Source organism: Cynocephalus volans, chromosome 16 (genome assembly GCF_027409185.1).
Source record: "Cynocephalus volans isolate mCynVol1 chromosome 16, mCynVol1.pri, whole genome shotgun sequence".
Lineage (NCBI taxonomy): Eukaryota > Metazoa > Chordata > Mammalia > Dermoptera > Cynocephalidae > Cynocephalus > Cynocephalus volans.
The window spans coordinates 47132962-47277140 of record NC_084475.1 but is presented as its reverse complement, the minus strand read 5'-3'; the positions used below and the strand labels follow the sequence as shown (position 1 = coordinate 47277140).

General features: G+C 38.7%; 5 protein-coding genes and 1 pseudogene across 9 annotated transcripts; 3 read left to right on the top strand and 3 right to left on the bottom strand.

Annotated features, from left to right (window-relative positions):
- Nucleotides 1-21884: 21884 nt before the first annotated feature.
- Nucleotides 21885-22553, bottom strand: LOC134364520 (uncharacterized). Its single transcript, XM_063080413.1, has one exon. The coding sequence runs from the start codon at nucleotides 22551-22553 to the stop codon at nucleotides 21885-21887; it is 669 nt and encodes a 222-aa protein (XP_062936483.1).
- A 116-nt stretch (nucleotides 22554-22669) lies between these two features.
- On the top strand, nucleotides 22670-40435 carry AK3 (adenylate kinase 3). 2 transcript variants are annotated; one of them, XM_063081445.1, is made up of 6 exons: nucleotides 22671-22988; nucleotides 30074-30193; nucleotides 34298-34470; nucleotides 35247-35365; nucleotides 38044-38172; nucleotides 40000-40435. In XM_063081445.1, exons 1-5 carry the CDS (start codon nucleotides 22838-22840, stop codon nucleotides 38162-38164), a joined length of 684 nt encoding a protein of 227 aa, XP_062937515.1. In that variant the 5' UTR covers nucleotides 22671-22837; the 3' UTR covers nucleotides 38165-38172; nucleotides 40000-40435. The 2 variants fall into 2 exon arrangements, with proteins under 2 accessions (XP_062937516.1, XP_062937515.1); XM_063081446.1 differs by lacking the exon at nucleotides 38044-38172 and having other exon boundaries at nucleotides 22670-22988.
- A 1887-nt stretch (nucleotides 40436-42322) lies between these two features.
- Nucleotides 42323-68029, bottom strand: CDC37L1 (cell division cycle 37 like 1, HSP90 cochaperone). Its single transcript, XM_063081444.1, has 7 exons — nucleotides 67741-68029; nucleotides 63655-63936; nucleotides 59268-59358; nucleotides 51809-51924; nucleotides 50723-50845; nucleotides 46988-47152; nucleotides 42323-43963 (listed from the first exon to the last, which is right to left on the bottom strand). Exons 1-7 carry the CDS (start codon nucleotides 67870-67872, stop codon nucleotides 43862-43864), a joined length of 1011 nt encoding a protein of 336 aa, XP_062937514.1. The 5' UTR covers nucleotides 67873-68029; the 3' UTR covers nucleotides 42323-43861.
- Nucleotides 54174-54368, top strand: LOC134365281 (small nucleolar RNA U3; annotated as a pseudogene).
- Nucleotides 68030-78999: 10970 nt separating the features above from the next.
- Nucleotides 79000-136012, top strand: SPATA6L (spermatogenesis associated 6 like). Of its 4 annotated transcripts, none has more exons than XM_063081150.1 (13): nucleotides 79000-79038; nucleotides 83232-83369; nucleotides 92883-92931; nucleotides 98460-98501; nucleotides 109284-109408; nucleotides 115096-115173; nucleotides 117915-118154; nucleotides 120705-120807; nucleotides 123499-123533; nucleotides 124305-124492; nucleotides 130949-131042; nucleotides 132221-132323; nucleotides 135868-136012. In XM_063081150.1, the coding sequence occupies exons 1-12, from the start codon at nucleotides 79000-79002 to the stop codon at nucleotides 132308-132310; spliced, it is 1221 nt and encodes a 406-aa protein (XP_062937220.1). In that variant the 3' UTR covers nucleotides 132311-132323; nucleotides 135868-136012. The 4 variants fall into 4 exon arrangements, with proteins under 4 accessions (XP_062937220.1, XP_062937222.1, XP_062937219.1 ...); XM_063081149.1 differs by lacking the exon at nucleotides 79000-79038 and adding an exon at nucleotides 83038-83103; XM_063081152.1 differs by lacking the exon at nucleotides 98460-98501.
- On the bottom strand, nucleotides 82017-82892 carry PLPP6 (phospholipid phosphatase 6). Its single transcript, XM_063081459.1, has one exon. The coding sequence runs from the start codon at nucleotides 82890-82892 to the stop codon at nucleotides 82017-82019; it is 876 nt and encodes a 291-aa protein (XP_062937529.1).
- Nucleotides 136013-144179: the final 8167 nt, after the last annotated feature.

Genomic DNA, 144179 nt, shown 5'->3' with positions numbered 1-144179 from the left:
CCAACACAAAATTAGTAGAAAGAGAGAAATAACAAAGATCGGAGCAGAAATAAATGAATTGGAGATTTAAAAAACAATACAAAAGATCGATGAAACAAAGAGTTGGTTTTTCAAAAAGATAAACAAAATTGATAAACCTTTAGCTAGACTAATGAAGAAAAAAGAAAGAACCAAATAAATAAAATCAGAAATGAAAAAGGAGACATTGAAACTGTTACCACAGTATAAAGGATCATAAGAGACTACAACAAACAACTATATGCAAAACTATATGGAAAATCTAGAAGAAATGGATAAATTCCTGGACACAAACAACTTATGATGGTTGAATCATAAGAGCTAGAAAACCTAAACAGACCAATAACAAGTAATGAGACTGAAGTAGTAATAAAAAGCTTGTCAACAAAGAAAACCCAGGACCAGATGGCTTTACTGCTGAATTCTTTCAAACCTTTAAAGAAGAATACCAGTTCATTTCAACCTGTTTCAATAAATTGAAGAGAAGGGAATACTTCCAAACTCATTCTATAAGTCCAACATTAACTTTATACCAAAACCAGAAAAAGATACAACAAAAAAGAAAACTATAGACTACTATCCCTAATGAACACAGATGTGAAGATCCTCAGCAAAATACCAGCAAGCAGAATCCAACAACAAATTAAAAAGATCATTCACCGTGATCAAATGGGATTTATCCCATGAATGCAAGGATGATTTAACATACACAAATCAATAAATGTGATACATTACATCAACAGAATGAAGGGGAAAAAAAAAAACATGATTGGTTCAATAGATGCAGAAAAGCATTTGATAAAATCCAACACCCCTTCATGATAAAAACACTCAACAAACTAGGTGTAGAAGGAATGTACTTCAACACTATAAAGTCCACATACAACAAACCCACAGCTAATATCATACTGAATAGACAGAAATTGGAGGCTTTTTTGATCTGGGACAAGACAAGGATGCCCACTTTCCCTGCTCTTATTCAACTTAGTACTGGAAGTTCTAGACAGTGCAATAAGGCAAGAGAAAGCAATAAAGGAATCAGAAAGAAGGAAGTCAAACAATTCCTATGTGCAGAAAGATGATCATATCCATAGAAAACCTTAAATGTTCCACTAAAAAATTACTAGAAGTAATAGTAATGAATGTTTTCAGTATAGTGGCAGGATACAAAATCAACACACAAAAATCAATAGCTGTCCTGTACATCGATAACAAAATAGCTGAAGAAAAAAATCAAGACAGTAATCCCATTCACAAAAGCTACCAAGAAAATGAAATACCTAGGAGTAAATTTAGCCAAGGAGGTGAAAGACCTCTACAACGAAAACTATAAAACTTTGGTGAAAAAATTGAAGAGGACATAAATAAATGGAAAGATATCCCATGTTCACATATTGGGAGAATTAACATCATCAAAATGTCCATATTACCCAAAGCAATCTACACATTCAATAGAATCCCTATCAAAATACCAGTGACATTCTTCACAGAAATAGAAAAAATGATGTTAAAATTTGTATGGAATCTCAGACCCCATATAGCTAAAGCATTATTGAATAAAAAGAACAAAGTTGGAGGCATCACATTTCTGACTTGAAAATACATTATAAAGCTATAGTAAGTAAAACAGCCTGATACTGGCAAAAAAATAGACAAATTGGCTAATGGGACAGAATAGAGAGCCCAGAAACAAACCCATGTATGTACAGCCAACTGATTTTCAACAAAGGTGGCAAGAATATACAGTGTGGAAAGGACAGCCTCTTCAATAAACTGTGCTGGGAAAACTGGATATCCACATGCAGAGGATTGAAACTAGACTTCTATCTCATCATATACAAAAACCAACTCAAAATGGATTAAAGACCTAAATTGAAGACTCCAAATGATGAAACTACTAGAAGAAAAAGGTAAAATGCTACACAAAATGGGAGTAGGCAGCACTTTTTTGAATGAGACCACAAAGGCACAGGCAACTGAAGCAAAAATCCACAAATGGGACTACATCAAACTAGAAAACTTTGCACAGCAAGGGACGGTATCGGCAAAGTGAAGAGACAACCTACAGAATGGGAGAAAGTATCTGAAAATTACACATCAAATAAGGGGCTAATATCTAGAACTCAAACAACTCAACAGCAAAAAAAAAATCCCATTAGAAAATGGGCAAAGGACCTGAACAGACATTTCTCAAAAGAAGACATATAAATGGCCAACAAGCACATGAAAAAATGCTCAAAATCATTAATCATCAGAGAAATGCAAATTAAAACCACAGTGAGATATCATCTCACCCCGGTTAGAATAGTTATTATAAACAAGACAGCAAATAACAAATGCTGGCAAGGATGTAGAGAAAAGATCCACATTGCTGGTGGAATGTAAGTTGGTACAGCTATCATGGGAAACAGTCTGGAGATTCCTCAGAGAACTAAAAATAGATCTACTTTAAAACTCAGCTATCCCACTACTGGGTATATACCCAAAGGAAATGAAATCAATACTTCCAAAGACACCTGTACTCCCATGTTTATCACAATGCTATTCATAATAGCCAAAGAGGGAATCAACCTAAATGCCCATCAACAGACGAATGGATAAAAAAAACTGTGGTATATATACACAACGGAACGCTACTCAGCTATGAAAAGAAATGATGTCCTATCATTTGCAGCAACATGGATGGAACTGGGAGCCATCATGTTAAGTGAAATATGTCAGGCACAGAAGACAATACTCATGGTCTCACTCACTCATATGTGGAATCTTAAAAAAAAAAAGTGGTTTGAATAAACTATACTCAGGAATCACGGGGACAGGCTACTCTGGCTTCTGTGTGAGGTGCAGATTGGAGGGGGCTGGAGGAGGATGTGGGGACAACAATAAGCAGGCGTCTGCCATTGTGTGAGTGGCAGATGACCATGGCTTGGGTTATTGTGATGGCAGTGCAAAGGAAGGGAAGTGGTTATGTTAGAGGCATAGTTAAGAAATAGAAATGCTAAGACTGGCTAATGGATTTGATATGAGTGGGGGTGGTAAGGGAAAGGGCTGAATCAAAGATCATGTCCAGCTTTCTGTTTAAACAATTGGGTAGATGGTGGCGCCAGTTACTGAGATGGGGAAGGAATCTAAGAGAAGAGTGGATTTGGGGATGGAAAGCAACAGCTCCAACCATCTAAAGAGAGGAGCCACCCCTGACGTCACCATGACAGTAATGCCCTACTAGGAAGCAGGCCCCATGCAGTCCCTCCCCTTAAACTCAGCTCTCCCAGAGAGAACCCGACACCTTGAGCAATCAGTGACAGACCTTCATTGCATATGGAGACCCCATCCAGAGTAGCTGCAATCTTGTTCTGCTGAGTTTATTTTCTGCAGCCTTACAGGAGGCCCCAAACCTCCGGAGCAAAAACTGTGAACAAAGCACTTTCCCAGCAGCTTGAGAGAAGAGGATTTCTCCTGAAGACTCTTCCATCTAACAGGGCCACCCTCTCTAGAGACTGCCTATGCAATAGAAAGAAGGGAGCCCCCTCTCTCCCATTGTTCCAAGGGTGGGATCCCTTCTAAGGGGACCCTTGGAAGCAACAACATCCTAAAGGAAGACTTGCCCCCCACAATTCCCTATCAAACAGGAAGAAGTAGGTCTGCCTCTCTCAGATATGAAGGATGTGCTTTCCTTGCCAGGAGCAGAGAAAGGCAAAAGTCCCTCCCTGGCACACAGCTATCTGAGGCTGAGTCCTGGCATCCTATCTGATCTAGCATTGTTGGCCAGGACCTGCCCATGGGAATAGGGCCTCTGGCTGAACAGCTTCCTTCCCGCCCCCTGGCGGCTCTCCCTGAATAAGCCGAACCCGATCTGCCTCGCTGACCATAATATGTGTTGTGTGCCACCTAGAACCTGCCCCAGACTGACTACTCACACCTCAGCCACCAGGATGAGGCCCTCAACTTCCTGGAGAGAGATTACTGCCTGTGCTGCTGCCACTGTCACTCCGGTGGCCCAGGTTGTGTAAAATGCCTTCTGTGAGGCCAGGTGCTCAGTCCAGCCAGAGGCCATTGGTGGTGCCTGCAACTGGGGGAGACAGCTCCCTGGGGCCCTGAACTGCCCTTCTTCCTGGGTTGGGGCAGGGGACATTGAACAAAGACAAGAACATCTGCCACCTGAGACACTCCTACTTTGTGCTTTCCAATCTCCTGACCACTGACAGCACCCAGAGGAAACGCAGTTTTCCTCTCTCTGTATTTGTTAACTCTCCTCTCTAATACTGAGAAACTTTGCACCCATTATCCTTAACACATTTAATACGTGCCCTTGGAGATACTCTTCTCTCCCATGTGGACTCCAACGCCCCATGTCAGACTGCCTCTCTGGCGCAGGCACCCCGTCACCCCTCTTGGGCGCTGACACCCTGTACCAGACTCCCCCCCCATGTATGCCTTCTATCCTGGCCAGGCTCGGGACCACCACAGCTCGTCCCCACCCCGCTCACAGCTACCCACTTTGCTTGGCCTCCCACCTGATGACTTCAGCATTTGATTATGCAAGGAAGGAAAAGGAAGGGAAAGGAGGACTATCTCCTCTCATTACTTTTAAGCCCTTTCATTTCATTTCTACTTGGTCATTTAGAACTTGATAAGCATTTCTTTCTTAAATTGTGTGATGTCTTTCACTTGTGTTTCTCTCAGGAGATTGGGTCTATGCTGAGAGGCTCCCTCCTTCAGTGCCTCTGGATGAAAGCTCAGTTTGGGGAGGAAAACAGCTCAGCCTTCAGCTCTGGCCTTTCCTGATAGTCTGCGGGGTGCCCGGGGCCTGCCTATCAGTTATTTGCACAAGGACGCCCCTGGGGGGAGGGGTGGGGGAGGGGCGGGGAGGGGGGACTTGTCCACCGCCTGGGCCTTTAGCTGCTCTGCTCGCTTGCAGCCCCTCGGAGAATAAAGTACTCAGCCCAGGAGAAAGACTCAGGCGTTCACACTGGTGTGTGAGGGAAATGAGTTTACAAGGTTATCCACGCAAGCATTTGACAGCCCGTAAAGGAAACGGGGGATGACTAACAGAAATTACAGGATGGCTCCACCCTCTCGCTGAAATGACATACCCATTTGAATGCTTTTGGTAATTTCCCAAGGCGCGGTACTCGCTGGGAACAGCTTTCCATCCCCGAAGATGGAAATAATGCGTGACAATTGTGATATCCCTCGCGTCTCCCTCCCTAGCCGCCCAGCTCTCCTCTGTGACCATCCTCCTTTCACTGGCTTTTCTGGTCTGCGGCTTCATGCCTTAAGAAATCAATTGATTTATGCAAGTGGGACAATTGTAGACAAACCGAGTAGGAAAAAATAAATTCCTTTATGGAGCATTGGAGGCTTGAATTCCAGTAAAACAAAAACGTCCTGTCCTCTTCCTCCCGCTCGCCTAAAAGCATTTACGTTGACCCGGCGCCATCTGCTGGCAGCTGGAATCGCAGCAGCCGAATATTCGCCGTGTGTTTCAATGCTGTGCGGAACTGCGGCGGCTCCTTTCACTCATTCGTTCAGAGCACGTTCACTGTGTGCTTACTACGTGCCGGGCATTATGCTAGGTTCTAGAGGTCCAAGAATACGTGACCGCCTTATCTAGTGTGGTGGTTCTTAAACTTGCACAAGTCAGAATGACCTTGGGAAATTTTCAAAACGCAAACCGCTAGGCTCTGCCCTGCAAAGATTTCGAGTTGGTGGATCTGGGGTAGGTCCTAGGAGTGTGTATTTTAAACAGACTCCCCAGGTGATTCTGAAACAAGGAATCTATGAACTACATTTTGAGAAAAACTAAAGATGGAGAAGAAGACAGTGGAATTCATTATTACAATGCAGTCTGGTAAATGCCACAAAGTATAAACAGGGTCTGCAGGGAATACAGAGAAGGGACAATCAGAAGGAAGAGAATGGAGAAAGCTTCTCAGATAGTAAGACTAGACAAATAAGAGTTGGCAAGATGAAGAAGGGGAACAGGTGAACCAGACAGAGGTTGTAGGATATGCAAAGACAAAAAGTCATGAAATCCCAGGGGAACTGCAAGTAGTATGGGAAGCTAGAAAAAGGAGAATTTCAGAAAATGAAGGACCTAGAACACCAAGCTAACTTTATCCTTAAAGTTCCAGGGAATGCAGAAACTTTTTAAGTGGGAGAATGACTTGACCAGATCTGCATTTTAGGAAGATCCCCCTGGCAGCAATGCTGAGGGTGCAGGACTAAAGACTCTGAGTGGAGGCAAGGACAGAGAATAAAGAGGAGGGGGGCATAAAGAGCAGTTAAGGAGGTACAGACAGCAGAACCTAATGACCAATACATGGGGCAGGGGACAGGCGAGAGGGCCCCACAGATGGCTCTACGGGTTCTGGCTTGGGTGATCAGATGCCATTTTCTAAGACAGGGCACACAGGGTGAGAGACAGGGTTGGACGAGGGGGTCGGGGAAAAGTAGAAGACACACAAAAGGGAAAGAGAAAACGGACAGTGTTTCTTTAAAATATGATTGTCACTGCCCCCCTCTGTCATTTACTGTGTGATCTTTTTTTTTTTTCTTTTTCCAAGGGTCCTCCACAGAAATATTGTGCCATCTTAATTCTTCCTTAACTCTGCTGTGCCTTGGTTGTCTCATCTGTAAAGTATGGATCATAATAGTATCTGCCTCACAGGCAATACTCACAGGCAATTGGGAGGATTAAATGAGTTAATTCATGCAAGGTATTTTCTTAAAAGTGCCTAGCACATAACACGACTCAATACATGCTAGCTATCATTTTATTATTTTTATATATTGTAGTAATGTTTATTGCCATATGCCTAGCTGCTTGTGGTACATTGGACTATTGCTCCCAGTGCTTCACTCACTTCATATTTTAGAATGCTCCCTCCATGTCCTTTGCCAAGTGACTTTGGAGTACCTTCCACTGGTACAGACAGAGTACACTTCCCTGGTAGGCATCCATGACTGGCTTTGGCAAATGTAGTGTTAGTGAATGTAACACAAGATGAGGCTTTAAATATACTTGTGAGGTTTGACTTACTCTCCTGAGCCTATGCCATTCACTAACTATGCCCTTATCAGCCCCTGAGCCTGGAATGATAAAGACCGTGGAGCAGACCTAGGCTGGATTTGCAATCTCAATCCAGAAGGGGCCCAGCCAACCCACAGACTTGTGAGCAAGCAAATAAATGTTTTTTGTTGAGTGTCACTGAAATATGTGTTGTTGTCGTTGTTATAGAACATTAGTGCAAAAGTTGCTAATAATACACTGATTTGGGAAAAAATTCTCTGGCCAGATTTTTACACTGATTCAAAGACTCTTATGTCTCTCCATTAGGTTCTTTGCAAGGAGGGGCTACCTAGGTGTTCTAGATCTCTGAGAACACACTAGGTCTTCTCAGCCTTTGTTAAGAGCAATCATTTTATGCAGCATTATTCACAATAGCCAGGATATGTAATCAGCCAGAGTCCATCAATGGATGAATGGATAAAGAAAATGTGGTATATTTACACAGCAGAATACTATTCAGCCTTTAAAAATAAGGAAATCCTGTCATTCGTGACAACATGGATGAACCTGGAGGACATTATGCTAAGTGAAATAAGCCAAGCACAGAAAGACAAATACTGCATGATCTCACTTATATGTGGAATCTAAAAAAGACTTATTCACAGAAGCAGATTGTAGAATGCTGGTTACGAGGGTCTGGGAGGTAAAGAGGGGATTGGGGAGATGTTAGTAAAAGGACACAAAATTTTAATTCAACAGGAGGAATAAGTTCAAGAGATGCATTGTACAACATGGTGACTATAGTTAATAACAATATAATATATAGTTATATATGATATATATTTAATAACTCAAAAATTGCTAAGATTAGGTTTTATGTTCTCACCACAAAAAAAGTATGTGATGTAATGCAAATATTAATTAGCTTGATTTAACTATTCCACAATGTATACATATATAAAAACATCATGTTGTATGCTGTAAATATATATGATTTGCATTTGCCCATTTTTAAAAATAGCAATCATTTTAGAGTTTTCTCAACTTGTGGCCACTGAGGGATTACTTTGGTGTCTTGATGTCTGAGAGAGAAGAGAAAAGCTGAGCAGGAAAAGTGGCAGGTGCCCAACCCGCATCTTCTGCTATGCCCTTCCTTCCCCTTGACCAAGCTCAACTCATGGCCCTGACCACAGAATGACCTAACAAAGCTAAATTTAATTATGTGTTTGAGACTACGAGCAGGCTCACCTTGACCTCCAAACCTACTAAGAGCAGCAGCATTCCCGAGCCACTTGCTGAGTGTAATAGGCACAGGAGTGTGTTGTCTTCCCGCTTTCAGGGAGCTTTTGGTCTTTGTTCATTTCTCAGTTGTACTGGACAACCCTGTTTTATCTGGGACAGCAGACTGGAAAGAGCATTGTTTCGGGAGCCAAAAGACTAGCTCTGCTACTGACTAGTTGTCTGCCTCTCAGTTTTCTATCTGTAAAATGAAGACAATAGGACCTCTACCTAATCATTATTTGGTTGTTGGAAGGATCAAATGAGAAAGCACTCTCAAAACTGTAGAATGAAATATAAGTGATAGGTCCTGTAACTAGGAGCTTCATTACTGGGGGGTTGGAGCAGGAGAAATAATACAGGGATGTCCCCTCCCGCGTGGCTCAGGAACGGCAGCACACTGCTGAGGGCTGCCTTTATTCAGGGTAGAGAGTCGGAGTCTTAGGCGTCATCAGGTGTAAGTCCCATTTCAGGTCCCCTTCCTAACAGTTGTTTTATGACTTTTCTTCTGGTTTTATTTGGGCCACTCTCCCTTCCCTCAATTTGATCTCAGCCTGGGTGTGGGATCTTCAGAGCAGCTTAGAATTTTCCACCCATGACCTGCAATTTCTCCTTACCTTACTTCAGGGCTCCGTTAATCACTGTGACTGTTTCCTGCAGGAAACCCCAGATATAGGACGGATTAGATCCTAGCAGAGTTCTTTTTTTTTTTTTTCTTTTTGCTCACCAATTAGTGCTTGCTAAGAACAATTTTTTACCTGTTTATCCACAAATTTGGTGTCATTCTCAGAACAAATGAATTACAAGTCCAAGGCAAAACCACAAAGAGGGCAGGGTTTGTCTGGAATATCCATCCACCCCGGATACATCTGTACAGGGGTTTTCTTTAAGAGCATCGAGAGCCAGGAACCAGATTATTCTGGATGCCCTTTCCATCCCATTCATATCCCAACCTCTCTGCACCCTGAGACTTCAGGGTTCTGCTCTCTGCTAAGACTAATTTGATTAAGTTTTTAAAGTTATCACTAGGTGATAATATCTTAATGTGCTAACATATTTGTCTTTTAACAGCAATCTCTAAGACCTTGAGCCAAAAGTGGGGTGGGGGATGGAATAAGGAGAAGGAGAGTTTTGATGTCAAATTACACAGTTTGCCTAGAGACATTATTTGTAGACAGGGCCTCACATTTACATAATGGTAAAATAATATCATTCTGTAATGCCCATAATGCCTACATGAAGGGCCTAAGTGTGCCCTCCGAGGCAGACGTGATCCTCGTTTACTGTTGACACAAGAGGATCAGAAAGGTCAAGTGCTTGCCCAGGTCTGTACAGCTAATTAGTGATTGAACCAGGACTGGGATTTAGCTCTTCTAACCTGCACCTCATTTCTTTGTCACCCCATCCTGCTGCAAAGGGGTGTTTGATGAGGTGGAGGTTGCAAGCATTGACTGAAAAGAGATATTTTAAAAATTATCTGCGGATTGTTTTTCTTTTCTTTTCCTTTATTCTTTCATAGCACTTATTACTTCTTTGAATGAAAAGAAGGTGGGTGGAAAGAAGAGAAAAGAAGGAAAGCAGAGCCAATGGAAGAGATGGGGCACCAGTATGTGTCTGGCATTTTACATACGTAATCTTATTTTCATCTCACAACAACCCAAAAGGCAGATATTACCCTATCCGTCTCATAAATGCTGCAAATGAAGCTAAGAGAGGTTAATTATTTTGCTCAGTCAAACTTAGCTGTGAAAAACTGCAAACCCTGTGATTCAGGAAACCCCTGAATTTCAAGGTGGAGGATTGTCTTCCTGGGAGCAAGCCTTCCCTCCGCGGGGGATTGGGTCCAGGACCCCCGCAGATCCCCAAATCCACTCATGCTCAAGTTCCTGATATAAATGGTGTAGTATTTGCATATAGCCTACACACATCCTTCCATATACTTAAAATCATCTTTAGATTAATTATAATACCTAATACAGTGCCTAAACATTAGTTCATTCACATGGATTCAATGCAGTACGTGGCGTGCAGAAAATTCAAATTTTCCTTTTTGGAACTTTGTGGAATTTGGGGGGGAATATTTTCGATCTCTGTTGGTGGAATCCATGGATGCAGAACCCACAGAGACCGTGGGTCCACCGTATGTGATGACTTACACCTGGGTCCTGAGACAGAAATGCCCCCGATGGACCACAGCTTCAGAATCGAAGGGGTGTTACTAACACGGTGTGTCCTTTCTGGAGGGGAGTCAGTGGTGGGAGAAGATTTGCCTCAAAGGATGAGCAATGCCTCAGGCTAGGAGAAAAAACAAGGAAGCATGTTCCATGGCCAAGGTTATGGTATTTGCTTCCTGTCGGGTATGCCAAAGACAGATGTGTGAGATGGTATGGATTATCCTGAGAGAAAACTTCAGAACACCGGTTACCACAGTTCCAGAGGAAACCACTACTCAGATTTCTGCAAGCTAACCAAAGAGCAGTGGCAATTTATAAAAATAAACAGAACCAGGTCATTACACAACCAGGTTCATTTATTTCATTTTGCCTTCCACTTTTAGGGGTTGCTTTTAAAACATTTTAAAACAATGAAATCATGTTGCATAATTAACAAAGTCAAATCTGAAAACCAAAGTCTAATCAGTCCGGACTCCATCCCTGCCTCAGCCCCGTTGCCTCCTCCCCCAGAGGTAATCAGGTTTTTTAAAATGGGCTTGTTTTCATTTTATCCTTCTGTTTTACAAAGTATAAATATAAAGATATGTTCACATCTTCCTCCCCCTTTAGTTAAATGGTAGTGTGTTACCTTTGGTGTTTGCTATCTCACTTTTCTCACTGGAGATCATTCCATAGCAATACATAGAAATATTTCTCATTGGTTTTTACAAGTGCATAATATCCCAGCATGTGAATGGATCTTAGTTTATTCAGCCACTCTGTGTTGGATGAACTTTGCAGTTGTTTCCAGTCCCTTGCTATTAAAAGTAGTTCTCACTGAATAACCTCACATATATGTATTTTTGTACTTTTGCCAGAGTACTTTGAGGTAGATTCCTAGGAGTGGTGTGTCTGGATTCATGGACAAATGTATATGACATTTTGCTAAATGTTGCCAAATTTTCCTCCCCATGGATTGTACCATTTTTGCATTCCCACCAGCAAAATGAGTGCCTGTTTTTTCACTGCATTGTGAATGTATAATGTTGTCAAAGTTTTAGATTTTTGTCAATCTAATAGTTGAGATATAGAATCTCACTGTAGTTTTAATTCGCATTTATTTTATTATAAATATCACTGAATATCTTTTCATACATTTAAGGGCTCTTTTTTTTTTTTTTTTTTTTTTTGTGACCGGCACTCAGCCAGTGAGTGCACCGGCCATTCCTATATAGGATCCGAACCCGCGGCCGCTGGGAGCGTCGCTGCGCTCCCAGCGCCGCACCCTCCCGAGTGCGCCACAGGCTCGGCCCAAGGGCTCTTTATTTTCATTTCTTTTTTTGTGAACTGTGAACTGTCTGTTTGTATCTCTTGTCTATTTTCCACGGGTGGTTTTCCCCTTCATGTTTAGAAGTCCTTCGTATATTAGGGATATTTGAGCAGTGTGCTGCAGCTGGCTAGTGCCAGCTTACAAGTGCTGATAGTTAAATTTTCAGGAATTTTGCAATCCAGTTTATGTAACAATACAGTTGATGTCACCTTGGCAAGTTAAAATTGGATATGGTAGGAGTATTTACACTATGGAAATTGGCAAATGCTATAAACCCCTCCCTCCTCAAGAACACACCACTGGACATTAACACTTTGTCTATAACATGAATTGGAAATATTTATCAGTGTTCATCATTTGTCTTTTTATTTTGCTTATGATGTGTTTTGCTATGCAAAAATTTTGTTATTGTTTTGTATATTCCAAATTTTGATCTTTTATTGCTTCTGGATTTTGAGTTAAACTTAGAAAAGATTTCCCAATTTCCTCATTATAGAAGAATTTCATCATACTTTCTTCTAGTATATATATATAGTTTTATTTCATTAAAAAAAAATTTAGATCTTTGATCCATTGGAGTTCATCTCAGAGTGAAGAAACAAATATAATTGTATCTTCCTCCACTGGCTACCATTTACCCCAAGATTATTTATTTAAAAAGTCCTTTTTTCTCCTTTGATTTGAGATGCCATCTTTATCACTTATTAAATTTCCAGATGCAAGTGAATTTATTCTTAGATTTTTATTCTGTTTTATTTATGTGCTGCTATGGTTTGAATGCTTGTCCCTCCAAAACGCATGTTAAAATTTAATTTGACATTGTCTTGGGAGGTGTGACCTTTGGGAAGTTGTTGAGCCGTGGGGGTCCCACCTTCATGCATGGATTTAGTGCCTTAACAGAGAAGCTTATGGGCATGGGCTCTCTCTCTCTTGGCCCTTCCCCTCCTACTGTGTGATGATGCAGCAAGAAGGCCCTCATCAGATGCCAGCACCTTGATCTTAGACTTCAATCCCCAGAACGGTGAGCTAGTAAGTTAATTTTTATTATAAATTACCCAGTCTCAGGTATTCTGTTATAGCAACATAAAATGGACTAAGACAGAAATTGGTACCAGAGACATGGGGTGTTACTATAATAAATACTAAAAATATGGAAGCATCTTTGGAATTGGATAATGGGTAGAGGCTAGAACAATTTTAAAGTGAATGCTAGAAAAAGCTGATATTGCCATGAATGACTTATTAAGGGCAATTCTGGTGAGGGCTCAGAAAAAAAGATCAGTAGGAAAAGTCTCATTCTTCTTAGAGATTACTTACATGGTTTTGACAAGAATGTTGGTAGAAATATGGAGAGTAAAGACTATTCTGATGAGGTCTCAAACAGAAGTGAGGAACATGGTATCGGAAATTGGAGGAAGGGCCATACTTGCTATAAAGTGACAAAGAACTTGGCTGAATCGTGTCTGTGTCATAGGACTTTTTGGAAAGCAGAACTTAAGACTGATAAACTAGGATAGCTGGTGGAAGAAATATCTAAGCAAAGCATTCAGGGTCCTGCGTGGCTTCTTCTAACTGCATAAAATAAAATATGAGAAGGGAGAAATGATTTAAAGATGGAATTTATAATTAAAAGGAAAGCAGACAGTAAAGATATGGAAAATATCCAGCCTGGCCATGTAAAGAATGAAAAAGCATGTTTAGGAGAGAAGACCAAGACACCATTTGCTCAAGAGATTAGTATGGATAGAAAGAGGCCAGATGTTATTCATCAGGACAATGGGAGGATGACCCATTTCTGAAAGCCATTTCAGAGATTACATGTGCCACCCCTCCCATCAAAGGCTCAGAGTGCTAGGGCCTCGAGGCCAGAATGGTTTCCCCAGACGGACCTGGAACGCCCTCCACAGGCTTGCTGACCAGGGCTGCCTTAGGACTCTGCTCCCCACATTCCAGCCCAGTGCTCCTCAGATACTCCAGCCGTGGCTCAAGTGGCCCCAGGTGCTACCCAGGCTGCTGCTTCAGAGGGAGCAAGTGGTAAACCTTGGTGGTGTCCACATGGTGCTAATTCTGCAGGCTTGCAGAATGCAAGAGTTGTGAAGGCATATCTTCCTTCGCCTAGACTTCAAGGGATGTCATGAACAGCCTTGGGTTTCAGACAGAGACTTGTCAGAGGGACAGAGCCACTACAGAGAATCCCTGCAAGAGCAATGCCTAGTCGAGTGGTGGGAACAGGGCCACCCCCAAGATCTCTGTAGAGACATTGGCATGTAACGCCAGCCTGGGAGAGCTGCAGGCACTTGACTCCAATCTGTGAGAATGGTGTGGCCTGCATCCAGCAAAGCCATGGAGGTGGGAAGCCAGAAGCCTTGAGGGTCTAACCCCAGCCCCATTGTGTTTGGAAAATGGGATGTGGAGCCAAAAAAGATTATTCTCAACCTTTAAGATCTAAGGTTGTTTGCCGTGTTGGGTTTTGAACTTACTTGGGACCTGTTATCCCTTTATTCTTTCCCGTTTTTCCCTTTTGGAATGGGAATGTCCATCCTATTCCTGTTCCATCACTGTATTTTAGAAGCATGTAACTTGTTTAATTTCATAGGCTCACAGTTATAGGGATAGTTGGTGCTGAAATGAATTAAGACTCTTGGGACTTTCAGATGGAACGAATGTATTTTAATGTGAGCAGGACATGAGTTTTGGGGGGCCAGAGCCAGAATGCTATAGTTTGAATGTTTGTCCTGTCCAAAACTCATGCTGACATTTAATTGCCATTGTGGCAGTTTGGGGAGGTGGGACATTTGGGAAGTGGTTGGGCCATGGAGGCTCCACTTTCCTGGGTAGGTTTAGTGTCTTAATAAAGGGACTTTAGGGTGTGGGTTCTCTCTCTTTGCCCTTCCACATTCAGCCATGTGGTAATTCAGCAAGAAGGCCCTCACCAGATGCTGGTGCCTTAATCTTGGACTTCCCAGCCTCCAGAACTGTGAGCCAACCTTTTTATCCAGTCTCAGGTAGTCTGTGATAGCAGTGCAAAATGGATCAAGACACATGCCAAATTACTATCTGCTTATTATACAAGCTTTCTAATGTTTTAAAAACTGGTCAGGTTAGACCTTCCTCAATGTCCTTCTTTTTTAGGGTTTCCCAAATATTCTTGCTTATTTATCCTTCCAAATGAATGTTGTAATAAGATTGTCTTAGCTCTAAGGCTCCCTCTCCTGTTGCTTTTGCAAAATGTTAAAAAAAACACATGACCTTGTAGTTTCTGAGTTCTGCCTCCTCTGTTCTGTTCCTCCACTTTTGTTTAGACCTTCTCTTTCCTTTTCCTCTAATATCCTTCTTCTGAATAATTTGAATTGTACTCCCAAAGGGTGCTCCTCAGAGAAAGCATTTTCTGTATTTCATCCAGCATTTTAAAAAAATTTAAAAATCACTAATCCAGTTGCTGAATAACTATGGAATTTGGGGCAAAACTATCCTCATATTTTTATCTATAAATTAGAAATGAAAAATAATCTATTTCATATAGGGTTTTTCCCTTACAACTAGAAATAATTTTCAGTCAGTTCTCAGTCCTACCTATCAGCACAATTTGACTGACTTAATCACTCCCTTCTTGAAACAAATTCTTCAGTCAATTTCTATGATGATACATTAACCCAATTTTTTTCCTAACTAACTGGTCTCTCTCTCAGCTCCTCCGATGCTTCTTCCTCATCTCCCAATCTCTAAAAGTTGGAGAACCATAGAACTCATGTTTCAGACCTCTTCTCTCCATTTAAACTCATTCCTTCAGTGAGTTTATACTGTCTGATGAATTTTAATATACTGAAAACCCCCCAATTTATATTTCCAGCCAGGACCTCTACCATGTGCTCAAAATTTGCACATCTACCTGCTTCTTTATCACCTCCACCTAGACGTACCACAGGCATCTCAAACTTGACTTACCCAAAACAACTGTAATATTCTCCCCCAGACCTGTTTCTCTTATAGTTTTCCCAGTCTCAGTTAATGACAATTCTATTCATCCAATAGCTCAGGAAAAAGCTCTTTTTCCACTGTAATTCATCTAATCCATCAGGGACTCGTGTTGGGTCTATATTCAAACCACATTCAAGAAGAGGGCATCTGCATAGGAGAGCAGCCCAGCACCAGTGCCAGAGTTTGAGTGGGATGAGGAAGACTTTCGCATGTGGAGGGCAGTGCAGCACGGCACAGAGTTTTGGAGCCTGAGCAGAGTGACTAGGGTGTTCTTGTGGGTAAGCAGCCTGGCATGTGATGTCAGAGCTGGGGAGCAGTGAGAAGGATGTCTGCAGGGGCTGTTCAAGCATAGAGTATCAGAGCCCCAGCAAGGTGAGAAGGGTGTCCACATGTTGGGGGGTGGTGAATGGTCCAGCATGGAGTTTTGAAACTCAAGTGGGTTGACATCTGCATGGAGAAGGGGTAGGCAGCGGTGATGGAAGATTGATTATACACAGTGTGATTGATCATGTAAAAGAATACATAAAGGACAGGAGAGTCAATGTCTCTCTGTCAGAGACACTAACTCAAAATCCAGAAGCAATGTATCATCATGGGCTACGTAGGTGAGATTAAAAGAATAGATGGATTCAGTGTATGAGGAGAAGCCATGATTAGGATTGTAGTGGGTTAAGAGACCAGAAAAGAAGCCTGGAAGGGAGAAAAAGGAAATAAATCCTGGATTGTTCGATCGGAATTGAAGATACCAGTGTGAACTCATGGTTCTCAATAATATGTAGACAGACACATAAATAAAAATAGACATAAACGTGTGTAAATGAATATGTATAAATATATTTACATATTTCTTATGTCTGTCTTCTAATAGTGCCTTATAGCAATGACACGTTAATAGTAATAAACACACTTAGTGCACAGACCTGGGTTTCTAAATCCCATTTTCCACTAAAGGGAAGCAGAGATCCTTGGCAAAATGGCTGATCTGAGCTATTTCAATGTGCTTCTGGGCCTAGGAAGTATAAGACAAGCCTGGACCTTCTTTTTATGCCAGAAAGTGAATCAGTGCACAAAGAATACTGGGAACATGTCAAAAAGGCACAGATGCTAGCTTGAAGGAAATTCCATTGACCAAATCTGAAATGATTTGAGCATCAAAATAAGTAATGATGATAATAGATTATAACTCATTTAATAAAACAAGAAACCCTGTAAATAAATATAAGTTAATATATTAAAAGTTTGATGGGGGATGAGGTATTTACAAAGTCTCAAATTACCTTGTACAGAATACCTATTAATTACAAATGGAAAAAGAGTAAATTTATAGTGGAGAAACCTGGCAAATACCTCTTAACCAGATTATCAAAGTTAACATCATCAATAATACAACACATTGAAATCATATGCTACCTGATAGAACACAGCACCATGTCTGTGATTTTCCTACCAAAGATGCATAAACTGAATATAATTATGAAGAAACATCAGATAAACTCAAATGGAGGGTTTTCTGCAAAATAACTTTCCTGTGATCTTTAAGAGTGTCAAGGTCATGAAAGTCAAGAGAGACTAAGGAACTGTTCCAGACTGAAAGAGAGTAAAGACATGACAACTAAATGTGGTATGTGATCTTATAACTTTTGTTATAAAGGACATTAATGGTTCATTTGGGGAAAATTGAATGGTGTCTGAGATTGGATGGTTGTAGTTATTTTTCTGATTTCAAAAGTTTTATTGTGATTATACAAAAATGCCATTGCTTGTAGGAAATATACTTAAGGTATTCAGGAATGATGAAACATCTCAAACGGTTCAGGTGAAAAGACTCTTTGTATTGCACTTGCAACTTTTCCGTGAGTTTGAGATTATTCCTAAAAAATGAATACATGAATTCAGAATCCAACTGCTCTATCACCTGTATCCCTTTTACAAAAACCCAAGCCATCTCTTGTTTGCATTATTGCTTAATTATTTAATTACCACAATTATTTTATTTTCTCTCACCGCTTCTGTAGGTCAGTAATTTGTGGAGGGCTCAGCTGGATGGTTTTTGGCTTGAGGTGTCTCAGGCAGGTGAAGTCAGATGGCTGGAGATGGAGCACCAAGGGGATGAAGCACTACTCTCTCCATATAGTCTCAGGGCCTCCCTAGGTGGCTTTTCCATGTGAGCTAATTTAGGCTTCCTTACAGCATGGTGGCTTCAGAGTAGTCAGACTCTGTGTGTGGGAGCTTTGGGCTTCCAGAATGAGTGTTGCAGTGAACAAATCAGAAGCTGCATTGTCTCCCATGACCTAGCCTTGCAAGTCACACAGCACCACTTCCACCATACTCCATTGGTCAAAAGAGTCACACAAGCACACCCAGTTTAAAGATGGAGGAGTTACGGACCCTATCTCTTAACTGAAGAACTGTCAAGTCATATGTAAGAAGAGCATGTGGACTGGGAGGTGGTGGCATGGCCATCTTTGGATGATACCATTTGCCACAGTGGTTTATGAGATGACAGCAACCCTATGAGATCTGGACCTACCTTCTTGAGCTTTCCTATCTTTCTCCTTCTTGCTGTCTTTGCTCCAGGCACAGGGGTTCTTTACTGTTGTTTGAAAACTCAAGCACATTCCTCCCTCAGGGCCTTTGCACTTGCTCTTCTCTCTCTAGAACATTCTTCCCCCAGATATCTAAATGGTTTGCTCTAAAATTTCTTTTAGATTTTGAATGGTCAGCCTTTCTAACAACCCTTTCTTTACCTATATAAAATAGCAACAGCCCTACCATCACCCTGCTCTCCCTTTTCCCTGCTATATTCTTCTCCATGGCACCTATAAACACCTGCCATTCTATATATTTACTTATGTGTTTGCCTCTTTTCTCTCTCCCCACTGGAATGTAAGCTCCTTGAGAACAGGACTTTACCTGTTTTGTTCAGTATTAGAACTGCCGTCTTCAGCCAACAGCTGCAGAGGAACTGAGACCTGCCAACAGCTGCAAAAGTGAGCTTGGAAGTAGATCTTCCCCAAGGCGTGACTTGAGATGACTGTCATCCCAGCCAATACCTTAATTGCAGCATTGAGTCAGAAGCACCTAGCTAAGCTGTGTCAAGATTCCTGACCTGTGGAAAACGTGATAAGTATTGTTGTCTTAAGCTGCTAAATTTGGGTAAGTTTGCTACACAGCAACAAGTAACTAATACAGAGTCCTTCTGTGGTAGATTGTTACAATAATGGTTCCCAATAAATCGTACTTCTCAGAATCCAGGCCCTTGTATAGTCCCCTCACACACTGACTCTGGGTTTGGCCATGTGACTTGCTTTGGACAATGGAACATCACAAAGTGTTGAGGCAAGAACATGTTTTTTTGTTTGTTTGTTTGTTTGTTTTTAAGATGACCGGTAAGGGGATCTTAACCCTTGACTTGGTGTTGTCAGCACCATGCTCTCCCAAGTGAGCTAACTGGCCAGTCCAAGAACAGGTTTGAGAAGTACTTGCACATTGACACTTGTCCTCTAAGAATCCTGAGACCACCAAGATCTGAAGAAGCCTGAGACAAAAGACCATGTGGAAAGAGGCTCAGCTGTCCACATTGTTCCAACCATCCCAGCTGAGCTGCCAGTTGTAGGCACATGAATGAGCCCAAGGGAGATGAGCAATAAAACCTACACAATTGTGATAAATAAGAAATCATGTTGTATTAAGCACTAATGGCTTCTTCATTGGTGGGTAACTAATGCACCTCCCTTCTCTTTGTAATCTCACCCTTCCAGGCTTCTTTTCTGATCTCTTTACTCTACTACAATCCCAGTTATGGCTTCTCGGACACTAAACCCTTCTATTCTTTTATTCTCATTTACCTAACTCATGTGTGAACCAACATATATGCATGTGTACACATTTCCTGGAAACACGGTGTATTCATTTCCTAGGGCTGCTGTAACAAAGTACCAAAAACTGGGGGGCTTAAAAGAATAGAAAGTTATTCTCTAGTAGTTCTAGAGGTCACAAGTCCAAAATCAAGGTGTCATCAGGGTTATGCTCTCTCAAGGTCTCCAGGGAAGAATTAGTTTCATGCCTTTTTCTTGGCTTCTGGTGTTGCAGCAATCTTTGGTGTTCCTTCTCTGCCTCCATCACAGCACGGCGTTCTCCGCCCCCCCCACACACCTGCCCCCCATGTCTTCACAACATATTGGATTAAGGGCTGACCATACTCCAGAATGACCTCATCTAAACTAATTGTGTCTGCAATGACTCTATTTTTAAATAATGTCATGTTCTGAGGTACTGGGGATTAGGACCTCAACATATCTTTTCTGGGGATATGATTCAACCCATAACACATGCCTATAATCTCGCCCCCCCCTGCCACTGTACACTCTAGAACTCTTAAATACCAGTCTTCAATATTGCAAAATATTAATTCTTAGTATTTAATCAATTAAGGTTTGTTGAATGCCTACTATGTACAAAGAACTCATTTGGCTCAAATTAATCTGTACAAAACACTTGGATATATATAGTTTGAACACTCCTTGTGAAATAAAAATTAAATTAAATCTGTATTAATTAGAACTCAGTGTCTTTACCATAGCAGCCAGTTAAGCAGTGAACAGACCCATACAAATTCCTGCGTATGGCGAAATGACTACGCTAGGCACAGTTGCCAGGAGATTTCTCAGTTTGGCAGTTACTTACTCATTTGTAATCAACAACCCTTAGCAAAGCCAAAGTTAGTTGGCATTTTGTGGGCCTGTTAATGTGACCAGAACGCTCAGCTTCCCTCCCCTCGCCCCCACCCCCCATGACAGGATGATTTCTTGGCCATTTTTGTTTGTTTGAACAGTTTTTCTTCTTAGCCAAATTTCCCCAAGATTTTCTTTCAGATCTCTTTTGGGGCTGAAACTTCAAATGCTCCAGGCTTTGGAGATTAGAAGTACTTAATCTACACCTTCAGGTTTTCCAGTATTGCCTAACTTGAACTTGTCCAGACTTTTTAATTCTTTTGTCAGTTTTGTTTTTCTCATCCTTTCAGCTTTGTTGCTTACTTAATCCCTTTCCTTTCTTTCCTTGGGTTATTTTGATATCCTTTTTCTAACTACATGAACTGAATGTTTAATTCATTCATTTTCATTCTTGCCTGCTTAGTAATGAATATGTATGAGCTATTAATTTTCTTTCTAAGTCCAGAGAGCTGCCTATCTATTGAAATTCATTACCCACTCACCCAGCTCAGATTTGCTCCCAGAGCAAGGCTTCGCAAACCATCCCTCTCTGAAATAATTTCCATCTCCTTTGAAATTGAAAGCAGTTTGACCTACTCATTTATTAGCCTCCCAGGAGGAGGGCACTGTGTTTATTTTCATAGAGGCTTCTTTCTGATGATAAAAGCACAAAGAAATGATGATAAATGGACAACCTTTATTGAATACTCACCCTTTAGCTGGCATTGTACTAAGTACTTGACAAACATTTTATTTTAACCACTCCATATTAATCTTCCATGTCCATTTTACAGATAAAGTGGTACTGAAATGTTTGTCTTGTGTCTCCATTCTTGGAACATGCCAAGCATTCAGTTTTAGGGCCTGGCCCCTTGTCTGTGTCACTCTCCCCCTGTATTCTAATTCAGTAGTCGGAGCAAATGCCACTTCTTCAAAGCTTTACTGACCACCAGATCTAAAACCCTCCACCCGTTCACAGTTCTGTTTTATTCATAGACGATCTCAGATTACGTTGCTCTTTTATTTGCTTCCGCGTTAGGATCTGCCTCCCCCACAAGACTTTAAACTCCAAGGAGCAGAAACTTTGTCTTGTTTACCACAGAGTTCTCAGAGCCCCCTAAGAACAGAATCTGACAAACAGTAGGCACTGAACGAATATTCACAGAGTGAATGCATTTCTGAAGGCAAACAAAGGAGTCTGAGAAGCCAGTACTTTGGGGCTCTGCAGAGTAAAAGTAACAGCTGCTTCTGAGCCTGAGTGTGATCCGGGGAAGTAAGAGACACCTCTCTCTAGATGTGTGACTTAAAGCACCTCACTCAATGAAAACTGGGTTTATTCTGGGTTTCTTCTCATGCGTCATGAGAAGAGAGCTCCTGTAGGCTCGTTGTCACCCCCTGTGAGGCTACAAAGAGCAAGGGAGGAGAGGTCGCTCTGCAGCAGAGTAGGAGTTAAGAGGGAGGGGAGCGGAGAACGTGGAGCGGCGGCAGACCGGGGTCGTCTGTTGATCCAGGGGAGCAGAGGGGGAGGGGCGCGCACGGGGGCACCAGGTAGCGGTGGGCAGGGGGTGCCAAGGGGCACGGAGCAGGGCTCGGTGTACCCTGCTGGCACTGGGCAGGACAAGGCCTGGCACGGTCCAGGCGCAAGGGGTGGAAAAAGGATGTTGGGGAGGGGGGATGAAGTCCAGCAACCAAGTGGCGCCCAGGGGCGCACAGGGGCTGCCAAGGGTGCACAGAGGGGAGCGTGGACTATCGTCTGGGACTGGTGAGGACGGGGAGCCGGGTCGGGGGGAGGTGAAAGCAGGTGAATCTGAGGGGAGTGGGGGACGTGCAGGGGTTGCCGAGGAGGCCTCGGGGAGCCCCAGCAGGGAAGGGGAGCAAAGGGGATGCGGAGGGGCAACTAGCGTTGTAAGACTAGGAAGGGGGCGCGCCGGAGTTGTCAAGGGCGCACCGAGGGGACGCGGTCTATCCAGTTGGGACTCGGCGGGACAGGGCGCGGAGTTGGATCTCAGAGGAGTGAAGGGCTTGCGGCCGTCTCCGAGGAGACGTGGGGAAGCGCCCCGCAGCGGAGGCATGCGGAGGGGGTCGCCGAGGGGCGTGGCCTGAGCGGGTTGGGCTGGGCCGGACGCCGGGGAGGGGGCGCGCCGGGGTCGCCGAGGGGCGGGCGCAGCCGCCGCCTGGGCGCGGTTGGGGCGGGCCCGGTGGCCGTCGCCTCACTTCCGGGAGCGCCGGAGCGCCGCGGCAGCCGCCTGCTCACGAGGCCGACAGCCGGCCAGCGCCGGGGTGCGGAGCGGGCGAGCGCGCAGACCAGGCCGAGGAGGCCCCGCGGTGTACGCGGCCCGGGCCTCTGTCCGCAGCCATGGGGGCGTCCACGCGGCTGCTGCGCGCGGTGATCATGGGGGCCCCGGGCTCCGGCAAGGGCACCGTGTCGTCGCGCATCACCAAGCACTTTGAGCTGAAGCACCTCTCCAGCGGGGACCTGCTCCGAAACAACATGCTGCGGGGCACAGGTGGGAGCCCGGGGTGGAGGGCTGGCCGGGCGCGGTCGCACGGGTCGGGCTTTGCGGGAGGACGAACCGAGGCGGGGGGTGCGGGTCCCGGGGACACGGGCTCAGCATTTCCCTCCCGCCGCCGCCGTCAGAGACCTCGGGCTGCTGCGTGACTGCGCCCCGAAACCTCCGGCCTCCGTGGGCAGCTTCGGGCGGGTTGTGGGGAGAAGGGACGAGGACGTTAGGACACGCTCGAGGTTCAGAGGCGAAAGGAAAGCACTGGGCTCTGAGAGGCTCTTCCTGCCCCGATCGCTGGGCTGGGGCTTCTCCACGTGCCCGTGCGCGTGGAAAACTGGGGTTAATCCTGCTAGGCTTTGCTTTCTCTTCTCTGACTTTTTCTTTTTGGTTAAACTCTATGGGATCTTGTAGTTCTGACCTTTCCTCCATGATCTGAAGGTCGAGTATTATTTACCCTTGTTGCAGTCACAAAACTGGCTTAGATGTTGATGTACCCAGAGATTTCTTAGACACGAAAGTTATTCTTGTGCGTGGTTACATAAAAGATTGTTTTGTTTCCCGTGCCCGATAAATTCTTATAACTCAGCACAAAATTCAGTTAACAAGCTGTACGCTTTGCAACGGGTGAATTTGTGGTATGTAAATTCTATTTTTAGAAGGCTCTTTTTAAAGTCAACAGCACTGAGTTTTTATCTCAAAAGTATTGAACTTTACTTTCCAGAACAGAACCCATTTTGAAACTCATTTTGAAGCCATTTACATAGAAATAATGCCTGCATGAGGTTAAAAATAATAATAATAATTAGAAACAGGATAGACGTTCATAAAATAAAAGTAAAGCCCTCTCCTCATTCCCTGCCTCAGTCCCGTTCTTCACAGAGGAACAGTGTGTTTCCTTCTAGAAATGTGTATGTAGAAGCACATATATGTATGTCCTTTATTTTATGTAATGTAAAATCATACTATACATGTTCTCTGCAGCAGTATGTTTTCACTGTATATCTGGGATATCTTTCCACATGAAAACGTAGAAATCCATTTCATTCTGTTTGTATAGAGATCTGTTTGCTGACTGTACTCTTATTTAACCAGTCCCCTCTTGATGGGCATTTAGCTTATTTCCGGGTGGGGTTTTTTGTTTTTTGTTTGTTTGTTTGTTTTTAAATTTTATTTTGTCGATATACGTTGTGGTTGATTATTGTTGCCCCTTACCAAAACCTCCCTCCCTCCTCCCTCTCCTCCCTCCGCCCCAACAATGTCCTTACTGTTTGCTTGTCCTATCAACTTCAAGTAATTGTGGTTGTTATATCTTCTCCCCCCCCCCCCGGTTTTTGTGTGTGTGTGTGTGTGTGTATGTGTGTGTGTGAATTTATATATTAATTTTTAGCTCCCGGGTGGGGTTTTTTGTTTGTTTGCTTGTTTCAAAAATACTGACATTTAAATGAGAGGAAGAAAAAAAAAAAAAGAATCAGCCCAATGTCTCTTGAAGTTCTTTTAATTCAGTACTTAGCATCTCTGGCTGGTGTATTACTACTTTTATTTCTTTCTCTGGTAACATTGATCTTAAAAATAATAGTCTTGTAATTAATTAAACTTCTGCAAAAAGTTAAGTTTTTTGACTCTTGCTAAGTGCTCTGGATGCACCGTATGGAAGTTGTTAGGTAACTAAACAGTCGTGAGTACTGCCACTGATTGGAGTAAAGTTATCCAAACAAAGTGCAAGGGAGTAAAGAATCCTTAAGGGATTCTCTGAAAACTTACCGAGCAGTGAGGCACAATTGTGTGGCGAGGAACACCTTCAGCAAAGAGTCAAGGGTACATTAATTTATGAAAACATAAAACATTTTTTAAAAATTAACTTAAAAGACAAATAAACTTTTTAAAAATTAAGAAACAGTGCTCTTTGTTTATCTTTAACACTCCCTGACATTCTTGCTGACCTCTTCCCCAGCTCCACAACATGAAAGGAGAGGCTAGAGGGGGGAAGGAGGGAAAAGATGTTCAGCTGCTTTGGGCGCCTGCCCATTCTGGAGTCTTTATGGGGAATTCTTTAAGAAGGAAAACAGAAAAAGGCGCTTGGGGAGGTACCATGAGGTTGTTATTACAGATGTTCTGTATCTCAGTACTAAGAATATGTTCTCAATAAATATTTGTCAATGGATTGGGTATTTCCCACAGGATCACAGCCAAAAGAGAGGTGTAATCTTAAAAAAAAAAAAAATACTGCCTAATATTTTCTGATACTAAAAGTAAAGTATAAAGGAAGAAAAATATGTCATGAGAATATAAAAAAAGGAAAATTAAGTCCTCCATAATTCTTCCTTGCCACAGAGACAATTATAATGAACACTTTGGTGCTATTTCTTTTTTCTTTCTCTTTTTTCTCTATTGCATTTGTATGTTTTTGCAAAATCGTTACCTAGATACCTAAATGGTTACCTAGATACTTTTTAATTCTCATTTATTGTGAGCATTTCACACATCATTAAGCAGTCTAAAAATGATAATTTCATCAAGGTTGCATAATTATTAAACATTTTCCTATTACTGGACATTTATGTTGTTAACAATTCTTTGCTATAATAAATACTGCTGTGACCATCTTTGTAAATGAATGGTTGACAACATCTTTGCTTGTTTCCTTCAAATAAATTCCTAGTACAGAATTTCTACAAATATGGTACCATCAAATAATGCTACAGAAGGATTTTGCCAATTTACTCTCCAACCACCATTTCATGAGAGACTGTATTTTATAATCCATGGCTGTATCTCATAGCTAAAGTTTAAAATCATCCCAGGATATGTGATATGGACACTGGAAACACTAGGCAACTCACTGATAGTAGCAAACCTGGAATAACCAGAGGCTACCACTGGATGCTGGAGTCAGGAGACTTGAGTCTGACACTTAGACCTTTAGTAAATCTTTTCATTTAAAGAGGAGGAAACTAAGTTCAGGAGAGATTAAAGAACTTGTTCAGTAATAAACAGCATTTACTGGAGGACTACGGTGAAAACCCAGGTTTCCTTGTGTGCCAGTTAAATACTCTCTACTATTTCCCAAATTGAGGTTCATGAGATAATTTTAGGTAAACAAAAATTTATTTCAAAGTGCATTTGAAAAAACTAACTAGCACACCAAATCTGTATTTCATGACCGCTGTAGCTTATTGATTTAAAAAGCTGAGTCATTTTAAAGAAAACTGTATAATAAATAATAGTTCACCTGTGGTAGAAATTGTAGGGTTGACATGTGATTGCTCAAAGTTTGAGAATCTCATGTATTCTCATCTTTACGTTGGGGGGAGTTAAATTCAGTAGATTGACAAGACCTCTGTCACCTCCCACGTTCTTTATATCTAATAAAACATTATTATGTACACACATGGAGCATAGGTATGCATAATTAGGATGATATTAATGGTAGAGAAAATTATTTTTGTAATGGTAGAAAATTTAAGTTGGTTTGGAATTCCAAAAAATATAAAAGGATATTTAGTGAAAAAAGTCCTTTCAACATATTTCATGCACATATAACTAAATGTCTACCTGTTCTTCCCCGTTTGTGTGTTTTACACAAACGATAGCACACTGTACATCCTATACATACCTTTAACAATACTGCTTTCCATGATGAGTGCCCCATTTCCTTTTTTTCCCTAACAGCTTTATTGAGATATGACTCACATACCATATAATTTGTACATTTAAAGTGTAATTCAATGGACTTTAATGTATTCAGAGTTGTGTAGTCATCACCACAATAATTTTAGAACCTTTTCATCATCCACAAAAGAAACCTCATTTAGCGATCACTCCTATTCCCACCCCACCCCACCCCACCTGAGCCTCTACTCACTAATCCACCGTCTGTCTCTCTTGATTTGCCTGTTCTGGACATTCTTAAAATATGTGGTCTTTTCTGTCTGGCTTTTTTTTCGCTTAGCATAGTATTTTCAAGGTTCACCCATGTTATAATATGTATCAGTACTTCATTTCTTTTTATTGCTGAGTAATATTTCATTATGTGGATATACCACACTTTATTTATCCATTCATCAGTTGATGGACACTTGGGTTGTTCCCACTTCTTGGCTATTTTGAATAATGCTGGTATGAGCATTCATGTACAAGTTTTTGTGTGGACACGTTTTTATTTCTCTTGGGTGCATACCCAGGAGTGGAACTGGTAGGTCATGTGGTAACTTGGTTTAACTTTTTGAAAAATTGCCACCCTGTTTTTCAAATTGGCTACACCATTTTATAATCCTAGCAGCAATGTATGAGCTTTACCGTTTCTCCACATTCTTGCCAATACTTGTTATTATCTGTCTTTTTGAGTATAGCCATTTTAGTGAGTGTGAAGTGGTCTCATTGTGGTTTTCATTTGCATTTCCCTAATGACTAATGATGTTGAGCATCTTTTCTTGTGTTTATTGGCCATTTATATATCTTCTTTGGAGAAATAGGTATTCTGACCCTGTGCCCATTTTTAAATGTATTATTATTATCGAGTTGTAAGAGTTCTTTAGTTATTCTAGACACAAGTTCCCTATCAGATTATGATTTGCAAAAATTTTCTCCCACCCTATGAATTGTCTTTTCACATTCTTGATGGTGTTTTTCAAAGCATAAAGGTTTTTAATTTTAATGAAGTTTGGTTCATCTGTTTTTACCTTTGTTGGTTGTGCTTTTCGTTTCGTATTTAAGAAACCATTGCCTAATGCAAAGTCATGAAGATTTACACCTATGTTTTCTTTTAAGAGTTTTATAGTTTTAGCTCTTATATAAGTCTATGATCCATACTGAGTTAATTTTTATAGATGGTGTGGAGTAGAGGTCCAACTTTATTCTCTTGTTTCAGGGTATTCAGTTGTCCCAGCAGCATTGTTGAAAGGACTATTTCCCCTTATTGAATTGTCTTGGCATCCGTATTGAAAATCAATTGACCTTAAATTCGAGGAGTTATTTCTGGACTCTTAATTCTGTCCCATTAATCTATATGTGTTTTTATGCAAGTACCACACAGTCTTGATTGCTATTTTGAAGTTGGAAGTGTGTGTTCTCCAACTTTGTTCTTTTTCAAGATTGTTTGGACTATTCTGGGCCCCTTGCCTTTTCATGTGAATTTTAGGATCAGCTTGTCAATTTGTGTAGATTATTTTCTGGTAGATTGCCATGTTAAGAATATTAAATCATATAATCCACGAATATAATCCATTCAGTTAGGTCTTCTTTAATTTCCTTCAACAATATTGTAGTTTTCAGATTGCAAGTTTTGCACTTTTTAAAAATGTATTGCTAATTTTCTTATTCTTTTTATGCAATTATAAATTGAATTTTTTTAGTTACATTTTCAGATTTTTCATTGCTAGATTTTGTATATTGATCTTATACCCTGCAGCTTTGCTGGAATCATTTATTAGTTCTAATAGTTTTTTTTTTTTTAGTGGATTCCTTAGGATTTTCTGTGTACTGGATCATGTCATTTGCAATAGAGATAGTTTCACGTCTTCTTTTCTGGATTCTTTATTTCTTTTTCTGGACTAATTGCCCTGGCTAGAATCTCCAGTACAATGTTGAATAGAAGTGACAAGAGCAGATCATCTTTTCTTAAGGCTGTTCTTATACTGATGAAATTAAGTACTTTATTAACTAATCCCATCAGCTAAATCCATTTGTTGCCATTGGTTGGGGGTTTAGAAGAGGGCTTGGCCTGAAGAGAGAGAGGTGAGGGGAGGGACCAATACTAGTTTTTTCAGAACTCAGCCCAGGAGAATTGCAAGTTTTTATTTTTCCCCCCAACACTGTTGATGAGGCTGGAGCTCTACCTCCCCAAGGCAGTGGTCTAAAGCCTGGAGACAGAGAGGTCCACACGTATTAAGTATATGAACCTTTCCAACAGGCTATTTTAGTGATTCCTGAGAACTCTTTCTCAGAACCCAGGCCCTCTTCCAAATGCAGTTTATAAACCCGGCAATACACCTGTCAAATGGCAGCCAGTTTTCATGCAGTTAATGTTCTTAATTAAAGTCTAAAGTCTCATTAATATGACAATTTAGAATCTGTTTTGAGGTCAGTTTGACAATTGAAAGTGGTTATGTATATCATAACCCTTTAATCTGACTGCTGGGAATTTAGCCATCCAAAATAATTCAGAAGACAAAAAAAAAGGAAGAAGAAAAGAAGAAAGGGTGTTAAGATCTTTAAAAGCAGAAGTGATGAGGAAAAACCAAGACTAATTTACATAATTTAAATGTCCAACAGCACTGCCATAATAAATTATATTTTTATATATCAAACATGGATATATGTTGATGGAGTGTAATCTAGTTACTAGAAATGACTATATAATGTCACTGAAAAGTACTTACAAAATAATGCTAAAGGAAAACAGAACACAAAACTGTATACACACCGATTATGATGGTATTACAATTCTGAATGCATATAAATAGTTGATAAAGGAACGTAAGAAAATTAAAATGCTGTTGCATAAGAATGACATATAGTTGTGGATAATATTTTAAAATTGTTTATAAATCCTTTTCCAGAGTGTTTTATTGTTAGAAATGTAATATAATCACAGTGCTAATCTGGTCAAAAATTGAGGTGTATTACGAGAAGCAGCACCTGTTCTCATGATTAAAAATATCAGTATAGTAACATATGATAGCAGGCACTTAAACTGAGACTCTTCAACATAATGACTATTTCAAATTCTTATTTTAAAAGATAATTTCAGTTTTTCCAAATTTTTTTCTGATAGAAATGTTCGAAAATACAGAAAAGTGTAAATATGTAAAAAAAAAAATCACTCATAATTCTCAGACAACTACTGTTAACATATTGGTATATGCTTTGTATTATTTTCTCTGTCTATACATTTGCATTTATATATTTTTACATAAGGGAGGATTTGAAATAGGCTTAGATTATTTTGTAACCACTGTTTTTATCAGAAAAGTTGATACACGTTCTCATATGAGTGTGCCATCCAGAGGTCCCCTTTAGGCAACCAATTCCTAGGGGCCTGGAATGGGATGAAACAATGCACTCACTGCTTTCTCCCCGCTCTGCTGTAGAAATTGGTGTGTTAGCCAAGACTTTCATTGACCAAGGGAAGCTCATCCCAGATGATGTCATGACTCGGCTGGCCCTTCATGAGCTGAAAACTCTTACCCAATATAGCTGGCTGCTGGATGGTAAGTGGAGTGTTGTGAGCATTTTGTCTGCCCAGAACTCAGGAAAAGGAGCATTTCCTGGGCTATGAACAGACGTCAAGGATGGTGGTCAGGGGCCTAACTTCTGTCACTAATTACCCTGAGGCCGAGGGCCAGTCACCTTCTCTGGGTCTGGTTCTTTATCCAAATGGAAAGGGGAAGTGGATTGCATGATTTCTAAGCTCCCTTCAGATGTAACTTTAGTTCCTTTTCCTCTCCTTTGAGAATATTTTATGATGAGGGAGGATCACCACAAAAGAAGGAAAGTCCAAGAGTAACTTAACAATAAGCTATAAACTTTCCCCAGCCAGAGGTGTGGTAAGATTTTTGAGGATAGGTTGATTATTAGTTTCTAATTGTTGCTTTGCTGATATAGAGAGGACACAGATAAGATTTGGTTTTTTAAAATTTTTTGGGATTAGTCTTTCCTTCAAGAGCAGAGTCATAATACCCTTTTTTGGAAGAGAGTATGCTAATCTAGTCTTGCTATTTATACATTCTTTTCTCCAACTCATCCCCATTCCCACCTTCACGAGTGCCTGCCCTTGCCAAGCCCCACAGCCCTGTTGCTTACTTTATCCAACAAGAAGGTACACTATTTTCTAATTTGCACAAAGGTCCCAAATGAACTAGACTTGAATCAAGCAGGTAAAGGAAAGGACAAATGAAGGGTGAGGCTGGCACAGCACTTACTCTGGGTTATTTGTTGGAGCTAGTGTCAGGAAGAAAAAAAATCAGATTTGTTTACACGTCCCTTGACCTTGCCTGCTGTCAATATTTGCACAGAATCTTGAGGACTCAGAAATTCTTGAAACGTTTATTGAGGGTCTTTGGTGCATAGAGACTATGCTAGACACTAGGTACCATGCGTACCAGGCTTCGTGTATTCATTCATTACACAGATATTGATTGAGTGCTGTCTATGTGCCAAAAACTGTTTTAGGCCCCGAACCTAAATGCAAACAAAATCCTTGCCCTCGTGGAATGTACTTGTAGCAGTAGACAAGTAGTAAACAAGTAAACAAAAATTTGGATAAGTACAGATACCAATAAGTACTTTGAGGTAAATTAAAAGTTGATGTGAATAGAAAGTAATGTGGTGGGGAGGTAGCTATGTACTTTTTTTTTAATAGAAAATATAGATACATGGTTCAAAGTTCAAAATTTTATTTTAAAAAGTTTAATGAAAAGTCTTGCTTCTATGGGAGATGGTAGGGGTTTGGAAGCATTCCTATGTGTGGGTGGCCTTGTGTGGGTGGAGAAACAGGTAATTTTAGGCTGCAGGAACAGGGTAGACACAAGTGGAGTAGAGATGCTGCCCAGCACAGGAAAGTGGAAAGTCATCCATGAGACCAGCCCACAGTCATCAGTGGGGGACTCAGAGGGCATGGGCCAAAGAAGGGGCTGCATAGGAAAGGCCTGGAATGTTGGAGCATTTGTTGGTTTTGTTTTTTTTGTTATTGTTTTATTGCAAAAATACCTTTTCCTTTTAAAGATGTATGAGAGAGACTCAAAGTCCTCAATGATCACATCCCTCATGAATGACTACTTTTATTGCTTGGTATGTAATTCAAACAGGCTTTTTTCTATAGTTAGTGATTAGAAAGAATGTACCCTCATATACACACACATCCATATATGTAGTAATACGTTGCTTAACAATGGGAATATGTTCTGAGAAATGCATCTTTAGGTGACTTCGTCCTCGTGTGAACATCATAGAGTGCACTTACACAGACCTAGGTGGTACAGACTACCACGCACTTAGGCTAGCTGGTGTAGCCTGTTGCTCCTAGGCTGTACCACCACCGTACATGCAGTCCATTGTTGACTGAAATGTCGTTATTCAGCACTTGACTGTATTTGGTATAAAATGTGAGATAAGTTTCCAGCCCCCACCCCTGCCAAGTAATATCTGGTATTATATTATTTTTTCTTTATGTAATACATACACACACACACACATATCACTTTTTGCATTTTGCTTTTTCCCTGAATTAATCTATATTTAACAGATAGATTTGCCTTATTAAAATAAAAGATGCATAAGCTTGCATTTTGTGTATGTATCATACTTTAATTAATCCCCTACTGAGGAACATTTGGGTTGCCTCTACTTTTTCTCTGTTCTGAATGATACTGTGAAGAATATCCTTATGCTTTTGCTTCTCCTAGTTGAGGGTATTTTGATTCAGCTCTTTTGTTCCAGTGGCTGTTTGGCTCCAGGTTTATGATTGTAAACATTCTAATCTGAATTATACCAGTAGAGAGTATTTTTATTGAGAATTTTTTTTCAGCACAAACCCCATGGTTATGAGCCTAGGTACTGGGTTAGATGGCTTATATTCACATTCAAATTCCACTACTTAATAACTTTGTGAGCTAAAGCAAGTTACTTCTTTTTTTGGAGCACTGGCAGGTAAGGGGATCCAAACCCTTGACTTTAGTGTTAACAACACTGTGCTCTGACCAACTGAGCTAATCAGCCAGCCCTAGAGCTAGTTACTTAACCTTGCTGCACCTCAGTTTCCTCATTTGTAAAATGGGAATAATAGCAGTACCTGTCTTACAGTTCTTATGACAGTTAACAGAAGTGATCCTTATAGAACATTAGGCATACAATGCTTTAAAGCACTCACTAGATTTAGCTATTATATTCCACTTGTTCTCATTGAATATGGTAAAATTGTTTTCATCAGGATCCCTTACTTTGGTGTAAATTTTATAATAAATACTGATTTGTTATCCAATTTGGAGTCTATAAAAATATTATAGATTGAGTTTTTGCATTACAAGCTTTCTTTAGGAGTTATTTTCCCCAAATTCAGGCTTCCTGGGTATAGTTTTAGCTATTATCATTGTTATTTTAGCATATTATAAGGTCTAGGTCACTGGTACATTTTTCTATGTTTTAATATTAACAAGAAATGTAATTTTTCAGTATTTTTAGCTCTAACAAATCATAGCATTCAGTTTTAACCTTTGTCACCTTTTTTTTTCCCCCAAAAGTATGGAAACTCTTTATTTATTCATTGTTTTGGGGTTTGGGGGGGGTAACTCTTCAAATACTCTTTAAATGAGTGAACATTAAAGCAAAATTAAAGACTAGGAAGGCTAATAAAACTGTACTTTCCATTTGAGTGTAATCTGATAAAAATCTGGAAAGCATTTGGAATCAAGTTTTTATCCTCTACCCTAGGATGTTAAACTCCCTTAAAACGATGTAAACAAGAAGACATTCCTTGCAATATTTTTTATAATAGTGAACATTTCAAACTAACTGCCTAACGATTAGGATATGGTTAAATAAATCAGCTCACTTGTCCCTCAGTCTTCCCCTTGTCACTTTTGAAAATGTATTATTTCTACCAATTAAAATTTTTCCTGGTATTCTGGAAAAAATGTCCTTAGTAACAACATTGCAAAGTTAAAAATTTGGGATCAAAATATTATCATTTTAAAATCCCTAAAATATTTGGGCCTATTTCTGGATTCAGTAATCAGTTACATTTGCCTGTCTCGGAATCTTTGAACGACATTGTTTAAACTACTTTAGCTATCTAACAAAATTGTTTATCTGTTAGAGCTTGTTACTCTGCACTATTATTTTTCTTTTAACTGAACTTTAATATCATTTTGTCCTATCCCAGAAATAGCCTTCTGAGGTTCAGAGTGAAGTAGATGAGATCAGTGTGAGTCCAAAGGCAGGAAAAAGTGGGAGTCCCAGTGAGGCAGGAGAACTCTCCCTTATTCAGAGGGTCAGTCTTTTGTTCTATTCAGTCCTTCAACTGTTTGGACGAGACCCACCCACATTAGGGAGGGCAATCTCCTTTACTCAGTCAACCATCTAAATGTTAATCTCATACAGAAACACCCAGAATGAAAAATATCTGGGCACCCCACAGCCCAGTCGACACAAAATATTAACCATCACAGTTGCAGTACAGCTGTGATCCACCTGCCTGGCATTATTCCTCTTGCTCACATTGCCCAACATTAATTCTTTTTCTTTCCCTTTTGTCCTTCCTCCCCTTCCCTCCCTGCCCTCCTTTTTCTTTTCTTTTCTTTACTTTTTTTTTTATAAAGGTTTTCCAAGGACACTTCCACAGGCAGAAGCCCTGGATAAAACTTACCGGATAGACATGGTGATTAACCTGGATGTGCCCTTTGAGATCATTAAGCAGCGCCTCACTGCTCGCTGGATTCATCCAGCCAGTGGCCGAGTCTACAACATCGAATTCAACCCTCCCAAAACTGTGGTAAGAAATTGTGGTGGAACTAACACATAGCAGACCATCCTTGAGTCCTCTTGCCCTCCCAGACATAAGTTTTGTGAATTTGGAAATCCTCCATCTGACCAAACTCTTGAGGATGTATTCTCGGGTTACTTTGTATAGTCGACCGGTCTAGTCCACTCAGCTTAGTAGAAAGGGTCCAACAGGGGTTTGCTATTCATTCAAAAGCGTTTATTGATTTCCTACTCTGTGTCAGGAAATACATTAGGAACTGGGGCTGGTAGGGATTTAGGACACCTTGGCCTAGAGTTGAGATTCTCAGTCTATAGCTGAATTTTTTAATTTTTTTAAAAAGATGACTGGTAAGGGGCTCTTAACCCTTGACTTGGTGTTTTCAGTACCACACTCCCTGAAGTGAGCCAACTGGCCATCCCTATATATAGGGATCTGAACCTGTGGCTTCAGCATTATCAGCACCACACTCTCCCAAGTGAGCCACGGGCCGGCCCTGTATAGCTGAATTTTTTTTGTTTATATATGAAACTATTTAGAGGCTGTTTGGAAAACCTTTTACTCTAAGGAAAAGGTGATTGATACTGTGGAAATGATCCTGGAGTCCCATGGCTCTGTGTCACAATGACGTGTCTTTTGGTTGGATTCAGTTTACTTAAAAGTTATCACATTTTTGTGCTTGGTGCTTGCACAGAGAAGATGTCTGTCTAAAAAACAGTATAACTGCTTATAAAAATGTCCTTCAGAAACACGGCATTTGACACCAGTCTCTCCTCACTCCTGTTTAGGGCATTGATGATCTGACTGGGGAGCCTCTCATTCAGCGCGAGGACGACAGACCAGAGACAGTTGTCAAGAGACTACAGGCTTATGAAGCCCAAACGAAGCCAGTCCTGGAATATTACCAGTGAGTTTGTGCTTTTCAGAACTTCTCTTGCATGATGAACCACTGTCAGTTTTTGATTTTCCATAATTACAGTTGAAATGCTAAAATCAGAAGATCCAATTCAAATGGGTTTAAGCGATAAAGGAAATTTATTAGCTTGTGTAGCAGAGAAGTTCAAGAGGCAGATTGAGCTTCAGTCACTCCTCGGTGTGATTGGAGATTTGCCATTCTCTTAGCTTTGCATGTTGACTTTGTCCTCAGACTTCCTGCATGGCTGCAGACATTTTTTGCCAGCAACAGTCAGGGCTCCCTCTATCATACAGGGCTGAGGGGTAACCTTTCCCCCAGTGAATGAAAGCCCTGAGCATCACCTAGATTGAACCAACCTGAACAGCCACTGTAATCAGGGAATGCCTGGCACTGTTTTAGGCCTGGGTTACTCCCTATCCCTGAATCGGTCACTGGAGTGGAAGGGATTACACTGATGGGCTCCCCCACCTGGAGCCAGGGGTGAGTCAATCTCATCCAAACTCTGCTATGTAGCAGAGGGAGGGCTGGAATGAAGGTTGGGGAGGCAAACCTAATAATGCCCACTACATGCACCAAAGACGATGGTATAGCACAGAAGAATCTGAGATGGCAACTAAGTTTCAGATCATTTTTTGGCTAGTAGTCTTTAAAAGCTTGTATTCTAACATGGTTTTGTATGTTCTTTAGCGGATTTTCATATCACCTAATATGGGAACTATACTGAGTTAATATTTGACTCAGACTAAGAAACAGTCCAGTCTCCTTATTCAACCCTTCCCTCTCCTTACAGAAAGAACCCTTTGCTTTACCTCTGCCTGTTTTCTCTAATAAAATGAGGGTGAGAATAGAGGGTTGAAAGATTGAGTTAACATGTATAACTCTTAGAGTTGTGCCTGACACATAAGCACCACATAAGTATTAGGTATTGTTATTGTTGTCATAGAGTAAGTACGCAGTAAAATCTGAAGCAATGGTCTCCAAACTGTTCTAATAGTTATTTCTGGAGGGTGAAATTATGAATGAGTTGACAATTCACTTCCTACAGTAACTGTTACTGTAATTCTGTGATTTGTATAATAAACCTGGCTCTGCAGATTACCATCTCTGTGACCCTGTTGCAAGGTATTTAACATTCATGCCACAAATTCTTATTTGGGGCTGGCTGGTTAGCTTAGCTGGTTAGAGTGCAGTGTTATAACACCAAGGTCAAGGGTTCAGATCCCAGTACCGGCCAACTGCCAAAAAAAAAAAAAAAATTCCTTATTTGTAAAACCAGGCGATATTAAATAGTACCTACTTTATAGGGTTATTAAGGGAATTAAGTGAATCTGTGGAAAGACAGAAGCCCTGGCATCTGTTCACTCACTATCAGCTATTATTATTTACTCTGTTAACACTGTGCTAGTCCCTTGATCCACACAGAAAATTAGACCCAGCCCTGCCAAGCCCAAGAAACTCACCTTCTATATGTGGGTGAGGCAGAGAGCTGTGTAAAACAGTATTTATCATACAGTGTGATACATGCTTATATTAATCGGGAACCTAATTCACACTAGCTTAAGCAAAAGAATTTTTTAGTCATGTAACTAAAAAGTCCAAGATAGATGGCTGGGTCCAGGTGTTCAAAAAGTATCGTCAGGCCTCAGTCACTCTCAGCTCCATTTTCCTGGGTTGGCTTCTCAGGGGGGCTCTTCCTGTGTGGCAGCCCCTCAACACTCTGGCTTTCCTCCTGCCAGTTCAGCTACCCCAGCAGAAAAGATAGCCTCTTTAGCCAGCAAAAGTCCTGGGTCTGGCATCAGTTAGCTCTTATCATGTCCTCCCTTGAAGATGGGGAATAGAGACAGTCCAACCTGAATTCAACCTGAATTCAACCTCATGGACTGAATTTGGTGGAGAGGTGATTCCCAAAAATAACTACAAGAAGAGAGAATTCATTGCTATTGGGCAGATACCACCACCACTGCAAGAGCTCTGAATAGAGGCAACTCCTGAATGCAGTGGAAGTACCGTGGCTGTAGGGATTAGTTCTGTCAAAACGTGGGAAGGGAAGTTGGGAAAGTCTACAGAGATGAAGTGAATGACTCACATCCCTATCTTAGGAGATATCCTAGTCTTTCTAGGCTTCTTCTGGCTTTTGCTACCTCTTGCTGTTAATTCAAGCTTTTCTTTCTAAGTTCCCACACACAGAACTAGGGCTGGACTTAACTAAAAATTGAAAGTGGTATTTGTAAGAACCTTAGTAATAGTCAGCATTGTTATTTTAAAACAAACAGGTGTCTGACAGGCCTTGTTTGGAAATCTACTACCAACTTGGTGATGTGGGCTAAGTTACTTTACAAAAGAGACAGTTTTATCAGTAAGAAAATTTGAGCTTTGGAAAAAATTAAATATCATATGCAAAGCATTTAGCACAGGGTTTAACATGAAGTACATGCTCAATAAATGATAGGTGCTATTAGTTTTTTAAGTGCCCATTTCGGTAAGCCAGAGGGCACAACTGAAACTAAAATCTAGGCTTTCCAATGCCAGCCAAGTGCCTTTCTCCCTTGATCACACAGACCTATACTTACCAAGACTTCTAAATCCACATCATCTTTTACAGACAAGCTCTGAAAAAGCTCATTAGGAAGATTCAGACCTTTTATTTTGTTTTTGTTTTTCATCTTTAGGAAAAAAGGGGTATTGGAAACATTCTCGGGAACAGAAACCAACAAGATCTGGCCCTATGTATATGCTTTCCTACAAACAAAAGTTCCACAAACAAACCAGAAAGCCTCAGTTACTCCATGAGGGAAAATGTGTGTAACTAGTAAGATAAGCAAAACTTCCTTGTCCTTGCATTTAGAAGTCCCTTTTCCTACGACTCCAGGGTGTATGAATTGTTTGAAAATTATATTACTTTTATTTCTACTGATTTTTATTCTGGATACTAAGAATGTGCCAAATGAGTCAGATGCTAGGATTCATCTTTTGAAATCACCTAGTGTGTTTTATTCAGTTACCTTCTATGGGTTTGCAATTCAAAAATATCAGAGACATCTAAACTTTTAAAAAATCTGTTAGAACAAAATTAAAAGAGCAATTGATAGTAATCATTTTGTTCAGTAATAAGTGGTTGATAAGATTTCCATATTTTTCTGGAAAAGTTCAAAAAATTACATGTCATTTGGGGAAAATATATCATCCAAAGCTTTTGCATAGACTGATGCCAAAAAAGACATTTCTAGCACTGTGGGACATGGTTTAGTGTGACACTGTATCTAAAAAATTCCAGAAAAAAAGCAACTGGATTTACAGATCTGTTGCCAGATGCAAATTTACTGTTGCCTTTACACTAAGAAACTTATAAGCTAGCCACATGGGGGGGGGGGTCTTCAAAAAGTTCATAGAAAGATTTGTATTATCTTTTAATTCCATTTTTCCATGAACTTTTTGAAGTACCCTTATATATACTGTATTTATTTAGTTGTTAAACATACCTTCAGTTTATTCAGAATTTTCAATTTGCTATAAAAATGTATCAGTTAACATATGAGAAAATACTACTTTAGTGTGACTTGTTTTCTTTTAAAAATACATGTGTACTAAGGGATATGACATGTCAGAAATTGACATAGTAAGTTCCTGATAAGCACCAAAGTTGAATAAATTAAAGTCTATGTTTTCATGTTACTCAGGTTAAGAAATGTTTTTTAGGATCTACTGGCCAGTTTCTCTTTTGATCTAAATGTATGATCTGCCTTGATAAATAATAAGTTATAGTACAAAAAATAATATTAAAGAAAAAAATTAAGAATAAGAGAAAACCCACAGCACTATGTAAAGTAAGCATACTTTTTCATTAGGAAATAGAAATAGATTAGACACGCTTGGGGAATATTCCCTTCACATAAGTAGCAATCATAATTAGTAAACAGGTATAGCAATAAAAAGAACTTACATAAGTTGAAAAGGACCAGGAAGGTAACTGAGTTTCCTGGATGAAGGAGTTCTTTATTCCTGATCAAAGAAATTGATGCCTACTGGCATTCACTGCCACCGTATCGTAAGAGGGAAAGAACTCTGCTGGTGTCATCTGAGCAGCTATTTAAAAATCTAAATCATTTTAGATTCCTTAGTGAGACAACAAGGATGTATGCTTACATACTGTGGCCTGGTAGGAGAAGTGGACAATATGAGAGGTAGAGGAAAAACCCAGCTGTATCTTCGATGGCATATTTACTCTTACTTTACTTGGTGCTAAATCAAATGAAACAAGCCCTTGTACACATTGTTATTAACTGCCTTAAAAATTTGGCCCATTTTATTCCAAGCAATTAAAATATAAATGCCAGCAACTGGTTCTGATGCATTTTGGGGAAAAAACATATTTTCCTTTCCTTTTGATTTTTAAAAATTCATTATTGATCTTTCAAAATGGACCAAGGATTTTTAAAAAGATTAAACATTTCTTTCGTTATAAAACTTTCTAATGCCTTATTTTAATATTAATATTATATGCTTTCTAAATATGTTAACTACTAAACTTATGAATTATCACTAGGTTATCAGGCATACATTAGTCTTTATTAGAATAAAATGAAGTTTCAGAACTGTGGATATTACTTTGTCTTTGTCCTTCATAGGGCCTATTCCATCTCACCTTCCTTTCTGCTGCCCTGATGTCTCACTGGCTCCTGAATGAGTGACTGTGTTCTAATAAATTGTCTTAAAACAGTACATAGGCTAGTTTTGTTTTATGCAATACTCTTATCTCCTACTATAGTAATTGTAGCCACACAGGCCTTTATGACACCCTTTGATCTGGAAATCAAAAAGAGAGTATCATACTACATATGGCTAGCCCGGGAAAAGATCAAAATTCAAAACTCAAAGTACGGTTTCTACTGAATGTGTATCGCTTTCATAACATTATAAAGTTGAAAAGTTGTACATGGAACCATCGCTAAGTCAGGGACTGTCTGTATCAACACCAAATCGTTAAGTACAAACATCGCATTATGTTAAATTGATGTAACATTTGCAACCAAAAGCAAGAATAAATTTGTATTTTAAAACATGTTTATAAGTTGTTTCTTCTCATTCACAAAAGAAAATATACTCAGACACTAATAAACTACAGAAATGGCTTTCCTATCTTTGCAATTAAAGGTTTTCATCTTGGAAGTTACGGCTTAAAAATTTTAAACACAGTTAAAATAACATACCTGTTCTTAAAGCTTTTAGTAAAAGCCAATATATTTTGTAGAGCCTTTAACCCCCTCTCTCCCGCCTTTTTTTTTTTTTTTTAGCTCACTAAGTGATCATCAGTTTTTCCATATAAAGCACTGAGTAAAGTTAAATTGTCATGCCAAAGTATAAATCAGTCCAACGTTATATCATGTTTTCCCAAAAGATTCCAGTAAGTTTTGAAGACTAAAGAGCATAAAGAATCATACTTTTAATGAACCCAAGTGAAAGATATGGGAATTTAAAAAATCACTCTCTGTATTTAGAAAAGACCAAACTTCAAGTCTAATTCTTCAAGGCTTATGAGAACGTTTCCAACTTCATTATTAGGTGGTAAGCAATCCATGATCAACTTTATTCATCTTTGTGTCCACCCCACCCCACCCCATTAGCTTACATAGTAAGCAAATACTTATTAGATGAATCAGCTTCTCAGAAGACCTATGAAACAGTACATACATGTCTATTACAGATGGCAAATGGATGCATAGGATTTAAGGATCTTATTAAAACGCATATGATATTGCATCAAAGTTGATGGAAAGCCTAACTTCAACCAAAACAAGTACCATGTCTGTCATCAATCTAAGAACTGAAAAACATGACTTACTTTGAGAACAGTAAATTGACATTTTTGGTTTTTGCTGCAGATACCCCAAGGTTAACTTCAGGATCACCTTGCCTAAAACCCAAAATAAGTTTTTTCATCCTGTAAGAAAATCCAATTAAACAGATTTATATTCTTTGGACAAGTTAATTTGCTTTCAAAAGAGTAACATGAGTGCTAGTCTGAAAGAAGGCCTGATTTTTCAAAAGTTATAGGAGACTGTGAGTTCATTAGGGCAAAATTTGAGAGTCCTTTAATATTGTAATTGGAAGAAGATGTTACTCATCTATCTTAAGAGTAATAATTTTAAATCAGTATTATCTCCACCACCCTTAACAAAATGACACCAAGTTAAAGAATAAATGGAGTGACAGCTATTTGATTTTTTAAAGAATCTTTGATGGATACTTTAATGTCAAAGATGTTCCACTCATTTGTTTGAACTCACCATGGTTTAATTTAACCTGAAATATAAATAGTCACTGTACTTAGTGTATTTCTTAAGAAACAGAAAAGGACATTTCTTTTGATAGGAGTTACTTCTTAGTACTAAAGCAAAGTAATGAAAAATAGGAAGGATGTCAATTTACTGTTCTTAGTACTAAAGTACTGCTAAATATGTAAAAGTTATAGTATTTAAGTGCAAATTATGGCATCGGTCAGTGGTTCCTAAAACAAAATCAACCACACTTTCACAGACACTCAAAGCACAGAACACTTCTCCTTGAAGGTAAAAAATATAGTCAAATTTGAAAGAACCAACTCTTCAGCAATCCCTGTTTTAGATAACAGAAACAAAAAACCCTTCAGTAATAGTTTACTCAGTTTGCCAATACTTTCTCTCCTGCCAGTCTTCAGTCATTAATATCTCTAACTTAAAGAAGGCAAAACGAAATTCAAAGCAATTTGGATGCTTATAGGCAAATCCTGGGAAAAAGTGAACTTGAAGGAATGAAAAATAATGGTGCAAGTAACATTTCTGTGAAACCAAGGATTTGGCTCCTCTATCCATTCTCTTGAGTTTGCTCCAGAAGAGGAAAAAAAGAAAAAGAAAAAAACTTATATGATTAATTCATTGTTTAAAAAAAATTAGAAGCTGATGAATACTATCATATGTTAGTCAAACATTTTATTATATAGTGTATACATCAAAAGCACAAAAAGACTTCAGAAAACCGAGAAGATTGTGATGTTACAGAATTATGATTCAATAATTCCAACCCACTTCTATGGGTACTAAGTGCCTGATCACCTCAGTTAAAACAGGTACAAATGAGACCAAGGTCAGTCTGATCACCACATGGGTCCTTTAGCATATTTGGTTTTTCAAGTTTGGACATGTATTCTCAGTCTTAGTGAGTTATCTTTCAAATGTCTGCTGCTAGTCTCATTGGGTACTGAGCCAAAGACTATACCCAAATGCAATCAAAACTCATGTTCCTATAAATCAGAAGATTAATCCTCAGATTATGATAGCATAATTAGCACTGTCATCTAATTTTAAATAAAATGAATCATCAAATATCCTGGCATTTTGATGTGACCTGAAGTGAATACAGGAAGTAGAGTACCTCAGAAACATTCTATGGTAACGGAGCTAAAGAGAGGAATGACGAATGTAGTAAAAACTATCATTCCCAATAAAAGTCACCAAATTATTAGAAGTATTTGGCAGCTCATGGTAGTTTACAAGATTTCACTTGCTTTTTTAAAAAAAGAGTCCTTTTTAAAAAGGCTACATTAGAGTGAAACGATCGATAACCATAATTTTAAAGATCAGATTATTCTTCCTGTTTATTCTTACAGGCCATTGGTATTCTTTTAAAACTTACCACCTGAGAGATCCCACAGACTGTCAAGTAAAGAAATTAAGAGTGAGCTTGAAATTGATTTTATTTAAAAAAAAAAAAAAAAAACTATATTAGCTCATCACTTTTTATATAACTATAACTCAATATTAAAATGTCTACAGGGCAAAACCAACTTCTAAAGAATACAGTTTTGAGAATATTTTGAGGGTAAAGGTAATGTCTTTGTATCAAATTTATATTACATTCAAGGACTTAACTGATGGTGCCGAAAATACAAATGTAGTATTATTTTTAGAGGAAAGACTTTTTAAAATTTGTACCACCCAGCTTATTTAGTAAAGTAGATTACCAACTACTGATTTATTGCTTTTAATATGATGAAACACCAGATTTGACAGCTAAATTAGCAGTGGGATACAAGTACATTTTTATCTTTAATCATTTTTGTAGAGTAGGACATGTACATATCCATATAAAAAGAGACTGTAGCAGATGCTTCTAGAATCAACCAGTTCTTGTAAACATTGCATTTGTGCAGATTTTCATACTTTGATTCTATAATTAAGAACAGTAAGATTAAAGGCAAATTTAGTAGCCAAAAAAAACAAAAAACCAGTCCAGTTTGACTTCCTGCAACATATGGTACCACTCCTCTTCAGAAAAAAAAACCTTAGCAGCACATTAAAAAAAAATGTTACAAAACGTTTCAGTACTCTTCTTTCCCTCCCATCAAAAACCAAACAAAAATAAAGTGCAGCACCCATAAAAGTGTCAAGAAAATAGCCAAGTTCTTCCTTTCTTGTAACAAAATAGCACTTGGCCTCAGCAGTCTTAACCAAATTATACAGTGTCCATCATTTTGGGTTCATCATCATCTTTATGTACCACTGAGTTTAAATTGCAGAGAGCTGTATTGATAGAATACTGAAGATAATCTGGATTCTGGAGGGGAAAAAAAGGTAGGGGGGAAAAATGCATGATAACCAGTTTCATGCTAGTATATGCAACTACATACTCAGTTTCACATTCTGTTTCTCTACAGCGTAGTACAGTAGGAAAGATGGACTTTGTAGTCAAGACTCAGGCTGAAACCCAAAATAAGGAAGGAAAAAAATAGGATGCTATTTAATCCAAATAACATTCTGATAAAAATTCTGATAAAAACAATATATGTGAAAAACAAATGTAATAAACACCACCTTTTCCTTTTAACAAAACTATAATTTTAATTGTTTAATCATACAAGGCTACATTTTCCATGTGATTATATGTACAGAGCTACTGAGAGTTTACATGATAAATATGGCATTGAGCCGGCAATGGATATTTAAGATTACTATCTAATTACATTTAGTAAATACTAAAAATGTAAAACATTTGAATAAAGAAAAAAATTCACTTACTGAGTAAAAATTATACTTATCTTCAGGGTCTATTTTGGTTTCCCAAAAGTTAAAACAAACTCAAGCAAGAGATCTTTAATCGTTTGAGGTACTTAGATCCATATTTTAAAAATTGAGAATAAAGAACAGTTTAGGTTTTATTTTTTAAACAGAAAGACAACTCCTAAATGTTATGTGTGCTCATTTCTAAAACAAGGAACGGAAAAATAAAACATCCAATAAATACAAAAATAAAACCATTATTTGTTAAAGCACCGTGAATAAGGCCATAAGCTCTTAAGATCCAGGACTTTGGGAAATTTTTCCCCAAGAATTCAATTTTGTCTTCTCAGTTGTTCTGAATATCTGCTAGCTACTTAGATTTTACAACTAATAAAAATCACCTAGTTTCATTTACGTTTATTTTATTTAATAAATACCAATGGACAAAATAGTCCAAATGGGATAGATGTCTTAAACCTCCTCATCCCACAGGGAGGCAAGGTTTTCAAAAGATCCTCCTAATACAGTCAGCCCTCTATATTGATGGGTTCTGCACCTGCAATTCAACCAACTGCAGACTGAAAATATTTTAGGAAAAAGAAAATCAAAACATTAAAAAACAATAGAACAATAAAAAAAAATACAAATAATACAGTGTAACAACTGTTTACACAGCATTTACATTGTACTAAGTTTTATAACTAATCTAGGGATGATTTAAAGTACATGGGAGGATGTGCAAACCCTATGCCATCTTACATAAGGGACTTGAGCATCCATGAGTTTTGGTATTGGGGAGAGGAGGAGTCCTGGAACCAATACCCCCATGAATACTGTACTATTATCTTAGTTTTGAGAGAACTAAACTAAGGCCTCTTGGACACAGATATAAGTAACAGTTCGTTATGTTTATCCTATTGACTAGATTTTAATTTTATTCAATTGTGATTAATTTTTTTCTCTTTGAAGAGTGCATTACTAAATAGAGGCAGGATTAGAACTGAGGTCTAGTGAGAGTGTCCCAGACCTCAGTCAATTATTTGTGCCAACTTCCTCCATAAAGATCTGATTGGAAATAATTCAAATTCTAGCTAGCTTTTGGCTTTTACAATAAAGGAATCACAAAGTACTGTACAGTCATCCCTTGGTATCAGCAGGGGATTGGTTCTAGGACCATGCCTCCACACGACCCACACCCCTGTGAGTACCAAAATCCACAGATGAGTAGTATTTGTGATATAACCTATGTATATCCTCCAGCATATTTTAAATCATCTCTACATTACTTATAATACCTAATACAATGTAAGTGCTATAAATCATCACTGTATTTAAATAATGTTAAGAGACTATCTGTAGGGAATTTGTATGGGTAATATTCCTTCATGTCAAACTAAGGGGGAGCATTACTAATTATTTAAAAATCAGAGCTTTACCAATTATTTCCATCTTTGAGAATAATATTTTTGACCGAGTTAAATATGATCAATTACTTTCCTTAAAGGGTCTATAATGCATGTAATTGGAATAGTGAAATTATAGTGATGTAAGGTCAAGATACTGAAAAATCCCAATTCTACCACTTTATGAGGTTTAAAAATGAATACAAGACCTTTATCTTCTGAATGAAACTTCCCTTCTCACAATGTACACACCAGACTAAACTGGTTAAAGCTGGTCTTAAAATCTTGGAGCATGGACATGAGAGACGACTGGGCTCTAATTAAAATGGGCAGGAACTGTCTAATAATATTTAAAATTGTGATCCTAAGTAGTGTGAGGCAGACCAGTGGTCTGATCCCTTTTCTTTTTGATGTATATTCTTTCATGCTGGTGACATGGTTTTATCTTGATCTAACAGCAGACTTCAAAGAGGCTCAAACAGTTGGCCAATATTACCAGATATAATATTATCAGTTACATTAATGTGTACTAAAAATGCTACATCTGGTAGGCAACACCAACATTTAACAAGATAATACTAAATAAACTCATGCAACAGGTCACCTTGGTTACCACTTGCACATATGCTTTGAAGCTAATTCATCCTAAAAAATAATGGCATAGTTCTACTCAGAATGAGATGTTCCTCAGGAGCCATCTTGAGGAGTTTATGAGTGAGATGATTAAAAGGTAACCCTTGCCGCGTAAGAATGCTTAGGTCCTGGGCCGACCCTGTGGCTCACTCGGGAGAGTGCGGCGCTGGGAGTGCCGAGGCCATGGTTCGGATCCTATATAGGGATTGCCGGTGCACTCACTGGCTGAGCACGGTGTGGGCGACACCACGCCAAGGGTTGCGATCCCCTTACCAGTCACAAAAAAAAAAAAAAAAAAGAATGCTTAGGTCCAATTCATCTTTTCTACGTGAAAAGGAGATGAGATTTGATGTCTCTCTAAATTCTAAGAGTTGGAAGAGATGCAGTGCCAAAACATGGCATGAAATGAGACTGAGGGTTATCTTCTGTGACAAGAATATTTAAAATATGGTCAAACATATATTACAAACAAGAAGAAAGAATAGTCCGAGAGAACAAAACTTACCTAATACGTTTAAAAATAAATATTTACTTTCCCAACTTACCTGTAGTGAGGATTCTAATAAACCTATAGATCCAACACCAGAATGGGGAACATGATTCTGAACCGTCATAGGTTGAATACTTTGTGATTGAGAATAAAGTCTTACTCTTGACTTGAAAGCTTCAAGTTCATTTCTGAATGCTTCAAAATAACCTTCTTCCTCTGCCTAGAAAACACAAAATACAAAGACTGTGTTTTTCAAGACTTCTAGATCACACAGTAAATCTAAAAAGCATATATAATAAGTTTGAAGCGGAGAAAGCAAAGAAAAGGTAAATAGTCTAAATGTAGAAACCATCATGATCCTTGTCAGATTTGTGAAAACTACCTATGTTATAGGAACTTTAATGTTTGGTTTGTTCCATTCCTCCTGCTTTGGCAAAATAAAATAAACTAATAAGAAACAACCCTTCCTATACATACACACACACATATAACAAAAGAAAATTAGGCTTTCTCTGTATTTCCTTGATTTATCTGGATCCTTGATGAGATCCAAAATAGTCCTCTTTTAACACATTCATTCTATCCTCTTCCCACTGCAAAATAACCACCCAGGGATATTCTTAAAACCTCTTAATTCTCCATCATTTAATGGGAGGGACTATTACCTGTTTCTAATAGTGCTCCAAAACTATTTGTAAAGCTATGAAAACCAAATAGAAATCAACATTCAACTTCATTATGGGAATATCTTAGTGTTATAGTTAAGCAAGTACCTTCTTTTCATCACTATGGGAAGAAAAATGTATGATGACATGTTGAGAAAAGGGAATTCTGAGGTATCCAATGATCTACAATATAAGCAAAATTCTTGACATAAAACCTCCTATTGGCAGTAGCCTCTGTTTATAAATGTTTCCTCTGCATATAAAGAAATAAAACAGAGCATATCCTACATTAACAGAATGGAGGCTTTAAGTTCAAGTGGGGGAAGAGATCTTTTCAAATGGAGTTTAGGTTGTGTAACTGGGTTAAAATCTGTGCATTAGTTCTTGGCATCAATATCTATACAAATCATGCAAATAATTAATGCTCTATGTTGCCATCCCATCTTTATAAATTTAGGAATAATTTTTTTAATTACATTTTAGCGTTCACTTTGGTCAATATATGGATGGTACTCATGTGCCCATATGGAATGATAGCCTTCACAGCCAAATGTAGTCTAAAAACCAAGCAGCACAACTGCTGACCTTACTGCATGCCTAAGGCCAAGGAATTTAGATCTAGAGTGATCTGACTAGTTTTGTTTTATAAAAGTAAATTATGGGCTATTTGCTTAATTTCTTTATGCCAATTTCCTCACCTATAAAATAGGAATAGTAATCCTCATTAAATGTTATAAGAATTTAATGAGCTAGTATATGTAAAGTGCTTAGAACAGTACCTGGCACAAAGCAAACACCCCATCAAAGTTATTATTCCTTAATTTAAAAAAATCATTATTAAGAACACAATGTTAAGATGGAAGATTTCAGTGCCTTTCAGTTCCATTTTGTCAAAGTAAATTACAAAGAATATATATATAGTTTGGCCATGTTCCATTATCTTATTAAGCACCAGTTTAAACACATCCATTAATATAAGACAAAAAAGAAAGTACAGTTTTTATTATTCCTATATGTCAAGTAAAAATTTACAATAGTCACCAGTAGCCTACCTAAAACACCACCTCAACCATTTACTTGTTAAAACTCTTAATGTTCCAGAAAAATTTCCTATTTAGGTTGCACTTCAGAAGAGTTTAGGGCTTTTAAGGTAGAACTACTGCCATGTTAATAGTTCTTTTTTTTAATTTAAAAATATAATTATTTTTTTCTCTGTTTATAAAAGGAAATGTTCACTGCAGTGCATGAAAAAGAAAATGGAAATCATTTAAAATTCTCCCATACAAGTATGACCAAAATTAAACTTCTGGTACATTTCCTTTTAACTTCTAATAGTATGTGCTAAAAAGTATACTATGTGCAATAGCATTAAAATATATATGTACAGTTTATTCAACAAAAGCCCACTATGTACCCACATAAATTAGGAAATAGATTCTTACCAGTACCTTAGAAATCAGTTCCTAAGAGCATTCCCCCCACCCTCTCCAAGGTCACTATTGTCGTGACTTTTGTCTTGATCATCCCTTTGCTTCCTTAGTTTTACTGCTTAACTATATATCCCCTGACAATATATTGTTTAGTTCTGCCCATAACAAAAGATACTTTATAAGAATATTTAAAAATATGAACTTTATAAAACATTTTAAAAACTGATTCTGGATATATCACTTTGTGGCTTGTTTTACTCACTCTATTTTTTCACCCATGCTGATGGCTGGTTAGTATTTTACTGAATGAATATATACCACAATTTATTCATTCTACTGTTGACAGATATTTGGGTTGTTCCCAGCCTTTTTACTATTACGAACAATTCTACTATGAACATTATGGCATCAAGTGTACATGTGTGAGAGTTTCTCTAGGGTGGTAGTTCTCAAACTTTATCGTCTCAGGACTCTTTCACACTCTTGAAAATTACTGAAGAACCTAATGAGCTTCTGCTTATGTGGGTTATATCTGTCAATATTTACTGTGTTAGAAATTAAAACTGGGGAATTTAAAAAACATTAACTAAAAAATAACAATAACAAACTCACTACATGCTACCATTAATAATATATTTTTATTTTTTAAAAAAATGTATTTTCCAAAACAAAAAAATGTAGTGAGAAGAGTGGCATATTTTTTTCATTTCTGCAAGTCTCTCTAATGCCTGGCTTAACAGAAGATAGCTGGATCCTCACATCTGCTTCCAAATCAATCTCTACTGTACACTCATGACAGAATGACAATGAAATGGCTAATAACATCTTAGTATTACTATGAAAATAGTTTTGACTGAGGGCCTCCTGAGAGGATCCTAAAGACTCGTCAGGATCCCTGGACCACATGTTGAGAACCTACTCTCTAGGGTATATACCTACAAGAACTTCTGAGTGTTAGGTAAGTACTTATTAAACTTTCCTAGGAAATTTTCCAAAGTGGATGTTCTAACTTACACTCCCACTAGCAGTGAATGCGAGTTTTTACTGCTCTACTTCTTGGACAACATTGAAATTATTACCAGTCTAGTGACTGTGAATTGGTGCTTACGCTTTCTAGACATATCTATTTTTCTTGAACATGGCCAACATTGTCTTGTATATATAAATGTGTATCACTTCTTTTGAATTTATAGCATAAGCATTTTCTCAAATCATTAAAAATGTTTCATAAATATAATTTTAATGGTTGCATAATATTCTATGTACCACACATTTTTTAAACCATTCCTTTGATTGTTGAATTTTTAGGTTGTTTCCTATTTTTTCATTACAAAAGCCTGACTTCTTATTAAACTGTGAGTTCAATACATGAAGAATACTGTATATATTTTGCTCATCTCTGTATCCTCAGCATCTAAAACAGCTGTGCTTTGCATTAGTAGGCACTCAATATTTATTAATTGATCCATTTGAATAGATCTCAATTTCACATATATGCTATAGTACAGCTTCTCATATAGCTCCTTTAAGTCCAAATGAGCATAAAATTGGCAATATAAATTTTCTTTTCACTAGAAAATCTATAGAATTTAGCCAGTAACATCCTGGTTAGACGGCTTGTTTTCACGTCTATGGGACAAACAGGTCTCAGTTAGGCCTAACCTTCCCATTTAACCAAAACAAATAACTACTTACTTTGGCTTTCTGGAAAAATAAACGAAAACATCCTCTTGGATCCACATTACAGTTTTTGGCCATTTCCATAATAAATTGCATTACAACAGCTTGATGTGCTACTTGTTCCATTAAAGCCCCTTTCTGAAAAATAAATAGATTAAAATTACAAGAAATGCCTCTAGAAATATATGTAATTGGTATACTGATTCAAATTTTGAATTTTTAAGTAATTTTGATTTTATTCTCTTCAGCTATGTTGTAGTGGATTGAATTATGTCCCCCCAAAACTCACTGAAGCTTTAATTGTATTCCTCACATTTTACGTATTAGAAACTTAGCCCCCACTGTGACTGTTAAGAGGATGAGAAATCCTGTTATGGTAACTGAAAGGTGGAGACTTGAAGAGGTGATTGGATTTAGGACTGTGCAGTAGTGAAAGGATTTAAAACGGTGGTCAGGGGCGTGGTTCTGAGAGCTTTAAAAGAAGAGGAGAATCTGTCTCTCTCTCTCTTCCTGCTCTCTCTGCTTCCACCATCTCCATTGTGAGCCCCTGGGTCACTGTTGACACCACCAGATGGACTTTGGACTTCCCAGCCTCAGAAACTGTAAGCAATAAATTTCGTTTTCTTTATAAATCACCCAGTCTCAGGAATTTTGTTATAAGCAACATAAACTGACTAATAGAAGCTATAAGTCAAATACTACATAGACATATAAACAGTGTATCTTAGTTCTGATTATTTGCAAGTGGACCAGAATAACTAAAGGGGGACCATGCTGTTGCTTAATTTAATGCTGTAATTACTATTTGGATTTTTAAAACATAACTCTCTAATCAATTAAAAAAGAAAAAGGACTATAGTATATGAGAACAAGAAAGATGAGGGTGTGGCAGAGAAAGCATATTGGAAAAGTTTTCATATGCTAACTGAAAAAACAAAAATATTCCCATATTAAACTCAAGTAGATCTGAAAAAAATTATAATTCCACTTAATGACCTTCTTGCTTTCATTTAAAGCACATATTGTAAAAAAAAACCAAAACACCAATAAAGAAATCAGAATTTCACTAAGGTTCCCAGAAACTTAAGGTTCCCACAATACCTGTTCAGCTTCTAGGTGAAAACACCATAAGATAAGGTATTTAGCAGTTTCTTCACATACAAGGTATGGATGGTCAGACAAAAATCTCTGACTATCATCCCATCGACTCAACATACCTGTAAAAAAAAAAAAAAAGAATTAAAGCATGAATGTCAAATATTTTCTTTTTTCCTGTAACAGAAGAATTGGTATTTTAAAATGAGTCTCTTTATAAAGACAATTTGCATTGCCAGTGCAATACGTTATGGTAAAAGAGCAAATGAAGAGGGATAATGCTCTTTAAAGCAATACTCAGTAGACTGGAAATAGTTTCCAAAATTCACAGATAGTTTTATTTCAGATAATTGGTCAGGCTAAAGTAGAGTGGCTGGTTTAAAGCCAAAAGCCCTGCATCTGGAACACCCACAGTCCTGGGCAAATTGAGTCAGCTGATCATCCTAGGTTTGAGTGACTACAGAGGATTTCAAGAAAGTCAATATTATTTACTCCGAGAACAGAATTTTTCCTACTAGAAATACAGGAAAGAAAGCAAAACATCAAGAAACTACTATTAGCAAACTTAAAGACAATAAAAGACTCAGAAAAGCCATATTATCTCTAATTTATTAAAAAATGTCTAAAGTAATATGGTAAAATGTTGACAGTGTGGGAAACCAATGCAGTCAGTATTATAATAGTAAATATACTTTAACCATTTTAGTCATGTTAGCCATTTACTTGTGATATATGTTTATATACACATTAAACACAATCTTTTTTTAAAAAGTTAAGCATATTTGAAAATGGCTGCCTTTTTGTTTCAAGATATCATAGGAATCCAAATACTACTTAAGGTATATCTACATCTTTATCTAAATTAGTAAGAAATTTGGTGGAAGTCAATACCACAAAGTAATCATGGAACCAGCAAAGCGTTGAGCTTTTTAACTTTGTCCAGTCAGCTTTATATTTGATATTCAATATAACAATGTTAGCTTTTAGACACTTTACATTCATTGAAGAAAGTCTGAATGTTACTAAATCATCATGAAATTTTACAGGGCTCAATTGGCAGTAAACACAAAATAAACTCCTATATATTAAATCACACATTAGAACACAAGAAAGAAAAAAACTGAAGACAAATGTCTTACACAGAATACACAGTTAGCAACACATGGGAATCAAGTGAAAATAAATGATTGATTTTTCCTCACCTAAAAAAAGGGGAAAAAAGATTTTAGCATTTTCTCATAAAGTTTTACAAGCTTTTTAAAGTTATATCCCCAACACTTTGAGAGCTTGTTTGGAGGTTCTAGCAGGAACGCAGTTATTCATATGCCCTGGATACAAGAACAGTCCTCTCCTCTATCAGGGAAGGTTGTCTCTTCAACTGAGCACACAGTTTTGGGAGGAATGTGCATGAGGCGATGAGGAAGGAAGGGGACACCTGCCTAGCCAGCCAGATCAGCAGAAGCAACCCTGGTGATCAATGGAGTGACGGATATCGCAGCCAGATTGCTCTCACATCCATATCCCCAACGCTTTGGACACAATAATTAGGTCACTTAAAATTCTAAGAAACAGAGTACGAAAGTAAGGAACTACTTCTCAAAGTACAGGAATGTGTTGCTTAATGACAGGGGTATGTTTTGAGCAATGCACAGTTATGCAATTTCATTGTTGTGCAAAAATCATAGGGTGGGTGTACTTACACAAACCTAGATAGTATAGCTTATTACACACCTAGGCTATATGGTATATTTCTCCTAGGCTACAAACCTGTACAGGATGTTAGTGTACTAAACACTGTAGGCAACTGTAACACAATGGTAAGTATGTGTGTATCATCTAGACATAGAAAAGGAACAATAAAAATACAGTATTATAATCTTATGGGACCACTGTCATATATGCAGTCCATCATTGACTGAAACATCATTATGGGGTGCATGACTATACAGTTAAAGAGTCTAATGACTCCTAGAGGTCAGATCTAAAGAAAGCATAATTCTTATTTCTTATATCTGTAGCCATAAAATAAATCCTATGAAGCAGTTTTGCCTCAGCTTTCTTACACTTCTGAAGAGGTAATATTTTTAACTCCACCTACCATCCACAGAGCATTGCTGCTGTTTACTTCTTCATGGCAGCATTGTGACTCACTGAATTACCAAAATCCTATCCATTTTTGTTTCTTTGGCAGGAAGGATAACATGAAAGGGTTAGTGACATTTGTAGGGGCCATGAGGAAGGGTGTCATTAAACACTAAAGTTTTTTAACTACCTATTTAATACTTGAGACAAGATTAACACTTGAGATTGAACATAAATATTCTTTATCTGTGAATACTTGTCATTACTTGATTTCAAAAATGCACACTGAAAGACTATAATTTTGGAGAACATTTCTATAGTTCGTTACTAGAGAAATCTCTGAACATTCAGAGCACTGAAAACCACAAGGAGGCACAGTGTTTTCTCCTGTGCAAGAATTGCTTTGCTGTAACTGCCATGAGCCATTGATGATCATTCTTACTCTTTTGGGAGAGTAAGAGGGAGAGAATGCAGCCTAAGTGGTCTTGTTTTAAAAAAAAAAAAAAAAAAAAAAAAATGGCACATCGGATTAGTACAAATCTGAGAAGTTACAGGTAGTCCATACAGAACTTTGTGGAAAAAGTGTGGAATTTTATGAACAAAATATTTAAAGAAAATCAATAACTTAGTGGAATACACCATACCTGAAACTACTGATGTTATTTTGGAATTTGTAAACAAATAGAGAGTAACACAAACTAGCATCATGGCTTAGAAGACAAACTCTAGAGCTAAACCGCCTAAATTCCAATACTGGCTTTACCATTTACTACCTTCGGCAAGTTTCTTTCTATGTCTCCATTTCCTCATCTGTAAAATAGGGTTAAAAATAATACCTATCACAGAGTTTTTGTGAAGATTAAATTATATTTATTCATATAAAGCATTTAGTGCCTGACAAACAGTAAATACTCAATAAATAGGTTATTAACATAATAGTGAACAAGTTATTCATTCAACAAATATTTATTAAGCTAGTGCTCTGGTTAAGGATAATCTAGTCATTTAAACTAGCCAACCAATTTCTCCAAATGGTAAAAAAAAAACCTCACTTTGATAAATTAAAATATTTAAAGTATACCCTTTAACCTACGTATTTCCCTGATGTATATCTAAATCTCAATCCGTCCATCAACTCTCAGTATTCCACCTGATTCCTAAAATGGTCCCCAAATACACGTGTGCATATTTATTTCCCTTTCCTCCCTGCATTATACTTAAAAATGATACATTTTAACACTTTACACTATTCAGGTCTGGGGGCAATGAAGCAGGACAAAAAAAAATACACCATTCATTTTAATTTCTCTATATGCTAAAAATCTCCCAGTTAGGTTGTGAATCCCTTGAGGAAAGATACATGACCATTTTTCCTATATCTCCTGAGCTCCCAGATCTCCTGTATTTCCAATCATCTACTTCTGGACAACTACATTCCTGCACAAAAACTCATCTTATTTGAAACCAAACCCATCCTTCTCTCTCAGCCATCCTATAATGTTTCCTAGGCTCCAATGTTACCCAATCAAGCATTCAAGAAATTCCTCTGACATTGCCATTTTTCTCACATCAAATTGATCACTAAAGCCTATGGTTATACTACTACAGTCTGTTAATATGGTGAATCACATTAATATATTTTCTTGAATTCTTAGAATAAACCCTGTAAAATATCTTTTTCAGATTATAAAAATAAAGTATACTCATTGTGAGGAATTTGATAAATCCAGAAAATAAAAATCATTTCCAATTCTACCACAAAAAAATAATTATTGTTAACATTTTGATATATTTCTTTCCAGGCTTATTTTTCAATGACTTCTAAAGAAATGAAATTAAAATCATATCATACATATAATTTTCCATTCATTTTACTTCATATTCCATTTAAGAGTACTTCATATTAAATGTTTTTCAAAAACAGGATATCAATATGTTTTTAAAAAGCAATACATAAGTAATTACATTGAAGAGGCTGTAAATATTCATCTTCAGTACAAAGCATTTGCACAAATGTTTACAGCTTTTGATAAAATTTCCAGTGACATTCTACAAAGATTCAAAAAATGCTGAATCACAGTTAACTTTGCCTGGAAGTGAAAATGATGTGCTCTGAAAAACTGTGTTAGATGATTCAAAAAACAGCTCTGATGATCATAGAGACAGTGATGTCAAAGATGTATGTAACTTTGAATAAAACTGTCCAGAGAAATTTAAGAGAAAACAGACTTTGTTTCTAAATTAATATTTTATATTTTTAAAATGTGAATTAACTAAATTGATAAATACAAATGTAGGAAATTAGATTTCAGTGCTTCATAATACTTCATGATACAGTTGTACCATTTACCATTAGATGGTTGATTCCATCTAATTACAAGGGTAAAAGCAACACAAAAAAGGTAGTTGGCCAACAAATACCTTAAGAGAAAGTTAGGAAAAACTCTGAAGACTATAAGTTCATGTAGGACAACAAAGAGGTACTTGTATGAAGTCCTTCCAGCCCTACAGAGCCCCCCATACACCAGGCCCATGTGTTCCAAGTGTGTGGAATGCATTCCAAGTTTGGAAAACCTCCAGCTGAAAGCTTTAATTACAGCTGCTGTTTCAGATATGTTTAAAAGGAATATATCAATGTAGTCATCATTTGGACAAATGCTTTTTTTCTTTAACACAATAAGCATACAACACCAGAAACATTTGCTTCCACCAAGCAGGGACAGCATAGAACTTTCACCATCTTGCCTCAGGCCTCTATCAACTCTGCCATGATTTAGTCCACAGGGATTTTGATTATCTCATCATTTCACATGACTGTAAGTTGGTCTACTCTACACTGATGGAAGCTGGTGAGCAGGAAGTATAGCAGGTACCCCAGATGTCTTGGTAAGATACATGCACGCCAGAGAGTGGGAAATAAAACACATGAAAATTTGGGGGGCCCTCTACCTTAGTAACATTTCTGGGATCCAGTATGCTACAGCAAGTAGGATATCTCCTTCAAAGTAAAAAGTCAATATGTATTTCCACGAAGAAACAGGCACAATGCGAACCTGGGAATGGCTCTCAGATGTGGTTGGGTTTGAAGACAAAAAGGCTCTGGTAAGTATTACAATATGAAATACTGGAAGCTCACAACATACAATGGCAGAATGATTGCTTATTAATCACCTGTGGGTGTCAAGTCAGCCTTTTCCCTCAGCTATCTTGTTAGTTGTACAATAGTTTCACAAAGAGGTCATAGGGACTCCAGCTTGAAATTATGCACAGATTCAACAGCACGGACTCTCCCCATCAAGGATGTTCCAATATCCCAATCCAGTTTAGTCAATAAATAACTAATTTGCCAGTAGCAGAAACTGATGTCAAAACCTCAGTATGGCACTATTCACTGGAAAGACCATCCAGCTATCAAGCAGCGGGTTGATTATCTTGGTCCCATTTCATCTCGGAGGGACCAGTAATTCCTCACTTGAACAAGCACATTCTAGACCTGGAATTGCCCTCCCTCCTTGCCATGCTCTACCAGTAATACATCTGTGATCACACTAAATGAATTATTCACCACACCACATTATTTTTTGACCCAGAAACTCATTTTACCCCAAAAGAAATGAAGACTGAGCTCATGGAATTCACTGGTCTCGCCGTGATCAGCACTACCCCAAAGCAGCAGGTTTTCTGGAATGGTGAAATGGTTTATTGAAGACTTAGTTTTAGTGTCAGATGGGTTACCATACCTTATGTGGTTAAGATGTTTTCCCACACAAAACTGCTTTAGACAAAAGCACTCAGTTTACAGCAAAAGTGAAGGAACTGTTTCTTACCTAGTAGGTTTACTATGGCACCAAAGCAACTAGCCTATAGAATGCCAGATGGGTGAAAACACCTTGAGGGATGGTGTTCCATCAGATGCAGTACCTGCTCTGAAAGAGTAACATGTATATATGGTACTTTTTCCCTACAGCAGAACACATGGGCCTAGGAAGCAAAGGGGAGCAGCACCTCACATATCATAACTCATTTGCATAATTTTTGCCTTTTATCTTTATAACTCAAGGCTCTGCTCATTTAAAGATTTTAATATCTGTCCAAGAGAGGACAGTTTATTCATCTTTTTCTATTTTCTTCTCTTTTTTTTTACTTGGCAGCTGGCTGGTATGGGGATCTGAATCCTTGACTTTGGTGTTATCAACATCGTGCTCTAACCAAGTGAGCAAACCAGCCAGCCCCATCTTTTTCTATTATAAATAATACCACAATGATAATATGTAGAAAAAGAAACTTTGTCTGTTTATTTCTTCAGATACTATGCTTGAATTAAATACACAGTCTATTTTTCTTTTTTGAAAATAAAAAGTATGAGAAAAATGAGTACTTTACAAATAATTTTCAAAGAAGGAAGAGAAAAAATTGAAAGTAATACTCATTGTCTCGATATAACTGAAGCACAAATGAAATTCTAAATATTTGGAAGGAAAAAACACCAAAAGGAGTAAGACTTCAAAATGCCATTTAAAAAGGTCATAAACATACTCCAAATAAAAACCATATTTACTAAATTAATATTACATGGGATCAAAAAAATATCCTTTGAACCTTAACTCCAAAACACTTCCCACTAGCAGTTTCACTCCAGCAGCATCATACTGCTTATAACTCTCAGAACACACCGTGTGTTTTCTGGCTCTGCCTTTCTACGTGTTATTTGCCTCCCTTATCTACATGAAAAACTCCTATCTGTTCCCCATAATCAAGCTCAAAAGTTACCTCCTTTGGGAATCCTTCACTTACATCGACCCTCATTTCACCCTTTTTCCCCAACAGAAAAAACTATTTTTTCAGTTATTTGTACAGTATATACATTTTTATTACTATACAGTATTATCTGAATAACAATTCAAGGATCTGACTGAATTATACAGAATCATATCCAAAACCTGAAAAAAAATAAAAGCTAATCTTTTGACCACAGATAATCAGATACCAAGGAAGCAAAGAGGAAAAAGAGAAAACTAGTCAATTTGAAAAAAGGCTATGGAACAAACAAGACTGTTGAGGGTAGTAAGGGTAGTATTATATAACACAGATTGAATTTTGTTTCTCTTCACAATTTGGTTTGTTCTATCAATCTATTTTATTTATGACCCCCCCCCCCAAAAAAAAGCCTAAAAAAAGATCTGTACAACTGTATCAGAAGTAGCTACACAACTGGAGTTTATCACTTATCCTGTTTTTGTAAAAGGCGAAAGATTTATGCGATCTGAAGAGAAACCAGAGTATCACTTATCCTGTTTTTGGTTCCCATTTTATAATCCATTTTTTGCACACGTACATATGATACCAAACATTACAAAGAAGGAAACTCAAGTAGCAGACTTACCAAAATGTCTGATTTTTTGCTCATATTTCTGCATAAATGATTTAGATTTATCTTCGTCTGTTTCTTCTCGTTTATCTTGATTAATAAAACTCTAAGAAAAAATTTTAAAAATCAAAATCAGGTTTTATATTCTAATTGATTCTTCTTTTTCAGACACCGAGTGCCTAGCAGTCCTTCCCATGGACAATACAAAAATGCAGTATACTGCTATTCTTATATCACATCATTAAATTCATCTGTTAAACTCTTTACTAAAAACAATCAAAAAATTTTCTTGTACAGGAGTTTCATTAGCTTTGTTTAAAATAATATGTGTGTGGAAAATTATAAACTTATCTTAGAAATCATACAGAAAAACAACTGAATTATACTTTTTGTTAAACTGAATTTCCCTATTAAAGGTAGATAAAGAAAAATCTTTTACATGTATAGTTTACATTTGCATTATGCATTTCCTATGAATATTCGTAACTCTAGTCTAATCTTTGGAGTTCTTGCTGTTAATAAACTCAGAATATTAAAGTATATAGAGAATAAGTATATTTACTATAAATTCTTTGATAAGACATAAGCCAAAAATAGACCTTTGAAGCCTTTCTAATAAACTTTTTTTAGTAGAGGCCCAAAAGTTTGATTCTTGAAATCAAGTACAAATTTCTATCAAGGAAGTGCTTATTTTCAGTTAAGTAAGTCATTATACAGCCTGAGAATAAAGATTTTATCTATCAAGAAAAACTGGCAGAACAGTTTCTCAGAACATTCTGTGATAATATTTATACCCTGATATCATCACTACCAAAAATGAAAATCGCAAACTAGTTTGCTGCCAATTTATAATTGGGAAGCATACAAAAGTTCATATATTTCAAAATAAAAGTATTTTTTCCTTATATATTCTGCCATCTAGACCAGCACTGTCCAATAGAAATATAATCTAAGTCACAAATATAAAGTTTTCTATTAGCTACATTAAAAAGCAAAAAGAAACAGATGAAATTAATAACCACTTTATTTAACCTAACATATCCAACATATTATCATTTCAACATGTAAGCAATATAAAAATTATTAATGAAATAGTTTACTTTTTTTTGGTATTGAGTCACCTGGGGTGTTATTTTACACTTACAGCACATCACAATTCGGACTAGCCACATTTCAAGCCCTCAATAGCACATGTGGCTAGTGGCTATCAAGTAGGACAGCGCAGATCTAGAACAGTCCTCTCAAGTCTCAAGCTCCCAGACAAAACCATGTGCAATTTTGAGCAAATGACTGGAACATAAAGATAGTCCTAATTAATTTGTGGTATAAGTGTTGGCTATGTTAGAACCTAAATTTAAAGAAACAATTAAAAGCAGAGACAAAATGGAAATATTGTATTTGTGAACACTGTGTTAAAAGAAGAGATGTTAACTTTATGAAACAAAGAAACATTGCTTTGACCCTTTCCTCTAGAAGAAAAAAATTATTTTAAATAGTTTTGGGGTATAAATGCTAAGCAAAATAAAATATCACTTAAGAAGACACACTCTTGGAACAATATATACAGACAAAGCAAATTATTCAAAGAATGTTCCTGTTGTGTGGGAGAAAAAAGTAAATAAATTAGTACAGGCACAAAGAAAATCTAGAAAGATATGACTCACTGTTAACAGAAGTTATCTCTGGGAAATGGAATTGAAGGTAAAGAAAGCCTTTCATTTCCTATTTTACATACTTATGCATTGTTTGATTAATTGACTGAGTCTATAATAAGCAAATTATACTCCTGAAATTTTCCTCAATTAGAGAAGAAAGTAGTGGTAAGGCTAGTGGTGTTGTATATTTACCTATGTTTGTTAATGACTGCTGTAACAGAACCAGAGCTGGTCCAGGGGAAGGCAATTAAGAGTACTCAAGAGGGTAGGTGACAGTAAATGCCAGGAGGATAAAAACAAGGTTACAGGCTGAGAAGTCTAGAAAATAATGATGGTTAAAGATAAGGTGAATGTGGACTTAGAAAGAATGAGCAGTCTATCTGAAGCTTGAGAATTAAATTGAGCATAAATACAAAGAACCACTTCACAAATTAGTAGAAAATGACTGAATTTCATTGTCTCAATAAGTTGCAGACTGAAGATTTAAATACTCTTTTTATTAAAAAGTTCCATATTACATATCTTGATAGGTGTATGGAGTACATCAATGTACCTATTCGTTAAAATTTAATGCTTAAGATTTATGCATCTCGAAGTACATAAATCTTATTCAAAAACGAAACAAAAAAATAATAGTCAAGCAATGACGGGAGAGCAGGGGAAGGTTTAGAAGAAATGAGAATGGCGGAAGGATGATAGTTGTTGAGTGGAACATGGGGTTCATCTGTTTACTTTGTATATGGCGGAAATTTCCATAATAAATAAGGCTAAAAAAAGGTCCAAATTCACTCCTAGATAACATGTCTGTGGGTTAATTAAGAGAAATGATGACATGTGAAGGACTATCTCTCCTCATTCTCTGAATAAACATAGTAACATCATCCCTGTTTCAGGCCCAAAGAACACTGATAGTGGATAATACACAAAATCCACCTTTGTTATAACGCTAAAAGCTTTCAGTTACTGCAAACTGTTTCCTTTAGCCATTTTGGCAAAGTGGAAAAAAATGAACACCAAAATATCCTTACCCATCAGTATGTTCATAGACTTTAAATGTTTCTCCAAAATAAGGCTTAATACAGATTACTATTCTTCGATATATAATTACATCATTTTATTCCATATTAAAAACATTAATTCAAGAAATTATCAGTCTTTGCCTTTCCCCCCTTTTCATGCATTTTGAAATCAATCTTTACAAACTCTAGTTTTCAAACAGAAAACAAAAGTATAAAACCCTGAGTAGTTTGAAAGACATGGGATTTTAGAAGTCCAACCTGGTCAATGATGTCCATAATTAATGGAGATAACATGAAAAACTCATCTCCATTAATAATGGACATCATTATATGGACACCATTTTCATTCTTAAAGGCATCTTAATAAAGGACATTTAACACCTTTCTATACCTTATCTAGTCTCTCAATCCCACGGTCCGAAATTCTTTTCTTCCTCACATTTAATCCACTACACTATGTTATTAAGTCACTCCACCTACTTTTCAGTTTTATTCATAAAATAAGGTGGCTGAACGAAAGGAACTCTAAAGCAGTGACCACCAAAATAGTACAAAATACAAGATGTGGGGGAAAATATTTTATAACTTTGACTTAAATATTTTCTTATCCTTGTAAATACCACATTTTTGTTAATGGTTTTAATGTATGTAACATTTGTTCAGCAGTACATGTACATAAACAAATATTTGGGACTGGCCAATTAAAACTGCCTGAGTCTTGCAGCTCTAGAGCAAGAGCTTACAAGCTTCCAAACTTTTTGACCACAGTTTAGGTTAAGAAATAGATTTTAGGTTGTGTTCTAACGTTCACACATGTACCCAAAACACCAGTTTTATAATACAATATTGGCCCTTTCTACGTTGGATGCACTCTGATCTTTTCTACTCCAATCTACTTAAAAAAGAAAAATGCTGCTTGAAAAACGCCAAATTGTTTTCACATCCTGTGTTTCATGACCCCAGTCTAAAAAATCTGCTCCGCCATACTATTCTGGCAATAAACACTATGACTTCATTAAATTTAAACCCATTTCTTCTTCAAATACAAAAGTCAAAGAATAAGGCCTATACATTCTAGTAAGAAACAAATACTACTCTTAAACTACTAACTTGGCAAAAGCACTGTACTATGTAAGACACAAAATAGTCTAAATTATTTCTAAAGACTCGTTTCAGTACTAATGCTTGTAATACTAAATCTAGATTACCACCCGAGTTTACTAAATACATACTGATAAATAAGCAGTGAAAGATTTTCATCTAATAAATCCAGTAACTAATCATTTGTGTCACAAACTGATAGCAAACTGATAGAACAACAGCATCAGAGAGTACTCATAACATCTCAGCTTTACTACATGCCAGGCCCCATGCTACCTTATTTAATCTTCACACATACTTTACGAAGGGACCAAGGCTTAGAGATGTTAAGTGACTTGTCCAAAGTCACAAAGATGGCACGTAACAAAGCTGAGATCTGAGAAGTCTGATTCCAGAGTCCACACTTACATCTAGTGTGCTAATGCTGCAGCCATACATTTGTACTAAGGGCTACCCAAATTAGGCTCTGTTAGGGATACAGGTTTCTGGAATGAGCACTTTTCATAAACTGTCTAAATTAAATACTACTTACAGGATTCTGTTGCTTTGCTACCAAATACGCACAACTGGTATGAACAAACACGTCAGTTTTTTCTTCTTTCATTACGGCCCAATAAACAGTCATACCTTATTAAAAACATCTTTGCTAATGGCATCCATGTTCCACAAACACATCCTCTCTCTCTGTACTAGAGCCTCCTCTTTCTGTCGCCATTCTTCTTCCCGTTGCCTCAGTTCTGATACTGCTGTTTGTGCTTTGGCATGTTCCTGATCCAAGGACTCAGAGTTATGCAGTGCTAGGCTACCAAGTTTCTGCTGAGCTTCAGCAAGATTCCATTTGCACGCCACAGAGCTCTTCACAAACTCTTTTTGCTTTTGGCAAGCCAGTTCAATCCCATGGCTATACATCTGGATGAAAAAAAACAATTATTAGTAAGAAATGAAGAAGGCAATGGATATGTTTGTTCAGCACAGTACAATGTTTTAGGTACACAGTGTATCCTGTGTTCTGTGTCTGCAGTTTCATTCTTTCAAGGCCTATTATAGGCCTTGTTTCATCAACAAGACTCTAAGCTTCTTTGTTAATCTATGCCCCTCCCCTGACAACTAACAGCAACAAAAAGCCTGGCAACTATCACAGTGTCTTGCACATAGCTGTTCTTCAACAAACATTTGATTTATACTCTTCATAATCCTGAACCAGCAGAATAATGAGAACAAAGCTTAAATCTAGCTCATCACCTCAACACACAACATACTGAAAAACAGACCTTTAGAATTTTGTTCTGCAAGTTCTTCACCATAAAGTACCTCCTTTTATTTAGAAGTAATAATTTGTTGGCTTCTATCTTATTTTTGAATTGTCCCAATTCTTGGTGATTTAAGATGTTCTTATTGGAAATTTCTATTTTTAAGTGATTATATAAGACAGATATCCTTTAATTTAATCCTAATCAAAATATGCTTATTTTTTTTAAAGTACCAACTGGTCCACTGTGGTAACTCTGTTCCACTCAGAAGCAGTAATAATTAATTTCAATATTTACTTAATCACCATATGTAAAGCACTGTGATAGGTGTTTAATTCCTTCTATTCCTTGGCTCTATAAAACAAAACAAAAGTTGAAAGCACATTTTTCATGATTTCTCAGCCAAATGTAGATCAACTTCAAACTACTTATTCAGAATAATTTCTCTCCAATCTGTTCCCACATCTGCACCACTATTCAAGCGCTTTCAATTTCACACCTGAATTATAGAAATCAGCCTGTCTTGTCCCAAGCCATTCCCTGGTAGACTGGACTGATTCTTCCAAAAAACAAATATGATCATTTTATTCATTTTTAGAGTCTTGGGATAAAGTGCAAACTCTGTGACATGGCATGATATCACTTCCTATTATCTCTTTAGACTCAGTTCCAGTTACTCTTCTATTTGTTTGCTTATTCTTCCCATCTCTGTCCCCGTCCGCCCTTCAGTCTAACAATCCTCCTCCCTCTAGGTAACTCCTACCTCCATGCAGATTCTGGCATCCCTAAGCTTTTTCTTTTCTATTCTTTCCTCATCCAAGTTGTGCATATTTCTATCGTGGTGTGTTTCATGCAAAATTGTACTCAACTATAGACTTCTTGAGGAGCTAGAATTCAAGAAATGTTAAGATGAATAAATGAATCTCCACTTCTTGGAACAGACAGGTGGTGGTAAAGAATTGTGGGGCAAACAGCAAGAAAACAGCAAGGCCCTTACTGAGTCTTTAAGCAAACTAAGGTTTCTACTGGAGCAAGTGTAGACACTATTGCTATTCAGATGTTTTATTTACCCATTCAGCAGGTTTGTAACCCAGGTACCACACACCTGGCTAACTACGTCCTTAACTAACCAAGTAAAATATTTACTTTTACTTTTTGCTATCTTAGAATAGGACCAAGAATAACTATAGACAACTATACTTAAAATAGGGCCAGGAATGGGAGAAAAATGAACCTATAAAACGTATTTTGTAGGAAAAAACAAAGATATTCCAAGAAAGGCAATGTGGATAAATGGGAATATCTTGCATTTTCAAATTACATGAGAGGAAATATTCATTTCTCAAATCAAACAAATTCTAAAAGTGATTTATGTTTAAATTCTTCTCTGCAGACCACCCAGACAACATTTGGCCATTTGGGTAGACTATCCCACACATATTGAAATGATTAAATATTAGGTCATATTTTAATCTGTAGGAACATTATTATATTTTAATGGACATAATTATATTTTAATATAACTAAAACATAATTATATTTTAAACATAATTATATTTTAATGAACATAAATTCCAAACAGGAACTGTTAGCATAAAAGTCTACTAATGTAACTTTACATCAAAAATTCTCAAAAAGGATTTCTACATTCTGATCTGCCTTTACATTAATTAGATCTGAGAACTATACATCATATATTACATTAAGATTACTAGATTCCCCAAATTTGATAATTAAACCAAAGCTGTTTTTTTAAAGATTATAAAAATGTTTACCGATCAGACTGAACATTTCATTCTTTCCAAATATTCCAATCCAAAAATTAAAGCTAGCAAGACAAATAAGTAGGTTTGCAATAAACACAGGAACTTAGAATTAGTAATCACTTTGCAAATTTTAACACTATTTAAAGGTAGTTCCAGCCAAATAAAGTTTTACAGTACTTCACAGAATGGGCAGTGCAGTAAGTGAGAAAAGATACCAGCCTAGGAGCCATAAATAGGTTCTAGTTTTAACTCTGCCACTAACTAGCTATATGGCCTAAGGGGAAATCACTTTTAACTCACTTAAAATTCCTTTCAGCTAAACAAGTTTATAAGTGCACAAGTAAAAAATTACTGTACAGATATTTTTCAAATTCAGAGTTTTTATTAGATTACTTTTGTGACTCAAACACAACGCATGAAATTCTTGAGACCATTTCCCCCTCCCCATATGCCTTCAAAATTGACAACAGCAGCTGCTGTTCATTCTTTTCTCTAACACATTATGTGCTTATAACACATTTTGTATATAAAGATGACACTAGTGATCCATAATTAGTGGGTGACTACTGACCCATCAACTCTCATTCTGCCTCCTAAAAAATGTCCTGCACTTTTCCAGTGACTAGCTGGCCCAAGTACAGCCTGTGGTTATGAAACAGCATTTTTCTCTGTGTGAAGCCAACTAACCCCGTTAGTTCGGCATAAGATTGATACTACATTTACCGGCAAACGATTTAAATCACTCATCTTCATTAACATCTAGCAAAATGAGTTCAGAGAAAAACTGCTATTAATTCTGTTACGTTCTTAGGACCCCATTTTGCAAGAAGCCTAAAAGGCACACCTACAATCCATTTCGTTGAACATATTAGTGTTTAGTCTGTGATCCTGAAATATAGTTCCAAAACACACTCGAGCTGGGAGAAAAACAAGGACAAGGAATTGAGAGTACTAAGCACTCCCTAAGATACGTCCCAGAAAAATCCTAAATGGTGTATCACATTTGGATGAATTTCAGAGGCAGGAAGCTGGGTTAAAAACCACAAGCAGCATCAAGAACCTGAGGGAGAAGTCTGAAGGAAAAGGCAAGTGTGTGCCTATTACGTTTTTTTCTGGGGAATGACGTGAAGCAAAACTAAAAACAAAACAGTAAGGTACAGATGGTCATGTGAATGGGAGAGGTGGAAGCCAACACCAAAAGCCAGGTTTACAGAATTTGCTCAAATGACCACATGGGTGAAATAGCATGTGAAATCTTTATATCAGGACTCAGTGTAATGGTCAACTACATTCACTGTTCCCAACTACCAACTGTGCACAAGCACGTTGGAGCCTTGAACAGAATAAAGTGCTCGGATAAAAGCACGCACAAGAGGACAAAGGGTCAATGTTATAGCGTGAGCCGCCCCCAATTCGGGTGCTGTCAAAAAGGGGGGAGGAGGAACGTCTCACAAGGATGAGGAATCAGCCAAGGTGAAAGAAAAGGTGTGCATGGAGGTGGAGGTTGGGGATATACGGCCACCCCCTCTCCCTTCCGGAGATGCTACAATAGCGGTGGGATGGCATCAGGTCCCCAAGCCCCCGGGGGTGAGGTGGGCACAGAACAGGGCATAGAAGAGGGTCGGGGAAACACGGCACTCTCAGGGGCTTGGCGACAGCACCGCCCCATCCCCCTGCAGAACGCGGGCCCCCCTCACCTGGGCGCCGTCACCCTGCAGCTGCTGGCAGCGGGGAGAACCGGGGGACACGTCCAAGTCACTTTCTTCCTCAGCCTCACCCTCGGCTCGAGGAAGGCTCCAGGGTCCCGGCGGCGGCCACGGCTGCTCCATGTCCCGCTGCCCCCGGCCCTACAACCGCCACTGCCAACGGACTTGGCTAGCGTGCCAGCTGCTGCGCGGAGCCAGCCGCCCCAGCCGGCCGGGGTTGTTACCCAGAATCCCTCTGCCGGCCGCGACGCCGACGCACACACCGCGCTAGCCTGGGCCCGGCCAGGGGCGGAAGGCGGAAAAAGAAATGGTCGAAGTGATGCGTCACTTCCGGCCGTGGGCGGGACCGTGGACGCTCGTACGCCAGGCCTGGGTGTGAGGGGGTGGGTGAGGAACGTCCTCGTTTAAAACTCAGTTCTCTGAAGCCTTAGAGCGCTGCGAACTTACTCCTGATGGAGCTACGGGTGGTGAAATGTTTGTTAGGTAGTTTTAAATACTTGTTATCTAGTGTTCCGTAGCTGGGAACCGTGCGTCCTGGCCGCCGGGACGTGCCCGGACCCAGTGTCTCCTTTGCATGTTCCTTAAAAACTGCAACTCATTCTTGTGCATTGACATGTAAACCAGTAGTTCCGAGGCAGGGTTGGTGGGAGTGGAGGAGGGGAGAGAGAATTTTGAAAGGCAGAGCCAATTTTTCTGTCACTACGAATTACAGGCAACGAGAGGGTACTGCAAAACTTGGCTGGGAGGAGTACGCCAAAGATAAACCAGTGGAGCGAGCACAGCTTCAGAAGATTAAGAGGAGTACGACCAGCAGCGACGTTTATGGAGGGGTTGTGTGTTCTCACGTATCTCGTTTAATACCGAAGATTTGTGCTCTCGTTATACCCTTTTTTGAGAAGAGGAAATAGGCTGAAATGCCCGAGGTCACACATTTTAAGAGGAAGAGGTAGGATCCTAGCCCAGGGAGTTTAGAAACTTGCACGTTTAACAATCCGGCCTTGCTGCCCTAGTTATTGAAGAGTCCAAAATAAAAACGAGACGCCATTTTTTCAATTTATTAAATAGGCAGATTTTTGAAGATGGTTAGTACCAAATGTGTACGAAGACATGAGGAAATGCTGTTAGAGTGAATGTGTAACCTTTTGGGAGGAGTAATTTGATCATATGAGATGCTTAAGTGCTTTGATTACTCAATTACACTACCAGGAAATTATCAACAGTTATTTTTGCACCAATATCTAAAGATTTACCCACAAAGATGTTTTTGCAACATTTTTTGTAGTAAGAAAAAAACGAAAGACAGTCTAATGGTTCATCAATATAGGAACTTAAATTTTGGCATATTAATACAATGGAATATTATCAACCTTTAAAAAGAGTAAAGTAGATTTAAATGTGCAGATATAGAAATATGTCCAAATGTATTCAGTTTTTTTTTAAAAGTTGCAGAAATAGATATATGTATGTATGTGTATGCATATACATAGAGAGAGAGAGATCCTATTCGTGTAAAAAGAAGTCCGTGTGGGTGGGTGGGTATGCGGGTGTGTGTAGAAAATTCCTGGAGGGTATACGAGAAACTCTTAATGATTACCTGTGATGGGTAAACTGGGGAGGAAAGTTTCTAAGGATCTTTAATTTCCATATTTGCTTTCTTATATTGTGCTGTTTGAATATTTTCCAAGGAATATACAGGAGGGGTTGTGAAAAAATTCATAGAAGGATTCAGATTTTAACGCAAATCTTCTCCGAACTTTTTGAAGTAGCCTCGTATTACAAGTTAATAATTGATTACAAGTAAAAGTTGAGAAGCACTGATCCTAAACCTTTTGAGTTTATGGGTTAAAGCCACAGAAGAAAACAGAATGGGAGAAAGAAAAGGAAAACACTTTTTTCTCTCTTCTTACATGAAGCCACAGAGTACTTTGAGCAATGCCTGTCATAAAGTAACCTCTATACAAATGCAAAGTGTTGTTGCTTTTCTTCCCTCTCTCTCTACTCAGTTTCTTTCCTTTCTAGCTGAACTCTAATTTTAGATTCCTCAGATTTTGGTCAATGGGGAGGATCTTGTCTATTCCCGTGGCTTTAAATAACATCTATGTATTGACAATTCCAAAATTGAAATCCAATCCCTGACCTTACCCCTGTGCATCAGACCTGCTGATTTGACATCTCTATTTGAATGGCTCATGAACATCTTAAATTTAACATATCCAAAAAAGAACTCTTGATCTCACCAGTTTCCCCAAACCTATTCTTCCTGTCTTCCCCGTGTCAATAAATGGCGCCACATCAAGTCCAAAATCAAGAGGTCGGCCTTAATTCCTCCCTCTCCTTCACTTCTCATACCTACACCAACAGCAAGTCCTGTTCTTTTTTACCTCCAAACACATCTTGAATCTATCTACTTCTCTTCAGCTTTACTACTTCCACTCTAGGCCAGGCCACCATGATCCCTCCTCAGGACTACTGCAGTAGTCTTCCATTATTTTGTTCCATTCTTGCTCCTTACGATCTCATCATACAGTTGCCAGAGAGGTTTTTGTGTGTGTTTGTTTGTTTGTTTGTTTGTTTGTTTTTTGGTCTTTTTCGTGACCGGTGCTCGGCCAGTGAGTGCACCTGGCCATTCCTATATAGGATCCGAACCCACGGCGGGAGTGTCGCCGCGCTCCCAGCGCCACACTCTCCCAAGTGCGCCACGGGCTCGGTGCCAGAGAGGTTTTTTAAAAATACTTAGATCATGTAACACTCTTGCTGTAACAATCATATGCTTTTAATGCGAATAACTGAAACCCGAGCTAAAACACACATAAACCATAAGGACATTTACTGTTTATTTAACAAAAAGGAGGGAGCTAGGTGGTCCCAGAATAGGCTTAGCATTTTGCTGATGTCATCAAGGACTCAGGTTCTTTCTAAACTTCCTCTCCACCATCATAAGTCTGTTGACTTTCATCTTCAAGTCTGTTACATCATGGTCACAGGAGGGCTGCCACAGCTCTGGATATCACATCAGAACATGACAGCAGCTAATGTAGGAAGAGAGCGAAGGAGGAAAAAACACTTATTCATTTGTGGCACTCATATCAGGAATAAAAATATTTTTAAGAAGCTTCCAGTGATTTCCCCTTATATCTCGTTGGCCAGAACTAGCTTAAATAAATTATCATTGGTTCCCTGGAGCTGGATGCATTGCCACCCAAACAAAGCTGGGATTCTGTTAGCAAGGAAGAGGAGGTTATGGCTGTCAGGTAGGTGACCACATTGTCTGCCATAACTGTTTTTAACTTCCTATGCAGTCTAGTGGCAGCCTAACTCTTGAGTGTCAACTCTTAGCCGACCCCTGCCCCTTCCTCCTCTCTCCCCAGGTCTCTTTTAGTATGTTCATTGGCCACCTTTCACTTCCTCAAACATATTGATTTCTTTTCTGACTCGGGGCCCTTTGCATTTGCTGTTCCTTTTGATTAGCTATCTTTTCTCTTAAGTCTTTGAAAGTCTTGCTAGTGGTCATGCTTCTCTTAGATCTTAGATCAAATGTTATACCCTTTGAGAGGCCAACCTGACCGTTGAGTCTAATTTAGTTTCTTATTTCCTCTCCTACCTGTAATATTTTATCTCACTATCTTGGATATTTCCTTTCTATCATTCATCATACTCTTATTATCTTATTTACGTTCACTTGTTATGTTTCTTTCTCCACAAAAGCATATTGTTTCTTATTCACCCTTGTACCTATATTACCCAGAACAGTATGCAGCACATAGTAGGTACTCAATATATATATGCTGAATAAATGAATAGGGAATAAATGGATGGAAACAAAGATAAAAGAAAAGATGCAGGATTAAATAAAGGCAGAAGAGGAGGAAAAGGAAACAGAAAGTGGTATATTTTGGTAGAAGAAGGGGGTGGAAATAACTACAGAAGTAGCCTCATTTTGAGCCATTGCTGAGTTCAGAGCCTAAATCCTGTGCCCAGGCACAGTAGACACTTTTTTTTTAACAAGTCTTGGAACTTAATCATGCTCTTTTCTGCTTTCTTATATTGGATAATAAATAAAATTCCTTGGAAATTATTTCAGGTCATAATTTGCCTATTACTCCCATGGACATACAGCTAGCTAGCAGAAACTTAAAAGAGCAAATTAGATTTTTTTTTAAATAGAAGTTACTTTTAAATGGGAGGTCTATGTGGTCCAAAGTGCCCAAGGGCAGTCCTTGTGCAAGAGTTCGTGTGGCATCGTTATGTAAGTATTGAGCCTACAAATGCCAGTGAATCAAAGCGCAAGCCAAAAAGTAACATATGAGTCTGACTCATGAACTCTAATAGTTTCATGAAATACATTCCATGTGTGGGTCTAGATCCAAATGACTCCAAGATTATTAAAAGCTGTTCAATTGCAATATGATTCCTTCCTTGGAAGTATTCCTGATACTTGGGGAAAATTCTCAAAAAGCGTGTATACTTAAAGAAATATTCAAATTGCCAGCTCCTGTTTTGGATATTCATAAAGAGACCACTATTCTCATAATACAGTGGTACTTTTTCCCTTTAAATGGGTTTCCCTCTGAATTATTTGTAAGGTATTATATACATCACAATAATTTTCTTATCTCATCTACATTTGAGGTAAATAGATCTAACATATTTTCTCTTTAAATTCCTGCCTTCTGAAGGGAATTTCATAATGATACCATCAAGAATTTTCTTGATCTATTTTAGGACAGAAGGAAGTCCACATGAGGATTGTAAGGAAAGTAGGAAAAGTTTAGTCAGGATCTTTCGCCTTACATCTGTTACAAATGGGCAAGATTCCACACATTCACTAGAAACAAGTTATAAAAGTAGTGTAACTGCACATGTGTGCCCATTTACTGATTCAGCATGATCGTGGTAATTATGTAATGCTTGGCTTGTGGCCACTATTGTGTTCTAAGAGTATAAAGGTAACTGCTCTGAACCGCTGGACGCCAGAGGATGGAAGGTGGGCAGAGCATGGAGGGCCAGTAGAGAATGGCAGAACTCATGTCTGAGAATAAAGCATGTCTATGAAGCTCACATATGAAGAATAAAGTATGTTTACCTTGTATAAAGCTGCCAGGGTCTTCTTTCAATTACATGACTCACAACCTGCACAGGAAGGGGCAGAAGGATCTGAGATTCCTGCTCTACAAGGATCTGATAGCTTTCCTTATCTAAGTATATGTTGAAGATTTAAAAAATTGTTATTATGAATATTTTTAAACATACAAAAATACAGAATTACAGAAACCCTATATATACATCACCCAGATTCAATAATTATCAAGATTTGTTACATTTGCTTTATCTATTCCTTTTATTCATTTGCTTGAGTATTGAAATCAAAATCTTTACCAGTCAACTGCCCCCCCCAAAAAAAGAAAGTGAGCAAAATCTTTGACATTAGATCATTTTACCACTACATACCTTAATGCATCTCTAAACAATGTTAATATTTGCTTTACATAAATACAAGGACATTATCATACCTATTAAAATTAATTGCTTGGTATTATCTAATGAATGCCCAAACCATAATCAAATATCCCTGATCGTTTCAAATATTCTGTTTAAATTGGTTTGTTCAAATTAGGGCCCCAACAAAGTCCACGTTACATTTGGTTGTTAGATCTCTTAAGTACCTTTTGATCTAGAGCAGTTTCTCTCACCCTCTTCTGTTTTTGTTTTTGTTTTTGTTTTTATGCCATTGACTCGTTGCACACTAACTGGGTAAGATGTCCTGTAGAATATCTCACATTCTAGATATGTTTGTCTGCTTCCTTGTGGTGTCATTAACATGTTTCTCTATCCTCCATATTTCCTTTAAGTGAAGTTAGCTCTAGAGCAAATGCTGTCCATTAGAACTTTCTGTAATGATGGAAATATTCTACCTGCACTATCCAATACAGTAGCCACTAGCCATATGTGGCTATTGAGTACTTTAAATGTGACTAGTCAAAGTGAGAAACTGAATTTTACATTTATTTAGTTTTAGTTCATTTAAATAGCTATATGTGGCTGCCACATTGGACAGTGCAACTCTAGTCACTCGCTTAGATCCAACTTCAACTTTCTTGGCAAAAGTGCTTCAGAGGTACTTCCTACAAATCACATAAGGAAGTATGTGGTATTACCTATGGTAATGTATAGTGATGCCAGGATTGATCAGTCAGTTCATATGGCGATGGCCTGATCCCTCTAATGTAAATTTCACCCAAAGAATACGGTTTTAACATTAACCTTTTTTTTTTAAAACAATAAAACCTCATCTAATTAGTTAGAACCAAGGAAAGAGCCCAGTGTAGTTCATTGAGTTCTGTTATACATTCATAGCAAAAGTCAGAAAGGTAGAATTTTCTTTTCTGTTTATCAGACTGTGAGAAAACTAAACTGTTAAAGAACATTTTAGAGAAAGACTTTGGACAAGGCTGAATATAAAAGGCAGTTATTTCTTGAGTCTTGAGGCTGGGTCTTTGCTTAAAAAAAAAATCAGTGATCTGGAAATGCATTACTGTGAAAATAATCTAGACTGTTTTATGCATTTGGGCTTTTTTTCTTTCTTTTTTTTTTTTCCTTTTCTTTTCAGGCACTTCTCACAAATGCCAATGGATAACTCACTTTGGAAACAATCTGCTGGTGTTATTCACTCTTGCTAATGAATAAATCACTGGCTTAAAAAACTGTAGGGTCAAAAAAAAAATTAGTCTACTGAGTTCAGACATAAACTGATGGCCTAGAATAGAACTTTCAAAGTCTTTTTTATCACTTATTATGGAATACAGCTGTCCTTGGAGAGACAACTGGCTCAATCGAATATGATGGAGAGGAGGCCCTCTTTCCTTACCTGCTGCCTTGTCAGATAATCCAGGTGGCCTTGCTTTTTGCTACAGGTGGGAAACTGATGGCAGGATAGAGGGCTCAGCATGCAGTAAACAGTGGCTGTAAAACCTTATTTGACTAAACTTACCCCTTTCAGACTCTGATGAAAGCTACAGGCTGCCTTTCCAGAAAAATGCACATACGTGCATGCAGGAAAAGTTGCCTATCATTTCAGGGGACTTAGGACCCCTGAGAAAGGAAATCATAAATCACAGGATAGGAAACCCTGCACCGGAAGCAGAAGTGGCAGACACACTTGGATAGTTTCTTGGCATGCAGTATACAGGGGATAGCCCCCAAAGCTGAAGAAGCCAGTTCCTGCTCCGTATGTTCCCAGATTTATCCTTCCTATCATTTTACATTTTCTATTTTTTTCCTTCTGTTTTCCACTTTGGACTAGATAATGCAAGCATTTGGCAAATATATTTTTTAAAAGTACCTAAGGATATTCAGGCCCCCTCCCAGAGGCACCCATTATTAGCAGTTTCTAGTGTATCCTTTCAGGAATATGCTAATTATGTAAGTACATATAATATTCTCCTTCTTTCTCAAATGGCAGCATACTTCCACATTTTTTTGTAATATGTTTCTCCCTCCTTATCTCTATATTTTAGAAATTATTTGCTGTTCCGACTTTAAGCTCCACTTCATTCTTTTTCCATGCAGCATAATATTGCATCCTGTGGCTAAACCATAATTGATTTAATCTGACTCTACTTAATGAACATTTAGTTGGTTTCCAGTATTTTAATTTTATTTTATATTTTAAAATATGCTTCTTTTATCTTTTATTTTAATTTATTTTTTTGGTGGCTGGCTAGTATGGTCCAGTATTTTTTTAAACTACAAAAAATGGTGCAGCATATGTCTTTGTGTTTTTATGAAAGTATACCCATGAGATAAATTCCTAGCAGTGTCATTGCTGAGCCAAACTAAAAATTTTGATAGACATTATCAAATTGCTCTCCCAGGAAGTTATATGTGATAGGCAGAATAATGGCCCCCAAAGATGTCCATGTCCTGCTCCCTGAAACCTGCAAATATGTTACTTTACAAGATAAAAGGAAAATAAAGGTTGCCCATGGAATTAAGGTTGCTAATTAGCTGACCTAAAAATAGGGAAATTGACCTGGATTATCTGGGTGATCTCAATGTAATCACAAAGATCCTTAAAAGTGGAAGAGAACTGGAGAGATGATAGCATGTAAAGGACTTGGCTTGATGTTTTTGAAGATGGAGGACGGGAGCTTTGAGCCAAGGAATATGCACAGCCTCTAGAAGCTAGAAAAGCAAGGAAACAGAAAAGGCAAGGAATGCAGCCCTGCTGGCAACTCGATTTTAGCCCAATGAGATCTGTTGGAAATCTCATCCACAAAACTATAAGACAATAAATTTGTCTTATTTTAAGACCCTAAATTTGTTGTAATTTGTTACAGTAGCCATAGAAAACTAATACATTATATGTATTTATATTTCCATCCATGATTTGTGTGTTTCTCCACACCCCTTCCATTAGTGCCTTCTCTTTTTATATTCCTTCCATTATATGAAAAGAAATGTGTATAATTTTGTCTTACAATTTTTTTTTAGTTAAAAGGAAAAGTGCAGCCATATTTATCTGTCATATTCTTGTTCTTTGCTAATTCACTCTGGAAAATTCCTGTTTGGCCATATTTCATTTTCTTGTTTGGGGCAAGGATCTGAGCAGGATATGCTGATGTGTCATTTCTGCAATGCTGATGTCATTGCTGATCAAGCTGCATTGCAGAAACACTGTGGGAACAGAAGTTCGTTGGAGTTGATTTGTTTGCTGCCACGAAGAGGTACCTAAACAGGTAATAAAGCCATTTTCTTGAAGTGGTGACAGCCCAATCATTGAAGGGCTTTACTTGGCCTCCCACAGAGGTGATGGCTTCAATGATTAATTACTTTGCAAGATGGTCCAGAGGTATTGCATATGTAGTAACTTCCACATCTCCATAGCAGCTGGGGGCCTCAGGTGACTATGGTGGAGAAAATTAAGAGTTTAAATATTTCCTATCAACTTATTTAATATTCTCAAGGCAGACTAGCAGAAGTAGCTGTGCCTGGTCCTTTCTCATTCTGAATATTTAGTTTGCCTGATGTGGTGGGACCTCCTCTTACCCATGTACATTAATTCCTACAGACTGGCTTGACCAACTCTGCACTTAACATCTATTCAAAGATATTTATTGAGCATCTGCTATGCTAGGTATTTAGGATACACTTGGTCATGCAGAGTTTACAGATTATGGAGACAAACAGTAATCAACAATCACAGGAATAAATATAAAACTGCTCTTGTGGCAATTACTACAAAGAGGAGCTACATATATTTTTAATAGTGAGATTCCACCTTGTCAGGGAGAGTGGAAGAGAGGCCTGGGGAGACATGTAAATCTGTGCACATGTGTTATCAATACCTACACTGGATGACATCTTAGGAAAAGGGTATACAGGAAAGAAAAGGTCCTAGAAATGTTGCTTAGCCAGGTAGAGATGGATAAACAGAGACAGAAAGAACAACCAGAGGGCTGCTAGAGCCCACAGAAGTGGGCTGTGTCCTAGAAGCCAAGCAAGGAGAGTCCAGTTATATCAAGGGTTAAGGACTAGGAGGAGCATAGGATGAGACATTATGTCTCTCAGGATTGATAGGATGTCCATGTTGCAGGGGCAGTGATGTGGTAGGGCACACCTGGATTCAAATGTGGCTGTTCCTCTTATTAGTTATTAGTGACCTTAGGCAAAAGGCTGTCTGGCTTCAGGTTCTGCATTTATAAAATAGGGATAATAACATTTCCCTCTAAGAGTTATTGTGGCGATGAAATGAATCAGAATATGCAATGTGCCTAGCACTTTGTAGGTCCTCAATAAAAATTGATGTCTGCCTTCCATTATACCTTTGGCTACTTGCTTATTAATCTGTTTTAGTTGTCACTCTCCTTGATGTCTGAGCATTGGTGTTGGTGACTTACCCGTGGGGATCAATACAGGCCTTGTCCCCATATTTCACTGCATTAGTCTGAGTGCCAACAAGCTGTTGTGAGGCAACTGTAGGGATCCAGGCACCTACCCGTGTATCTCTTGGTATGCAGAGAGTCAGACCAGTAGGAATTGATAAGGACACTATACGCTCTCCTTCACCACACTGAGCTCTTCCCTCTAATTCTCATCTCACGCTATCTTTCTGCACTATTTCCCAATTGCATAAATCTCCAATGCAAAATATTAGTAATAAATGACTCAACACAATTTAGGATTTTTTTTTTTTTCCAGAGACAGCATTGGCCCTCCGAGATTTTTCAGATTGCCTAGAAGCAGCCACTTCCTCCTTCCATCCTTCAGTTTTGCCTATCAAATACAGTGAACGGAAAAAATGCGATTTCCCCTACCGGTTAAGAACTCTTTTTCTCCCTGGGGCCTCTGATGGTCTTTACAGTGTAACCGTGGCTTTGGCAAATACAGTAACTATTCATTGGGAGATAATGTAATTCAGTTCTTGCCTTAGATTAACTAAACCCCAGAAAAGGCTGAACAATGCTATGAACAGAGAGTGTGACAAATATTTCTATTGTTGCTAACACGGGATACCTATTTTTCAAACTCTTTTAAGCATTATCCTTGTATTTCCAATTAGCATACGGTTTAATTTCTTGTTATTGGCGGTGGCCATGTCTTCCGAACCAAACATGGGGACACAACATTCAATGAGTAGGAGTCCCCTTTAGGGGACAGGCAACTCTATTAAACTGCAATTGTTACAGAAATCCCAGGGCTTGGGAGTCGTGTAGCTATTAAAAATGGATAGTATTTAAGTTATGACGGAGCTGTGACCTCATTCCATCTTTAGAATAGAAACCGTAAACATTTTAACATAGTGATTGGGGCCATAAAGAGAATTGATGGAAAGAAAACTAGGCCTCGTAGCATCTCCCGATTTGGCTGCCAAGCCAGCACCAGGCCAACCTCTCCCGCTAGGGGACCGCCGGGGAAGCCTACACGCGACCGCGAGGTCCAAGCCTGGAACAGAGGACGCGCGCGCCTGCGCCGAGGCCCTCGCGTTCCGGGGTGGAAGGTTGCGCGTTTGAGTGTCCATGGCAACGCGACGCTTCCGCCTTCTGGAAGCCTACACTCCAGCTCCGGTTGTGAGAGACCCGTCCCGGTGGGAGGGACCTGGGCTGGGGGACGGATGGGGGTACGAGGGGCTGGGGGGCTGGGGAAGTTCCCGGGAACATTTGTCCTTGGTCTTGAGCTAAACTAAGAAAAATTGGTCCAAGGTTTGGCACAAAAGGATCTTTTCATTCCAGTCCTTTCGCCCGCGTCGGAACGATGCCTCTGGAGGTGGTGGTGGAGCTGCAGATCCGGGCGGTAAGAGCTCCCCTGCTTAACCCCAAGTCAGACTCTTAAATGGTCCTGCTGGTTCTCACCACCCTGCCCTCATTTACCGCACACACATCATTATCTTTTGGGAGAATCTGTACCTTTGTCCCTAAGATTATCGAGGTTGGTCTTTCCGGACTTCCTAACCTTTAATTCAGCGCAATCTGTTACAACTCTCTCTCTCTTTTTTTTTCTTCTAAAGCCAACCTGTTTCTTAGCTTTATCCTGAATCTTTCTGTTCTTTTAAAAGCAACCCTGCATTAAGTCCAAGTAGAATTTTCTTTTGTTTTCCAGGCTAAAGATTTGTGAAAGGATTTTAAAACTTCTCCTTTAAATAACTAGGAGATAATTTAATTTTAAAAAGCCCCATCACTTCCTGATAATTTGCTACCTCTACGAACCAATCAAATACGAGGGTAGTTCAGAAAGTTCGTGGGAAAATGGAATTAAAAGATAATACAAATCTTTCTATGAACTTTTTGAAGACCGCTCGGTTTCCTAAGCTGTTTCCCCTGGCATTGGCTCTGGCTTGCTAATTCGAAAAGGAAAACCAATCAACAAATGTTTTATAATTATACACCAAATATTTCTTCAGTGAGGTACTGTAGCAGAGTGACTCCATTGTTCCTATTTGAGGTAAGTCATTCCTCTTATTTTAGCTTCAATTTTTCCATCCTTTCATCTGTAGTTAGTGACGGACTTATGCAGCTTTGCCTACAAGCTACTGGCCAACATTACAAGCTAACAGGATACTGCCATGGAAAATCTAATTAGCCTCCATACAATTGGCAAATGCTGTGGTTTCATCATACATGTGTCTGTGAAACGAAGGTGAACAAAATTTCCTGGATTTGTCCACTTTGCTGACAGCAAATAGGGCCGACCACATCAATTACGCTATATCCATTGCAAGCTCTTAATATTGTGCAGGAAGATGAAGGAACCATTGAGAAGCTGAGTGATCAGTCTCCCTCCCCATCAAGGCAAATTAAATAAGATTCCATCTCATTTCATTCAATATTATTGGTTAATTTTATTGTAATCTTTAAAAGGAATTCCTCAATGTACAATTAATTAAATGTTTTCTACTCTAAAGTACTTAAGATGTTCCAAAAATATCAGTTAAATTTACCTGTGTGTTAAAAGCCAGCAAACTCAGGCCCCAGCAGCTAAAACAGGGAATTCCCAAAGTATAACTACAAACCAGAAGATAAGTCTAATTCCAAGCCACCAATATTCAGATTTGTGGACACTGCAATAGGAAATATCACGGATTCCAAATATCTGGCCTGAATATTGCTGCAATTAAAATAAAAGATCTCTTTAAGGTTCAACAACAAACACAAATCACCTAGAACTTAACAGTTTGGCTGTAAATTTAGCAAGTGAAGAGGTAGCTGGTGTTTGTGGTGTTGTGGGAATGCAAATGATTGTTTTATTTTGGAATAGCTGTTCCTCTTTGAGTGTGCCCCTCACTCTCAGAAAGTTTATGCTTCCACCTAATCTGAGCCTATTTATCACAGTCATTCTCCAGGTTCTTATCCACACCTCTATATGTCAGATCAAAGTCTATAATCTTTTCTGCTTCTAAATGCCAAAATAATTGGTCATTAAGATTATCTCAAGACACCAGTTCCATAGGTAATTTAAAGTTTTTCTTTTCAGGTAGAGGAGCATTTAAAGCACATACCCTTTTCAGTTTTTCCAGGTCAAAGAATAATGAGCAAAACCCATCCTGTGTTTGGTGGTCTTTGGTCGTATGATTTGGAGAGGCACCATGGATGAACAACTGTAAATGTAAAGGTCAATGTAAACAGAAACTTAGGAGTTATACCTATGCCTGGTGTAGCAGCAGGCTCCCCTGATGAATTTCAAGTTAAATACTGTTACCTAAAGCATACTGTATACAGGAAAATGAAATCCCCTAAGAAAAACTGTAGTATACAGGGTCATCCTTGTGGTACGTATGAGAAAGCTTATGCTCTTGCATTGAAAAGAAGCACATTAATTTCCCATTTTATCATCCTGATAGAGGAACATTATTCTTTATTGAGAAGAGAGGATGGGCAACAGGGTTCCATCTGCTGCCATACTGGTCATTGATGTATGTGGTCAGCTTACCCCCAAAAGCTTCTCTGCCCTCTGTCATGCCATGTTATTAGTTGTCAACAGAATTAAGCGTGAGGCCATAGTCCCATCCTTCCTTTCCTATGGGCACCTTAGATATGCCTACCTTTTAAGTGTTTCTTCTTGAAGTAAGTTCTTGGCTTGTTCTCTGAATGCTAAATGACAGTGTTAGAGAGTAGTGGGAAAAATATTGAAATATCTTTTGAGGGGTAGAGGGAGAGGAGAGAGAGACAAGAATTATAATCTCTTTCTCACTATTCAATCCACAAAAATGGCAGATTTAATAAAGTAAACAAGCTTACCAAGAAAATCAGGATTTAGAAGAAATCTCACCAACTGTGGCAACAGATCTTCAGGGAATAAACTAGAAAAACCTACGTCAGACTTTAAAAATACTGTTTAAAATCTACCTCAGGAAAAGGACTAGAATTAGTTCATGGCTTAGCTGCAAGTATATTTACGGAATGAAGATCATGTTTCTTTCTCAAAGTCCAATTTGCAAGTGATGTGTTGATTTATGGGATTACTACAAAACACAAATCTTACTGATATCAGCTTTTAAAAAAATAGCAATAGTATAACCACCTCAGGTTGTTTTCTTTGCAGTTGTCCTGGAGATATAAAGTCGTTGAATAAATATACAATAGAGGGATTTTTTTTGCTTTTCCTAATATGGCTGTGTTCAGTAATGGCCTGTACTGTGCTCCGGCCTAGCAACACATCAGAATGACACCTGAAATCCCAAAGAAAACCTGAAATGTCTAAGAGAGGCAAGACTGATGGCATCATTGAATGTGGAAACCTTCAGACCTCCTGGTGCAATAATCAATGAGATGGTGTCATGGTTCATTCCACAGTACAAAGAGGACCGGCACGTTGTGGGGTGAGAGCCAGCAATAGTCCACGATGCTATACTGCATGTAGCCCAGAAAAAGGCCAAAAGCCACGTCGGTGACATTGTGCCGCCCCAGCATGACCCTGGAGAGGCCCAAAATGAAGGCCCACAGTACCACCAGCACCCTCAGCGGAATGGCCAGCACCAGGTGATTCAGGATGAACCGCGACACCAGGGCAGCCCTTGTGGCATGGCCAGAGGGAAAGGAGTACTTGTCTACCGAGAGGGTGAAAAACATGTCCATCTGGTTATGGGCCGGGCGGCGCCTGCGGACCAGCCCTTTGATCAGGGCCACCAGCAGCAGGTCCAACAGCAGGGCGAAGAGCAGGTTCATCAGCACCTCGCGCCCGGCCCAGCTGTCGCTCCTGGAAAGGCAGTAGAGGGTGCCCAGCAGCCACGGGATGCCGTGTCCGGAGATCTCCAGCAGCTTCATAAGGGGCCGCCCGCTGCCCCAGGACGAGCTCTCCCCCGCGCACACCCCCAGCTTCTTGGACAGCCACAGGTCGATGGCCAGCAGGGAGCGCAGGGCGATGCCCAGGAAGGAAGGGTTCAGGTCCATGCGGTCCTCCTCGGGCAGCGGGGCCCCCTGCGAGGGGCCGGGGGCGGCCAGGGGGGAGGAGCCGCGGCGGTGCACGGGGCTCTCGGACGCGCGGAGCCGGGCGCAGGTGGGGTCCGCGACCGGAGCGCGGCTGCTGAGCAGGGACTGGAACTCGAACCTGCTGCAGCCGCCGCCATGGGCCGGGCTGCCGGGGCTGCTGCTGCTGCTCGAGGCGGAGGCGCCCAGCGGCCGTCCCTCCACGCTCCTCCGGGGACTCGGCATCGCGGCGGGCGGTCCCGATCCCGGGACCTGGCCGGACGAATGAGAGGCTTCCCGGCCCTGAAGCCTCTTCCGCTTCCGCACGGCCATCCTGGAGGGGCGGGGAGAGGAGCAGGCGAGAGCGCGACTGTGACACCTGGCGGAGACGTGGAAGGGAACTGGACTTACTAGTATGGGACAGGAGAGGGGAGGACGTTGCTGCTGGGAGGTGCAGGTGAGGGAGTGTGGCAAGGGGGGAAATATCAGGGCCTGGGAGGTTAGGAGAAATAGAGCCCCGTTTATCAAAACAAAGCAAATTGCTTTTTTCCCTCTCTCTGTTTGTTTGTTGTTTTTCTTTTAAAGGTTTCTTGCCCGGGCGTGTTCCTGCCTGGCAAGCAAGATGTGTACCTCGGGGTCTACCTCCTGAATCAGTACCTGGAGACAAACTGCTTCCCCCCTGTGTTCCCTATTACGGTTCAGCAGAGCATGAGATTTGAAAAGGTGATCTTGACTTTCTCATTGGGTTTTGCTGTCTGAAGATAATCCAATAGTTCTTATGAAGAACACAGCTCTTACAACGTTATTTTGTAAATTTCTTTAAAAAAAATTTAGCCAAAGACACTTCAGCACGGTGCAAAACCACAGTCGGAAGACTTGCTTTTGCATTGCAGGTCTGAGCCAAGTTCTGTCAATCTAGTGCTAAATACCCTGATCCATGTTTTCTATTCTTGGAACTCCCATGGCATTTTCTAACTGGAGCAGAGAGATCATTTCTGAATGTTCTTGAGGTGTTAGAAGCAGTTGCATTACATTTATGAAAGGGATTATCAATACACTGCAGACCTTAGAAAAAAACTTTTCTAGACCCAGAAAAATAGTGAAAAACTGTGAGGGTACTTCAAAAAGTTTGTGGAAAAATAGAATTAAAAGGTAATACATATCTTTGCAGGAGCTTTTGAAATACCCTCATATAAACAAATTAGTTAAATCCTGTTACTGAAATCCTGTTAACAAAACAAGAGGGCCCTTCAGGTTTACTGAGTTTCCCTAGGTCCTACCTGGTTTATTTAACTACAGTGATAAAGGCTAGATTCCATTTGAATGAATATGATCATGAAACAAATAGCCAAAACATTACCAACTGTCTTACCACTTGAGAATTTAATAGAATATTAATTTCATTACTGTGCAATTACTGACAATCCCTTAAAATTTTTGTTTTGGAATTTGGATATGGAATGGGTTTTAACCTCAATAAGTCTAGTGATTTTGCCCCAAGCAATATCACTGAGGTGGATCTTTTGGGGAGAGAGAAGGCTCCAGGGTAGAACATATCACTTTTAAAGGTTTAGAATATGGTGCCCAGAAGGTGTCCTGAGGATGGGAGAGGAGATGAAGATGAATTTTCTGAAGGGCTAGGGTTGTATTTAATATTTTTATAAATCGCAGCCTATTAATTTAAATTAAGAATTACCGAACTGGTTGGATAAAAGAGGAGGGAAATAAATAGCTATTATCTTGGAACATCAGGAATCTGAAGGAAACTACTTCTCCCATTTGGATGTTGAAAGTGGTGAAAAGTAGGTAGTGACAATGCAGTCTTTTTTCCCCTAAGAATTCCTTTTTATCAATTTTATCAGTTTTCAATTTGTCCTGTAGAAGACTTTTAAAATCTTATTATAAGAAAACCAAAAATACAAAATTGTAGAAGCACAGAATGATAACTCTGTATATGAGCTTGGAGGGTCATCTAGTTCACCTCCTTGATTTGTAGCAGAAGATAGTGAGTCTCTGAGTCACATTTTAGATGCCCCTACTGCTTGTGTAAAAGCTGTACATTTGAGATCACTAGTCAAATGTATCAGAACTATTTTTTCGTTTTATAAAGTGCAGTTAAATAATTACCCTCTTATATGAGTTGTTTGGGTTTGTATTCCAGCTTTCTTCCAGTTGGTTCTAGCTTTCTTTGTGTTGGTTCCATTCTGTAGCTGCAAATACTTGCAGCAAGTAGCAAAATCATTTTCTCTTCCTTGTGCCTTCTGTGTAATTCAGAATTGAATATTCTAAAGCATTTGGATAAAGAAATTGCTCATAAAAAATGTATCAGCCATCGTGTTCGAGCAGTTTATGTTGATCATTTACTCCCCAAGATCACACTTGAAAAATTCTTAGACATGAGTATACTAGTTTCCTAAGGTTGCCATACAAAAGAATCACAAACTGAGTGGCTTAAACAGCAGAAACTGTCTCATAGTTATGGAGATTAGAAATCTGAGACCAGTGTCAGCAGGGCCATGCTCCCTCTGAAGACATTAGGGAAGAATCTGTTCCAGTCCTTTCTAGATTCCATTAGTTCCTTGGTTTGTGACAGCATAAGGCCAGTATTAACATGGTGTATTCTCTGTGTACATTTTGTTAAAAACACTTTTGGGAGGAAACCATAAGGCTGAGGTGACATCAGTGCTGTAAGTTCCTTTTGTTTTTTTTGACTTTTAAGATTTGAAAGGTATCTTCAAAGTTACCTGATCAATTACTGTACCCACTGGTTAGCCTGTCTCCCATTTGCAAGAGGAGAAAATAGTAGATAGGTAGATAGACCGACCATTCAGCCAAATAAGAGGATGAAAATGAATTTTCTTTTTTGTGGTAAAGGCAGACAGTATTATTATTTTTTAATTTTATTTTTAAATTATTTATTTCTTTTTTCTTTTTTTATTGACACATAATTGATTCTACACATCTGTAGGGTACAGTGTTGAATATCAATACCTGTGTGCCATACATGATGCTCAAATCAGAATAACAGTATGTACAGCATTACACAATGTAATAATTTTTTGTGGCCCTTTACAAATTTCTCGCTAACCCCCCTACCCCTTTTCCCATCTCTAGTGGCCTCAGTTCTGTTGTCTGCTTTTGAAAATTCACCAAATTATTTGTGATTGTTTTATCTTTCTATTAATTTATTTATTTATTTTTATTTGTTTATTTGTTTAGCTCTCACTTATGAATGAGGGCCTGTGGTATTTCTCTTTCTGTGCCTGGCTTATTTCACTTAACATAATTTTCTCTAAGTTCATCCATGTTGCTGTGAATGGCAAAATTTCATTCTTTTTTATGGATAGAGTAATATTCTATTGTGTATATATACCACATTTTCCTTATTCAGTCATCTGATGATAGACATTTAGGTTGGTTCCAACTCTTGGCTATTGTAAATAGAGTTGCAATAAGCATAGGAGTTCAGGTGTCCTTTTGACATGATGATTTTCATTCCTTTGGGTATATACCCAGCGGTGGGATTGCTGGATCATATGGCAGTTCTATCTGTAGTTGTTTGAAGAACCTCCACACTGTTTTCCATAATAGCTGCACCAATTTACAGTCCCACCAACAATGTAGGATTTCCCTTTTTCTGCATCCTCATCACCAGCATTTGCTATTCTCTATCTTTTTGATAATAGCTAGTCTAAGTGGGGTGAGATGATATCTCAGTGTGCTTTTAATGTATTTGCATTTCTCTGATGTTTGGTGATGTTGAGCATATTTTCATGTGTCTGTTGTCCATTTGTATGTCTTCCTTTGAGAAATGCCTATTCAGCTCCTTTGCCATTTTTTAATTAGGTTACTTGTTCTTTTACTGTTAAGTTGTTTGAGTTCTTTGTACATTCTGGGTATTAATCCTTTGTTAGATGCATAGTTTTCAGATTTTTTCTCCCATTTTGTAGGTTGCCTTTTAGCTCTGTTAATTGTTTCTTTTGCCGTGCAGAATCTTTTAAGTTTGATATAATCCCATTTGTTTATTTTTTCTTTTGTTGCCTGTGTTTTTGGGGTCTTATTCGTAAAGTCTTTGCTCAGTTCTACTTCTTGAAGTGTTTCCCTTATCTTTTCTTTTAGGAGTTTTATAGTTTCAGGTCTCATATTTAAGTTTTTAATACATTTTGAATTGATTTTGGTAAATGGAGAGTTGTAAGGACCTGGTTTCATTCTTCTACATATGGATGTCCAGTTTTCCCAGCACCATTTATTGAAGAGTCAGTCTTTTCCCCAGTGTATGTTCTTGTTGACTTTGTCAATGATCAGTAAGTATGTAGGTTGATTTCTGGGTTTTCTATTCCGTTCCATTGTTCTGAGTGTCTATTTTTATGCCAGTATCATACTGTTTTGGTTACTATAGCTTTGTAGTGTACTTTGAAGTCAGGTAGTGTAATATACCTCTGGCTTTATTTTATTTGCTCACAGGCTCTTTTGTTGTTCTGTATGAATGTTAGGATTGTTTTTTCTATTTCTGTGAAGAATGTCATTGGTATTTTGGTGGAGATTGCATTCAATCTGTAAATCACTTTGGGTACTATGGACATTTTCACAATGTTAATTCAGTCAATCCAATAGCATGGAATGTCTTTCCATCTTTTTGTATCTTCTTTAATTTCTTTCAACCATAGAATATTGTAGAGATCTTTCACCTCCTTGGTTAAACTTATTCTTAGGTATTTTGTTTCTTTGGTGATCATTGTAAATGGACTTTCTTGATTTCTTTTTCTGCTCGCTTGTTATTGGCATATAAAAATGCTACTGGTTTTTGCATGTTGATTTTGTATCCTGCAACTTTACAGAATTTGTTTAGCAGCTCTAAGTTTTTTTGTTGTTTGTTTGTTTGTTTGTCTGTTGTAGTCTTTAGGGTTTTTTTTTTCTCTGTAAGATCATGTCATCTGCAAACAGGGACAGTTTAATTTTGTCTTTTCCAATCTGGATGCACTTTATTTCTTTCTCTTGCCTGATTCCTTTTGCTAGTACCACCAATACTAGGTTAAAAGCAGTGGTGAGAGTGGGCATCCTTGTCTTTGTTCCTGTTCTTAAGGGAAAAGCTTTTCAGCTCAAAGTTTTTCCCTATTGAAGATGATATTGGCAGTGGGTTTGTCACATATGGCTTTTATTGTGTTCAGATACTTTCTTTCTATACCTAATTTGCTGAGAGTCTTTCTCATAAAGTGAATTTTGTCAAATGCTTTTTCTACATCTATTGAGATAATCATATGGTTTTTGTCCTTAATTTTGTTGATGTGGTATATCACATTTATTGACTTGTGTATGTTGAACCATCCTTGCATCCCTGGGATGAATCCCACTTGATCGTGGTATAGAATTTTTTTGATGTGTTGTTGTATTCTGTTTGCTGATATTATGTTGAGGATTTTTTCATCTATGTTCATCAAAGATATTGAGCTGTAGTTTTCTTTTGTTGTATCTTTGTCTGATTTTGCTATCAGGGTGATGCTGGCCTCATATAATGAGTTTGGGAGATTGGCCTCCATTTCAATTTTCTGGAATAGTTTGAAGAGAATTGGTATTAACTCTTCTTTGAAGATTTGGTAGAATTCAGCAGTACAGCCATCTGGTCTTTGATGGGAGACTGCTGATTACTGCTTCAGTTTTTATCTTATTTGGCAGCTGGCCAACACAGGAACTGAACCGTTGACATTGCTACAAAGCTACACTCTAACCAACTGAGCTAATCCGCCAACCCTGCTTCAATATCATTGCCTGTTACTGCTTTGCTCAGGTTTTCTGTTTCTTCTTGATTCAGTCTTGGTAGTTTTGTATGTGTCCAGAAATTTATCCATTTCCTCCAGGTTTTCAAATTTGTTGGTGTATAGTTGTTTATGATAGTCTCTAAGGATTCTTTGTATTTCTGTGGTGTTAGTTGTAATGTCTCCTTTTTCATTTCTGAGTATTGTTATTTGGGTCTTCTCTCTTCTCTTTTTAATTAGCCTAGGTAATGGTTTGTGATTTTGTATATCTTCTCGAAAAACCAACTTTTTCTTTCATTGATCTTTTACGTTATTTTTTGGGTTTGTATTTCATTTAATTCTTCTCAGACCTTAATTATTTCTTTCCATCTACTAATTTTAGGATTGGATTGTTCTTGTTTTTCTAGTTTTCTGTGGCATAGCCTTAGGTTGTTTTTTTTTAAATCTTTCTATTTTTTTGATGGAAGTGTTTATTGAAATAAACTTCCCTTTTAGTACTGCTTTTGCAGTATCCCACAGGTTTTAGTATGATGTGTCTTTATTTTCATTGGTTTCAAGAAATTTTTTGATTTCTTGTTTAATTTATTCTTGGACCCATAGGTCATTTTTAAACAGGTTGTTTAATTTCCATGTATTTTTATAGTTTCCAGAGTTTCACTTATTATCAATTTCTAGTTTTAATCTGTTGTGGTCCGAAAATATAGTTGAAATGATTTCAACTGTCATATCATCTATGCTGGAGAATGTTCTATGTACTGATGAGAAGAATGTGTATTCTGTAGTTGTTGGATGAAATGTTCTGTACATATCTCCCAGGTCCAATTGGTTTAAAGTTTAAATCTTGTGTTTCCTTATTGATTCATAGCCTTGATGATCTGTCCAATGCTGAGAGAGAGGTGTTCAGGTCCCCAACTATAATCATGTGGGGGTGTTTTTCTTTCTTTAGGTCTAGCAGTGTTTGCATTATATGTCTGGGTTCCCTGGTGTTGGGTGCATGTACATTTAAGATTGTTATGTCTTCTTGGTTGATAGATCCCTTTATCATTATGTAATGGCCTTTGTCTCTTTATGGTTTTTGGTTGTAAGGTCTATTTTATCCAATATAAACATAGCTACTCCTGCTCATTTTTGGTTTCCATTCGAGTGGTATATATTTTTCCATCCCTTTGCTATTAGTCTGTGTGTGTCTTTACAGGTGAGGCAAGTCTCTCATAGATAGCACATAGTTGAGTCTACCTTTTCAATGCAATCAGTCAGTCTGTGTCTTTTGAGTGGGGAGTTTAATCCACTTACATTTAGGGTTGTTACTCACAAATATTGTCTCATTTCTGGCATTTTATTGATTTTTGTTTAGATTTTTAAAATATCTTTTGTTCCTTTCTTCCCCTTTTATTGTCTTTCTTTGGTGTTTGTTGCTTTTTTGAGGTCATAAGATATAGTTTCTTTTTCTTTCCATTTGCATTTTGGTTCTACCAGTGGGTTTTATCTTTCTTGTGTATTCATGGTAGTAATTATCATTTTTTGGATTCTTGATGCAGGACTCCCTTAAGGATTTCTTGCAGGACTGGTCATGTGTTGGTGAACTCCTGTAGTTTTTGTTTGTTTGGGAAATACATCATTTCTCCTTCATTTCTGAAGGATAGCCTTGCTGGGTATAGTATTTTTGGTTGGCAGTTCTTGTCTTCCAGTATTTTGAATATATCGTCGCATTTTCTTATGGCCTGTAGAGTTTCTGTTAAGAAGTCTACTGTTACTCTGATGGAGTCTGCCTTATAGGTGATTTGACCCTTTTTTCTTGCTGTTTTTAGGATTCTGTCTTTGTCTTTGAGCTTTGCCAGTTTGACTATAATGTGTCTCAGAGAAGATCTTTTTGGATATAATCTGTTTGGGGGTCTTTGAGTCTCCTGGATCTGAAGGCTCATGTGTCTCCTTATACCTGGGAAGTTTTCTGCTGTTATTTCATTGAATGTTTTCAGTGCCTTTCTCCTCTTTCTTTTCTCCTCCCCTTCAAGATTGGGATGTTTTGTGCACTTAAGGTTGTCTGCTAATCCTCTTAGATTTTCTCCATTTTTTAAAATTCTTTTTTATTTTTCTTTTTTTTTTTGTTACCCTCTGTTATTGAAAAGAGTATGAGAAAGTCTTTCTTCTGCTTGCTCTAGTCTGCTGCTTAAGTTCTATTTTGTTGTTATTGTTGTTGAATGTATTCTTCAGTTCCAGGAGTTCTGTTATTTTCTTTATTAAGGTATTAATCTCTTTGGTAATCTGGTAGAGCAGGTGCCTCTTCTGTTACTCTGGGGTGGGCTTTGAGGGGAGAGCCTTCCTCCTGTAGATGTGTTTTTTTTTTTTTTTTTTTTCATGACCGGCGCTCAGCCAGGGAGTGCACCGGTCATTCTTATATAGGATCCGAACCCACGGCGGGAGCGTCGCCGCGCTGCTAGCGCAGCACGCTACCAAGTGCGCCACGGGCTCAGCCCCTGTAGATGTGTTTTATGTTGACTATTGAGTAAGTCAACAAGTAGGCTTGTTGGCACTCCGTGTAGCATCCCTTATCCTGCTGGGTGCACTGGGGTATACTGGAGCTCTTCAGTTTGAATGGGTGACCCTGGGTGGGGTTTCTTTCCTCTTTCCTACAGTCATTGGCTCCTCCTGGGTCTTTGCTTCTTGGGGGATGAGTTTGTTGTGGTTAGGAATTTTCTTCCTTACTCTATTTGACTATCCTGGGTTTCTTCATTCTCCAGGGGTTCCACCTGTGTCTCTCCCCAGATCAAGGCATTTATGTGGGCCATACACATACCTCCCACCCCCATGTGTGCTACCACAGAGGGCAGCATAATTCCCCCTGTAGGTTGGCCCACTTTCCCCAGCCTCTGCTGGTGACCTTTCTTCTATTACTGCATGATGGTGGTGGCTGCTGCTGTGGCAGTGGGCTGCCATTACAGTGGTGATGGCTGTGGCAGTGGCTGTGGAAGACCACCTGTGCAGTGGTGTCTGTGGCAGTGGCAGGCTGCCTGCACTACAATACCCAGTGTTCCTGTCAGCTGTCTGTGGGGGCTTCCCTCAGCTCCTGAGGTCCCCATGCTCTTGCAGGCTGTCTTACATTCCTTCATAATCTTTCTGAAGTCCAATGTAAATAATAAAACAAAACTAGAGACTTTACCAATCAGAAACTACAATTAACCTGTAACTAGGGTCTTTCCAATCAGATGTATCTTCTTTGTCTTATTTCCACATTAGCCTATAAAAGCTCACTGCCCATGCTGCAGCAACAGAGCTCTCTGAACCTCTGAACCTCTTTTGGTACTGAGTGATGCTCAGTTCATTCTTTGCACAAATAAATTCTGTTAAATTTGTCTAATGTTTTTCTGTTAATAGTTCCTGTGCTCAAATTTCTCCTTTTTATATGAAGAGAAGTCATATTGCATTAGGGGCCTATCCTACTCCAGGATGACCTCATTCAAACTTAACTAATTACATCTGCAATGATTCTGTTTATAAATAAGGTCGCATTCTCAGATACTGGGGTTAGGACTTCAACCTATGAATTTTGGGGGCAACACATTCAACCCATAATAATGGATGAAATGAAAGATGCAATTATTGAAATAATTTAGGGAAAAGAATAAAGTTATCCCCATTTGTTTGATAAATCTAAGTCAGTAAGACAAAAATGGACTACAAGGGACAGGCTTCATTTTGTCCTTAGAGCAGACCTGGCTTGGACCCAAGAGCAGATTTTAACCACGCTTAAGTTTAAATACCATTTACATCAGAACTTTAATCAAACTGCTGAAAACTATTTGTTTCTCATAGGGTTCTAGAGTTCAGGGGGAAGGGCATGGTATGCCTTTTATTTTAGTCCTATCGCGGGCCCTTTTATCTCAAGTAGAAAGTATGCAGATTCGGCAATAGCTAGAGAGAAATCACAGTGTTTTTCTTGTGCATCATGATACACTTAAAACTTATGAGACTCTTCTCTGTTTTTTTTTTTTTCCCCCCCAGAGGAATGTAGCTGCTAGTACTTAGCTTTTCTTTTGTGTTACACGTGCGTAGAATTTTTATTTGTTTCCTTTTTAGTTCAACCATTCTTGGTAAATGAAGTTATTCATTCAGTTAACATGTAATGGTTGTCTGTTGTAAGCAGAATGTTTTTCTAGGTACTCAAACAAGACTCTTTGAGGTTGATGCAAGATGTGCTTTTAGCAACAAACAGTAGAGCTTGGTCAAGTTGTTGGTATTTTAAGCATGTGATAGGTATAGCTAACTCAGATTTTCTTGCACTTGTTACTGTGTTAATTCTCATTCATTTATTTATACTCATTTGTAGTACTTTTAACCACATGCCTGTTAAAGATGCTTCTGTTCAATCCTAAAATATATGGCTGGATTTTACATATGTTAATTATTTGAAAGAATATAATCTACAGTTTCTGTAAGTCTTATTAATGAAACTTTTAAAATTTATTTCCTTCATTTTTCTCTGCAGGTATTTGAAAATGCAATAGATCCTGGGGCTGTAGCAGATCTTTTGGAAAGTAGGTACTCTTTAAAAAAAATTAAAATACTGTTATATTTTAATACTATTAATACTACATATTAAAATACTCTTGTACTTTAATACCATTTAAAAATACTATTGTATAATTCACAGTTATAAAATTCTGCTGTTTTTTAAAAGTAGTATTTCCATGTTTGATTCATATTTATATTCAAGACAGTCTATATAAATTTTGAGTTATGTTTTTGATTCTATTAAAGACCTTTTTCTAAATATAGATGGGGTTTGATGGATGGTACAATTCTGTTTGTTTGTTTACTTATAAAAACAAACATTATTCATTCAGTTAACATTTAATGATTGTCTGTTGTAAGCAGAATGATTTTCTAGGTATTCAAACCAAACACTTGGGTTGATTTTTGTATATTCACAGAGTTCTACAAGCTTCACTACAGTCAAGTAGATGATTTAATCAATTAGCACATTTTCATCACGACAAAAAAAACCCCTGAAACCAGTAGTGTCACTGCCTATTCCCCACCACGCCTTCCTGCTATAGATAACCACTAAACTCTCTGTCTCTATAGATCTGCTTATTCTGGATGTTTCCTATAAATGGGATCGTATAATATGTGATCCTTTGTGACTGGCTTCTTTCGCTTAGCGTAATGTTTTAAAAGTTCATTCATGTTCTAGTGTGTGCCAGTACTTCATTTTTTTTAATGGCCAAAAAATATTCCATTGTATGACTATACCACATTTTATTTTTCCACTCATCAATTGATGGACATCTGGATTGTTTCCACTTCTACACATGCCCAAACAAAAACTTGTGTGGGCATATGTTTTCATTTCTTTTGGGTATATACCCAGGAGTGGATTTGCTGGGTCATATGATAACTCTATGTTTAACCTTTTGAGGATCTTCCACACTATTTAGCAAAACAGCTGAATTATTTTACATTACACTAGCAATGTATTAGTGTTCCATTTTTGTACATCCTGGCCGGTACTTGTTGTTATCTGTCATTTTGATTGGAAACCATCTTTGAGGGTTTGAAGTGCTGTTTTATTGTTGTTTTGATTTGCATTTGCCTGATGGTTAACAATGTTGAACATTTTTTTTTATGATTATTGGCCATTTCGTATATTCCTTGGAGAAATGCCTATTCAGATCTTTTGCCTACTTTTTAACTGGGTTGTTTTTATTTTATTGAGTTGTTATTTTTCTTTATATATTTTAGATACAAGTCCCTTATCAGATAAACAATTTACAAATATTTTTTCCCATCTTTTGGATTTTCTTTCACTTTCTGGATGGTATTGTTTGAAACACAAAAGTTTTAAATTTTGATAAATTCCAGTTTATCTATTTTTCTTTTGTTGCTTGTGCTTTTGGTATCATATCTAAGAAACTATTGCCTAATTCAAGGTCACAAAGATTTATACCTATGTTTTCTTCTAAGAGTTTTAGTTTTTGCTCCTAAATTTAGGTCTATGATTAATATTGTGTTGATTTTTGTAGATGGTGTGAGGTAAGGGCCTAATTTCATTCTTTTGCATATGGATATCCAGTTGTCTTAGTACCATTTCATAAAAAGACTATTCTTTCCCCCATTGAATTGTTTTGGCACCCTTGTTGAAAATCAACTTACTGTAATGTGAGGGTTTATTTTTAGGTTCTAAATATTCTATTCCATTAATCCATATGTCATCATTATGCCAACACACAATCTTGATTACTGTAGCTTTGTAGTAAGTTTTGAAATCAGGAAGTGTAAGTCTCCCAACTTACTGCTTCTTTTTCAAGACTTTTTTTTTTGCTTTCTAGGGTCACTTGAGTTTCCATACGAATTTTAGAATTAGCTTTTCAATTTCTGCAAAGAAGTCAGCTAAGGTGTTGGTAGGGATTGCATTGAATCTATAGATCAATTTGAGGAGTATTGCCCTCTTAGTGTTGTTTTCCAGTCATGAACATGAGGTGTTTTTATTTACATCACTTACAGTTTATTTTCAATGATGTTTTGTAATTTGCAGTGTACAAGTCTTGAATTTCTTCTATTAAATTTATTCTTAAGTATTTTATTGTTTTTGAGGCTATTGTAAATGGAATTTTTAAAAAATTTCATTTTCAAATTGTTTATTTGAAGTGCATAGAAATGCCATTGATTTTTCCCGAGTGAGCCACGGGCCGGCCCATAATGCCATTGATTTTTCTATACTGATGTTGTATCCTGCAAACTTGTTGAACTCATTTATTCTAGTAGTTTTTTGCTGATTCCTTAGGATTTTCTATAAACAAAATCATGTAATCTGTAAATACAAGTTTCACTTCTTTCTTTAAAAGTGTATGTATCTTATTTCATTTTCTTGTATTATTTCCCTGGCCAGAATCTCCAGTACAATATTGAATAGAAGTGATGTGAGCATTCTTGTCTTGCTCCTGATGCTAGGGAGAAGGCATTTAGTTTTTCATCATTGAATGTGACGTCAGATGTTGGTTTTTTATAGATGCCCTATGTCAGGTTGAGAAAGTTCCTTTCTGTTCCTAGTTTATTGAGTCTTTATCATGAAGGAACGTTGAATTTTGTCACATGATTTTTCCACATCTATTGAGATGATGGTGTGGTGTTTATACATTCGTTTATTAATATATTTATATTAATTGTAAATCTCACTTGATTAAGGTGTATAATCCTTTCTGTATGTTGCCGGATTTAGTTTGCTAGTAAATGTTGAGAATTTTGGGTCTACAGTCTTAAGAGATATTGGCCTGTAGTTTTGTTTTCTTGTAATGTCTTTGTTTGGTTTTCGTAATACTGGTCTCATAGGATGAGTTGGGAAGCGTTTTCTCTTATTCTATTTTTTGAAAGAGTTTGTGAATAATTGGTATTAATTCTTTAAACGTTTCACCAGCGAATTAAATAATTCACCAGTGAAGCCATCTGGGCCTGGGCTTGTCTTTGACTTGATTTTTGATTACTAATTTAATCTCTTTACCTGCTATAGGTCTCTTCAGATTTTCTGTTTCTTCTTGAGTCGGTTTTGGTAGTTTGTGTCTTTCTAGGAATTCGTCCATTTCAAATGAGTTCTCTAAAGGTTTGTCAATTTTGTTGATCTTTCTAAAGAACCAATTTTGGATGCATGGATTTTCTTTGTTGTTTTTTTCTTCTCTATTTCATTAATTTCTGCTTAATCTTTATTATTTTCTTCCTTCTGTTTGCTTTAGGTGTAGTGTGTTTTGTTTTTTGGGTTTTTTCCCCCTAGTATATTGAAGTGAAAAATTAGTGGATGGTATGACTCTTAATTACATTCTTAAGCTTTATGAAATTTTCAACTGAGATTTCACTCCGTTGGAAGAATTAGACCAAGGTCACAGATAATAGCAGAATATAGAGAAAGGAACAGAAAGAAGCAAGTACCAGGTGAGTGAAGGCAATGCTTGTTAGAGGACAGAACCAGAAGTAAGCTAGGTACCAGGCTGACATACCAGGTGGATTAAGGAGTTTGAAATTAGACAGAGTGAGTCATTGCCTATGGAGGTAGGGTAGTTACTGAGCAGGCGTTCCAGAACAGAATGGCAGAGCAGTAAGGCAATGGCTGAGAAAGCCAGATATATAATAAGGAACTAGAAAATTTACAGGAATGAAAGGTTAAGGTAAGGTGGAAGAATCAGAAACAGTGAGTGGGACTTTGAAGGATTTTATTAGATGTGGGCATACTCTTAAGGCACAGTGTCCACAGAAAACCCTGATTCCTGTTCATGCTGTTCACTGACACTGGAGACTCAGGAAGAGGAGTTGGTATGGGGGTAGTTTAACTCTGGACAGGTTGAATTTGGGATGTCAGTGGGACATCCAAATGGAGATGTCCAGTAGTGACATATGTAAGATTCTGAAGCTCAGGAAAAAGTAGATGTGCTCTGTTGATAGAGATTGAAGAGTCTTCAGCATGTAGGTTTTAATTAAGTCTCAGATGAATGACATGGAGTAAGCACAGAAAAGGCCCAGAGACAACGTGGAGCAACACAAGTGGCAGATTAAGGAAGAGGAGTCTGAGAAAAAACAATCTCAAATGGTCTCCACAATACGCTGTTTTCTAAATTATCAGGTTTAAATATATTTCTTTGAGCACTAACTCTGTGTGTCTCAGGAAGACATCAAAGCAATTGGGTATAAAACACCCCCCACAGAAATGAAGCCTTTGAAATTTGTCCTTTTAAAAATAGAAGTAATACCCAAGTTGATATACTGCATTTAACATTAACATGTCCACCTGGATCTTAGGAAAAAGGAGGGTGAAACATCTCTCTGAGATGGGTCACATCCATAAGAATGCTGATTCTTTCAAGCCTCTTTAAATCTAAGAAAAAATTCAGCATTTCAAATAATCATACAAGAATTAGGATCTTTTCATTTTCTTTCCCAAATATTAACCTTGGGTGATGGACCGAAGTATTAAGAGAACATGAGAATAGTTCTGTAGGTCACTTATTAGTGATTTACTCTGTCCTTGATATTTTGAAGTATGTTATGTCATTCCAGCAGGTAATTAAAAGCTGTAGGTATTTTATAAAGCATCCTAATTAACTTGTTCTGTGGAAGAGTGGAATTTTTCAATGAAGTATCCTGTGGGTAAGAGCATAGGCCCTGGGAGCAGACCACACAGGTTCAAATACACTCCTGTCACTATTAACTATGTGACTTTGCCCGCCATAGTATATTTTCCTCTTTGAGTTTTCGTTTCTTCAATCGTAAAAATGAGAACAGTCATTATATTGAACTCATAGGGTTGTGATGAAGTTAATTGAACATAAGGAATTTAGAACTTAAAGCAAATTAGTGTGATGGTTGGCAAATATATATTCCCTTCTCCCATTTTGAAAGCCTAAAATTTTAGGCCATCTTGGCTTTTATGTTTCTTGGCATTTAAAGTTTTGTCTTCGTGCATTCCTATATTTTTCATAAGTCTACAAAGTGTGAATTTTAATTTTATTGTCTATTTTTAAATGTTTTCACTTCTAATATTATTTTGTGGGAGTTGTCTTTATTGATTTTTTACTGTTATATCATTTAAGTTCTCTTTCAGGTTTGTATTTTGTTCTTGTCCTGTGGACATTATACATGGGCTCACTATTTCTAAATATATTTTGAACTCAAGAAATATTTAAAAAGTTATATTTTGTCTAATTTGTGTAGTCATATATCACACTGTTTTAAGCAAGATAGAATTTTATGTGTTAATGGATAACAATTGTAATTTGAATTTTTAAGATGTAAAGTGCATTGTCTTTTTAGTGCTCTGAATACACTTTTAAGAGACAAAGTGTTGTAACTGTTTTGTCAGCACTTTTCCGGAGGCGAAGTTATATTTTCAGTACTGTTACTCTTACTCCACTCCCTCAATTTATTAAGTCTGGGGACACCTGAGTTGTTGTTGGTATGACACTTATTTTTAATTATTATTATTAATAGTGTAAATGGGATGTTATCATAGTTTTAAACTTAGCATTAATGAAAAACTGTGGCACTTTTCTGAGATTAAAATCTCATTTTTTCCTTTTAGGCTTCCTAACCAGGTTTGAGTTAATACAGCTAGTGTCTCCAGGTAATGTGCCAGTAAATGCATTTCTAAATTAGCTTAATTCAATTTAAAAAGGATTTTGGAATGACAGAATGGGGACTTGTATTTAAAAGTTGTGCATTTAGATAACATATAACTTTATACGTTTATGTACCATATACTTTTTTTCCTTATCAATCTACTAAATTTTGTCTACTTTCAGAAGAGTAACTTTATGGGATTTAGTGGTAGTGAGCATAACTTAAGCAGGCTTTTTGACTTTTCATTTTTTTGTAACTTTATCTAATTATCATCAAATAATTTTTTCAGTCCTGGCTCAGCTTCTTCCAAGGTTTAGCCTTTGGTTATGTTCTAAATTTGTGATAAGTGTCTGTAAGGCACAAAGCCATCTTCTCTGTTAGATGCTAGAACAGGGTTGGTAAACTATAGCCCTCAGCCAAATCCAGCCCATAGTCCATTTTTGTATGGCCTGTGAGCTAAGAATGGGTTCTATGTTTTTTATTACAATATAATTCATATACTATAAAATTTATCATTTTCAAATGTCCACTTCATTTGTTTTTAGTATCTTCACAATCACCTTGTACAACCGTCACCTCTATCTAATTCCAGAACATTTTCATTACCCAAAAGGAAATCCATACTCTTTAGCAATCAGTTCCCATTTCCTGCTTCCCCCAGCCCCTGACCACCATTGATTTACTTTCTGTCTCTATTGATTTGCCTGTTCTGGACATTTCATATAAATGAAAGCCTGTGATATGTGGCCTTTTATGTCTGGCTTCTTTCACTTAGCATAATGTTTTTAAGGTTCAGCCACGTTGTAGCATGTATCAGATTTTAATTCCTTTTTATGCCTGAATAATATTCTTTTGTATGGATATTCCACATTTTGTTCGTGCATTCATCAATTTGTGGACATTTGGGTTGTTTCTACTTTTTGGATATTATGAATAACGCTGTTATAAACATTCATGTACAGATTGTTGTGTGAGTATTTGCTTTCAGTTCTCTTAGGTATATACCTAGAAATAGAATTGCTGGGTCATATGATAATTCTGTTTAACTTTTTGAGGAACTGTCAAAGTGTTTTTACATTTTTAAATGATTGGAAAAAGTTTTCAAAAGAATAATATTTAGTGATGTGAAAATTATGTGAGATTCAAATTTCATCATCCATAAATAAAGTTTTAGTGGAATACAGCCATGCTTATTTATTTAAGTACTGTCTAAAGCTCCTTTCTCAGTGCAGTGACAGAGTTGAGTAGTTGTGATCAGATGGTTTGCAAAGCCTAAAATACTTACTGTTTGGCCCTTTACAAGAAAAGTTTGTCACCCTTGTGCTAGAATCGTGGGACTTCAGGAGGAAATTGTTCTGTGGTGCTTTTTCTTTGTGGTGTGTCTTGAGTGACGTAAGACCTGAGCTGGTGAGAGAGAGTAGAACGTGCCACCTGGTAGCACCAGTTCTTGTGAATGCGAGTCCCTCCTTACCTGTGGTTTCAATTTCCCCAATTTCAGTTACCCCCAAGCAACTGAAGTCTGAAAATATTACTTGGAAAATTCTAGAAATAAACAATTCTTAAGTTTTAAATTGCACACTATTGTGAGCAGTGTGATAAAATCTCACGCTATCCAGCTCTGTCCTGCCCAGGTGTGAATCATCCCTTTGTCCAGTAAATCTGTGCTGTAGACACTCCCAACCTATTAATCACTTAGTAGTTATCTGGGTTATTAGATCCACTGTCACAATATTGCAGTGTTTGTTTAAGTCATCCTTATTTTACTTAATAATGGCCCCAAAGCACAAGAGTAGTGATGCTGGCAATTCAGATATGCCAAAGAGAGGCTGTAAAGTACTTCCTTTAAGTGAAAAAGCAAACGTTCTTGACTTAATAAGGAAAGAAAAAAAATCATATGCTGAGGTTCCTAAGATGTACAAGTAAGAATGAATCCTTTATCCGTGAAATCGTAAAGAAGGAAAAAGAAATTCATACATAATATGTATAGGGTTTGGTACTATCTGTGGTTTCAAGCATCTTCTGGGGGTCTTGGAAAGTAACCCCCTTGGATAAGGGGGGACTACTGCAGTCTCTTAGTGTGGCTTTTTGGTGATTTTAGAGTTGTCTGCATAGGGGTGTGTGTGTGTGTGTGTGTGTGTGTGTGTGTGTGTGTGTGTGTGTGAGAGAGAGAGAGAGAGAGAGAGAGAGAGAGAGAGAGAACCTAAAACTCAGAAAATTATCTTCTCATCTTTGCTATTACACATTTCTGCCTTTTTCTTTTCTCAAAATGAAAATAGCTTCGTAGTTTTTACTTGTTGTAAAAAGCATCTCCCAAATCACATCATCCTGAGAGGACCTTTATTTATATTTTGGTGAATGTTTCTTGATCTTTCTCTGTAGATAAAAGAACATATAGATATGGAATTTTTACATAGGGTCACATACATTTTCTTTGTTACTAGCTTTCCCCCATTATATGTCACTGTTATATTGTTATTTCTAGAAGCATAGCTCTACAACATTATTTTGTTGTTGTTTTCTTTTTTCTTATTATTTCTTACATCATTATTTTTGATAGCTATAAAAAATTTCATTAATTCACTTATATGTTGTTATAGGTCTATAAACGATGTACATATAGTATTTTCTTACTTTTCAATGCTACTGTAGTTTACTTGTCATTTTTCAATAGCTATGTATTTTTCCATAGTGGTGTTGTTATCTTTAAATTGGTATTGTTGAGCATTTAAGATTTTCTTTGTCTTGTCTTTCACATTTTTATAAAAATTGTTTTTCTCACTTGCTATATTTACAAAGAATAGAATTACTAGATTGAACTGTGTCTTGTAAACCGGGGTAAACTGATCCCCAGTAAGGTTCCATTACTTCTACTACATCTAATAGTGCATAGCGTGCCCATTCCCCATGTCCCAGTTAATGCTGGATATTATCATTTGGTTTCATTATGTTTACAAGGTATGTAATAATTTCTTTAAAATATATTTTACCATATTTTATGGTCCCTTCTTTTTAGATATTATTTGTGATAACCTTCAATTTATAATTCTTAAAAATTTCTATTTTCTCATATTATGATTTGTTTTCTTTTTTTCCTTCTGCTTAAAGTGACTGTCAGTGTCCTTTGATTACTTGTGGAGCAATGTCTGGATATAACCATTATATTTTGGTATAAATTCTTGATATTTTTACTGAAGTTTTTAATCAGTTATGTTCACTACCTACATATTTCCTCTGTTTTGTTGCATTTTGATATTTTATTGTGTGAACTTTTCTTTTTCTTAAGAAGACATGGGAGAAGGAAAGTGAGCATGGCGGGTGCCACAGCTAAAGCAGAGGTGTCTGTGGAGGCTTTTTATGAGGAGTGTAGCCCTGCCTGCTATGGATATCACTGGAGCAGGTCAAGGGCCACAGTGAAGTATGGTGCCCCAGGAGTCTATAGTTCTTTTTTCTGCTTCTTGGTTCTTTGACAAGGGCAGGCACTGGGAACAGACAGGAACCCCACTCTCTGTGAGTCTAGTGATAGGCAGACACACTTGGATATGTCATTACTTTTTTAGGTAGACCAGAGCAGATGCCTCTTATCTATTTTTTGGAAATGCTCGCTGAATGTTTTTCAGACTAAAAGTGTCAGGCTAAAATCAGGGCATTGAGTTTTTTTTCTTATTTGACCCAATTTTATGTTCAAATATACATCACTGCTAACTGGAAAATTATATTTTAGCATGCTAATAAAGTAGAAGCATACCATTTTGTCATATTTAATTTTGCATAAATTAAAAAAAAATTACCCAATACCTAAATAGTCTCACTGTAAAAATTGTGACTAAAACAAAAGTGTAAAGAATAAAAAGTCAAAAGACCCATTTGTCAACAACCCCCAACAAATAATTCCTATTGATGATTTGTTATGTATCTTTTTAGAGCTTTTAAAATGCATTCAGTATATATAATGCACTTTTATATTCAACCAACCCTAAAATACACATACACACGCACACACACACAATCCTATATATGCTAAATATATATATATATAAATGTATATACTAAATATATTTAGTACGTATGGGTGTACATATTCTGCAACTTACTTTTTGAAATTTAATACATCTTGGACTGCCATATGTTTTTCATGTGATCAGAAATCCATTTGTGAAGAGGTTGCAAGAACAGTTGTTTGAAAACAATGATGATTGGAGATGTTCAAGCTGGGTTCATGCATACTGGTTATAACTGAAGAGTTAGAAGCAAAATGGGAGCTTTATTGTACTTGTTTTCTTTCTGTCCACAATCCTTCAATTTCAAGTTGTAACGTTAGTGGAATTAAATTTGAATTGCTCAAAACAATTAATTTTACTCAGCTTCAGATGCAGTGCAAATCGATACATTAACTTTTTCAGTATATATTATTGAGGGTGTACTTTGCACAGTCTACACTGTGCCAGTCTTCCTGGTATGATGCTGGTAGCACCAGGCACCTAGTGCTGGCAGTGAGCCTTCATGATCTGCTGCTCCTTGATAGTAACTAATTGGATAAAACGATTTGTCTCATCTGGGGTCACATGGGCCACATTTGGATTCTCAGGGATCAGTTTCTTCATTGGCTGAATTGTTACCTTTTCATTTTGCTGTAGATATTACTGTATTGTTTGGTATTTTTTCACATTGCTTTCAAACACACTTATTATATTCAAAAGACATATTATGACCATTAAGTTAATAATATAAATTAATAATACAAGTAACAATCAGATTTGCATATGGCTTTACTACTGAAGAATGAAGAGGATCAATGATTTTGCTTTCAAGAAATAAAGACCCCTTTGGTTATTCAGTTTACAAAGGTGGGAAAAAGTGAATGGACACAGTGGGGTGGTGCAATTCTGTTCAGCAGTGAGCTTGGTGCTTTCTTTTTATTAACCTCATTAATGAATACTTTTACTTTGCATAAGTCATATGTGTTCAGTCCAATTGTAAAATCCTATTTTAGAGGACACCTATTCACTTAATCAGAACTTGATTTTACTCTTCAATAGTGAGGCTTACTAGGCTTCAGCAAGTGAGGAACTCCTACCTGAGATGATCTGGTTTTGAATTCCTACTTTGCTATGTAGCATCATGACAAGTGTCTTAAATACTTAGAGCCTTAGTTTCCTTATCTGTAAAGAGGAAATCAAATGAGATCCTGTATCTGAAAGCACGTTGTCAATTCTCTATAAATGTTGGATGTCTCTCAAACCAGTGTTATTATTAAAATTATTATTCTCTTGAAGTATCATTCGTTTTCTTTTTTGGTGAAAAATTGCTCATTGATGGCATCGATGATGGCACTGTCTTCGCCATTAGCCTATTAATAACACTAAGTTCTTTCAGACAATTCACTTGGCCTGTGAGGCCTAACTGGCCTGTGAATGTGTTTATTATTTATAACCAAGGCTCTTGCTGTACATCCCTTTGGTATACTGATACTTTCACACTGGGTGGCAGTTTGGGTCTCTGGAAAATGACTATACCAGAGAGACTATCATGAGAAGCTTTATGGCCTTCTGTTTATTTGTCTAACCCTGTTTCAGTCTATTTGTATTCCTGTGATTCCAAAGATTGTGAATAAGCTCGCTTCAAAGTCTCTGACCTCTTGTTTTTATCCAAATTCTTCCTAAATATAGGAGTAATAATTTAGTAGAATTATTTTGGATGCAGTGACAAGAACTAGACAAAAACTTATGACGGGAAAAAGGAAAAGCCCAATGTATAGTGTCATACCACGCATCTAGGTGTTTGTTCCCAGTAGGAACATAATGACAGTCATAGAGACCAGAATAGTGTTGGGACCACTGTTGGACTGGTGTCGTAGAACAGTCACGATAATGGCAGGTAATGTCAGGCACTGTGATATGCACTTTTACATGCATTTGTCATTTGTCCTCACACTAGCTCTAAGGGGGGGTACTGTGATGATTTTTATACTTTCCTGAAGAGGAAGCTGAAGTTGAGGAGTTTATGTAATTTGCTCAGGGTCACATACCTGGTAAGTAAGGATTTAAATCCAGCTCTGTGTGACCCTAGAACTTGAGTTCTTAACCACTGTACTGTAAGCTTCAGTAGAAAGTTGTGTCTTGTTGCTAGTGATAGGTGAAGAAATTGGCACATCGTTTTCCATTTTCAGGCTGCACTTCAGAGTTCCTGGATGGAGGAAGAGTCTGTCTTTGACCAACAAAGGTGGGGAGATCATGCCCATCACAGGGAGCACTGAGGAAGGAGAGATGATGAAAAAGGAGGCTGGGAGGAGGCTAATAAATTAAGCAGAAAATTGATCTTAGAATTACACTCACCTTACATCTGCTTCCCCTCCTTCCTCCTAATCTTCCCCTTCCTCTTCTTAACCCTCAGTAATTCAACCTCATGGAACCTACTTTTTTTTTTTTTTTTTAAACTCAAGGCACTTATAATTTTTAATCATACATTTATTTGTATAATTGTTTAATACTTATAGACTATAAGCTCGAGGAAGGCAGGAATTATATTCATTTTGTTCACAAGTGTACATCCAGGGTCTGTAATTCTTGATACATAGTGGATTCTCAAGGAATATTTCTTAAATGTATGAATACAAAGAAATTATTGAAAAATGAAGGGTAAGACAGTTGGAAAAGATTTTAGTAAATATTTGATCTCTCTCTTTTTTTTACAGTTGTGGAAACTGAGTCAAAGAGGGTAACTAGGGCTGGCCAGTTAGCTCAGTTGGTTAGAGTGTGGTATTGATAACACTAAGGTCAAGGGTTCGGATCTCCTTACTGGCCAGCCCCCCCCAAAAAAAGAAGAGGGTAATTAGTACATACTGAGTGGCTAAGATAAGCAGGCTCTTAAGTAAGTTATCTCATTTTAATCCTCAAGTTCGTTCATTCATTCAAGAAGCATGTATCAGGTTCTCTCTGTGTTACAGACACTGTTCCACAGCTTCGAGGGCAGTATCCAGGAGTCTGCACTTCACCACTCTTTTCTGAATATCACTGAAGTTCAATTTTAAAGTGTCTGTCTTTAATGATATGTCAAGAGGCCTGTGAAAGATGCTGACTGTGTGGCCCCTTTTTAGATGTGGTTGTCTTGGCTGGGCCCTGTACTGGTTGAACTGCCCTGAGTTCACACCTTTCTAGGGATATTCCTGCCAGAAATAGAGTATGAACAGAAAAGACAAGGTCACTGCTTTTATGGAGCATTTATGGAAGCAGATCATAAATAAATCCAGGAACAGAAGTATCAGTGATAAATATTATGTTGAAAGTAAGACAGGGTGATGTGATAGAGAGTGGCAGGGAAGGAATGCTCCTTTGAGTTGGATTGCCACCTTTCTGATGAGATGACGTTTAAAACAAGCCTGTTATTCGATAGGAGGGAGCCAACCATGCAAATATCTGGGGAAGGACCATTACAGGGAGAAGAAGAGTAGGGAAAAACTCCAAGTTAGAGGTGAAATTGGTGTGTTTGAGGGACAACAAGAAGGGCAGCAGGGATGACAGGGAAGGATCAAGGGGGAGAGTTGTAGTAAGTGAAACAGGCGATTAGAGGCCTCATTGTATAGAGTCTTGAAGGCTCGAGTAAGATGCTTAGATTTTATTCTAATAGGATGGTGTACTAGTCCATTTCTGTTACTTATAACAAAATACTTGAAACTGGGTGATTTATAAAGAAAATGAAATTTATTGCTTACAGTTTCTGAGGCTGGGAGATCCAAAGTCCACCTGGTGGTGGCAACAGTGACTCAGAGGTCTCATATTGCAAGATGGTGGAAGCAGAGAGAGCAAAGAGAGAGACAGACCCTTCTCTTTTTTTAAAGCCCTCATAACCACACCCCTGACCACCATTTTTAATCCATTCACTACCACATGGTCCTACAATCCAATCACCTCTTCAAAGCTCCACCTTTCAATGACCATAATAGGATTTCCCACCCTCTCAACAGTCGCAGCAGGGGCTAAGTTTCTAATACATAAAACTTGAGGGACACACTTCAAGCTTCAGGGAGTTTAGGGGGACATCATTCAATCCACTACAGATGGGAAGACTATTGGATGGTTTTAAGCAGGTAAAAGGCACAGACTGATATATTTAAAACATAAAGTGTGTGGAGACTGGATTAGAGTCCAGAGAGACTGGAAGCAGGAAGATCAACTAGGAGGCCGTGGCATGGTGCGAGAGAGAGGTAGGTGGCGGGGGCCTGGATCAAGGTGCTGTGAACACGGAGAGAACGGGACAGATTTTAGATTTATTTTGGAGACAGAGTCAACAAGACTTGCGAATGGATTGATGTAAGGAGTGAGAGAAAGAGTGGAATCCAGGAGGTGAAGCCTAAATTTTTGGCATGAGCAACTGGTGCTGGTTTCTCAGAAGAGAAGGCGAGGGCAGAGCTGATCTGTGGGAGAAAGTCAAGAGTTCTATTTTGGATCTGCTGGGTTGGAGAAAATATAAGACATTTAGAGTGAAACTTAAAAGATGAATAGGGTCTCAACAAGATGAGAAGGAAGGAAGAGCATAATCTGTGGAAGTACATGGACGTCATCAGTCTGTTGTGGCTGGAGCATGTCTGGGGGGACAAGAGTGGAAAGAAATGATATTATGGCAAAAAAACATAGAATACTTTTTTTTGTACTTTGATTCTTTCCCCATTGGAATCTACACGTTCATATTAAATGGAATAAGTAGGAAGAAGAAATTAATCCATCCATCATATTATTTGATGTAAGGTAAATTATTTTCTACAGTTGAAGTACCCCCCCCCCCCCAGAAAGAAACCAAAAAAACCCTCGTCAGAATTCTTCTCACAAGCAAGATGACAGTCATCAAACAGCAAAACTACCTCATTGGCTACAGTTACTTTTTGATGATCTGTGCAGGGACCACTGTCAGTTCGAATCACTTCTGTAGCACCTGCTGTGTCAGATGGCAGCTTCTCTGTCCTTCAGCTCAGTAGTTGTCAATCCTGTTAGACACAAGATCTTCTTTTGGTAACGAATATTTTGTAGTATCCCTTTACCACATTGAAATAATATTCATAATTAATAGAATCAACTTACACAAATTGTTGCAAAAAATATAATAGTATAAACTGTAATACAGAGGAGAAATAAAAGGAAAGTGCTATGTAATAAAATGATATGTGTATTAGTCCATTTCTGTTGCTTACAGCAGAGTACCCGAAACTGGGTAATTTATGAAGAAAACAAAATTTATTTCTTTCAGTTTCAGAGGCTGGGAAGCCCAAAGTCCAGGGAACACATTTGCTGAGGGCCTTCTTGGTGGTGGCTCTACAGAGATGGAGGGTGTCACATGAGGAATGGCTGAGCAAGAGAAAGCTAACCTGCTCACTCACTCTCCTTATAAAACCATTAGAACCACACCCATTACTCCATGAATGGGTCAATTCATTCACAAGGGCATGGTCCTCACATTCTAATCACCTCTAAAAATCCCCACCTTTCAATGACTGTAACAGGATTTCCCACTCTCTTAATACTGTCACAGTGGGGATTCAGTTTCTAATACATGAACTTTGGGGGACACATTCAAACCATTACTATCTATCTATCTATCTATCTATCTATCTATCTATCTATCTATCTATCTATATATATATCAATATATGAATGTTGAGCATAATGAAGTATTTAGATGTGACATGATTTTCAAATGGGGATTCAGTTTCTAATACATGAACTTTGGGGGACACATTCAAACCATAACTATATATATATATATATATATATATATGTATATATATATATATATATCAATATATGAATGTTGAGCATAATGAAGTATTTAGATGTGACATGATTTTCAAAATGCCGAAAAGGTTTTGGTAAATACTCAAGCAAAACAAAATACAGTTCGGGCCGAGCCCGTGGCACACTCGGGAGAGTGCAGCGCTGGGGGCGCAGCAACACTCCCACCGTGGATTCGGATCCTATATGGGAATGGCCAGTGCACTCACTGGCTGAGTGCCGGTCACAAAAAAGACAAAAAAAAAAAAAAAAAAATACAGTTGTTTCTTGATTTACAAAGTACCTGCATTCCTGGAAAATTCAGTGTATATTAAAATCATGCCAAAAATACTTTGTATTTATATGTAACATAAGGTTAGGTTCTAGGCTCAGATAATTATATGATGGTTTTTAGCCTGCAAGAATATCTGGTAGGACATTAGAAAGTCATGCAGGATGGGGAAGATTTTTCGATGTGCAGGAGTGTCTTGAACACTGCAGGACATGCTAGCACCTCTGGCTCCTGCCCATGAAATTTCCTCACAGATGTCCAAAATGTCCCTGGGTTGGTACCACTCCTGCCGAGAAGCACAGTTGTAGCTGTCCTCTGGGCCAGTTTTCTGGTATCTCGAGATACCACCCCTGCATCACAGAATACGTTGAACCCCAGTCTAAACTGTAACTTTCGTGTGAACAGAGCTGCATCTGCCTTGCTTCTGATCTATCACGAGGGCTTGGCCCAGGGGTTGTCCTTAGAAAACAGAAGTCAAAGGAAAGAATGGATGGATGGATGGAAAGATAGATTTTCCTCTTTGTTCCATTTTGGGGAGCAACCCATTTACCTTTTTTCCTCTGTTATGACCTGAGATAAAAAGTAGTAGAAGTTATTCTCTTGAATAACAGGTACTGGGATCAAAATGTCTGTTTTTATCTGAGTGCTGTCTCTGCTGTCATATATCTGAACTCTTATTTTGTTAAACTTGGAAGTATAGATACATATACTCAGGCTTTTTCTTTGTTCTTTCTAGTGTGGGAAAAGTTGGCTTACTATGAAGAAAACACACGGGATTTTCTTTTCCCCGAGCCCAGGCTGACAGCTTCGCACCATGGGAAGTGTAGAGAGGTGCTCATGAAGACGGCTGTAGGTTTTCCAGTAAGTGATGTGTGCCCATCTGGGCTTCTGCTGGGAGAAAAATTCTGCGACATGAGTATTTTATTCCCAACAGGGTTGATCTGGGACAGATCACTTCATCTGGGTTAGTACCCATGTTCTGTTTAGTAGCCATGTTTAGATGCCCAATTCAAGATACCAAATAGTACTGATTTGCATGATTGATCTGAGAGGTGGTTATGTAATCTGGCTAAATCATGGCCATATTCACATTATCACATGATAATAAAAAGGTTGCTTTTTCGACCTCCTCTTAGTAGATTAATAGAAAGATGTGTTTTATTCATACCTATTATGACTAAATAGAGAAGAAATAATAATGATGTTACCTCTCATTTATTTTGTGCTTTCAATTTTTTACTTATTTTTTCTTCCTAACAATTCTCAAGTAGACAAGGCAGCTATTACGGTCTCCATTGTTTTTCTTTAGAATTTATTTTATTAAGAATGTGTTTAACATTTATACAACATATACTGATTGTTTATTTTTTTATCGTTTTCTCATAATTTTTATTAGCTTTCAATTTTATTTTATGTGTATTTTGACAGGTTTTTTTTATTGAAACATAATTGATTATATGTATTTGTGAGGAATAGAATTGAATATCATACATGTGTACAATATGTGGTGATCAAATCAGGATAATTAGTATATGCATGTTTACAAAGTGTAATCAATCTTTGTGACCCTTAACTAATTTCTTGCTAACCTTCCTCCCTCTCCCTCTTTCCCACCTCTAATAACCACAGTTCTGTTCTTTTTTTTTTTGAAAGTTCAATGTATTGTTGTGATTCCTTCCTTCCTTCCTTCCTTCCTTCCTTCCTTCCTTCCTTCCTTCCTTCCTTCCTTTTTTCTTTCTTTATTTTAGCTCCCACTTATGAGTGAGGACATGCAGTATTTCTCTTTCTATGCCTGGCTTATTTTACTTAGCATAAGTTTCTCTAAGTTCATCCATGTTGCTGCGAATAGCAGAATTTCATTCATTTTTATGACAGAGTAGTATTCCACTGAGTATACATACCCCATTTTCCTTATCCACTCATCTGTTGACGGAGGAGAAACTGACAAAACCTCATAAATTGATATTACTGAAGGATCTTAAAAAACACAGCAGATATTCATTCAGTTGATAATTTGTCTGGGGGGCTTTATCTGAATCCAGATTTAAAATATCCATTTTGGTGCTGTCTGTGATGATTTCTATCTCCTCAGCTATCCTGGTAGTTTTCTCAACTTTTATGTCACTTAGATGACCTCGATTTTAAGGACCACATCTTTTTGAATTATAAAAAGCACATTTAATACTCAATTTTTCTGTTACTGCCCCATGAATTGCTATTATTATTTAATGATATGTTATTGTCTTCACTTTGTTGAGAGTATTGTGCAGAATGTATAGCATGCAGGGTCTCTGTTCTATGAAGTTACAATCAATGACAGAGCTTCTAACTCTAATACCTCAAATAGCAAGCATTCATCAAAGTTGCCCTATCAGAATTTCTGTGACCAAAACTTTAAGCCCTCCATTATCTTCGATGGTTTGGTAAATATTGAAACCATTTTTTTTCCTCTGAGATCATCTTTGTATACCATTTATATCCATGGTACATGTGAGATGCTTGCCCTTAGTATTTTGAGTTACTGCGATATTGCTCTTCAGAATCTAAAAATGAATAAAAATTGATGAGAATCAGGTGGGGGATACTCTATTATATTAACTTTGTTTTGCCCACATTCTGTTACATAAAAGCCATCTACAGATACTGGGCTAGTATCTGCCTAAATATCAAGACAAGGAGAAACATGCTTTTTATATTTTTCTCAAGTGTTATGTCTGTTTAACTTTATGGGCATAACTAGGAAGAAAAACCTATAGGAAGATGTATTTATAGTTATTTATAAATGCAGGTAATCATAAATACAGGTTATTTATAAATACAGGTAGTACGGGGGCTTTAAAAATGCATGGAGATATCTGTGCATTAGAGGCAAAGTACTGATTCTTACAATTAAGTTGATCAAACTATATTAAACAATTTGTAAAATGATAGAGGGGCTCAATTTCTCTCAAATGTTCTATAAAGCAAAGTAAAACCAACTGCCAAAGTTTTCATGGTAGCTCATTCTCATTTTGTGCTCACTAGATACCAGGCACTAGATACTGAGCTCATTGCATGGATTACGCTGTTGAATCCCCCTTTACCTTGTTAGGTGGCTGCTATTCTTTCCCCCATTTTATGGGTGGGGAAGTTGATGTGGGGAGTTTCAGAAGTGTGCTCAGGGTCACAGAGCTGGCGAGTGATGGAGCAGGGATTCTCAATTCTCATGCCGGCCTGTCAGACTTTAGGGTTTGGACTCTTAGTCACTGCACGATGGCACTTCTCTCGTATTTACTTCAGCCCGGTATCCTATTTCTTTTCATTACTATTGTAGGAAGGGAGAATGAATTACATGTATAGGACAGGCAAGTTATTCACTTTATTTTCTCTTAATTTATCAATTCATTAATAATTAAATTTATTTCCTCCAGTAGAATGTGACTTTTTCTTTGTATTTACATATTTTGTTGTTTTATTTCACTACTTAAACTTAACAGTCTTTTTTTTTTTTTTTCTTTTCCTGGTGAAGTCAAGAATTTTGGGGGGGGGATTTAATGTGTTCTCATGTTAGGTTAAGACTGAATTTGTAAAGTGAGCAGAGAGAGTATTTTTTAAAAATTATTAACTTTTAGTTAATAATTTATATTTTTCTTTAGTGTAATGATTTGAGAAAAATCCTACTAAGTCTGTTTATTGACCTATCTATCATCACCATCATTTCATTGCTAAAGAGATTGGACAAGATATAGTCTCTCAGTTTCATCTCCAAACTGTTATGCTGAAAGTGGCACCGCTATGAAAAAACCACATTCTTCTTTATTGTCTGTAAGTCATTGTAAGAAGTGGAGGTCATATAAGGTGAATAAGAATGTGTTACACAGTGTGGATTCCTTACTGGCAGTGGACTTCCCTCCTCCTCTCTAGGCAAAGTGGATCAGGAATCTGGAAACCTAGGCAGCTGCATGTATAGGGGTTAAGTGTGGAGTCAGATTGTCTGGGTTTAATCCCAGTTTTGTCACTAATGGCTGTGTGACTTTGGGTAAGTTACTTAATCTCTGTGTGCCTTAGTTTTCTCATCTGTAAAATGGGACTGTAATAGTACATTCCTTTTAGGATTATTGTGAGTGTTAAATGATGTAATATATGAATAGTATTTTGCACGATACCTAATATATAGTTAAGTGCACAATAAGTGAGAGCTGTTATTACTTATTGTGCTGTTTTTCAGGAGTTAATACTGCTTTCCTATGAGGCAATGAGAAGACTGCACAAGTCTGTGGCTCAAGAGATGACTTGTTCAGGCTCAGGCCACTGGGCCATGGGGGGCCTGGGGATTGGCACACATATGAGGGTCTTGTGATTCTACCAGTAGCACTGTGGACCCTGGAACTCTCCCCACCTTCTTCTTCATGTGGGCCATCTTGATAACAGGAGATGTGCCTGGTCTCCTCATATTATTGTATGTTCTTTATCAAATGTCCCCTTGGATTGTCTGACTCTGTAAGCAAGTGGGCCTCTGTGTTTAGAGGGCCAGAAATCTTTTCTTGAGTTGTCAATCCAGGGTTGCACTCTTGCTGGTATAATGTGCATTTTAGAGGCAAAAACAAAAAAATGGAGCTAAGGATATAGGTTGTTCCTATAAAGACTTGCCGTGTAGGCAAGGTGAATGCACAGGAATGAATGTACATAGGAATGAAGGAATGCACAGGAAACAAGAGGACTAGTTTATGCATGAGGTCCCTGGAGAGGCAGCATGGGGTAATAGAAAGTAGGTGGACTTTGCAGTTGGGCAGAGTTTCAAATTCTGGCTTTACCAGCCTGTTCCTTGTGTGTAACATGGGGATACAATTGTTTGCTGCATAGGTTGTGTGAGGATTAAGTGAGATCACACATGTGAAAGCCCCTAAGAGCACTTGGAACATGTAGAAAGCATGCAGTACATTTTGGCTTCCTTTCCCTCTAGGGCTTCAGCTGGTGCAAATCCTTTTTGGAAGCACCTGGAGTACAAGTTACATAAATGAAAATGAAATATTAGAGGCTGGAGAGAGAAATCACTTTGGAGTTACCTGGAGGAGTTAGAGTGAGGCCAGGCTTTAAGAGATGGAGAAGATTTGGATGGGAAAGAAGAAAGGGCAGGGGTTCCCTGGGGGCGAGTAGAGCAGAGAGAGGGGTCTTGCTCAGAGGGGCTCCAGGTGAGTCGATGGGGTCAGCTGGAGACAGTATAACTCAATCAGATCCAGGTCCTATCCCTGTTGGGCCCTTTATAAGCCATATGACCTTGGGAGATTTGCTTTATGTCTCTCTAAGCTTCAGGTTTTTTAAGATAAATAATTGTATTTTCAAAATCATCATACAGTAAAACTGACTTTTTTGGTGTACAGTTCTGTGAATTTTAACACATGTATAGATTTGTGAAACCACTGTCATGATCAGGATTCAGAACAGTTTCTTCACCCCAAAAATCTTCCTCATGTGACCCCTAACCACTAGTCTGTTCTCCATTATGTAGTTTTGTCTTCTTCAGAATGTCATGTAAGTGGAATCATACAGAATGTAACCTTTTCAAACTTGCTTCTCTCTTTAGAATAATGCCTTTGAGGTTCGTCCATGTAGTTCTGTGTGTGTCAGTAGTTTGTTCTTTGTTATTATTGAGTAGATTCTACTGTACAGATACACCATAGTTTATCTATTCACCCATGAAGAACATTTGGATTGTTTCCATTTTTGTCCATTTCTCAGTTTTATCACCTGTTATGATGATAACAATTGTACTTACCTCATAGGATTATAAAAATTAAATAGGATAAGGTATATATAAATATATATAAATAACACAGTATTTTAGATGGTATGGTACTGAGTAAAAATAGAAACATGAATGTTCTCACCACAAAGAAATAATGAATAACTGAGGTGATGGATATGCTAGTTACCCTGATTTGACTATTATGCGTTGTGTTCATGTATTGAAACAGCACACTGTACCCCATAAACAGGTACAATTATTATGTGTCAATTAAAAATATTTAAAAGTAGCCATTAATGAAAGCAAGTGAAGAGTGTATAAGTAGCTCTGATGAATATAAATATTTAGTATAAGATATAAAGGAAGTCTTTCAAAGCAGGTAGGTAGGGAAGGAGAACCTGTATCTGTCCCTTCCCCTAGGTAATCTTATTCAATTCCATGGTCCAGTGTTTCAAGTAGAGTAGCTGATAGCGTGGACACTGGAGCCAAACTGCCTGGGTTCAGTTACCAGCTCTACCGTTATGCGATGGACAAATTACTTAAACTGTGCTTAAGTGCCGATACTGTTAGGACCTACCTCATCGGGTTGTATTTGGATTAGATAAGTTAATATATGCAAAGTACTTAGGCCTGGGTCTGATACATCATACAGATTACATAAGTGTTTAGCTATTCTTATTTCGTATATGTTTTACATAATGTGTGTGAATTATGCCAACCACACAGAAGAGCAGTTAGGTTCTTACGTGAGGGTTCAAGTTAGAATGAGATGGGAGAAGATAAAATAATTTTATTTCCTTCTTTTATGCTGTTTTGTTTTTAGGGTATTGCTCCCAAAATAGAGTTTTCTACAAGGACAGCCATCAGAGAATGTGTGCTTCTGCATAGAAACAGATTTCTTGTAAGTATAATCAAAAAGCCAGTGGTAGAAATAACAGGAATTTTCTCTACAAATTTATTTATTTATTTATTTATTTTTTGTCTGTTTCGTGACCGGCACTCAGCCAGTGAGTGCACCGGCCATTCTTATATAGGATCCGAACCCGCAGCGGGAGCGTCGCCGCGCTCCCAGCGCCGCACTCTCCCGAGTGCGCCACGGGCTCAGCCCTTTCTCTACAAATTTAGAAATTTTTAGTCCAACTTCAGTTTACCAAGTTTAGAGGCAACTGAACAAATAGAAACCTGGAGAGTTTTGCTAAGTTTGAATTTCTGTATTCGAACTGTGTGCTCAGCCTGTCACATTAGAGTGAATATGTTTGGCATATGTGTTTGTCAGCGTGGTGTGGTGGGTAGAGCAGGGTGATCAGAAGCTAAAATCACAAGTTTGATGTAAGTAGGTTAGTTTGCTTTGGTTGTTGTTGTTTGACTTTTACTCATTTTTTTTGACTTTCGAACTTACACACAATAGCGTTTCCTTTTTTCTTTTGCTGAGGCTCATGCTCAGAGTTGTATTTGTGGCCTGTGAAGCAGGAAGCGTCTTAGAGCATCCATGAACACTACCTCCCTTTTACTCTCTTCTTCAACCGTAATTGCTCCTTCACCCTGATTTCTTTCTGTTTTTCTTTTACCTCCTCGTACATAATTTTGTAGCCATTTAAAATCCTTTCTAGAACAAGATGGAGACGGAATGAAGGCAATTTGTAAAGCTTCTTTAAATACTTTGGAACGAGGGAGAGTAAAATGAATAAGTGAAACAAAATGCTCATCCTAAATATCACCTGTGGTCCTGGATAATACCTTGAAAATGTAGGTGGTAGGCTAAGGGGTACTAAATGAGAAGGGCCACTAATCTGTGCAAATCTATCAATTCTCCTGGCATAACTCATATAATGGGAGACCAATGATTAATTTTTTTTAAGATTTTTTTTCTGGAGGGGGGGGTGCGGCTGGCCGGTGTGGGATCCGAACCTATGACCCTGGGGTTATCAGGCTGTGCTCTAACCAACTGAGCTCCAATGATTAATTTTAAGGAAGGCATTAGTTGATTTTTAGTTTTCCTTATTTTCCCTCTACTCTCCCCCAATTTATTTATGTGTTCACGGTGATTTTTCAGTCTATCTTTCATTCTTTTCCATTCCACCATTTTAATCTTGTTTTAACCTCCTCGTATAGGTCTTCCGTTAAGTGTTAACTTTTTAAATGAATAATTTCTATTGCTTTTTCCTTACAACAAAAGTATTACATTTTAGAAAATTAGAAAATGCAAAAAAAAGGACAAAATAAAAATAAAAATCGTCTGTCATTCTTACCATTTAGAGATAAGCATGACTAATTTTTTGAATATATTATGCACACACATGCTTTTTATTTTAAAAGACTGGGATTATACTATACACTACATATTATTTTGTGCTCTTCTGCTTTCACTTAATATATCATGAACAATTTCTCATGTCCTTAAGTATTCTTATGACAGACATCTTTCATGGTTTCATAGTATTCCCTCATGGAAATGCCATGATTTGTTTGGCCGATCATTTTTCTTTTGTTAAGCACTTACCTGATATATTAGTCATAGTTCAGTTGGGAAACCAAACCATACTTGTTTTTTTAACAGAAAGATTTAATGTTAAAAAATGGCTACACAAGGGTTGGACGACTGAAAGATGAAAGGGGAACACTGAAGTGACACAGACAGTAACTGCGGGAAACAGCTTCCACCCCAAGGGCTGGGGAAACAAACGCAAGAGGTTGGACCATCAAGAACATAGACGCTTAATGAAGAGAACCCCCCACCCCACCTCCCGAAATGGGATGCGGAACTCTGGGGAGAGACGCTCTCCTGGGCACTGCTCACTGCGGGTCCCACAGGAGCTTGGAGGGTCTAGACCCGGTGGGTCTAGACTCAAATCTATCATTAGGGGGCTCTGGCCACATGGTGCTGGTATGTCTGAGGGGGTGCGATGAGGCTGGTTCTGGAATGATGGGGGAGAAACTGTAAACTGGAACCGTTTGTTGCTGCCAAGGTGAAGAATGCTTGCTGGGGTGATGCTAACAAGAATAGAACGAACACTGGAAGTAGCCAGCCCTGTCTTCTCCAGCCTGCGGTCTCCCTCTAGTGCCCTCTAGTGCCCGAGCCTAATAGAACAGCTGGAAAAGCAAAGTGGATTTGCCCAGTCCCTGACTCAGTATTGTAGAGCTGAGGCGGGTTTGCAGCTGAGAGGCAATTGCGCACTTACCAAAACAACTGGTTTCTAATTTTTAAACTATTGTAAGTATTTTTTTAATATACACCATATTTATTTTGTACATTTAATATACACCACATTTATATACGCCATAATTATTTCCTTATAATAAATTCCTTGAAATGAAATTGCTGGACCTAAGTATATGCCAAATTATCTGCGGATCTATCATCTGGAGCGGGGAGGTGTCTGATACTTTCTCTCCTTTTATACAAATAAATCTCACTGTTATTCGTTGAAATATATTATAATAGCAAATTATAAATACTAGTGATGTTAAGCTGAACTGGAAAAAAAAATAGAGAAATGACCTTCCTTAAATTCATGTTATGTAAATCTGAGACATCCAATCTTCTACCTTGGCTTTTAAAAGTTCAATTAAATATAGTTATATTCCTATTGAATTTTCTTCTTTTTTCCATTTAAACAAAGTTGTCTCTTTGTTTGGTTTCAGGGAGAAAGATATAAGTCACGAAGGCCTTTATCTACATCACATGGACCAATATTCCCCTTAAGTAATATAAAGATGAAGCCAAAGGAGAATACTCTTGACAGACAGCCCAGAGAAATGCTATCCCGGTCACCTTCTCCATATTCCACCAGACATTTCTTCCAGGACCAGCCAGCTCAGTTGAACCTTGGAAATAATTTCAAAATCTCCGGAGGAAGCAAGCCTCCATTTGTAGTTAGACATGTGAGCCTAAAATTATTTTTCAGACTACTTTGGAATGGTGAGGGTGTGGATAGAACAAAAGCTATATTAAAGAGGGAATTCAAATGGAGTAATAATTGTGATTATATTATGTTCATTTCCAGTGTCATCGTCAGGAAACTCCTCTAAAGGTGTCTTGTACAGAGGACTTGATCTAAAATGTTAGCCACTCCTATTTTTAATTTTTGAAAATTATTCATAGAGTATGATGTCTACATATGGTAACTTGCCATTATTTGAAATAGTGAAGAGCCAGTTAGAGACTCATGACAAAGACTAGCATGTGCTCTGTATCAATCAAAAACTAAAGCTTCAGCAGTTTTTAAGAAAACTGCTTGAGTTTTCTTAATGAGATTGGTGCTCAGTGGCTATACTTTGAAGAGCAGGAAAAGTAGGTTTATAGGAAGAAGTAATGATGTGCCGTCCTCAAAGCCTTAATTAAAGTCGTCTTAGATTTAGTAGTGGCCAAATATAATTACACTAGTTCTCTTAATCTCCTTAAAATATTTTTTCTACTATCAAAGTAATAGGAAATATTGAAAAATTCTAGAAAAAATTACCCATACGCTCACCAGCATAATAAAATCATGGTTAAATTTAAATCGATGCATTTTCTCCATCTTTTTTTGTATACATAGGCTTTATTTTTCCACAAAGTTGTAATTATACTGTATATACAGATTAGTTTCCTGATGTATTCCAGTTAACATTAAAAGCATTTTCTGTTATTTCATATTCTTCATGAACACCATTCCGTGTTCTAAGTGATAACTTATTCTCCAGAACATTAACTGTTACAGTGAAGTTCAACCATTCCTGAACTTAATCCAGAATGTTAACATCAGATTGCTAAATTGATATTTTGACTTAAGGTCACAGGCTATTAAGTGTGGTAAGTGTCAAAATCAAGGTGCTGTTAAGATGACCTTGAAGAAAAAACCGACTTAAAGAGCTGGTTGGTAGGCAGAACAGAGCTTGGCTAGAAACTACAAAACAGCTATCTTCAGATACTGTCTATCTACAGATACAGAAAGATAGAACAGCTGTTGTCTTTTTGGTGGCCTTGGTAAAGATATCTGTCAAAAATCTAGCAACCAATCTTTAAACATGGCTCCATAAAAATATTTTGAATTGAGTTTATTGGACAGTCCAATTCATTCTATTCCATGTAAATTTTTGTAAAATATAATTTTAGTCCATACCATTACGAACTAAATAATCTTAAAATCTTGGTACATTACTTAGGGAATTAAAACCTGCTTGATATATAACAAATTATTATACAGCTTTTACTATGTGCCATGCTCTTTTATAAGAGATTTTTACATATTAATTCTTTTATTTAGCCAGATTTCCTAGTGATAGGTGATGTTTCCAGAAGTAAAAGCATTAAAATTCAGAGAACTTGATATTGTAAAAACTAGAAATTCAAATTAAATATATTTCTTGAAGTAGAATAAAAAGTAACATTATAACCTGCCTTATTGAAATTTTAAAAAATAACAGAAATAAAAAAGATTTAAAAAATCCAGGAACTCTGTGTTGTAAATAATCTGGAAGAGTCCCTATTACATGTATTTTGACCTGTTTACGGATCATGTTGCCCAGTTTTTCTTTAGGAAAATATGGTTAGTTTCCATAAGTAAAATAATATTATAATAATATAGTTATAGTTATTATAGTTATATATAGTTATAATTATTCTTTTTTCAAAACTATAGACACTCAGACCAGAAGGGAATGTGGAAGGCGGAAATGTCACCTTGTGGCAATCCCTTGCTGTCAGGGAGAGCCTGCCACACCCACCCACCCCCAGGCCAGCACTGCTCAAACCGTCTAGGAACATGAAACTGTCCCGTTTTATTTTTTTTTATTTTTATTATTTTTATTTATTTATTTATTTATTTTTTTAAAGATGACCGGTAAGGGGATCTTAACCCTTGACTTGGTGTTGTGAGCACCACGCTCAGCCAGTGAGCGAACCGGCCATCCGTATATGGGATCCGAACCCAGGACCTTGGTGTTCTCAGCACCACACTCTCCCGAGTGAGCCACGGGCCGGCCCAAACTGTCCCGTTTTAAAAGATTGTGAAATAAAGGGCTGGCTGGTTAGCTCAGTTGGTTAGATCATGGTGCTTGCTGGTAACCCCAAGGTCCAGGGTTTGATACCTGTACCAACCAGTCACTAGGGAAAAAAAAAAAAATGAAATAAAGCTTGACTTGCTCTTTTTCTGTGCTTGATCCTTACCAATTGTTAGGATGTAATTTGTATCCAACTCTAGTTCTTTATGCTAACATTTAGCCTATATCCTAATATTCTAGCCTCAGTGAAACCTCAATGAAGATAGGGACAGAGTTTCTCCTATTGGGTATAATGTGTAACATACCTGGAGATTATGATTTAGGTTGTTTTCCATCCTTCTCTTTTCTAACCTGTGCAGTCATTGATCAAGGGGGCGAAAGGCCTCCTGGATAATGAAGAGAGGGTAATACAAACTATGGTGTGTTCAAGTCTTATTTCTTTACTTTCAGGTGGACAGTGCAAAGCCCTTTGGTGACAGTATGTCAGAGCATCATTCACGGAAGTCCAGAAGAAAATCTAAGTTTTCAAACCTTCCGTTTCCAATGAAAAGAGGTGCTCAAGTTTCCTGTTACTCCTGTACATTTCCCTATGAGAACCAAAGTATCCTACTTATCTTTCATTCTGAGGAATCACAGGTTACTTTGGAAACCGTGGTACTAATTCTCAAGTACTCTCCAGCTGTGGAATTTCCAGGGTGGTGTTCCCATGGAGCAGAGTCAGCTGAGCAGCTGCCTGTTTGAGAGTTCCCCTACCTGTTGAAGGGGACTGTTCTGAGTAGTGTTGTTAACCCAGCCTGCGGTGGTGGCAGTTGTTCCCTGGCTAGGCTGGAGAAGCAGCGAGCAGGCTGTCCTGGTGTAACCTCCTTGCAGAGGTTCCATTGATAGCTAGCAAATAATACTTGCCGTTTTTCTGGCTGGAAAAGAGCAGGAGATTGATGGTGACCAGGAGACATACCATTTGCTTTACAGGATTTCATGTCAGCGAGGAGGAGCCAACTCTATCTGAAGCAGTTAGGTTGAGGCAGGGGGTCTCGTACTTTTAAATTTGAAGACCCTTTTGCATTTTTAAACATTATTGAGGACCCCAAAGAGCGTTTGTTGATGTGGATAATATCTATGAATATTTAGCATGTTAGAAATTAAAACTGAGAAGTTTTTAAAATGTAAGAATATACTAACACATTCCATTAGCCATCAGAATGGTGACGTCATGACATGTCATGGTAGCTTTTGGAAAGTTCCATTGTACAGTCGTGAGAGAAAAAGCCAAATCATGTCTTAGTATTATCACAAAAATAGTTTTGACCTTGAGGATCTGAAGGTCAAGGTTTTGGGGAACCCTAGAAAGATCTCTGGACCACATGTTGAGAGTCACTTGGTTAAGGCCTCTACCTTGTGACTGAAACACACGAATCATGTCAATAGTGAAGGTCATGGCAGTGAAGTTCAACCATTCCTGAGCTTAATCAGAATTCTTAGGCTAGAAAGGGAGGGTGGTGGCCCGTTCCCTTGCCACCTGGTAGGACTAGACTTGTGCCACCCCTGAGAACAGCATTCCCTATCTTAGGCTGAAAGGTTTATACTTTTCAGGGACTGCAGAATCTCTTACGGTAACTCAAACCAGTGTCCTTAGATCATGGTGACTCTTTGACAGCAGCTGACCAAGGACAGAGTATAGGGTTTGAAGTAGAAAGTGCTTCATCACCTCTGACATTTAATTTAGGTTCTTCAAATTGAAAATCACCCCTGTAGCTTGTAAAAGCAACACTGCCTTCCCTATTATGGTGAAACCAAGCAACAGCAAACATCCTTTCCTGGGGAAGACAAGTTGGGCTTAATGCTGGCTCATTGTCTTCTTAATCCTGGCAGGTGGAGAACTAAGGTTCCAGAGAGGTTACAGTGTGTGTACAGGTCACGCGCTACGTTTTTGGCATACATACACTTAGAGAAGCCGTTCAGAGTTCTGAGCTCAGGTCCTTGGAATCCCTGTAGTTTTTGGCCACTCCTTTGCTTAGATCACCCATTAGTTCATTCATCCAGGCCTAAGGTAGAACAAAGCAGTGCTTCTCAAACTTGAATGTGCATTCACATCACCTTGGGATCTTGTTAAACTGCAGATTCTGGTGCAGTAGGGTTGGCTTGGGGCCTGCGATCCTTCATTTCTAACTAGCTTCCTGATGATCCATGCTGCTGGTCCACAGACTGCACTTCAAGAAGCAAGGGAACGAAGGCAAGCCCTCTGTGAGAGGGAGTGCTCAACGCCAGTTGCAAGAGGGTTATAGGCCACAGGGCAGGTTTGTGACTATCGCTGCAAAGGGCCTTTCATTGCTGATTCCCAGCTGGGGGTGCGAGAGACAAGAGCTCCTGGGACAAGATGGACGCACACGTATGTGATGCCCACAGGATGTGAAAATTACCAGGCTTTAAAAATTCCTTTTTATATCTTTCTTCTTACAACCAGTAGCATGGAGGAATCAGCAGCCCAGAACAGGTCTCCTGTCACTGCCTAAGCCCCAGTCGTACTAGGGGAAGCCATGATGGCCTTAGCATCACCTTACAAATACTCATTTCAAAAGCATTTTTTTTCAACCTGGAAAAATCCAATTCAGTCTTAGTTTCCTCTGTGTGTATTTAACACTTCACTTTTAGTCATCCTTACCATTCTCTGGCATTAAGTCTACTTACTTATCATGATTATTTAGAGTAATCAGTGATTTCCATTTTTGCTGCCTTATGTTTCTCCACGTTCTTATGTATTCATTGTCTCAATTTAATGTTCGTGTTTACCTTGGGCACATGTACTCAAGAGCTCCTGCATAAATAAGATTCCATGAAAACCAAAGAGAATGGAAGAGGCAGAGCTTGTGAATTTTATATTAGACCCACATTGCTCGCTTTTAGGCTCTGGGCATCTGGGCAGATATGTTTTTCAAGCTGCTTAAGGGACATTGAACTTATTGTTTGACTTTAGACTTGCTTTTATCCTTCCCCTTTCCATATATGCTGTCATTAAAAATATAACCTTATTGTTGACCTCAAGAGGACAGAAAAACTAATACATAGGATTGCTGTGACTCAAGGGAGATTTGTAAGTGATAATATCATTTACAAGGGAGCAATTAAGTTTTTAAATAATTCATTCATTGTCCAAAATTTTTGTAGTGTTGTGGAATAAATGTAACAGCAATTTTAGGGATAACTGGTAATAATGAGTTATTGAAACACCTGTTCCTCTTTCTTCTAGCTTCTTCTCTTGACAGCCTTGCAGCTAACGTAAAGGTAATTTTAGAAGTAGCATTTGTAGAATGACTTATTTCCAGCTATCTTATGTCAATTTTTGTGCCTTCTCCAATCAGCAGTGGAAAGTGTATTTCTAGTTAGTACTGCTTATTTGGAATTGCTATAGTTTAAATAGAATTTATTTTAGGAGTGCCCAGACTCCACTGTATACTTTGCTTTGGGGTTAATTGGTTTGCTTCCCTCATATAAACTCTTCATTTGCAGAATGAATCACCAAGCAGAGTGTAGGTAGGCCCGATATCTACTTTATCAGTAGTGATTTTTATTGCTTTTCCTTTAATAGAGTAACTTTATAAATAGAGGCAGTAAATAACTTGTTCTTGAAGTTTGATTTGTTCATCAAAGTGAAGGCTCAAACTTCTGTGTTACAACATGAGAATACATGTATGCAAAGAAGATTCAATATACTGTGTTTCTTGTGCCATAACATATAAGTATTATGTTAAAAAATTATATCTTTCCCAGAACCAGTAATCTCATAAATCAAAGCTTAGAGCATAAATTCGTTTTGGCTTGTTAATATATATCAAATTTACAGACTCTTGGTCATTTTTCCTTGGCCTTGACTCTTGAGCATTTTGTCTCTAATCTAATCTACTCCAGCCCTCTTTTATTTGCAGGAGGTCCCTGGGGCAGAGATATTCTATCATCTTACCCTCAATTCTCTTCCTTGTCCCACCCCCACCCCCAGCTCTAAATTAAGCAAACAAAAACAAAATAACAACTAAAGAATAATGCACATTGTCACAGGTTATCAAAGAGCCAGATGAACGGATTGTCTTAAGGAATGAATCACCACCACCTTTAGATTCAAGTAAGTTTGGAAAGCCCTCGCCCAGTGACCAAGGGGATGCCGATTTCCACCGGGAAACTTCATTTGCCACCTCCCAGCATTCCAGATCTCCCAGCCCTCTGGATCAGCCCCCGTTCAAAGAAAGGTCAGCGGCAAGTGCACATCTCTTTGCTTGAAGAGTGCATGGTGGTCTGCTGGGAGTAAAAAAGCCAGGTCACTATGTCAGTTCACTTTCTTAGGAATATTCAGCTGGTGACACCTTGATATGAAAAAATGATTATTCCTTTAAAAATCTACTCAAAAGTTAGAGCCTTTTGAGCCTTTTCTCTTGCCTCTGGAAAGCATATCTCAGGATGTTTGTTGTAAGTGGGATAGACAAATAAACATAACATGGATACTGTTTACCCATTTTTATCTGTCATGAATTTTAAAACTAAAAGTTTTGATTTCACCAGTATAGACTGTGTTCACTATAGAAAGTTTGGAAATTACAGAAAAACAAAATGGAGTGGAAAAAAATCACGCATGGTTCTAATTAACCAAAGACGAACGTTATTAACCTGTGGATGTATTTTCTTTTTCCAGACATGGTTTCTTGGTTTGTTTACATTATCATGACAATAATAAAAACATATTTGTGTATGTCTGGAGGGCAGGCCAGAGAGTGAGAGCAGGAACTTTTATATGCCAAATAGCACTCTGTAATAAGGGGACCAGCTATCCGGTTTGCTCGGGTCTGCTGCCCCGGTTTTAGCCCTGACAGTGTTGTGTTGAGTTCTGGGAAATCCCAGAGTCTTGGGAAGACCAGGACAGTTGTCACCTTAACTCTGGTACCAAAAAAATAATTTTAAGACAGCTGTTTTGAATGTAGGGTAGGCCAATCTGCTTTTCTCTGTATTATTAGTGGTAAGAATAAGAAGAGAAATCCCCACACGAAAATAACATGATTGCTCACAAAGGGACTTACAGTAAATATATACTAGAATCAAAGGGGCCCTGAAATTTTAACAGGAATTATATTAAGTTTGGGATAGACTAAGAAAGTGACAATCCATTCTTAGTGTTTTTCAGAAATGATAGAATACCTACCCCTAACTGTATATTAAAATGTTAAATCATGGATTTGGGGAAACCAAGTCAAATATTTTAATAAAATCTATTAATGCATGGTGAGTTCTTGGTTAGTTACTTTACTGGAAAAAAATAATACAACATAATTAAAAAATCAGCTGTGGTACACAGATAGAGGTGGTCAGAGGCACACCCCTCTCTGTTTGGCTTCCATCCCCTCCTGGCTTATGATCTGACCACCAGCCTGGAATTCAGCAGGTTGGCAAAGCAGGGATGTAATCCTGGATTTACAGACAGATAGAGAATTGATTTTAAATAGAGAGTGCAAAGAACCTTCATCTAGTGGTGATCAGGAGACTTGGGTTCTAGTGCTTATCTGCCTTTAAGTGCTGTGTGATCTCACAAATACTCAACATTTTAGACCTCAGTTTCCTCATCTTTAAAATAGGTGTGATGATCAAAGATCCATCTTTTTACAGCCACAAACTACTTCTCTGTTACTGGAACTGGGGAAGGCCCATGGCTTTTGTTCATGTACCTTGTTTATATGCATCTCCTAAACTTCTTGTGGTCAGTACAGCAGATTTTTCTAAGAGTCTGAATTGAGTATGCAGTTATTGGCAGCTATTATGGACAAGGTATATGATCATGACATATTTCTGCTTTCCAGTGGCTCACATACTAGACAGGAAGGCAGACATACCCCCAAGTTGCTAAATATGAGATGGACTGTGGTATACACTTAACAGAAGTACAATCCAAATGCAGGGAAATACAGAGCAAGAGGAGATTAATTCCATCAGGAGGGAGATCTGGGAAGGCCTCTTTTCTCTTTGTTAGATGGTTTGTGCATTTGTCCAGCCAGCGTTTCCTGAGTGTCTTTATGCAGCAGGTTAATGATTCTCAGCTCTGGCTGATGTAAGAATTGCATCATGTTTGAGTCAAAATCAATAGGGATCAGAATCAAGTGTGTGTGGTTGAGTGGGGCATCTCTGTGGTTAAAAGAGTGTCTTAGAGGAAAACAGGATTGATAATCACTCTTCTAGACCTGGAATGGCAACACTAACATTTAAGACATTTCTCCTGATCTCTGAGGACTTGCAATCTAGCCAAGGATGTAAAATAAATAAAAATAAAAGTACCCAAAGAGCTTTCTCCAAGGGAGAACTTTGTGAATAGTGCAGACCAAATGCTATTGCAATATAAGGGAGGACAATAGTACTTCTAGAATGTTCTGTGGAGGAGATGACGATTTCTTACGGGCCCCGAGTGGGAGAGAGTTAATGGAGGTGAGAGGCAGGGGCAGTTTGGGGGATTAAAGGGTGCCAGGGCTCAAGGGTCAGAGGGGGACTGTGGAAGCCAAGCTAAGGAGTTGGGGCTTTGCTTAGAAGGCACCAGGGAGCTTTTGCTGGGAGCTTTTGCCAGTTTAGTCACAGGAGTTGGCAAAAGTGACATTCGAGTCTGATTGCAGACCAGGATTTTGTCAGCTATCTCTGATGAGGCAGCAAATTCTGTGTGCCCCAAATAACTCTAAACTGATAACTTTGGACCTAATTGGGCTATGACTTTGTAAATAAGGCCATGATCAACAGTGACAAAGAATAACATGGTCACAGAAAGGCCATCTGGTTTGCTCATGGCTGTCCCGATTTTAGTCAACAAAGTCCTGCGTCTTGAGAAACGCCTAAGTCCCAGGCAAACCAGGACAATTGGTCTCCTTAACTCCAGGGAAGTGGCCCTGAAGATAATATTTTTAAGACAGCTGTTTTGAATGAAGGAATGCCCTTCCTGTCTTTGGGGAAGAATCTGTCCTCCGTTGACTTTAGAGTGATCACAAAGGCAGGCTCCTGGAACATTAGGGGTCACCAGCACTTGTCCCCACCCCACTCACTATTCTTATCACTTCAGTGCCATCAGGACCAGTCTCTGTGTGCAGATCATAAAGGTGCATGAGAAACATCTTTTCAGTTTCTACTAGCTTAATACCAAAGTCAGTAAGGGCCAAGGTTGTAGGGATGAGTTGGGAGACAAATTTTGGTGTGAGAATCAGCCAAGGTTTTAATAGGAGTGGAAGACCCTTTAACTCTCAGGGAGAAAATTGGTAGTCCCCAAAGAGGGAAGAACAATCTCAAGCCTGTTCCCTGTCTCCACCATCTGGATAGTGTCAAATCCCTTCAACACACATGCTCACTCTTCCCACTGCACGAAGAGGAGGGTCACACAGAGATGGCTGTAATAAAGGCACAACGGCGCTCCCATCTGTTGACCAATCATTCTCAGAGATATTCAAGTGTAGAATGGATTGTGTGTAGCAATCACAGTAACAAATGTAGGAATTGCTTTGGTACTGGTTACTCGAGACCTGTGAAAAAGCATTTACAATGTCTAGCTGGTGGCTATTTTTAAATGCTAGCTTTATTTATAGCTTCAAAATATTTCTACTCCTTCCTCCTAAAAATTCTTAGAGGAGTATAGAAGTGATGTGTGTAGTCTGTTCTCAAACATGGCAGTGCTTTCATCGGTGCTTTCATTTGCCATGAGTGTTTTTTTGGGTTGGTAGTAGATTTGTGTAGATCTGGTTATACTTTTTAGTCTTATCTCCCTGAAACCAGTGGGACATACTTGTTACAGAGAGAGCTGGGATGGGAGACCCTGATGTGGACAGAACCAAGCAGAGGGACAACCTTACACGGAGTCTTAGTGTGGTGGCCATAATAACAACTGGATTCCCAAATGTTCTCATCATTTCCAATGTTTGTCATACACTTGTCAAAGAGAATGGTTTTATCCCAATTGCTAAAGTTCCTTAGGTGTTTTTAGAAAACAATATCTGTGCTTTTTATTACCAAATTGCTATGTACACTTTTAGCTTAGTTATACCTCAGAATATATTTATTTTTTTAAAGTTTATTTATTAATATATTTTTTTTACATTCTGTGATGTTGCAGAGCAATTGGGAGGGAGGGAGAGAGGTGAGAGGGGAAGGAAAAAGGGCGGGAGAAGGAGGAAGGATGAGGGGCGGGGTTGAGGCCTGTGGCACCCCCCTCATTCCTGCAGGGGACAACAGGAGGCTTTCAGCAGTGCAGGATGTCAGGTGGGGGTGGCTGAAGCCCTCGCTCCCCATCACCCCCGCTTAGGAGCCCAGGGTGTTTCTTGCGGCAGCTTGGTAGTTGTTGCTGGGCTGGTTGTGGGTGTTGGGGGGTGTGTGGCCATGGCCTGAGGCCCCCCTCCACCCCTGCTCAAGAGAGCCCAGAGTACTTCCTGTGGTGGCTTGGTGGTTTTCGCTGGGCTGGTTACGGGTGTCCCTCGGTCCCCCACTGCCCCAGGTCAGGAGATCCTGGGGTGCTTCCTGCAGCAGCTTGGTGGTCATTGCTGGGCTGGTTGCTGGTGTTGGGGGGGGGCATGGCCAAGGCCCAAGGCTCCCCACTGCCCCAGCTTGGGAAAGCCTGGGGCATTCCTTTGGTGGCTCGGTGGCCATCACTGGGCTGGTTGTGTGTGTGTTGGGTGTGGCGGAGTTTCTCAGTGCCCCCACTCTCAGGACTGGTTGCAGTTATCAGAGGGCATGGCTGAGGCCCCAAGCCCTCCCCCTTCCCTGGCTTGGTAGCCCAGGGGGAGCTTCCAGTCCTTCTAGGTGTTATAGATGTTCTTTGGTGGTATGAGACCTTTACTAGTTAATATCAAACTTTGTCTCTGGTCTGTGGGTGTTTTGTTTTTTCTTTCAGTTCTGAGTTGGATTATTTGCTGTTCCCACCACTTAAACTCTGTGCTGGAACTTATTTGTTGTCCTTTGCTTACTTTTAAAATGGGGGAACTTTCTGTGGGGACCAGGACTTGAGCTCTGTGGTTGACCTAAATTGCTGCTTTCCTGCTGATTCCCTGGGGAAGGCTTTTCATGCAGCTCAGGATTTAATGGTTGACTTTATAGGTACTTCCAGGTCTCATGAGTTACGGTACACCTGGGTTGTGTAGAAACTCTGCTCTGGGCCTGAGTCTTTTCAGCAAACTGCACCCGTTGCAGTTCTGTATTCCTGTCCAGTCTCCACTCTGTGGTCCTATGCTGACTGGGGGGACAGATCGGCTGTCCTTGCTGTGCCCCAGTGTTTCCCCAGTAGGCCTGTCTCCCCCACTGCCCAGGCTCAAAACACTTCCCATGGGATGGGCCATGTGCCAGTCCCTTGTGATGACTCAGTGGCCTCTAAATGGCTCCTTTTTTTCAGTTGTTGTGGCTCCTTGCACCTATGTGGGTCCACAGGAACCCTGTTAGTGGTCTTGCTGGCCTGGGGGCCACCAAGGCCCTCTTTTCCCCTGCTGCCTCCAAGCAACTTCATCCAAAGGGCACAGCTGCAGCTTTTGCCAGCTTCTGCTCCATGTGTTCAGCAGCTCCAGCCTTGAAGTGGCAGAGGCTTGAAATGGTTGGAGTGGTTCTTTCTTTCTCTCATCATGGCTTCTCCCGTCTTCATGCACTCCATAGGTCTTTCCTCCTTTTCCCCTGAGCTCTAGCAGCCTCAGCTTGGCTGTCATTGCTTTTTTAATAGTTGTGAATTGGTTGATTTGTGAGAGAGAGTGATGCTGGGGACTGTCTATTCTGCCATCTTGATTGGAAACCCCTATACCTCAGAATTTAGAATTTGGTACCCACCCACCCTCTCAGATATGAATGAATGAATGAATGAATGAATGAATGCATGAATTCAATCACTCAAGAAATATTTATTAAATACCAATTGTGGTATTCAATGCCTACCATGCCCTGGCATGAGCTATTAACTAAAGAGTGTCAATCCCAGTTTCAGTCTAGGAGTAGAGATAGACATTAACCAAATAATGAAAAAACGTCTACTGGTGGAAATGCTGTGAATGAGGGGCAGGTAAATGGAACTCCAGGTGTGTATAATCGGGGAGCTGACCTCCTCTTACAGGAGGGGTCCAGGAAGAACTTTTCCTGATAAATCAACAATTGAACTGAGCTCTGAAGGGTGGATAGGGGTTAATAAGAGTAGGGATGGGGGTTGGGAGGTGGCAGCGTTCTTGGCAGAGTGTTCGCAAATTCCTATGGAAGTGAGAAAATGTTCCATGTGTGCAGAACTGACACTGTCAGACGTGTGGTTAAGTTTGGGGTCTGGATGCCTAAAGCAAATGAGATATAAAATAAAATCCTCGTAGTAGAAAACTGGGATTAAATTTTATATTAAAATTTTTTGGATTCAATTTTTAAATGTAAAGGCAAGATTTGTTTGTTAGACAAATATCTGAAAAACACAGTAAAGTGCAAAGAAGAAAAGAATCACTCATAGCCACACACCCAAACAAAAACCATTCTTAACATCTCGGTTGTTTTTATTCCCCAGTGCTTTCCCTATGTGTGGGTTTAATAAAAATATTGAAATGCCACTATATATACCATTTTGCATGTAGCTGTTTTTTTCTTATGATTAAGGTTTAAATATCAACTCATATTGTTATGTATTCTATGTAAGTATCCTTTTTAGTAGGTGTATAATAATCCACTCTATTTAATCTGTGGAGCAGGTTCCATCCTGGTTTTGAGTCCACATGGAAGAAGATCCATGAAAGGGTATGCAGTCTTCTGACATTCCACAGAGCTCAGCAGCATCCAGACAAGGTTAGAGCTTCTGACAAAACTGGATCTTTGCTGACAAAATAATATGGGAATTGGGACTTACAGTTTAGTGGGGGAGATAGGCATTAATCAAGTAACCACAGACATGTGACACCAAGGAGGGCATATGCTGTCCTGAGAGTTTATGATAGTGGGTATTTGGCTTGGTTTGGAGTCAGGGCAGACCCCTTGAGGAAGATACAGTGGAGCTTAGATCTGAGGGATGAGTAGCAGCTAATTTGGAGCACAGCATTCACAAAGAGGAGGTCCTGCAGTGGGGTCCTTTTGAAGGACTCAGAAAAGACAGTCTAACTGGTCCACAGCACATTCCCTTCCCCTATGCACTGGAATCCCAATCCAGGGAAGAATACAGTTATGTGTATGGTCTGTGTAAGGTCACAACAAGGAAGAAAGTTCTTCTAAAACATAGTAAGGTGGTTTTGGCTGTTTGAATTTTATGTGGGTGTGGGGAGTATTTTTCATCCGTTTGTAGATATATCCAGTACTTTGTGTCTACTGCAGACATACAGCTAAGTGACCTTTTACAATGGCAAAAGAATTCAAAAGAAAGGTTAACAGCACCCCCCCGTGCCTGTATTAAACCATGCCATGTAGTTGAATTGTTCATCTTGACTTATTAAATACTAGAATATGCTAGATTTACAGGATGACACTTATAGATGAGTGTTGATTACCCTAACCATGGGAGTAGTGAATTATTTTACTTCCTTGCCGAAAAGTCATTAGCTTTGCTTTAATTCCCAACCTTTTCAAGTAAGGAAATCCCTTTAAAATGGAGGGAAAAAAAAAAGAAAAAGAAAAAGTATCTACCTACACACATATATAATGGACCCCACATATATGAGGGTACTTCAAAAATTTTGTGGAAAAATAGAATCAAAAGATAGCACAAATCTTTCCATCATTTTTTTGAAGACCCATAAATGGGATACATTGACCTTTTACACACAAAATGGGATACACAGAACTTTTACATGCAGAACTGCACATCTGGCATCATAAATGGGATAAACAGAACTTTTACATGGAAAACTACACATTTGGTGTCATTGACACCACATAAATGGGATACACAGACATTTTACACACAAAACTACATACCTAGTGTCATTGATCTTACATTCTGGGTAATGCAATTGCTGGATTTGTTTTTGTTATAGAAAGATTCTACATCTGAATTAAATTATATCCTCCAAAGACCAAGCTACCCTCTGAAGAAATACCCACTGCATGAACAGAGATATTTTTAAGCTGCTGTCTTATGTAAGTAAGCAGCAAGTGCTCTTCTTATCTTGACTTGCTGTAAGAATTTTTGTTCTTGCTACCAATATGAACTACCTAGAAATTGTAATGGACAGGAGACCCCAAAAACTGCATTCTTCCTTCGGTCAGCATAACGATAGTGCATGTCTGCCAGCTCTCTTGCCTCCTCTTGGACCACCCCACCCCCCTCACATTTTAACTAACAGACCCTCTGGCCTTCTTTCACTTTCCTGCCTGGGGGCCTTTGCACATGTTGCCTTCTCCATCTGGAATACTTCTTCCTGACTCTGCCCGGGTAATTTCTACTTGTCCTTCAGGTCTCATGAATTTCCATGATATTCCGTCCCCTTTCAGTGTATACCCTTTAGCACCCTACACTTTTCTTTCATGAAGTATGACACAATTTATTATTATATTTTTATTTAGGTTGATGGTTTAATAAAATCTGTCTCTTCTACTAGAATGAAACCTTCATGAGGCCGGAGGCTCTGTGTCTGTTGCTCACCACTTTATACCCAACATTTAGCACAGTACAGTGGAATCCCATGTAACTTTTCAACCACACGTACTAGGTGTGTGGTCTGAGCAAGAACTGTCTTTCCACCCCCACCCTGGTGCTGTCCTTGCTTCACTTGACCCTCCACTCTGCTTGCTGCTCAATAAACATGTTTTGTAAGAGAATGTTGAATGAGGTAATGAGGAACTCTAGAATTCAGATATGTGGCAAGTAGTTGGCCATATCGTGAGGTGTCATCACTTCTCAGATATTCTCTTTTTCTCCCTTGTTAAACCAGGCCCCAAATGATAATAGCTCTTCCTTATTACCTGCTTCTTAAGTGCCAAGAATTGGTCCAAATCCTTCACATGTATTAAATGAGTTAATATTTAATTCTCACAACACCCCTATGAGCTAAGTACTATCATTAGTTCCATTTTATAGACAGGGAAACTGAGGCACAGAGAGGTTTGGTACATTGCTCTAGGTGACATGGCTAGTGAATGGTGGAGCTGAGAGTATCGGGTAACGTAGCTTCAGAGACCACGCTCTTAACCCTTCCATTCTGTTGCCTTTCCAAAGCTACAGTGTGTGATAGGAGAACCCTGGGGAGAAAGACAGAACAGGTGTGTAAAAGAGAGGCCTTTGGAACCCAAGCAGAGTTTGTGGACACTGTCCTTGGATGTCTCCCACTAGGATCCTATAGTGTTGTAGTGTGTGGTCCTCATGATAGCAACATTGAAATAATTGTGAGTCTTTTAAATAAAAGAGTGTGAAATGACCTTCTAGGTCTTCTCTGTAGTCAGGCTCCTGATAGTCTGGTTCGAGGGTCATTCATGCTTTAGGGTGTAAGTTGCCTTGCCCCAGGGCTGACCAGGACTCCCCACCTTCAGCACAGAGGAACATGGAGGACAGCTCAGTGATTGTCCATTCTGGAGGCTTGTGCCTTAGAACGTTCTGCTTGGTAGATTAAAGGATGAATTCTGTGCCACTCAATATACAGTTGCCAAAACAGTCCACGAGGCATTTATTAAGTGGTTACACAGAACATAGCCCACTTAATTACCAAAGGCCAAACTGCACTGAATTTCAACATGGGTAACATCAAGTTACATAAAGCCCTGAACCAGCTGATATGTGGACAGTGATGTGAAGGGACAGAGAGAAGGTAAAGGGAAAAAAGGAAATAGTCTTAGAAAATGAGCTCCCCACACAACAGGATCTCCCACGCAGTGGTTTGGAACGTGCTCATAGGCCTTCCCTGGAAGTCTCCATGCCGTCCTCCCCCTAGATGGATTCTTGGTGAGACAGTGAGTCTGCAGAGCTGCGTCAGTGAGGGTCTTTGTGGTTGTGAAATAAACCCGGGTGACTCTGACTAGTCTTAAGCAAACAGGGCATTTATTAGAAAGACACTGAATATCTCAGTGAATCTGGGGAAGATTCAAACAAGCACGGTCAAGTAGATAAAACAGCTAGAGTCACTCCTATGGATTGGGAAGACAGATCCCAGAAAGGAAGTGTTTGGCACATGACCCTGTGGGTTCCCACTGTGTGTCCCAGTCCCTGCTTCTCTAGAGGACTCTCTGCTGATTGCAACACCAATTCCTGCTCTTTCCCTTCTCCATGTCAGCTGTTTCACTGTCAATCAGCTTGCCCTTTCCTGGCTTCCAAGTGGTCTCAAGATCCAAAGAAATTAAAAGGTATATTTTTACTAGAAAAAGATCAGAGATTCTTGAACCAAAAAATGAGTCCAATTTCCTAACCAGGTAGAGGCAGGAAATAGGTGGTAGAAATGGGTAGAAGAGGTTGGAATACGTCTATTTCTCCTTATCCTGGATGTTTTGGGACTTAGTTCTTTTGGTATAAACAGATGGTCCCTTGTATTCTTTAAAATGGTGAATTTCACCATAAAAAAAAAAAAAAAAACCCAAACAAACAAAAAACCCCACCAAACCCCCCCTCAGATTATCCCTCTAGTTCTCTGGGAAGGTGTGATTGCTGCTGTGTCATGGCCCCACCAAGTCTGTGAGCTGATTGCTCACATCTGGTAGATACTCACTGAGATTCCATTTCAAGGATGGCCTTACCAGGCCACCTTTGTGAAACCTCGTGATCCCACGGGCAGTCAGGCCTTCTGCCTCTGTAAAGGGAGGGAACCTGACCAGACTGCACCAGCTCTGGCACACTGAGTTCTCCATCTGTGTGATCTCAGATTCCACCACGTGGCTGGCCTTCAGTGGGAGCTAGTTCCCTAGTAATGCTCCCTGTGGGAGCGTTGGCAAGGAACACAGGCCTGGATTTCCTCACATACAGACGTGAATTATAGCCCCAAAGCTTTTCAAAAATTAAAGAATGGCAAAAAGGAAATAAACGAAGAAAAGAAAAAAATAAAGGATAAAAATTAATTGGACTGCTGGTTTCTGATTCTGTCATAGCTCCTTAGGCCTCCAGTTCCTAAGACAGTGGCTGGGATGGCTTCTGAGCTCACCTGTCTCCACTGAGTGGGAGCCACTTTACTTCCTCCCACAGGGATCCCTTCACCTCCATTACAACCAAAGCCAAAAGCAAAGCAGCCTACAGATTCCAAGCTTCCCCATTTAAGGGCCCTCCCTCTCTGATCAGCTCACCAGCTTCTGAGGCCTTGTCATCTGGTGGCTTGTGGGGATGGAAGCCATGGATAATGATGCACCTGCCTTTATCCCAGGAGCTCCTGGCCCTGTCAGAATCCAACAGACCACGCAGGCAGTGGCCATACACCCAAATCACAAGGCAAATGCCTGGGTCAGCAGTCCTCGATGAACATTAACATCACCTGGGGAGCTTTGAAAAATACTGATGCTCAGGCCCCACTCCAGACTGATTTAATTGGAATCTCTACAGATGGTACCTGGCGTTGGCATTTTTATAGAAGTTCTTCAGAGATTCTGATGTACATTTAGGATTGAGAATCTCTGCAGTAGGCTGTAAGTTTCTTAAGGATGAGAAATTTGGAACAACTCCCCCCTTCCCCAATACCACATGTAGTATGTGACATTTCAAATTTTGCAGGGGAAAATGAAGGAAAGCTGAAGGGAGGATCATGAAGAACTCACTCATTGCGACAACTGACGCATCCTTAGGGAAATGAAGAACAGTTTTTGTTGTCTGTATTGAGTCACTGGTGTCCAATCCCCTTTAAATCAAACCCTGTACTCAGACCTTTTTGGTACCCAGGTAAGAGTTATTGATTAAAGCGTTTGCTGTTTGGGGCTCACATTTTCATGTCAACCTGGCAAATTTGCATTTTCATTTGTGTTTGTTTTGAGCATGAAATAGAAAATAACAATAGTTGGGTGGCAGGTGCTTTCCCACTTGGAAAGTACTTCTTAGAACTCTAACAAAAATGTTAAGATGCCTTTTCAGGTGTTCTTCATTTTTGGCAGTGGATGTGTTTCTGAAAAGTTCTTTCCCTTCCTTCTTCCTGCTTTCTTCCTCTCTGTCTCTCCCCCATCACCACCCCCCACCAACTCAACTTAAATCTTATACGAGTTAGAGGAAGTTGGTATTTAGAGAAATAAGCGGATAAATCCTCCAGAAAAACTGTGAGCCTGATATTCTCTTTCTGATAAATCTGTTTTTGTTGTCTTTGTTTTTTAGTGTTAGGTTTTATTTATATGAAGTCCAATGAAAACCTAGGAAGAGAGCATTACATCTGGAGAATTCAGATCTTATTTAAAGGCTGAATTTCTATGATGAATTTGTAAGAGGAGGCTAGTTTCTTCGGACTGTACTTTAAACTACTCCTTCTGTTCCCTGCCCCTCTTTTTTTCCCTCAGCAATTCTTTATAACTTTGTGTTCTTAATTTGCCTAGTCCCTGAATGCCTGGCCACTCTCAGTAGAGCCACTTATTTATGTTAATACATTTATATGACAAAACCCTCCTCAAATATTTCTCTAAAAAAACCCTATTTTAATAGGTTCTACAGATAGAACTGCCAAAACCAGATTTTAAATTAGTTAGTAGGGTACCTTTATGAAATGCTTACACAGGTTGAGGGAACAGGAAGAGAGAGGACTAGAGGCATGTTTGTCGCCATGGGCACAGCCCCAGAGAAGAGGGGGCCTGCAATGCAAACCTTTGTCCTTCCTTCCTACTGTAATCTTAGCATTTTCCTCTACTGTTCTTGCTAAGTTCTGAGTGTTTGTGTCCCCCCCAAAATCATATGTTGAAAACCTAACCCCTGAGGTGATGGTATTGGTAGGTGGGGCATTTGGGGAGGTGATTAGGTCATGAGGGTGGAGGTCTCATGAATGGGATTAGCGCCTTCATGAAATAGGCCGAAGGGAGCTCGTTTGCCCCTTTCACCATGTGAGGACACCACAAGACGGTGCCATCTGCGAGCCAGGAAAGGGGCCCTCACCAGACTCTGAATTGGCTGGTGACTTGATCTTAGACTCCCCAGCTTCTAGAAATGTAACAAATGAGTTTCTTTTGATTATGAGCCACCCAGTTTATGGTATTTTGTTATAGCAGCCTGAGTGGAGTAAGACAATACCCTAAAACCCTTTTAGTTTTTACAAGATCCAGTGAGAGTCAAGTTTTCTTTTCTCATTATAATCATAAGAATGGGTTCATTGGGTAAATTAGGAGAACAAAATTAAAAATTAAAACTGAAAAAGAAAACCTCCAAAAACAGAAACAGCAAAATAAAACTCATCTTCTTAGAATTTCAGCCAAATAAAGGTATGTATTATAACAAGCACTCCACCTCGGGAAGGCAGACAGATAGCTTAGCTTACATGTGCTTATATGTTCTCGGTGTCTCTGAAACTATAGTTGTCAATTTGTTATTTTTACATTACCCCTAAGTGGTCATCAAAAATAAAATATACTGTGTGTCATAAAGACTCTGGTACAATTTTCATAAGAAGGTCACTTATGTAAGTGGCGGAAGGAAATCAGCACTAATGAGTTGGTGTCCCATTTCAGTTTATTGTTCACGTATATACTGTGACATTTAATGTTCAGCTTTTTTCTGAAATGGTTTGTATATAACTACTTAATTTAATTTAATTTAATTTAATAAGATCTTAAATGTCCATTCTTATTTTCTTTTGATTATAGCCACCCAGTTTAAAGTTATTTTTATTTTTCTCACTAAATTATTCTTTTTTGCTCAGTTTCTGATCTGCTAACTCTATTATTTAATTATTCCTATTTTAACTTTTTATTTCTCAAGGAATTATTTCAGTTTTAAGGAACTATATTGGGGCTAAGATTGCAGCTGAGGTATTTTGCTTTTGGAGTATGTAATAGTGTGAATAATTTTGTGAAATTGGAGTTAGGATTACTTTGGGAAGATCTGTGTCAATAAACATAATTTTTAAAAGTCCCACCTGTCTTGCTTCAGTTTTAATTCCTTTCTTGACTTTGACAGTTGCAGATCTGTCAAAGCCTGGACGATAATTTTATGAGCATGTTTTATGGGGCTTGGGACTGCAGGTGCTCCTGGGAAAATCTCCTTTGTGGAAACTTGGGCCCTTCAAACAGAAGCTGCCAAGCAATGAGGCCATTTCTCTATGTTCAACAGACTAACCCAAAGTTAGCTAAGCCTGTAGGCACTGAATTATAAAAGAGATTTTAAAAATGAGAGTGTGAATGATATGTTTGACATAAGGAAGGGGGTTGGCTTTAAGTGTATAATTTGAGAAGATTGATGGGTTATGTGTGTGGTTTCAGCCTAGTCCCTGAACTCCTGGACGCTCTCAATCTAGCCATGACTCCACTCAATTAGTTCCATTAAAGGAGCCCTCTGTCCTCTCTGAAGGACAGCCCAAGGAACAGCACATGCCCTCTAGTTCATGCTGTGACCAGTGAATCTGCTAGCACCACCAGATGGGACTGATTAGGTGACCCATTCCAGCACTCCTTGGGGACTGGCAGGTCTTTGAGAGAACCCGCTCACTTCTCTCGTACTGGGAACCCTGCCAACAGTGAGAAGAGCTGAAACTCTCCAGCCTCCTTGTGCTGGGACCCTTCCATCCTCCACACTGGGTCTAGGGGCACCAAATTATGGCAGCAAAATTACTTTGTTTATCAGAGGAAAGAACTTATGCTTGGTTTCACCTTCAGAACTAGGGAATTTGGCCAAAACAGGGTCATGTCTAGGACAGGAGATTCTCCTTGGGGCAGATGGGTCCTTCTCAGGATGACTGGGTTGGCAGAACTGCTTCAGCAGAGTGACGAGTTCCCAGTCTAACATTTTCTCCTGTGGGTTCTGTGTCTTTTAGAGTGATCCATTAGCACTCCCTAAGAGTATAGTCGGTTCTCATCTCTTTGTTTTTAACATTCCCTGTGGTCCACAATATAATATCAGCCCTCCCATTACACATGGAATCTCCTGCTGGGGCTCCCTTGCTCGCTATGGCTCTGTGGTGACCATACAGCTTTGCCTCCTCCTCCAATAGGACAGACAGAATACAACATGTGTTAATTGGGCTTGCCTTGTGTATGTGTGAGGGTCACATGGCAGGGGTGGGGGCTTACCTTCATCTCAATACCAAGAACTCAGGTATGGCAGTACCAAGGGATACTGTAGCCTGCCCCAGAAACAGTCAAGGGGATTTGGGAGCTGCTAGACCATGGAGACACCAGGATTAGGACTCTCAAATGAAGACAGTCATGAAGAGAGGGAAGGGAGACCCCTGGCAAGGCGGAGAGTTTGCTCTAAGGTAAGATAATTGAAATACACATGGTGGGTCTTGAACCTTTGGTTTGGAATTGGTTGGGGATGCTTTAGAACCAGTCAAGGTGGTGTCACTGCATGTCCCCCTGCTTAGCCTGGGTGGGTGTGGAAGATGATATGTCCTGAGTTCTACAGAGGAGGCCAGAATAAGGGCAACTTTGGGAGCTAGGGAGAGCTATGGTCTTCTAAAGACCTTACCCCATCTCACTTTGGGTAAGTGGAGTCCCAGTAAGTAAATGAAGCAAAGGTTTTTTCCTTCTTCCTGCCCGTCTCCCTTTCTCTTATTCATTCATTCTATTGTTTAGTGTCTTAGTTTACCAGGCACTGTTATCAAGTGCTTCGCATTAGCATTGTAGTGTAGGTATTAAGACTGAGGATCCTGGAGCAAGAGCACCTGACTTTAAATCCTGGTTTACAGGCTGTAGTGGATTGAATTGTGTCCCCCTAGAACTCCCTGAAGCTTGAATTGCATCCCGCAGGTTTTATGTATTAGAAACTTAGCCCCCACTGTGACTGTTAAGAGGGTGGGAAATCCTATCATGATAATTGAAAAGTGGAGCCTTGAAGAGGTTATTGGATTGTAGGACCTTGCAGTAGTGAATGTATTAAAAATGGTGGTCAGGGGTGTGTTTCTGAGAACTTTAAAAGAGGAGAGTCTGTCTGTCTCTCTCTGCTCTCTTGTTGCTTTATGTTGCTTCACCCCCCCAAGGATTTGTCACCCCACTTCCCCTGGGTGACGGAGATGCAAAGGATTACTCAAAGCCCATCTCTTCCAAGCAGTGAGAAGCCCTGAAGTGGTTAACTTCCCTGGGAATGCTTCCTCCAGCGAGAGGCAACCCTTCCTTGGGAAATTAACCCTGAATTGGGGTTCTCTTCCTACATTTATTTTCCAGACCAGGAAGTTACAGGAAGAGAACATAGTTGGGGTTATAGTTTAACAATATAGGCTGGTAACTTTCAGTGAAACAAGCCAGATGACATTCCAGTAAGACTATCTACGAAAGCTTGATCTTAGCAAACATTCCTTCTTTCTCTAGCAGTTATCCAGCACCCTAGATATCAATCAGTAACTAATCTGTCTTTGAGCCAGCAACCTTGCTGTGCCAGAATTCTTATCTTGCAACAGAGACTCACTAGCCTGGGGAAATTTTCCTGTCCTTGCAAGGTCAATATTTGAAACTTCAAGGCTTTAGAAAACCAGGCCCTGTGAGGTACATATGCTTTCTAGTATATTCCACATTCTCTACTTCCACCACCTTATAACATGAGACCCCTGGGTCACTGTCACCATCACCGGATGGATTTTGGACTTCTCAGCCTCAGAAACTATAAGTAATAAATTTAGTTTTTGTAAATTACCCAGTTCCATGTATTTTGTTATAAGCAATGCAAAACGGACTAATAACCCAGGCTGAGTGACTTGGGCAAATAATTTAACCTCTCTGTGCCTTGGTGCTTCAGTGTCTGTATGTGTAAAGTGGAGGTAATAAGAGTATCTACTTCATGATGATGTTATAAGTAGATAACACATTTAAAGTACATTAAATGAGTGCCTGCCACGAAATGAGCACCTGGGAATTGCTGGCTATTCTTACCCTCATCTCATTTAATTATTTGAGGAAAGCATTATTTCCCCATTTTCTTGCTAAGGACACTGATGCTCATAAAAGCAAATGTCAGAGCCAATTTACAAACCTTGGTCTGTCTTGTTTCCAAACCTCATTTTCTCTCTGCCACTTCCTTGGTTATCACCTGATTGTCCCTGAGGCTGGTACATCCTGGATAATTCAACCTCTAAAGGGTTTAAAAAAACATGAACTCAAAGCATTTCAGTCAAGGTGACAGGGCAACTAAGGTCTCTTGACAGAAGTCGGAACAAGGTTAACCACTTCTTGTTTAGGTCAACAAGAGATGCTTTCTGTTCTTATTTCCTGTCATTGGAATATTATGTTTGTAAACAGCATTTGTAAGGAAGTTCGCCTTCCCTCCTCACCCCAAAATAAACTTCCCTGTTCCTCTTCCTCCAGGAACTGACATTCACTTAAATTTTTAAATGAGATAAATATCACACCTGTTTCAGTGTGATGACTTCCAAGAATAGACTGTAGGCAATAGGTGTTATTGCCGGAAGTGGTGGATTCGTGGTGGGAACTTATGTCAGGAAAGCTCATTTGACATTGCATAGAGGAAGTTCAACCCAGGCACATGATGACATCCTTTATTCATTAGGTCATGCGATCCCCCAGCCCTGAAAATTAACCAGATTGATTCCATAGCCTTTCATGGATGCACTCAACTTGTATTTATTAAGCTGCTGCTATGTGCTCAGTATTGCACTGGACTCTGTGGGGTAGGGAAGGGTCACGCTAAGGGTCATAATGTCCAACCTGTGCTTTCCCCAAGTTTCCAGACTTACTAGGGCAATGAGATGTTTCAAGTGTGAGTCTTGAAAGATGTTGCAAACTCAGATGTCTTCAGGACCAGGCAGGATTTGTACGTGTCAGAAGCAGTGGGGTTTGAAATAATGGGGAGTGGTGGGAACTGGAGTGGGATACACAGTGTAGCCTCCCCCCACCTCCCTTAAGGTGTTCAAATTCTTTAAATTCAAATCTAAAGCAGCAAAAGACTCTGTGGCCACATAAAGCTGGTCTGAAGCTGGGTCTTGCCCACAGCCACCAGTTTTGACTCTTGTTTAATAGTATGAAATAGTAATATTGATTTTCAGTGAGGTTTGTGGAACTCAATTTTATTACTTTATAATCAAGCCTCATATTGGTTAACTTAATAATATAAGGCAATACCTGATTATGTACCAAGATACTATTACTTCTGTAGGTTCCAGGAGTAATTAACAATGGGGTTCTTAGGGCTGAGGGCCAAAAATTTATTTTTGGCATTGAAGAATAGGAAGACATGGAGAAGAGGTGTGGGAGAAGTGAGGAAATTGAGGAGGATATAATGAAAGGTGTGTGTATGGAGAACAAGAAAATGTCTTTTGGGGACATCTTCTGAAGTGTATTAAACATTAGGCCTGATACTGTAGACTTTGTGCTGTAAACGATAAGAAGCCTTAGAGTTTTGGGGTGATTAAGCGAAGTACTAATCTGATGATTTTATTCAGGATGGTTTGGGAGTAAGTAGCAGAGAAACTCTGACAAAGCCATTGAAGAAGTCTGGAAATTAGGGTAATAGAGCCTAACGTGAGTGGGAGAGTCATAAAAGAGAGAAGGGCTGATTAAACTGTAGGTGGGAAGAAATCATGAGTCCACTTTTTATTAAAATAAGTGCTTTAAAACCTACGGGTGTATGTGTGGAGGGAGGTTTGGCTCCTTTAAGGAAGGAGCAGTTAAGTCAGGTGGCCTGGGCTGAGTTGCAAAGTGAAGATGAGCTACTTAATTATCAGGAATGAAGTACTGATTGAGAGAATCATTATCCTGCAGATATAAGGACACAGTGTCCTTCATTTTGTAGATTTGTATTCCTTATAACATGAAGCAAGATGAACTCAAGGACTAACAGAACAAAATAGGAGTCAAGTAAAATCTCTTGGGGAGGGATTTTGTTTTCATGGTCTCTTTTTGGCAGGGGAGATAGAATAGGGAATACTGAGAATTACTAGGGGCTGGGGTGCTGTGGGGCAGGTGGGTGTTCCAAGGCCCTGTCTTGGATTTACTTTAGTGTGGTTTTTCTTTTTGATCCCTCTGAATCTTGTTCTTATTGTAAAGGTCTTACTGTTGTAAATAAAAGTAAATAGAATTTAGAGGATTATCAAGATACAAGTTGTTTATTCAAGAATAACATGGGAAGAGAAAATGCAGGAATACATGATGTCTAGTTATTCATGTCTGAACAGAAGCTGGGTCCTGGGCCACTCGCTTCACAAAGCAGCAGCACTGTTCACTGAGGGGCTCCCAACGGAAGCCCAGAGCAGAGAGACTCGAATAAATGAACTAACCTCTTACCTGCCTTGCAACCTCAAACCTCTTGGGGTCAAAAGCAGGGAGAAATTGTTATGATCCTAGGTTGCAGGGGAAATAATGATGATTTTGAAAACATCATACCTAATTTAGGAAAGAGACTACAGAAGAAATTTATGAGGTTGATTTTGGATAAATTCAGTATAAAAAGATGGTGGAAAGGCCAATGGGAAACACCCAGTAGAAGTTAGAAATGGGGATCTGAAGTTTGGCTGGAAGGTCAGGGCAGGAGAAACCAGGGGCAGGTACAGATTTCATGGATACACATTTTTGGTAATCTTCTGCATAGAGGTGGTAGTTGAAGCCATGGGTGAGTTCTGATAGAGAGCAGAGAGAGACCAGAAGGATATGGAGCTTGTTCTTGCATTCCACAAATATTTGAGGGGCCCCTGTGTGTTTGGCATAGGCAGAGATGAGACCCACAGGAAGGGAGCAGCAGGGGAGGAGGTTATGCAGGGGATGAAGGGGATGGGAAAGGACCAGAGCAGAGCAGGACATGGTAATGTCCTGGAAGCCAACCTAGAGGAATATAAGCTAATGAACAGTGACAAATATCAACTAAAACCTGACAATTGAGAGAATGCCTTTTGGATTTCACAAGCAGGACATTGTTACCCTGGAGATTCAGGAGAGTGTGGGAGTGGAAGCCAGACTGCA

Coding starts and splice junctions, on each gene's coding strand:
- AK3 (XM_063081445.1), top strand. CDS start 22,838: ATGGGGGCGTCCACGCGGCTGCTGCGCGCGGTGATCATGGGGGCCCCG. Junction 22,989..30,073: donor CAACATGCTGCGGGGCACAG/GTGGGAGCCCGG, acceptor GCTCTGCTGTAG/AAATTGGTGTGTTAGCCAAG. Junction 34,471..35,246: donor TCAACCCTCCCAAAACTGTG/GTAAGAAATTGT, acceptor ACTCCTGTTTAG/GGCATTGATGATCTGACTGG.
- SPATA6L (XM_063081149.1), top strand. CDS start 83,062: ATGGGACAGGAGAGGGGAGGACGTTGCTGCTGGGAGGTGCAG. Junction 120,808..123,498: donor TCCGTTTCCAATGAAAAGAG/GTGCTCAAGTTT, acceptor TCTTTCTTCTAG/CTTCTTCTCTTGACAGCCTT. Junction 124,493..130,948: donor CAGCCCCCGTTCAAAGAAAG/GTCAGCGGCAAG, acceptor TCTGTGGAGCAG/GTTCCATCCTGGTTTTGAGT.
- CDC37L1 (XM_063081444.1), bottom strand. CDS start 67,872: ATGGAGCAGCCGTGGCCGCCGCCGGGACCCTGGAGCCTTCCTCGAGCC. Junction 63,937..67,740: donor TGCAGGGTGACGGCGCCCAG/GTGAGGGGGGCC, acceptor TTTTTCATCCAG/ATGTATAGCCATGGGATTGA. Junction 43,964..46,987: donor TATTAGAATCCTCACTACAG/GTAAGTTGGGAA, acceptor TTTCCCCTCCAG/AATCCAGATTATCTTCAGTA.
- LOC134364520 (XM_063080413.1), bottom strand. CDS start 22,553: ATGCCTCCGCTGCGGGGCGCTTCCCCACGTCTCCTCGGAGACGGCCGC.
- PLPP6 (XM_063081459.1), bottom strand. CDS start 82,892: ATGCCGAGTCCCCGGAGGAGCGTGGAGGGACGGCCGCTGGGCGCCTCC.